At 47.7% G+C, this 144179-nt stretch overlaps 2 long non-coding RNA genes and 1 other non-coding gene across 4 annotated transcripts; 2 read left to right on the top strand and 1 right to left on the bottom strand.

The window, feature by feature from the left end:
- Positions 1 to 55306: 55306 nt before the first annotated feature.
- On the bottom strand, positions 55307 to 87909 carry LOC148136069 (uncharacterized). The gene is made up of 3 exons (XR_015754740.1): positions 87773 to 87909; positions 62095 to 62191; positions 55307 to 55514 (listed from the first exon to the last, which is right to left on the bottom strand). It is a non-coding gene; the product is annotated as an uncharacterized LOC148136069 (long non-coding RNA).
- LOC148136067 (uncharacterized) lies at positions 61561 to 116625 on the top strand. Of its 2 annotated transcripts, none has more exons than XR_015754742.1 (4): positions 61561 to 62054; positions 64077 to 64235; positions 70289 to 70386; positions 116438 to 116625. It is a non-coding gene; the product is annotated as an uncharacterized LOC148136067 (long non-coding RNA). The 2 variants fall into 2 exon arrangements; XR_015754741.1 differs by lacking the exon at positions 116438 to 116625 and adding an exon at positions 108216 to 108360.
- trnal-uaa (transfer RNA leucine (anticodon UAA)) lies at positions 109144 to 109225 on the top strand. Its single transcript has one exon. It is a non-coding gene; the product is annotated as a tRNA-Leu (tRNA).
- Positions 116626 to 144179: the final 27554 nt, after the last annotated feature.

Here is a 144179-nt window from a genome sequence, read left to right as displayed (position 1 = left end):
GATGATTCGAGTACATAAGTAAAGCCATTTTCCTGCAGTTGTAGAGCCTTGCTGAGGGAGTATTTGGGGAACTCTGTACAGATTTGATCTCCTTTGTAAGTATTTATCTCCTCACCACAGACACAGGTGATGGTAACATGAGAATAGAGTGAAGAAGCTGAGTGTTTAATCTGTAGAACAGTGAGAGACAAAGAAATGGTGATGCTGAAACACGAGGAGTAGCAGAGATCATTTATTTCCAAAAGAGATATTGACAGGGAGAGAAATTCCATACTTTACCCAGGATTCATTGGTTTGATTTATTGCCATGTGTACCTCAGTACAGGGAAAAACTTTATTTGTGTGCAGTGGAGGAAGATGATAGTAAGCATGGCCAGACAGGTCATTGGATAGAAATAGACTTGGACAGAGTAAAGCATACATGTTACACTGAACAGGACATGCATTAGACAAGATCAACATGAACAAGATCAACATTATTCGAACTTAGAGAGTCCATTCGTCAGTCTAACGTGACTTTTCTAATAGTTTATATGCCTACATTAGCTCTCCTCACGTTATTGTCGGCGTGTGCACCCGTACTGAACGTCATGTTGCTCACAATCCCCAACCGCAGCCACAATAACTTTTATCTAAAACAGGTAGCCATTCCTACCAGCTTCCGATCTACATAGAGATCACCACGATGTCTTCTCGGAGATGAAAGATGCCTTCTTGAGACTTCACACAAGATATATGGCTTCCCTCCTCACCACTAGATAACCACGTTAAAGTCCCACGTGTGTATCATAAGCAACAGAGCCACCTGGAACAACATGGAACAGTCTGTCTGTGCAACCTCTGCTCCACTTGGTCATCATGTTAGAGCATGTATTAGGGGACAGTGAGGACTACCGATGCTGGAGATCAGAGTAGAGAGTGGATTGCTGGAAAAGCACAACAGGTCAGGCAGCATCTGAGAAGCTGGAGAATCAACGTTTCGGGCATAAGCCGTTCATCGGGAAACAGCATCAATTACCTCATTCTGCCCCCCGTGCATTGAGGTGGGAATGGCCTCCTACTGCTCCTGTGTAAGTGACTCAAGGGACTGATTGGCTTCTTCTTCGTCCGATTGGACAAGCCCATGGGCCTGACTGGGTTACCCCTGGTTCCTGTTTGACAGCTCGATGTGCTGACAAGTGTGATGATGCTGCAGCTTTAAGAGGTTATTTTGTTCTGGTTTCTTTTCAGAGAGAGATTTAACGATCGTTATCAGGCTGGCTATGTAAGACCACTTGAGTAAACAGCGAGGGGGGCCTTGGGTTTATTTTAATGCAGACTGAATGGGTGTGGCCAGCTCTCACAGATTAGGATCACTGGGTTTTGGTTTCTCAGTAACATCAGAAACTATAGGGGTCTCCAGAGAGGTGGAAGCTTCAGGGAATGTCTCCTGACTGCTACTCTCTCTGAATTTTCTCTTGATGCTGTTTTCAATTCCTGAATTTTCCTTTTTGCCAAGGGCTGTGTTTATGTGAATTTCCTAGTTGGTCTAAGTCATTAGTAATAGTTCCTAGATCTATTATTCTGTTAACTTGTCCAATAGAATTACGTTCTTCTAAAGTACTCTTTCTTTGGTTTCGTTTTCTCTTCGTGTTTATGTAGATGGTATTTTGCACGGAGTAGTTTGACCAGTCACATTGCATCTTGGACAGACAGTTTACATTTCCTTTAAAATAAGAAAACATTAGAGTCAAGGCTACCGTCTTCAAATATTTTCCAGGCGCTCTGGTGTGGCCCATCACACAAGATTCCTTCTCTTCCTAAGTAATAGGCTGGAGACACTGAATGGGCTGTCCCTGTTCTTCTCCAATAGTGTCAATGGGCTTAATGGCTTCCCCATATTCCGGTGAAACCAGCGTTAGGTGCTGAATGAATTCTTGTTTTTCTGTGGCAATGTGCAGTGTCAGGCAGTGCTGGTAGATGAATGTTACAGACTCGTTAACAGCACAAGTCTCAATGGAGTCTGGGTCTTGTTGCACATGGACACAGACCAGTTCAGGAGCTGATGGGGGACAAAACGCTCTGAACATTGTGGAATCTTCAGTGACCATCCCCACTTCTGATCTTATGGTGGGGAGGGTGAGGACGGGGAGACATTGATGAAGCAGGTGAAGATGTTTGTGAAGGGGCAGCTACCCTGAGCGGTACGGTAGCACAGTGGGCGGCACGGTAGCACAGTGGTTAGCACAGTGGTTAGCACTGCTGCTTCACAGCGCCAGAGACCTGGGTTCAATTCCCGCCTCAGGCGACTCTCTGTGTGGAGTTTGCACATTCTCCCCGTGTCTGCGTGGGTTTCCTCCGGGTGCTCCGGTTTCCTCCCACAATCCAAAAATGTGCAGGGGTTAGGTGAATTGGCCATGCTAAATTGCCCGTAGTGTTAGGTGAAGGGGTAAATGGAGGAGAATGGGTCTGGGTGGGTTACGCTTCGGCGGGTCGGTGTGGACTTGTTGGGCCGAAGGGCCTGTTTCCACACTGTAAGTAATCTAATCTGAGGATCTCCCACAGAGGTGACCCAGGACTGAGATGATGAACATCTTCCTTTGTGCCATGTTTGACTCCAAACACTGGAGAGTTTACTCTGATTCCCATTTAGTCCAGTTTTGTTAAGCTCCTTGATGTCAACAAAAGTCAACCACTGCCTTGACATCGGGGCCAGTCATTTTTACCTGAACCCTTGTGTCAACCTCTTTTGTTCACATCAATAGTCCATGGTATAGGAACAGCAAGTGTTTTCTTCAAACAGGTGGCATTGAATGTCAGGATTTCTGTTCTCAAGAGTGTTCAGGGAGCGAGATGACTGAAAGTATTTAAAGAGGAGGTAGATGGATATTGACCTGTCAGAGAGGTGAGGGCTATGAGGAAATGGGTATGAAAGAGGATTTCAGACCGAGAGCAGATCAGCCACGATCTTGGTGAAGGGCAAGGCATGCTTAGGGAATGAACGATCTGCCCTGTTTCTGATGTTCTCACATTCTGTTATTGGAAAGTTGGTGGTTGTTTTTGTCATGAATGTTTGTTATTGAATTTTGCAGTCAGGAGGACCAGACGATTTAGTGAGCCATCTCTGGGTGAGGTGTAACGGCTGTATTCTCAGTGAATTTGGGTCTACAACATGACAAACAAATGAAGCACAAGTTGCAGAGAGGGGAAGCTCTGTAAAGAGAGATGAGGGACCTCTTTCATACGCAGCCTGAGTTTTCCAATTGCATTTCCCAAATCACCTCACAGCGTGTGGTACAGTCTTGTGGACCGAATGGTCTCCTCTGTGTCTGTGCAACAGGTTATAGGAGTAAGTAGCCTCCAACTGTTCCTGTCCAGCAGGTATGAGGGGCTGAATGGAACACAGGAACATGGGACTGAGGAGCAGGAGTGGGTCATTAGACACTTTGAGCCTTCTCCACCAGGCACTAAGATTGTAGCTGATCAGGTTGTGGACTCAGCCACACTTTCCTGTCTCCATCCCATTATGCATGACTCACTTCTCTGTCAAATATTTACCTAACGCAGTTTTCAATCAATATGAACATAGAGGCACGATAAACTTCCAGCGAAGAGAATTTTGACTTGAAATGTTCTTTCAGAATTTTTTGTCATCCCTCTTTTCGAATCAGAGAGTGATGCAGAACGGAAACAGACCCGTTAGTCCAATCTGTTCACTCCGATCAGATATCAAATCTGATCCAGTCCCATTTGCCAGCATTTGGCCAATATCCCTCCTCTTTTTAAATGTGCGATTGTAACCGCCTTCACCACTTCCTCTGACAGCACTTTCTGTATACACACCACTCTCTGTGTGAAATATTTATCTTCAGGTCCTTTCTAAATTAATCTCCCTCTCCCCTCCAACCTATGCTCTCTTGTTCTGGACTCCCCTACCCTGGGTAGCAGAGCATGGTTGTTCGTAATATCCATGCCCCTGATGGTTTTATAAACCTCTAAAATGTCGCCCCTCAACCTCTGACACACCAGGAGAAAGCACCCCAAATTAATCAGCCTCTCCCGACAGCTCAAACCTCCAGTTTTGGAACATCCATGTAAGTTATTTCTGCAGAAAACCGAGTTGTACGCAATATTCTTAAAATAGCCTCACCAACATCCTGTACAGATACAACATAGCACCACAACCCCTATACTCAATGCTCTGACGGATTAAGGCAAATGTGCCAAATGTATTGTGCACCACTCTGTCGACCTGCGACTCCACATTCAAGGAACAATGTACCTGCAGCCCTCGGTCCCTTTGTTTCACAACACTTCTCAGGACCTTACCATTAAGTGTATAACCTCTGCCCTGATTTGCCTTCTCAAAATGCAAAGCTACATATTTATCTAAATTAAACTTCATCTGTCACTCCTTGCCCCTTTGTCCCATTTAATTGCGGTCTCATTGTACTCTGAGATAATCTGCTACACCACCTTTCTGATGTAATCTGTAAATTTACTAACTGTGGCCCCAATATTCACATCTAAATCCTTTACATACATGATGAAATGCATTGAACTCAGTACTGATTCTTGCAGCACACTGCTGCTCAAAAGCCTCCAGTCTGAAAAATATCCCCCTTCCTTCAAGCCAATTGTGACTAGCTTCTTCTGTTTCCCATGTGACTGAAACTTACTAATCTGTCTACCAATCAGAATGAAATACTAGCTATGAAGAGAGGATGGGTAGGTTATGTTTATTTTCACTAGAAAAAAAGGAGATTGAAGGGGGACCTGATTGAGATTTACAAAATCATGGAGGGTGAAGACAGGGTGGACAGAGACAAGCTTTTTCCCAGAGTGAAGGATTCAATAACGGAAGGTCATGCTTTCAAACTGAGAGGTGGGATGTTTAAGGGGGATACACGCGGTAAGTACTTCACACAGAGGGTGGTGGGCGTTTGGAACGCGTTGCTAGCAGAGGTGGGAGAGGCAGGCAAGGGAGATTCATTTCAGATGCGTCTGGACTGCTGCATGAATAGGTGAGGAGCAGAGGGATACAGATGCTATGGAATTGACCGACAGATTTAGACAGTACATTTGGATCGGTTTAGGCTTGGAGGGCGAAGGGCTTGTTCCTGGGCTGTAAATTTTTTTTGCTCTTTGTTCTTTAAATGAACACCTTGCTGAAATCCATATAGACAATGTCCACCAAGCTACCTTCATCAATCTTCTTTGTCACCTCTTTAAAAATCTCAATCAAAGTAATGAGCAGTGATGGCAAACTGTTTGGGTATTGCAAATATAATCAATATTTCCCTTTCTAAAAATGCTCACACACACACACACACACACACACACACACACTTGCAGTCAGGAGGACCAGACGATTTAGTGAGCCATCTCTGGGTGAGGTGTAAGGGCTGTATTCTCAGTGAATTTGGGTCTACAACATGACAAACAAATGAAGCACAAGTTGCAGAGAGGGGAAGCTCTGTAAAGAGAGATGAGGGGGGAAATGCTGTGAGGTGATTTGGGAAATACAATTGGAAAACCCAGGCTGGGTATGAAAGAGGCCCCTCATCTCTCTTTACAGAACTTCTGTATCCCTCTGCTCCTCACCTATTCATGCAGCAGTCCAGACGCATCTGAAATGAATCTCGCTTGCCTGCCTCTCCCACCTCTGCTAGCAACGCGTTCCAAACGCCCACCACCCTCTGTGTGAAGTACTTACCGCGTGTATCCACCTTAAACATCCTACCTCTCAGTTTGAAAGCATGACCTTCCGTTATTGAATCCTTCACTCTGGGAAAAAGCTTGTCTCTGTCCACCCTGTCTATACCCTCCATGATTTTGTAAATCTCAATCAGGTCCCCCTTCAATCTACACACACACACAAACACTGCAATTTTAACTTGAAAGAGCTTTGTCCAGATATTATTGTAACTCATGACAAAAGAAACATTGCGTGATTGTCCAAAACGTTATTCTCCTTCTGAAGATGTTGTACTCACACAAGCTGCTAGCAATGGGATTTCATCCTGGGAGAGTTCGATTTGGCTGAATTCCCTTTGCTTTAGGCAGTGAGGAGATTCCAGTGAATTCTGGTCAGCGATCACCCAAAGGGTAGGTCGGTGTTTAGCTCTGCTGCCTCACAGCACCAGGCACTCGGGTTTGATTCCAGTCCTGGGTGACTGTCTATGTGGCGTTTGCATGTTAGCCCCTTGTCTGTGTGAGCTTCTAATGGGTGTTCTAGTTTCCTATCACCAGCTCAAACTGGGGACGTTCGGTGGATTGGTCATGCTAAATTGTTTGTAGTGTTCAGGGATTTCTAGGTTAGGTGCATTAGTTAGGGGTAAATATAGTGCAACGGGTTGGGAAGTTTTGTATAGATTTGTTGGGCCAAAGGGCCAGTTTCAACATTACAGGGATTCTGGAAAAATAAGAAAGTTAACGATGACTGCAGAGGCTTTTTTAGCTCGCACACATTGCTGTGATGAGGAACAATGAAGGAGAGAGAGTGCAATACGCCATTCCTTCTCAGGCAGATTACATTTTCTCCCTCTCTGAGCTGAATCAAACAGTAATGTCATCCTCTCCCAAAATGGACCATATGAGGTCTCCTTGTACATTGTCCAAACTATCTCTCCATCACATTCCCTGTTCCATGTAGGTGTATCATTGCTGCTATCATGCACAGAGCCGTACCCTTAGCAGAAAATGGTCTCAGTCGATTTGAAGATATCTTTATATGTCACTGCGTCATTAAAAAATAAAAATGTTTAATTTATTCAGAATTTTGTGTTAAACTGAATGCATTTTTAAAAGAAATACAGAAATGGCTGAAAAAGCTCGCCAGGTCTCTCAGTACCCAGATGCTGTAGTTGTACCAGCCTCCATCACTTCCTCTGGAAGCTCATTCCATATGCACACCACTCTCTGTGTGAAAAGGTGCCCTTTAGGCCTCATCAAAACATTTCCCTCTCAGTTTCAACCAACGCCCTCTAGTTTTGGACGCCCCTAAACAGGGGAAATACCCTGACTACTCACCCTATCCATGACCATTCTGATTTTATAAGCCCCTACCGCTACGAACCGTGACTCCAATCAACACCTCTTCCTTCTCCATCAAGTCACAATTCTAAATCCATTTTAATCAGTTTGTTCAGATGCATCGCGAGATACATCTGTGAGCTTTACACCTAGACCGTTGTGCCCTGAGGTGGGGACACCAGCACCACTCCGCAATACCCATAAAGCTGTAACAGTATTTTCCTCTGTGTTTGTTCATCAGCCTATTCTGACATGATGTGACATACCTCTGCAACAGGCAGGACTTGAATCCAGGCTTTCTAGTCCAGACCTAGGAACACTACCACACAAGTTCTGGAATTGGAATAAAATCCAGAGCTCTGGATCAGAGACAGGGACACTACCCACTACACTACCATACCCAGATTTTGAGTCATATTTTAGTGTCCACTTTCAGCTCAGTGTGGATTTATTATAATCAGGTTACCATTACTGAATTACACAAAACACTTTGTATTGTTAAACAAATGCAAGATATTTGTCTCACGTGCTGACCCATCGAAACTATGATCGTCTTTAATCGCTATTATCTATAGTCTGCAATATTAAGGAAATACATACTGCAGACACACTCTGCACAATGAAGGGTCTCAAATGGATATTTATTACTGAACACCAGAGACGAAGGAAGAGCTTAATTTCTGGCTCCAAAACACCGATTACTCGTACCCACCTCTAACGTGCGACTGCCCTCTTCCTAAAACCATGAAATGATACCAGGCCGCTGATTACAGTCCAGCCTCTCCTCCACACTGACAGTATGTGCAATCTGTCCCTCCTCTCCCTAACCACACAAGGCAACTCAAGCTCAGGGCCTTTCTGAAAATCAAGGCAGGAGTGTGCAGGCCTCCTGGAGAGGGGGATGGGTATTTTAAAATTGAAGGGGAAGGGTGAGGTGGCAGTAATGTCTCACACTGGGCTAAAGAATGGCAGATGGAGTTTAGTTTGGATTAATGCGAGGTATTGGATTTGGTAAATTAAACAAGAGTAGGACCTATACAATTAAAAGTAGGGTTTTTGGTAGTATTGTAGGACAGAGACCTAGGCCGTCAGGTATAATTCTTTATAATTTGCATCTTATTCAACTAGTGTGGTTAAGAAGGTGTTTAACACACTTGAATCATCGGTCAGACCTTTGAATATCAGAATTGGGACATCATGTTGAGGTTGTACTGCACATTGGTGAGACCTCTTCTGGAACACTGTGTCCAGTTCGGTCACCCTGCCCGCTCATTCCATAGGCACACCACTCTCTGGGTGAAAAAGCTGCCCGCTAGGTCACTTTTAAATGTTTCCCTCTCATCTCAAGCCTATGCCCTCTAGTTTTGGTCTCCCCTATCCTTAGAAAATACCTTGACTATTCACTTTGATATTATTTACCTTGATATTATTAAGCTGGAGAGGGTTCCGAAGAGATTAACCTGGATGTTTCTGCGAATGGTGGGAGTGAGCGATAAGGAGAGGCTGGATAGGCTGGGACTTTTTTCACTGGAGAGTATTAGATTAAGGGGTAACTTTACAGGGCTTTATAAAATAATGAGGGTTACAGAGAAGCTGAAGGGCTGATGTCTTTTCCCTCGAGTTGGGGATTCAAAGCTGAGGGATATTTTAAGGTGCGAGGAAAAAGATTTACAAAAGTCACGAGAGATAAATATTTTAGACAGAAGCTGGCTTGTGTGTGAAATAAGCTTCCAGAGAAAGTGGTAAAAGCAGGGACAGTTACAACGTTTAAAGGACATTTAGATTAGTCCATGTATAAGACATCAGTTTGGATGGTGCTGTGAGCAGTTACCCTCCCCCTCCCCCTCTCTGAATGAATCCCTGTTGGTTTTCACCCTCTGCCAATGCCTGTGTAGTGGCGTGTAGAGGCCAGCAGAGGATGGCATTGCATAATGTTAAGCACCAAAGAGACTGCCAGACCTGCCCCACACAGAGATAAACAGACACACACACATGGGAATGGTTAGTACACGACGTGAAGCTCAACTGGTAACTTAAATGAAACATAAAGAAATGCTCAATTCGCCTCGTAAACTGTTAAAATATGAGGGGCAGATCTGCTAAATTCCACTGTTTAAATGAAAACATAAATTTATTTTTTCACTCTGAAAGTGAACATTTTACATCAACTATTCACAAATCTGCGACCCCCTTTCTCTTAATCACTTATTACCCGACCCCAGCTCTACAGCAATATACTGTTTCTGGGCCTGCCATCCTCTCGTATCACATGAGCTTGTAAAATCTCTGTTCAGAACAGCATTCACCTTCGCTTAAAGGTACAGTACACACTTTCAACTTCATCACATTATACCCTGATGAATATAGATAAATGGAACCTATCCTATTTCTCTTGCTCTGTGGTTTGTCAATATTTCATCTAGTCTGTCTCGTATGTGTCAGGAGTTTTGTTGCTCCATTGACAGCATGTCATTATTCGACTCTGTCCGTGGGAATATATCAGTATTTCACATGCACAAGTTGTGAGCATGACATGATTGCAGTTGTTTCATGGGGACTGTGATGCTATGACAATCTCAATGTTTGTAGATGGCACCAAACGTAGAAGAACTCTGCAGTCGATGGAGGACAGTGTGGAACTCTAGCAGGACAATCACACGTTGATGTAGTGTCCAGATTAATGGCAGATGGGGATAAATGCAGAGCTGTGTGAGGTGATGCACTTTGGTAGGAAAGACAATGAAAGACAATATAAAACAGGCTGTGCCATTACAAAGGGGCTGCAGGAGCAGAGAGCGCTGGGTGTATATGAGCACAGATTGTTGAAGATATCGGGACAAGAGGGGAGAGCAGTAACTATCTCAGATTAGTTTCAGTATCTGAGCTGTTTCCGGGGGAGATGTAGGAGGGAGTCACCGTGCTCCCTTTCTGGGAGGTAGTGGTGACGATGTGTTGTGAGCCCATCTCCTGCCCACCGAGACCGTGGGGATTCCATTTGTACCAGCTCAACACAAAAGGGAGATAGCATCAGGGCCACGACTTCTAAGTTGTGCCGGGGAGAAACGGAGCTGCCAGTGGGTTTAAAGTGAGAATTGCCCTCCACTGAAAATTCCTCCTTATTCGGTAGGTGGGACGTGGATGTTTCAGAATCTCCACACGAGGTGTCCCGGTCCTCTCCGGGTCGTACCAGGGTCCTCACTACATGGCAGGGGGAGGGGGTGAGGGAACGGATATCGGGCACTCCACCACCCTGCTTGGCCCTTTCTGTCCTATTCCAGGCTGTTTCTCCTAGAATGGGAGAAGGGGAGGGAGGGAGTGAGGGTGGGAGTGGGTGGCCCTATTGAAGTTCTGGTGTAGGTGGGGACTTGGGAAGGGATCCGGAGGGAGTCAGTCCACAGTGTTGGATCCATGAAGTGTTATTAATGTGAGGGGTAAAGTGGAGGGAGGGAGTGACAGAGAGAGAGATGGGAGAGAAGGGAGAGAGAGAGAGAGAGAGAGCGCACGGTGGGGGGAAGGTGCTGTAACAGATATACAGTGAGTGTGAGGGAGCAGAGAGAATACGGTGACCCTTATCCTGACAGAGTGGGAAAGGTTCTTCATGCTTATCCTGTTTTGCTGGAAATTTCTTCAGACCGCAGATCCTGCACTGAGCTCAGACCATGCACGATGGGTATGGTGGTGTGGACCCCTCTGGGAAGTGAATGGTCCCCTTCTGTACTAGCCCATTCACCAGGACCTCTGTGCCCCTGTCGACAAACCGTGCTGTAAATGCCACTTATCTGCCATGCTCAGGGAAAACCGTGCAGGACAGCTCCGAACAGAGAAAGCTCAACTCAGTGCCCATTGGCCTTTTAAAGGTGGCACCAGTGCCAGGGATCAAGGAATACCCAGGGTTATCCGCGCGAAGGTGAGTACCTTCAGTCCTGATGGGTGGAAGAATCGGGCTGGAATTGAATGAGAAGGACACCGTGGTGTGGGCTGGGTAGTTAATGAGGTGAGTCCGATAAGTTAGCACCAGGAAACTAGCTCGGTCTCGTGCGGATGAGCCCTCTGTCACACTCAATTAAATGGCACTGAGAGAAATTATTGTTGGAATCTGCTCAATGAGCATTGGACTCTGTTGAAACCACTCCCATGTACAAAGCTGTAGAACAAATGTTCATCCAAAACTCTCCATCATTTAACCTCACACCAAAATCCCCTTTAACCGTCTTTACAAGGAAGGCTGACTCATGTTACCGGTTGCAATCGAAGTGTCGACATTTCAGCATTCTGAAACCTGGGAACACATCCTTCCATGATACTGTCTCTCAGTCTCCCCATCTCTGTCTATTTCCCTAACCCCTCACATGTGGTGATATTTTAACTCATACCCCCTCCATCTCTGTGTCTCGATGTCAGTGATATTCACACCCACATCGCCCCCTTGTCATGGCACAATGGAGATATGGAGCTGTAAATGGATGGGGGGTGCATATCCTGTCACTTCCAGCATGGGCTGCAAGTTTCCCCACACTGGGCAGTGATCTAACGCAGTGTTCCTGAGCAATGTACTGGGGTGGTGTACACAGCCCTACATACTGGGAGGGTAATGCTCCTCGTTGAGAGATAAATGCACTGGGGTGGTGTGCACAGTCCAACATGCTGGGAGGGTAACTAATCCTGGTTTACAGATCAATGCACTGGGATGGTGTACAGAGTCCTACATGCTGGGAGGGTAACTGCTTCTGGTTTACAGATGAATTCACGGCTGATCACTGCACAGGTCGCTGTGCTGGTCAGACTGTCTGGCTGAGGTTTATAGATAATGCAATGATGTGGTCTGTGCAGCTCCCGGTGCTGGACAGATACCTAGTTCGGGTTTATAGATCAATGCCCTGCTGTGGTCTGCACAGCTCCCGGTGCTGGACAGATATCTAGTCCGGGTTTAGAGATCAATGCACTGCTGTGGTCTGCACTTCTCCCCGTGCTGGGCAGATATCTAATCCGGGTTTATAGATCAATGCCCTGCTGTGGTCTGCACAGCTCCCGGTGCTGGACAGATATCTAGTCCGGGTTTAGAGATCAATGCACTGCTGTGGTCTGCACAGCTCCTGGTGCTGGACAGATACCTAGTCCGGGTTTATAGATCAATGCACTGCTGTGGTCTGCATCGCTCCCCATGCTGGGCATATATCTAGTCCGGGTTTATAGATCAATGCACGGGTGTGGTCTGCACTGCTTCCCATGCTGATTACTTGCTGGAGGAACGCAGGAATCCAAGCAGCATCAGGAGGTGTAGAAGTTGATGTTTCGGGTGTAGCCCTCCTTGCAGAATTGTTACACCCGAAATGTGGACTTCTCCATCCCTTGATGCTGCCTGGTTTGCTATGTTCTCCCAGCTTCCTGTCTTTCTACTTTGAATTCCAGCATCTGCACCTTTTCTGTTTCTATCCCGGCTTCCTAAACTGGACAGCGGTTTAGTCTGCGTTTGAAGATATGTGCTCTGACAGGATTTGGGCATTGTTTCACTCTGGACAGATTCCCGGATTGTATTGACCAGAGCAATGAATGAATCTGCACAGTGTTCCACTCTGGCCAGATTGCTGGGTTGTACTGAGCAGTAAACGTTGCTTGGTCTACACAGTGTTCCACGGTGAACAGACATCTCCTCTGGGTTGATGGTGTCTGGGATGGTTCTGGGAGGCGGATTGAGAATATGGTATGCTGGAAATGTGTTGCTGGAAAAGCGCAGCAGGTCAGGCAGCATCCAGGGAACAGGAGAATCGACGTTTCGGGCATAAGCCCTATTCCTGAAGAAGGGCTTATGCCCGAAACGTCGATTCTCCTGTTCCCTGGATGCTGCCTGACCTGCTGCGCTTTTCCAGCAACACATTTCCAGCTCTGATCTCCAGCATCTGCAGACCTCACTTTCTCCCCTGAGAATGTAGTATAACTAAACATTTCGGTTGATCTGGAAATGCCTTTAGTTCCCATTCCTGTGATCGGACCCTCCATCTCTCACATATGTTACAGTGTGGCCAGGCACAGTACATCATGTTTATGGGGTGGATAGGGGGGTGGGGGTGGGGGGTTAAAGCTGATGGACAGGCAAGGGGTTTCGCTAAACGTTCTGTCCCTGACATTCTATAACTGACATTACCCGGAACGTTCTGTCCCTGACATTCTATAACTGACATTACCCGGAACGTTCTGTCCCTGACATTATATAACTGACATTCCCAGAAAGTTCTGCCCCCAACAATCTATAACTGACATTCCCCGAAACGTTCTGTCCCCGACATTCGATAACTAACATTCCCAGAAAGTTCTGCCCCCAACATTCTATAACTGCCATTCCCCGAAACGTTCTGTGCCCAACATTCTATAACTGATATTCCCCGGAACGTTCTATCCCTGACATTGTTTGTGAACTGCCGAACGTCATTGAATTGAACAAACGATAAGATCCCGAGGGAAGAGATCACGTTCCAGGGAGAAGGAGACACTGTTCCCAAGGCCCCTCAGGCAATTAAAGGGGTGAATACGTTTTCCCTCCGTTTACATTTCTCCACGACACAAGATCGACCACAATTTAGACCAAAATACAGGAATTCTCAAACTCTGTTTGTCTTCAGGAAACTGGGAGAGAATCCTTCAGGACAGCAACGTTTCCACCCTCCGTATTAGGAACTGGGAAGGAGTGACCTGTGTCTGCTCTCGAGTGATCAATTGTGTGGGAATGTTCTAGAAACCATCAGTCCTTATTGATGTGTTTGGGGAGGGAGGGTTTATTGTGGTTTATGTCACATTTTGTCAGTAATTCAGACCTTCCCATTTGTTATTCCAGATCCAATTATTTTAATAAATCCCTGAATACAAGGACACATTTGAAACTCTCACTGGGTCCCCGATCAAACGAGTCTTTTTGCCTCCAGGCTGATGGATAATGAGTTTGTTTTCCTTCCTCACAGTTAACGTAGTGACCATCTACGTCCTGCTTTATAAAGATTGTGGATTGTCTCCATGTGTCAGACGTTGCCTGGGGGCCATGGCGGCGGTGGATCTCCTGGTCATTATCCTCGACCTGATAATGAGACACATTCCCATTGTTTATCAGGAACAGTTTTATTTCCTGAGGGACTCCGTCCCAGTGTGTAATATCCACGCCGTCCTGCTTTATGCAGCCACTGACTGCTCTGTCTGGTTCACCGTCACTTTCACCTTTGATCGGTTTGTGGCCATTTGTTGCCAGAAGCTGAAAAGTAAATATTGCAGTGAGAAAACGGCGGCTGTGGTTCTGGGAGCAGTGACTGTGCTGAGCTGTTTAAAGGACATTTCCTGGTATTTTATGCTCAAGGCTCGGTATCGGCTGCTGAACAATCCCTGGTTTTGTGATGTAACAGACACTGTTACAGTCTCCAGTGTCTGGGTCACAATTGAGTTCCTCCACCACATTCTAACCCCGGGGGTCCCATTGTTCCTGGTTCTGCTGCTCAATGTTCTCACCGTCAGACACATTGTAGTGACCAGCAGAGCCCGCAGGAGACTCCGCACTCACACCAATGGGGACGCTCAGTCTGATACTGAAATGAGAAACCGAAAAAAATCCATCATTTTACTATTCGTGATCTCGGCCAATTTTATCCTGTTATGGTCAGCGTTAATGCTGTATTCTATTTGGCTGCGGCTGATTGCTATTGTGTATATCCTTGTGTATCTCCATGACTTTGTGCGGGAATTGGGCTTCATGCTGCAGCTCCTCGGTTGCTGCACAAACACCGTGATTTATGCCGTGACCCAGACTAAGTTCAGGCAGCAGCTGAAGAATGTGCTGAAATATCTTTTTACCCAAATCCATCCATCCATCAAATTCCCTCATTAATCAATCCATCCGGGATTTTCTCATTTCAGTTCAGTGTTTCAGCGATGGAGCAGCCTGTCGCTATGGTAACAGACTAACGGTAGCGCTGGTTTGTCCATCCTTATCCCACAGGGGGGTTTCAGGGACACATTTCAATGTTTCTTACAACTCAGGGGCCGGTGAGAAAAGGCACCATCCCACTGACTGTATCCATCACTTCCATTTGTAAACAATAAAAATGTTGATTAAAGCGTGCCGAGCAGCAGATTGACCGATGTTGTTGTGTGTCTTTGTGTTGGACAAACTGAGCTGGAGAGAGACAGACTCAGCCCCAAGTCTTGGTCGTCAGGGAAGGGGAGAGCACTGCGCCCTGAGCTCAGGAGTTGGGTTTAACTCCTTCTGTCCTTACTTTCATCTCTGGGTCTCCAACTCCAAATTGGCTCTCAGCAGAATTCACCTTGCTCCCTTTGTCACTCTCTCTGTACATATCCCTCTCACTCTCACACTGCACTGCTATTTCTCTCTCATTTTCCCATTTACACACTCAATTCCACTGTCGTTGCCTTCCCCAATCTCATTCTCTCCCTCTCCATCTTGCAAACATAACCTCCCAATGTTACTGTCTTCCTTGAATCCTTCAGTGCTGGGGGAACCGAAGAGAGTTGTCGATCTTCAGGCTAATGTTACGGAACAGATATTGGGACGACATGTCAGGCCATTGTCAGGGCAACAGTATGGAGCTTGGGCCAAATGCCATTGCTCGGGGACATAGTGGGTGTGAGAACACGAGCCGTTACTAGGGGGTATCAGGTGGAGTGGTACCGTAGGCTGTGGCTGAGACTGGTACAACACGATATCACAAACAGAACATATTGTGTGGGACATACTTTCTGTTACTCAGGGAATAGAATGGGGATGTGGTTAAAGGCCATTTAGAGGGGATCAACTGGGTCGGTGTTCACAAGCAGGAGCTCAGTTTAAGGTGTGTGAGGAGTGTGATAGAACATAGAACATAGAACATAGAACACGACAGCACAGAACAGGCCCTTCGGCCTACGACGTTGTGCCGAACATTTGTCCTTGCTGAAACACCCATCCATGTACCTATCTAATTGCCGCTTAAAGGTTACCAAAGATTCTGACTCTACCACTGCCACAGGCAGCGCATTCCATGCCCCCACCACTCCCTGGGTAAAGAACCCACCCCTGACATCTCCCCTATACCTTCCACCCTTCAACTTAACTTTATGTCCCTTTGTAACACTCAGTTGCACCCTGATGGTGGGAGACTGCGTGGGCGTGTGAGTGTGATGCTGGGGTAGTGTGCAGGGGAATGAAAAGGACAATGGGAGTGTGCGATGGAGTGAGTCTGATGGTGGGGGAATGTGTGTGGAAGTGAGCGTGACGGTGGCGGTGGTGTGGGGCAGTGTGTGTGAGGGTGATGTAGTGTGTCGGGGTGAGCGTGACGGTGGTGGTGTGGAGCAGTGTGTGTGAGGGTGGTGGAGTGTGTGGGGTGAGCGTGACGGTGGTGGTGTGGAGCAGTGCGTGTGAGGGTGGTGGAGTGTGTGGGGGTGAGCGTGAAGGTGGGGATAGTTTGGGGCAGTGTGTGTGATGTTGGTGGTTGTGTGTGGGGGTGTGCGTGACTGTGGGTGTGGTGTGGGGCAGTGTGTGCGGCTAAGTGTGACAGTAAGGGTGGTGTGTGGCAGTGCGTGTGAGGGTGGTGGAATGTGTGGCGGTGAGCGTAACGGTGAGTGTGGTGTGGGACAGTGTGTGTGAGGGTGGTGGAATTTGTGGGAGTGAGCGTGATGGTGTGGGTGGTGTGGGGCACTACGTTTGAGGATCATAGAGTGTGTGGGGGGTGAGCGTGACGGTGCGGATGTGGGGCAGTGTGTGTGATGGTAGTTGAGTGTGTGGGTATGAGCGTGACTGTAAGGGTGATGTGGGGAAGTGTGTGTGAGGGTGGTGGAGTGTGTGGGGGTGAGCATGACGGTGAGGGTGGTGTGGGGAAGTGTGTTTGAGGGGGTTGGAATGTGTGGGGGTGAGCGTGACCACGGGGTTGGTATGAGGCAGTGTGCGCGAGTGTGGTGGAGTGTGTGGGGTAAGCGTGTCGGGGATTGTGGTGTGGGGTAGTGTGTGTGAGTGTGGTGCAGTGTGTGCGGGTAAGCGTGTCGGTAAGGGTGGTGTGGGGCAGTGCGTGTGAGGGTGGTGGAGTGTGTGGGGGTGAGCGTGACGTGGGGATAGTATGGGGCAGTGTGTGAGATGGTGGTAGATTGTGTGGGGGTGAGCATGACTGTGGTGGTGGTGTGGGGCAGTGTGTGTGATGGAGGTGGAATGTATGGGGGTGAACGTGACGGTGGGCGTGTTCTGGGGCAGTATGTGTGAGGGGGTGCAGTATGTGGGTCTGAGCATGAAGGTAGGGTGGTGTGGAAAAGTGCGTGCGATGGTGGAATGTGTGGTGGTGAGCATGATGGTGAGGGTGGTGTGGGGCAGTGTTTGTGATTGTTGTGGTGTGTTTGGGGGTGGGTGGAACTCTGGGGGTTGTGTCGGGAAGTGTGAGAGAGTGTGGAGGAGTGTGTAGGGTTGAGTATGACTGTGTGGGTAGTGTGGGGAACTGTGTGACAGTGTAGTGGAGTGAATCGGGGTGAAAGTGACTGTGGGGATGATGTGGGGCACTGTGTGAGATTGTGGTGGAGTGTATGGGGTGAGCATGACAGTGAGGGTGGTGTTGGGCACTGTGTCAGATGGTAATGGAGTGGGGGTGAGCGTGACTATGGGGGCGTGTGCGGCAGCGTATTTGATGGTGGTGGAGTGTGTGGGGGTAAGCGTGACAGTGGGGTTGGTGAGGGGCAGTGTGTGATGATGGGGTTGCTGTATGTAGCGGTGAGCGTGACGGTGGGGCCGTATGGGGCACTTTGTGTATTATGGTGGTGGAGTGTGTGGGAGTGGACGTGATGGAGGGTGATGGTGGTGGCAGTGTGTGTGACGGTGGTGGAGTGTGTGGGGGTGAGCGTGTCGGTGAGCGTGGTGTGAGGCAGTGTCTGGGAGGGTGGTGGAATTTGTGGGGGTAAGCGTGTCGGTGAGGGTGGTGTGGCGCAGTGCGTGTGAGGGTAGTGGAGTGTGTGGGGGTGAGTGTGATGGTGAGGATGGGGTGGGGAAGTGTGTGTGATGGTGGTGGAGTTTGTGGTGGTGAGCATTACAGTGAGGGTGGTGTGGAGCAGTATGTCAGGGCCGTGGAGTGTCTGGAAGTTAGTGGGTAGTGTGGGGCACTGTGCGAGTGTGTGGTTGAGTGTGTGGGAGTGGGCGTGATGGAGGGAGTTGTGGGGGCAGTGTGTGTGATTGTGCTGATGTGTTTGGGAGTGAGTGTGATGATGGTGGTAGTATGGGGCACGGTGTGTGAGGGTGGTAGAGTGTGTGGTTGTGAGCAGGAAGGTGAGGATGGTGCAGGGCAATGTGTGTGAGGGTGGTGGAGTGTGTGGAGCTGAGCATGAAGGTGAGGGTGGTGTGGGGAAGTGTGTTTGAGGGTGGTGGAATGTGTGGGGGTGAGCGTGACCGTGGGGGTGGTATGAGGCAGTGTGTGCGAGTGTGGTGGAGTGTGTGAGGGTAAGCGTGTCGGCGAGGGTGGTGTGGGATAGTGTGTGTGAGTGTGGTGCAGTGTGTGCGGCTAAGTGTGACAGTAAGGGTGGTGTGTGGCAGTGCGTGTGAGGGTGGTGGAATGTGTGGCGGTGAGCGTGACGGTGAGTGTGGTGTGGGACAGTGTGTGTGAGGGTGGTGGAATTTGTGGGAGTGAGCGTGATGGTGGGGGTGGTGTGGGGCACTGCGTTTGAGGATCATAGAGTGTGTGGGGGATGAGCGTGACGGTGCGGATGTGGGGCAGAGTGTGTGATGGTGGTTGAGTGTGTGGGTATGAGCGTGACTGTAAGGGTGATGTGGGGAAGTGTGTGTGAGGGTGGTGGAGTGTGTGGGGGTGAGCATGACGGTGAGGGTGGTGTGGGGAAGTGTGTTTGAGGGGGTTGGAATGTGTGGGGGTGAGCGTGACCACGGGGTTGGTATGAGGCAGTGTGCGCGAGTGTGGTGGAGTGTGTGCGGTAAGCGTGTCGGGGATTGTGGTGTGGGGTAGTGTGTGTGAGTGTGGAGCAGTGTGTGCGGGTAAGCCTGTCGGGAAGGGTGGTGTGGGGCAGTGCGTGTGAGGGTGGTGGAGTGTGTGGGGGTGAGCGTGACGTGGGGATAGTGTGGGGCAGTGTGTGAGATGGTGGTGGATTGTATGGGGGTGAGCATGACTGTGGTGTTGGTGTGGGGCATTGTGTGTGATGGAGGTGGAATGTATGGGGGTGAACGTGACGGTGGGCGTGTTCTGGGGCAGTATGTGTGAGGGGGTGCAGTGTGTGGGTGTGAGCATGAAGGTAGGGTGGTGTGGGAAAGTGCGTGCGATGGTGGAGTGTGTGGGGGTGAGCGTGATGGTGAGGGTGGTGTGGGGCAGTGTTTGTGATTGTTGTGGTGTGTTTGGGGGTGGGTGGAACTCTGGGGGTGGTGTTGGGAAGTGTGAGAGAGTGTGGAGGAGTGTGTAGGGTTGAGTATGACTGTGTGGGTAGTGTGGGGAACTGTGTGACAGTGTAGTGGAGTGAATCGGGGTGAAAGTGACTGTGGGGATGATGTGGGGCACTGTGTGAGATTGTGGTGGAGTGTATGGGGGTGAGCATGACAGTCAGGGTGGTGTTGGGCACTGTGTCAGATGGTAATGGAGTGGTGGTGAGCGTGACTATGGGGGCGTGTGCGGCAGCGTGTGTGATGGTGGTGGAGTGTGTGGGGGTAAGCGTGACAGTGCGGTTGGTGAGGGGCAGTGTGTGATGATGGGGTTGCTGTATGTAGCGGTGAGCATGACGGTGGGGCCGTATGGGGCACTGTGTGTATTATGGTGGTGGAGTGTGTGGGAGTGGACGTGATGGCGGGTGTGGTGGGGGCAGTGTGTGTGACGGTGGTGGAGTGTGTGGGGGTGAGCGTGTCGGTGAGCGTGGTGTGAGGCAGTGTCTGGGAGTGTGGTTGAGTGTGTGGGTGTAAGCGTGTCGGCGCGGGTGGTATGGGGTAGTGCGTGTGAGGGTGGTGGAGTGCGTGCGGGTAAGCGAATCGGTAAGGATGGTGTGGGGCAGTGCGTGTGAGGGTGGTGGAGTGTGTGGGGGTGGGTGTGATGGTGAGGATGGGGTGGGACAGTGTGTGTGATGGTGGTGGAGTGTGTGGTGGTGAGAGTGACAGTGTGGGTGGTGTGGAGCAGTGTGTGTGAGGGTGGTGGAGTGTCTGGAAGTTAGTGGGAGTGTGTGGGGCACTGTGTGAGTGTGTGATTGAGTGTGTGGGAGTGGGCGTGATGGAGCGAGTGGTGGGGGCAGTGTGTGTGATTGTGCTGGTGTGTTTGGGGGTGAGTGTGATGATGGTAGTGGTGTGGGGCACGGTGTGTGAGGGTGGTAGAGTGTGTGGGTGTGAGCGGGAAGGTGAGGATGTTGCAGGGCAGTGTGCCAGATGGTGGTGGAGTGTGTGGGGGTGGGAGTGACGGTGAGGGTGGTGTGGGGCAGTGTGTGAGATGGTGGTGGAGTGTGTGGGTTTGAGTGTGACGGTGGGGGTAGTGTGGGGCAGTGTGTGAGAGTATAATGGAGAGTGTGGGTGTAAGCGGGAAGGTGAGGATGATGAAGGGCAGTGTGCGTGATGGTGGTGGAGTGTGTGGGTGTGTGCGTGACGGTGAGGGTGGTGTGGGGCAGTGCATGTAATGGTGCAGCGTGTGGGGGTGAGCGTGACGGTGGGGGTGGTGTGGGGCACGGTGTGTGAGGGTGGTCGTGTGTGTGGAGATGAACGTGACGGTGAGAGTGCTTTGGAGAAGTGCGTGTGAGGATGGTGGATTGTGTGAGGGTGAGCCTAACAGTGGGGGAGATGTGGGGCACAGTGTGTGAGGGTGTTGGAGTGTGTGGGGGTGAGCGTGCCGGTGGGGGTATTGTGGGGCTGTGTGTGAGGGTAGTGGAGTGTGTGGTGGTGAGCGTGACGGTGAGATGGAGTGGGGCAGTGTTTGTGATGGTGGTTGAGTGTGAGGGTAAGAGCGTGACTGTGGGTGGTGTGGGACAGTGTGTGTGAGGATGGTGGAGTATGTGGAGGTGAGCGTGACGGTGAGTCTGGTGTGGGACAGTGCGTGTGAGGGTGGTGAAGTGTGCGCAGTTGAGCGTGACTATGGAGGCGTGTGAGGCAGCGTGTGTGATGCTGGTGGAATGTGTGGGGGTAAGCGTGACAGTGGTGTGGTGTGGGGCAATCTGTGATGATGGGGTGTTGTATGTAGGGGTTAGCGTGACGGTGGGGGTGATGTGGGGCACTGTGTGTGTGTTATGGTAGTGGAGTGAGTGGAGGTGAGCGTGATGGTGAGGGTGGTGGGGGCAGTGCATCTGAGGGTGGTGGAGTGTGTGGGTTTGAACGTGTCTGAGGGCGGTGTGGAGCAGTGCGTGTGAGGGTGATGGAATTTGTGGGAGTCAGTGTGACGGTGGGGGTGGTGTGGGTAACTGCGTTTGAGGATCATAGAGTGTGTGGTGGGTGAGCGTGACAGGAGGGTGTGTGTCTGTCTGTGTGATCGTGGTTGAGTGTGTGGGTATGAGCGTGACTGTGAGGGTGATGTCGGGAAGTGTGTGTGAGGGTGCTGGAGTGTATGGGGGTGAGCGTGACCATGGGGCTGGTGAGGGGCAGTGTGTGTGAGGGTAGTGGAGAGTGTGGGTGTGAGCGTGAAGATGAGTGTGGTGTGGGGCAATGTGTGGGAGTTTGGTTGAGTGTGTGGGGGTAAGCGTGTCGGCGAGGGTGGTATGGGGTAGTACGTGTGAGGGTGGTGGAGTGCGTGCGGGTAAGCGTGTCGGTAAGCGTGTTGTGGGGCAGAGCGTGTGAGGGTGGTGGAGTGTGTGGGGGTGAGTGTGTTGGTGAGGATGAGGTGGGGCAGTGTGTGTGATGGTGGTGGAGTGTGTGGGGGTGAGCGTGACAGTGAGGGTGGTGTGGAGCAATGTGTGTGAGGGTGGTGGAGTGCCTGGAATTTAGTTGGAGTGTGTGGGTAGTGTGGGGCACTGTGTGAGTGTGTGGTTGAGTGTGTGGGAGTGGGCGTGATGGAGCGAGTGGTGGGTGCAGTGTGTGATTGTGCTGGTGTGTTTGGGGGTGAGTGTGATGATGGTGGTGGTTTGGGGCATGGTGTGTGAGGGTGGTAGAGTGTGTGGGTGTGAGCGGCGAGGTGAGGATGGTGCAGGGCAGTGTGCCTGATGGGGGTGGAGTGTGTGGGGGTGAGAGTGACGGTGAGGGTGGTGTGGAGCAGTGTGTGAGATGGTGGTGGAGTGTGTGGGTTTGAGTGTGACGGTGGGGGTAGTGTGGGGCAGTGTGTGAGAGTATAATGGAGTGTGTGGGTGTAAGCGGGAAAGTGAGGACGATGAAGGGCAGTGTGCGTGATGGTGGTGGAGTGTGTGGGTGTGTGCGTGACGGTGAGGGTGGTGTGGGGCAGTGCATGTAATGGTGCAGCGTGTGGGGGTGAGCGTGACGGTGGGGGTGGTGTGGGGCACGGTGTGTGAGGGAGGTCGTTTGTGTGGAGATGAACGTGACGGTGAGAGTGGTTTGGAGAAGTGCGTGTGAGGATGGTGGATTGTGTGAGGGTTAACCCATCAGTGGGGGTGGTGTGGGGCACTGTGTGTGAGGATGTTGGAGTGTGTGGGGGTGAGCGTGACGGTGGGTGTATTGGGGGGCAGTGTGTGTGATGGTAGTTGAGTGTGAGGGTAAGAGCGTGACTGTGAGGGTGGTGTGGGGCAATGTGTGTGAGGTTGGTGGGGTTTGTAGATGTGAGCGTGATGGTGAGTCTGGTGTGGGGCAGTGCGTGTGAGGATGGTGGAGTGTGTGCGGGTGGGCGTGACTATGGGGGCGTGTCAGGCAGCGTGTGTGATGCTGGTGGAGTGTGTGGGGGTAAGCGTGACAGTGGTGTGGTGTGGGGCAGTGTGTGATGATGGGGTGCTATATGTAGGGGTTAGCGTGAAGGTGGGGGATGTGGGGCACTGTGCGTGTTATGGTAGTGGAGTGTGTGGAGGTGAGCGTGATGGTGAGGGTGGTGGGGGCAGTGCGTCTGAGGGTGGTGGAGTGTGTGGGTTTGAACGTGTCTGAGGGTGGTGTGGAGCAGTGCATGTGAGGGTGGTGGAATTTGTGGGAGTGAGCGTGACGGTGGGGGTGGTGTGGGGCACTGCGTTTGAGGATCATAGAGTGTGTGGGGGGTGAGCGTAACAGGGGGATGTGGGGCAGTGTGTGTGATGGTGGTTGTTTGTGTGGGTAGGAGCGTGACTGTGAGGGTGATGTGGGGAAGTGTGTGTGAGGGTGGTGGAGTGTGCGGGGGTGAGCATGACGGTGAGGGTGGTGTGGGGAAATGTGTGCGAGTGTGGTGGAGTGTGTGAGGTGAGCGTGTCGGTGAGGGTGGTGTGAAGTAATGCGTGTGAGGGTGGTGCAGTGTGTGCGGGTAAACGTGTCGGTAAGGGTGGTGTGGGGCAGTGCGTGTGAGGGTTGGTGGCGTGTGTGGGGTGAGTGTGATGGTGAGGATGGAGTGGGGCAGTGTGTGAGAGGGTGGTGGAATGTGTGGGGGTGAGCGTGACGGTGAGGGTGGTGTGGGCACCATGTATCAGGGTGGTGGAGTGTCTGGGATTGAGTGGGAGGGTGGGGGTGGTGTGGGGCACTGTGTGAGTGTGTGGTGGAGTGTGTGGGAGTGGTGGTGGTGTGGGGCACGGTGTGTGAGGGTGGTAGTTTGTGTGGGTGTGAGCAAGAAGGTGAGGATGGTGCAGGGCAGTGTGCCTGATCGTGGTGGAGTGTGTGGGCGTGAGAGTGGCGGTGAGCGTGGTGTGGGGCAATGTGTGAGATGGTGGTGGATTGTGTGAGGGTGAGCGTAACATTGGGGGTGGTTTGGGGCACTGTGTGTGAGGGTCATGGAGTGTGGGGTGGTGAGCGTGACGGTGAGGGTCGTGGAGTGTGTGGGGGTAAGCATGACGGTGGGAGTGGTGTGGGGCAGTGTGTGTGAGGGTGGTGGAGTGTGTGTGGGTGAGCGTGACGGTGGGGGTGGTGTGGGACAGTGTGTGTGATGGTGGTGTAATGTGTGGGGGTGAGCTTGACGGTGAGGTGGTGTGGAGCAGTGTGTGTGAGGGTTGGTGGATTGTCTGGGAGTGAGTCGGAGGGTGTGGGTGGTGTGGGGCACTGTGTGAGTGTGTGGTTGAGTGTGTGGGAGCGGGCGTGATGGAGGGTGTGGTGGGGGCAGTGTGTGTGATTGTGCTGGTGTGTTTGGGGGAGAGTGTGACGATGGTGGTGATATGGGACACGGTGTGTGAAGGTGGTAGAGTGTGTGGGTGTGGCTGGGAAGGTGAGGATGGTGCAGGGCAGTGTGCCTGATGGTTGTGGAGTGTGTGGGTGTGAGAATGACGGTGAAGGTGTGGGTCAGTGTTTGAGATTGTGGTGGAGTGTGTGGGGGTGAGCGTGACGTTGAGGGTGGTGTGGGGCACGGTGTGTGAGGGTAGTCGTGTGTGTGGAGATGAACGTGACGGTGAGGGTGGTGTGGAGCAGTGTGTGTGAGGGTGGCGGATTGTGTGAGGGTGAGCGTAACAGTGGAGGTGGTATGGAGCACTATGTGTGAGGGTCATGGAGTGTGGGGTGGGGTGAGCGTGGCGGTGGGGGTATTGTGGGACAGTATGTGTGAACGTGATGGAGTGTGTGGGTGTGAGCGTGACGGTGGGAGTGGTGTTGGGCAGTGTGTGTGATGGTGGTGGAGTGTGTGGCGGTGCGCATGACGGTGAGGGTGGTGTGGGGCAGTGTGTGTGAGGGTGGTGGAGTGTGTGGTGGTGAGCATGATGGTGAGGGTGGTGTGGGGCAGTGTGTTATATAGTAGGCGTGAGGGGGTCAGTATGAAGGTGAGTGTGAGGGGAACAGTGTGACAGTGATGAAGGGAGCATCAGTGGGTCAGGGTGACGGTGATGGAGTGAGTATAATGGGGTCAGGGTGCGGATGATGGAGCGTGTAGGAGGGGGTCAGTGTAACAGTGATGGAGTGAGCGTGAGGGGGTCAGGGTGACGGTGATGGAGTGAATGTGAGGTTTACAGGGTGACGGCAATGTAGTGAGTGTGAGGGGGTCAGTGTGAGTGTCATGGAGTGAGTGTGAGGTGATCAGGGTGACGGTGCGGGAGTATGTGTGAGGGGTCCGAGGTGAGGGTCATGGAGTGAGTGTGAGGGGGTCAGGGTGACGATGATCGAGTGAGTGTGAGGGGGTCAGGGCGAGGGTGATGGAGTGATTCTGAGAGGGTCAGGAAGATGGTGATGGAGTGAGTGTGCGAGAGTCAGTGTGGCAATGATGGAGTGAGTGTGAGAGGGTCAGTGTGACAGAGATAGACAGAGAGAGGGTGTCAGCGTGACGGTGACAGAGTGAGTGTGAGGGGTTCAGCGTGACGTTGATGGAGTGAGTGAGAGTGGGTCAGTGTTACAGTGATGGAGTGAGTGTGTGGGGGTCAGTGTGACGGTGCTGGAGTGACGTATGGGGGTCAGTGTGACGGTGATCGAGTGAGTGTGAGGGTTTCAAGGTGACGTTCATGGAGTGAGTGTGATGGGGTCAGGGTGACGGTGATGGAGTGAGTGTGAGGGGGTTAGGGTGACGGTGATGTAGTGAGTGTGAGCGTTTCACGGTGACGGTGATGGAGTGAGTGTGAGTGGTTCAGGGTGAGGGTGATGGAGTGAGTGTGAGAGGTTCAGGAAGACGGTGAGGGAGTGAGTGTGCAGGATTCAGCTTGGCAGTGATGGAGTGAATGTGAGCCGGTCAGTGTGATGGAGATGGAGTGAGAGTGCCGTGTTCAGTATGACAGTGACAGAGTGAGTGACAGGGAATCAGGGTGACGGTGATGGAGTGAGTGTGAGGGATTCAGGGCGACGTTGATGAAGTGATTATGAGGGGTTCAGGGTGAGGGTTAAGGAGTAGTGTGAGGGGGCAGGGTGACAGTGATGGAGTGAGTGTGAGGGCATCAGTGTGACGGAGATGGAGTGCGAGGGGCTCAGGGTGGCAGTGATGGAATGAGTGTGAGGTGGTCAGGGTGAGGGTGATGAAGTGAGTGTGAGAGGGTCAGGAAGAGGATGATGAAGTGAGTGTGCGGGAGTCAGTGTGGCAGTGATGGAGTGAGTGTGAAGGGGTCAGGGTGACGGTGTTGGAATGAGAGTGAGGGTGTCAGGGTGACGGTGATGGAATGAGAGGGAGGGGATCAGGGTAGCAATGATGGAGTGAGAGTGAGGAGGTCAGGGTGACGGTGATGGAGTGAGTGTGAGGGGTTCAAGGTGATGGTGATGGAGTGAGTGTGAGGGGGTCAGGGTCAGTGTCATGGAATGAGTGTGAGGGGGTCAGGGTGACATTGATGGAGTGAGTGTGATGGGGTCAGGGTGACGGTGATGGAGTGAGTGCGACTGGATCAGCGTGGCGGTGTTGGTTTGAGTGTGAGGGGGTCATTGTGACTGAGATGCAGTGGGTGTGAGGGGGTCAGCGTGACGGTGAAGGAGTGAGTGTGAGGGGTCAGGGTGACGGTGATGGAGTGATTGTGAGGGGTTCAGGGTGATGGTGATGGAGTGAGTGTGACGTGTTCAGGGTCAGTGTCATGGAATGAGTGCGGGGTGGTCAGGGTGACGGTGATGGAGTAAGTGTGAGAGGGTCAGGGTGACAGTGATGAAGTGCGTGTGAGCGTGTCAGGGTTACGACGATGGAGTGAGTATGATGGGGTCAGTATGACTGTGATGAAGTGAGTGTAACTGGATCAGCGTGGCCGTGATGGTTTGAGTGTGAAGGGGTCATTGTGATGGAGGTGCAGTGGGTGTGAGAGGGTCAGCGTGACACTGATAGAGTGAGTGTGACGGGGTCAGAGTGCGGGTGATGGAGAGAATGTGAGGAGGTCAGTGTGATTCTGATGGAGTGCGTGTCAGGGTAAGGGTGATGGAGTGTGAGGGGTCAGGGTGACCGTGATTTATTGAGTGTGAGGGGTCAATGTGACAGTGATAGAGTGAGTGTGAGGGGGTGAGGGGTGGGTGATGGAGACAACATGCGGGGGTCAGTGTGGCGGCGATGGAGTGAGTGTGAGGGGGTCAGCATGGCGGTGATAGAGTGAGTGTGAGGGGGTCCGGGTGCGGGTGATGCAGAGAATGTGATTGGCTCAGGGTGACAGTGATGGAGTGAGTGTGAGGGGAACAAGGTGAGGGTGTTGGAGAGACTGTGAGAGTGTCAAGAAGAGGAGGATGGAGTGAGTGTGTGCGAGTGACGGTGGCAGTGCTGGAGTGAGTCTGAGGGGACAGGGTGACAGTGACCGATTGAGTGTGAGGGGTTCAGGGTGACGGTGATGGGGAGAGTGTGAGGGGTACAGGGTGAGTGTCATGGAGTGAGCGTGAGGGGGTCAGAATGACGATGACGGAGTGAGTGAGAAGGGGTCAGGTTGACGGTGATGGATTGAGTGTGAGGGCGTCCGTGTGACAGTGATGGAGTGAGTGTGACAGAATCAGGGTGACTGCGATGGAGTGAGTGTGAGGGGGTCAGAGCGATGTGACTGAGTGAGTGTGAACAGGTCAGTTTAAACAGGTCAATGTGAGTGGGTCAGGATGACGGTGATGGAGAGAGAGTGAGGGGGTCAGGGTGACGGTGATGGAATGAGTGAGAGGGGGTCAGGGTGGCAATGATGTAGTCACAGGTTGAGGGTCAGGGTGGCAATAATGGAGTGAGAGGGAGACGGTCAGGGTGACGGTGATGGAGTGACTGTGAGGGGGTCAGGGTGACGGCGATGGAGTGAGACTGAGGGGGCCAGGGTGACGGTGATCGACTGAGTGTGAGGGCGTCAGTGTGACAGTGATGGAGTGAGTGTGACGGAATCAGGGTGAGCATGATGGAATGAGTGTGAGGGGGTCAGGCTGATTGTGATGGAGTGAGTGTGAGGGGGTCATAGCGATGGTAACTGAGTGAGTGTGAACAGGTCAGTGTAACGGTGATTGAGTAGGTGTGAGGGGGTCAGGGTGACGGAGATGGAGTGAGTGTAGACTGTCAGGGTGACAGAGATGGAGTGATTGTGAGGGGATCAAGGTGGTAATGATGGAGTGAGTTTGAGAGTGTCAGGGTGTCGGGGATAGTGTGAGTTTGAGAGGGTCAGGGTGACATTGATGGTGTGAGTGTGAGGATGTCAGGGTGACTGTGATGGAGTGAGTGTGAGGGGGTCAGGTGAGCGAGTGTGTGTGAAGATTCCAAGGTGAGGGTGATGGAGTGAGTGTGAGGGGTTCAGCGTGACGGTGATGAAGTGAGTGAGAGTAGGTCAGGGTGGCAATAATGGAGTGAGAGGGAGAAGGTCAGGGTGAAGGTGATGGAGTGACTGTGAGGGGGTCAGGGTGACAGCGCTGGAGCGACCCTGAGAGGCTCAGGGTGACGGTGATGGACTGAGTGTGAGGGCGTCAGAGTGACAGTGATGGAGGGTTGTGTGACGGAATCAGGGTGACCATGATGGATTGAGTGTTAGGGGGTTAGGCTGATTGTGATGGAGTGAGTGTGAGGGGGTCAGAGTGATGGTGACTGAATGAATGTGAACACGTCAGTGTGATGGAGATGGAGTGAGTGTGAGGGTCTCAGGGTATCGGGGACAGTTTGAGTTTGAGAGGGTCAGGGTGACATTGATGGAGTGAGTGTGCGGGGGTTAGGGTGACAGTGATGGAGTGAGTGTGCGGGGGTCAGGGTGACATTGATGGAGTGAGTGTGATGATGTCAGGGTGACGGTGATGGAGTGAGTTTGAGGGGGTCAGGGATATGGTGAGCGAGTTTGTGTGAAGAGTCCAAGGTGATGGTGATGGAGTGAGTGTGAGTGGCTCAGGCTGACGGTGATAGAAGGGGGTCAGTGTTGCAATGATGGAGTGACAGGTTGGGGAATCAGGGTGGCAATAATGGAGTGAGACGGGGAAGGTCAGGGTGACAGTGATGGAGTGATTGTGAGGGGGTCAGGGTGATGGTGATGGAGTGAGTGTGAGGGGTTCAGGGTGACCGTGATGGAGTGAATGTGAGGGCGTCAGTGTGACAGTGATGGTGTGAGTGTGACAGAATCAGGGTGACCGTGATGGAGTGAGTGTGAGGGGGTCAGTCTGATTGTGATGGAGTGAGTGTGAGGGGCTCAGAGCGATGGTGACTGAGTGAGTGTGAACAGGTCAATACAACGGTGATGAAGTAGATGTGAGGGAGTCAGGGTGTCGGAGATGGAGTGAGTGTGAGGGTGTCAGGGTTTCAGAGATGGAGTGATTGTGAGGGGATCAAGGTGGCAGTGATGGAGTGAGTGTGAGAGTGTCAAGGTGTCGGGGATTATGTGACTTTGAGAGGGTCAGGGTGACCTTGATGGAGTGAGTGTGAGGATGTCAGGGTGACGGTGATTGAGAGAGTGTAAGAGGTTCAGGTGAGCGAGCATGTGTGAAGAATCCAAGGTGAGGGTGATGGAGTGAGTGTGAGGGGTTCAGCGTGACGGTGATGAAGTGAGTGAGGTTGGGTCAGGGTGACGGTGATGGAGAGAGTGTGAGGGGTCAGGGTGACGGTGATGGAATGTGTGAGAGGGGGTCAGGGTGGCAATGATGGAGTCACAGGTAGGGGTTCAGGGTAGCAGTAATGGAATGTGAGGGAGAAGATCGGGGTGACGGTGATGGAGTGACTGTGAGGGGATCAGGGTGACGGCGATGGAGTGAGCCTGAGGAGGTCAGGGTGACGGTGATGGACTGAGTGTGAGGGGGTCAGTGTAACAGTGAATGAGTGAGTGTGACGGAATCAGGGTGACCGTGATGGAGTGAGTGTGACGGAATCAGGGTGACCGTGCTGGAGTGAGTGTGAGGGGGTCAGGCTGATTGTGATGGAGCGAATGTGCGGGGGTCAGAGTGATGGTGACTGAGTGAATGTGAACACGTCAGTGTGACGGAGATGGAGTGAGTATGAGGGGGTCTGTGTGATGGAGATGGAGTCAGTGTGAGACTGTCCGGGTGACAGAAATGGAGTGATTGTGAGGGGATCACGGTGGCAGTGATGGAGTTAATGTTAGGGTGTCAGGGTGTTGGGGATAGTGTGAGTTTGAGAGGGTCAGGGTGACATTGATGGAGTGAGTGTGAGGGGGTCAGGGTGACATTGATGTAGTGAGTGTGAGAATGTCAGGGTGACGGTGATGGAGAGAGTGTGAGAGGTTCAGGTGAGCGAGTATGTGTGAAGAGTCCAAGGTGAGGGTGATGGAGTGAGCGTGATGGGTTCAGCGTGACGGTGATGACGTGAGTGAGAGTGGGTCAGGATGACGTGATGGAGAGAGTGTGAGGGGGTCAGGGTGACGGTGATGGAATGTGTGTGAGGGCGTCAGTGTGACGGTGATGGAGTGAGTGTGATGGAATCAGGGTGACCGTGATGGAGTGAGTGTGAGGGGGTTATGCTGATTGTGATGGAGTGAGTGTGAGGGCGTCAGAGCGATGGTGACTGAGTGAGTGTGAAGTGGTCAGTGTAATTATGATGGCGTAAGTGTGAGGGGGTCAAGGTGACGGAGATGGAGTGAGTGTGAGACTGTCAGGGTGTCAGAGATGGAGTGATTGTGAGGGGATCAAGGTGACAGTGATGGAGTGAATGTTAGAGTGTCAGGGTGTCGGGGATAGAGTTTGAGAGGGTCAGGGTGACATTGAAGGAGTGAGTGTGAGGGAGTCAGGGTGACAGTGATTGAGTCAGTGTGAGGGGGTCAGATTGACGGTGATGGAATGAGTGAGAAGGGCTCAGGGTGGCAATGATGGAGTGACAGGTAGGGTGTTCATGGTGGCAATAATGGAGTGAGAGGGAGAAGCTCAGGGTGACGGTGATGGAGTGACTATGAGGGGGTCAGGGTGACGGCGATGGAGTGAGCCTGCGGGGGTCAGGGTGATGGCGATGGAGTGAGCCTGAGGGGGTCAGGATGACGGTGATGGACTGAGTGTGAGGGCGTCAGAGTGACAGTGATGGAGTGAGTGTGACGCTATCAGGGTGTCCGTGATGGAGTGAGTGCGAGGATCAGGCTGATTGTGATGGAGTGAGTGCGAGGGTGTCAGGCTGATTGTGATGGAGTGAGTGTGAGGGGGTCAGAGTGATGGTGAATGAGTGAGTGTGAACAGGTCAGTGTAACGGTGATGGAGAAGGTGTGAGGGGATCAGGGTGACGGAGATGAAATGAGTGTAAAGGGGTCAGTGTGACGGAGATGGAGTGAGTGTGAGGGGATCAGTGTGATGGAGATGGAGTGAGTGTGAGAATGTCAGGGTGACGGTGATGGAGAGAGTGTGAGAGGTTCAGGTGAGCGAGTATGTATGAAGAGTCCAAGGTGAGGGTGATGGAGTGAGCGTGATGGGTTCAGCGTGACGGTGATGACGTGAGTGAGAGTGGGTCAGGATGACGTGATGGAGAGAGTGTGAGGGGGTCAGGGTGACGGTGATGGAATGTGTGTGAGGGCGTCAGTGTGACGGTGATGGAGTGAGTGTGATGGAATCAGGGTGACCGTGATGGAGTGAGTGTGAGGGGGTTATGCTGATTGTGATGGAGTGAGTGTGAGGGCGTCAGAGCGATGGTGACTGAGTGAGTGTGAACTGGTCAGTGTAATTATGATGGCGTAAGTGTGAGGGGGTCAAGGTGACGGAGATGGAGTGAGTGTGAGACTGTCAGGGTGTCAGAGATGGAGAGAGTGTGAGGGGATCAAGGTGACAGTGATGGAGTGAATGTTAGAGTGTCAGGGTGTCGGGGATAGAGTTTGAGAGGGTCAGGGTGACATTGAAGGAGTGAGTGTGAGGGAGTCAGGGTGACAGTGATTGAGTCAGTGTGAGGGGGTCAGATTGACGGTGATGGAATGAGTGAGAAGGGCTCAGGGTGGCAATGATGGAGTGGCAGGTAGGGTGTTCATGGTGGCAATAATGGAGTGAGAGGGAGAAGCTCAGGGTGACGGTGATGGAGTGACTATGAGGGGGTCAGGGTGACGGCGATGGAGTGAGCCTGAGGGGGTCAGGGTGATGGCGATGGAGTGAGCCTGAGGGGGTCAGGATGACGGTGATGGACTGAGTGTGAGGGCGTCAGAGTGACAGTGATGGAGTGAGTGTGACGCTATCAGGGTGTCCGTGATGGAGTGAGTGCGAGGATCAGGCTGATTGTGATGGAGTGAGTGCGAGGGTGTCAGGCTGATTGTGATGGAGTGAGTGTGAGGGGGTCAGAGTGATGGTGAATGAGTGAGTGTGAACAGGTCAGTGTAACGGTGATGGAGAAGGTGTGAGGGGATCAGGGTGACGGAGATGAAATGAGTGTAAAGGGGTCAGTGTGACGGAGATGGAGTGAGTGTGAGGGGATCAGTGTGATGGAGATGGAGTGAGTGTGAGACTGTCAGGGTGACAGAGAAGGAGTGATTGTGGGGGGATCAAGGTGGCAGTGATGGAGTGGAGTGAGTGTGAGGGGTCAGTGTGATGGAGATGAAGTGAGAGTGAGGGGGTGAGGGCCGTCGTGATGGAGTGAGTGTGAGCGGGTAAAGATAACGGTCATGGAGTGAGTGTGAGGGTTTCAGTGTGTGGGTGATAAAGTGAGTCTGAGTGGGTCAGGTCGACGGTGATGGAGTGAGTGCGCCTGAGTCAAGGTGGTGGTGACAGTGTGAGTGTGAGAGTTTCAGGGACAGTGTCAAGGAATGAGTGTGAGGTGGTCAGGGTGACGGTGATGGTGTAAGTGTGAGAGTGTCAGGGTGACAGTGATGAAGTGAGTGTAAGGGGGTCAGGGTGACATTGATGGTGTGAGTGTGAGTGTGTCAGGGTGACGACGATGGAGTGAGTGTGAGGGGGCCAGGGTGACGGTGATGGGGAGAGTGTGAGGGGTACAGGGTGAGTGTCATGGAGTGAGCGTGAGGGGGTCAGAATGACGATGACGGAGTGAGTGAGAAGGGGTCAGGTTGACGGTGATGGATTGAGTGTGAGGGCGTCCGTGTGACAGTGATGGAGTGAGTGTGACAGAATCAGGGTGACCGCGATGGAGTGAGTGTGAGGGGGTCAGAGCGATGTGACTGAGTGAGTGTGAACAGGTCAGTTTAAACAGGTCAATGTGAGTGGGTCAGGATGACGGTGATGGAGAGAGAGTGAGGAGGTCAGGGTGACGGTGATGGAATGAGTGAGAGGGGGTCAGGGTGGCAATGATGTAGTCACAGGTTGAGGGTCAGGGTGGCAATAATGGAGTGAGAGGGAGACGGTCAGGGTGACGGTGATGGAGTGACTGTGAGGGGGTCAGGGTAACGGCGATGGAGTGAGACTGAGGGGGCCAGGGTGACGGTGATCGACTGAGTGTGAGGGCGTCAGTGTGACAGTGATGGAGTGAGTGTGACGGAATCAGGGTGAGCGTGATGGAATGAGTGTGAGGGGGTCAGGCTGATTGTGATGGAGTGAGTGTGAGGGGGTCATAGAGATGGTAACTGAGTGAGTGTGAACAGGTCAGTGTAACGGTGATTGCGTAGGTGTGAGGGGGTCAGGGTGACGGAGATGGAGTGAGTGTGAGACTGTCAGGGTGACAGAGATGGAGTGATTGTGAGGGGATCAAGGTGGTAATGATGGAGTGAGTTTGAGAGTGTCAGGGTGTCGGGGATAGTGTGAGTTTGAGAGGGTCAGGGTGACATTGATGGTGTGAGTGTGAGGATGTCAGGGTGACTGTGATGGAGTGAGTGTGAGGGGGTCAGGTGAGCGAGTGTGTGTGAAGATTCCAAGGTGAGGGTGATGGAGTGAGTGTGAGGGGTTCAGCGTGACGGTGATGAAGTGAGTGAGAGTGGGTCAGGGTGGCAATAATGGAGTGAGAGGGAGAAGGTCAGGGTGAAGGTGATGGAGTGACTGTGAGGGGGTCAGGGTGACGGCGCTGGAGCGACCCTGAGAGGCTCAGGGTGACGGTGATGGACTGAGTGTGAGGGCGTCAGTGTGACAGTGATGGAGGGTTGTGTGACGGAGTCAGGGTGACCATGATGGATTGAGTGTGAGGGGGTTAGGCTGATTGTGATGGAGTGAGTGTGAGGGGGTCAGAGTGATGGCGACTGAATGAATGTGAACACGTCAGTGTGATGGAGATGGAGTGAGTGTGAGGGTCTCAGGGTATCGGGGACAGTTTGAGAGGGTCAGGGTGACATTGATGGAGTGAGTGTACGGGGTCAGGCTGACAGTGATGGAGTGAGTGTGCGGGGGTCAGGGTGACATTGATGGAGTGAGTGTGATGATGTCAGGGTGACGGTGATGGAGTGAGTTTGAGGGGGTCAGGGATATGGTGAGCGAGTTTGTGTGAAGAGTCCAAGGTGATGGTGATGGAGTGAGTGTGAGTGGCTCAGGCTGACGGTGATAGAAGGGGGTCAGTGTTGCAATGATGGAGTGACAGGTTGGGGGGGCCAGGGTGGCAATAATGGAGTGAGACGGGGGAGGTCAGTGTGACAGTGATGGAGTGATTGTGAGGGGGTCAGGGTGATGGTGATGGAGTGAGTGTGAGGGGTTCAGGGTGAGCGTGATGGAGTGAATGTGAGGGCGTCAGTGTGACAGTGATGGTGTGAGTGTGACAGAATCAGGGTGACCGTGATGGAGTGAGTGTGAGGGGGGTCAGTCTGATTGTGATGGAGTGAGTGTGAGGGGCTCAGAGCGATGGTGACTGAGTGAGTGTGAACAGGTCAATACAACGGTGATGAAGTAGATGTGAGGGAGTCAGGGTGTCGGAGATGGAGTGAGTGTGAGGGTGTCAGGGTTTCAGAGATGGAGTGATTGTGAGGGGATCAAGGTGGCAGTGATGGAGTGAATGTGAGAGTGTCAAGGTGTCGGGGATTATGTGACTTTGAGAGGGTCAGGGTGACCTTGATGGAGTGAGTGTGAGGATGTCAGGGTGACGGTGATTGAGAGAGTGTAAGAGGTTCAGGTGAGCGAGTATGTGTGAAGAATCCAAGGTGAGGGTGATGGAGTGAGTGTGAGGGGTTCAGCGTGACGGTGATGAAGTGAGTGAGGTTGGGTCAGGGTGACGGTGATGGAGAGAGTGTGAGGGGTTAGAGTGACGGTGATGGAATGTGTGAGAGGGGGTCAGGGTGGCAATGATGGAGTCACAGGTAGGGGTTCAGGGTAGCAGTAATGGAGTGAGAGGGAGAAGATCGGGGTGACGGTGATGGAGTGACTGTGAGGGGATCAGGGTGACGGCGATGGAGTGAGCCTGAGGGGGTCAGGGTGACGGTGATGGACTGAGTGTGAGGGGGTCAGTGTAACAGTGAATGAGTGAGTGTGACGGAATCAGGGTGACCGTGATGGAGTGAGTGTGACGGAATCAGGGTGACCGTGCTGGAGTGAGTGTGCGGGGGTCAGGCTGATTGTGATGGAGCGAATGTGAGGGGGTCAGAGTGATGGTGACTGAGTGAATGTGAACACGTCAGTGTGACGGAGATGGAGTGAGTGTGAGGGGGTCTGTGTGATGGAGATGGAGTGAGTGTGAGACTGTCCGGGTGACAGAAATGGAGTGATTGTGAGGGGATCACGGTGGCAGTGATGGAGTTAATGTTAGGGTGTCAGGGTGTCGGGGATAGTGTGAGTTTGAGAAGGTCAGGGTGACATTGATGGAGTGAGTGTGAGGGGGTCAGGGTGACATAGATGTAGTGAGTGTGAGAATGTCAGGGTGACGGTGATGGAGAGAGTGTGAGAGGTTCAGGTGAGCGAGTATGTATGAAGAGTCCAAGGTGAGGGTGATGGAGTGAGCGTGATGGGTTCAGCGTGACGGTGATGACGTGAGTGAGAGTGGGTCAGGATGACGTGATGGTGAGAGTGTGAGGGGGTCAGGGTGACGGTGATGGAATGTGTGTGAGGGCGTCAGTGTGACGGTGATGGAGTGAGTGTGATGGAATCAGGGTGACCGTGATGGAGTGAGTGTGAGGGGGTTATGCTGATTGTGATGGAGTGAGTGTGAGGGCGTCAGAGCGATGGTGACTGAGTGAGTGTGAACTGGTCAGTGTAATTATGATGGCGTAAGTGTGACGGGGTCAAGGTGACGGAGATGGAGTGAGTGTGAGACTGTCAGGGTGTCAGAGATGGAGTGATTGTGAGGGGATAAAGGTGACAGTGATGGAGTGAATGTTAGAGTGTCAGGGGTCGGGGATAGAGTTTGAGAGGGTCAGGGTGACATTGAAGGAGTGAGTGTGAGGGAGTCAGGGTGACAGTGATTGAGTCAGTGTGAGGGGGTCAGATTGACGGTGATGGAATGAGTGAGAAGGGCTCAGGGTGGCAATGATGGAGTGACAGGTAGGGTGTTCATGGTGGCAATAATGGAGTGAGAGGGAGAAGCTCAGGGTGACGGTGATGGAGTGACTGTGAGGGGGTCAGGGTGACGGCGATGGAGTGAGCCTGAGGGGGTCAGGATGACGGTGATGGACTGAGTGTGAGGGCGTCAGAGTGACAGTGATGGAGTGAGTGTGACGCTATCAGGGTGTCCGTGATGGAGTGAGTGCGAGGATCAGGCTGATTGTGATGGAGTGAGTGCGAGGGTGTCAGGCTGATTGTGATGGAGTGAGTGTGAGGGGGTCAGAGTGATGGTGAATGAGTGAGTGTGAACAGGTCAGTGTAACGGTGATGGAGAAGGTGTGAGGGGATCAGGGTGACGGAGATGAAATGAGTGTAAAGGGGTCAGTGTGACGGAGATGGAGTGAGTGTGAGGGGATCAGTGTGATGGAGATGGAGTGAGTGTGAGACTGTCAGGGTGACAGAGAAGGAGTGATTGTGGGGGGATCAAGGTGGCAGTGATGGAGTGGAGTGAGTGTGAGGGGTCAGTGTGATGGAGATGAAGTGAGAGTGAGGGGGTGAGGGCCGTCGTGATGGAGTGAGTGTGAGCGGGTAAGGATAACGGTCATGGAGTGAGTGTGAGGGTTTCAGTGTGTGGGTGATAAAGTGAGTCTGAGTGGGTCAGGTCGACGGTGATGGAGTGAGTGCGCCTGAGTCAAGGTGGTGGTGACAGTGTGAGTGTGAGAGTTTCAGGGACAGTGTCATGGAATGAGTGTGAGGTGGTCAGGGTGACGTTGATGGTGTAAGTGTGAGAGTGTCAGGGTGACAGTGATGAAGTGAGTGTAAGGGGGTCAGGGTGACATTGATGGTGTGAGTGTGAGGGGGCCAGGGTGACGGTGATGGAGAGAGTGTGAGGGAGTCAGTATGAAGGTGATGGACTGAGTGCGAGAGGGTCAGCGTGACTGTGATGAAGTGAGTATGACTGGATCAGCGTGGTGGTGTTGGTTTGAGTGTGAGGGGGTCATTGTGACGGAGATGCAGTGGGTGTGAGGTGGTCAGCGTGAAGGTGATGGAGTGTATGTAAGCGTCAGCGTGAGGGTGATGGAGTGAGTGTGAGGGGTTAAGGGTGACTGATAGAGTGAGTGTGAGGGGGTCAGGGTGATGGTGATGGAGTGAGTGTGAGGGATAAGGGTGACATTGATAGAGTGAGTGTGAGGGGTCAGGGTGATGGTGATGGAGTGAGTGTGAGGGGGTAAGGGAGGCATTGATAGAGTGAGTATGAGGGGGTCAGGGTGCGGGTGATGTAGAGAATGTGAAGGGGTCAGCGTGGCGGTGATGGAGTGAGTGTGACGCTGTCACGTTGAGGGTGATGAAATGTGAGTGGGTCAGGGTGACAGTGATGGAGTGAGTGTGAGGGGGACACGGTGAGGGTGATGGAGAGAGTGTGAGAGCATCAGGAACAGGATGATGGAGTGAGTGTGTGGGAGTCAGGGTGACAGTGATGGAGTGAGTCTGAGGGGGAAGGGTGACGGTGACGGAGTGAATGTGAGGGGTTCAGGGTGACGGTGAAGGGGAGAGTGTAAGGGGTTCAGGGTGAGTGTCATGGAGTGAGCGTGATGGGGTCAGGATGACGATGATGGAGTGAGTGAGACGGGGTCAGGTTGACGGTGATGGAGTGAGTGTGAGGGCGTCAGTGTGGCAGTGATGGAGTGAGTGTGACAGAATCAGGATGACCGTGATGGAGTGAGTGTGAGGGGGACAGGCTTATAGTGATGGAGTGAGTGTGAGGGGGTCAGAGTGATTGTGACTGAGTGAGAGTGAACAGGTCAGTGTAACGGTGTGAGGGGATCAGGGTGACGGAGATGGAGTGAGTGTGAATGGGTCAGAGTGACGGAGATGGAGTGAGTGTGAGTCTGTCTGGGTGTCGGGAATAGTGTGAGTTTGATAGGGTCAGGGTGACATTGTTGGAGTGAGTGTGTGGGGGTCAGGGTGACAGTGATTGAGTCAGTGTGAGAGGGTCAGGGTGACGGTGATGGAGTGAGTGTGAGAGGTTCAGGGAGATGGTGTTTAGCATGTGTGAAGAGTCCAAAGTGAGGGTGCCGGAGTGAGCGTGAGGTGTTCAGCGTGACGATGATGAAGTGAGTGAGAGTGGGTCAGGATGACGGAGATGGAGAGAGTGTGAGGGGGTCAGTGTCACGGTGATGGAGTGAGTGGGAGGGAGTCAGGATGGCAATGAAGGACTTACAGGTAGCGGGTCTGGGTGACAATAATGGAGTGAGAGGGAGGAGGTCAGGTTGACGGTGATGGAATGCCTGTGTGGGAGTCAGTGTGACAGTGATGGAGTGAGTGTGACGGAATCAGGGTGACCATGATGGAGTGAGTGTGATGGGGTCAGGATGATTGTGATGGAGTGAGTGTGAGGGGGTCAGAGTGATGGTGACTGAGTGAGTGTGAACAGGTCAGTGTAACGGTGATGGAGTAGGTGTTAGTGGATCAGTTTGACGGAAGATGGAGAGTGAGAGAGTCTCAGGTTGAGAGAGATGAAATGCTTGTGAGGGGATCAAGGTGGCAGCGATGGAGTGAGTGTTGGGATGTCAGGGTGTCGGGGATAGTGTGAGTTTGAGTGGGTCAGAGTGACATTGATGGTGTGAGTGTGCGGGGGTCAGGATGACGGTGATGGCGTGAGTGTGAGGTGTTCAGGGTGACCTTGATGGAATGAGTGGGAGGGGGTCAGGGTGACGGTGATGGAATGAGTGGGAGGGAGTCAGGGTGGCATTGATGGAGTTAGGGGGAGGAGATCAGGGTGACAGTGATGGAGTAGCTGTGAGGGGGTCAGGGTGACGGCGATGGAGTGAGCCTGAGGGGGTCAGGGTTACATTGATGGAGTGAGTGTGAGGGGTTCAGGGTAATGGTGATGGAGTGAGTGAGAGGAGTTCAGGATGACAGTGATGATTTGATTGTGAGGGGTCGGGGTGACATTGATGGAGTGAATGTGAGGGGATCAGGGTGGCGGTGATGGAGTCAGTGTGAGTGGGTTAGAGTGGTGGTGATGGAGTGAGTGAAAGTGGGTCAGGTTGATAGTGATGGAGTGAGTGTGAGGGGGTCAGCGTGACAGTGATGGAGTGAGTGAAAGTGGGTCTGGTTGACAATGATGGAGTGAGTGTGAGGGGGTCAGCGTGACGGTGATGGAGTGAGTGTGAGGGGGTCAGGGTGACGGTGTTGGAGTGAGTGTGACGGGGTCAGTGTGACGGAGATGGTTTGAGAGTGAGGGGGTGAAGGTGGCAGTGTGGAGTGAGTGTGAACGGGTCAGGGCGACATTGATGGAGTGATTGTGACGGTGTCATGGTGACGACGATGGAGTGCATGTGAGGGTTTCAGTGTGACGGTGATCGAGTGAGTGTCAGGGGTCAGGGTGATGGTGTTCGTGTGAGTGTGAGGGTTTCAGGGTGACGTTGATGGAGTGTGTGTGAGGGGATCAGTGTGACGTTGATGGAGTGAGTGTCAGTGGGTCAGAATTTCGGTGATGGATTGAGGTGTGAGGGTATCAGTGTGTCGGTGATGGAGTGAGTGTGAGTGGATCAGGGTGACATTGATGGAGTGAGTGTGAGGGTTTCAGGGTGATAACGATGGAATGCATGTGAGGGATTCAGTGTGACGGAGATCGAGTGAGTATCAGGGGGTCAGGGTGACGGTGATGGAGTCAGTGTCAGGGGGTCAGAGTGACGGTGATGGAGTGAATGTGAGAGGTTCAGGGTGACAGTGATTGAGTGAGTGTCAGGGGGTCATAGTGATGGTGATGGAGTGAATGTGAGGGGGCCAGGGTGACGGCGTTGGAGTAAGTGTGAGTGGCTCAGGGTGACGGTGTTGGAGTGAGTGTGATTGGGTCAGAGTGATGGTGATGAGTGAGTGTGAGATGGTCATGGAGATGGTAATGGAGTGAGTATGAGGGGGGTCAGGGTGATGGTGTTGGAGTGAGTGTGAGGGGGTCAGTGTGACGGAGATGTAGTGAGATTGAGGGGGTGAGGGACGCCGTGATGGAGTGAGTGTGAGCGGATCAGGATAACGGTGATGGAGTGAGTGTGAGAGTTTCAGTGTGTGTGTGATAAAGTGAGTGTGAGTGGGTCAGGTCGACGGTGATGGAGTGAGTGCGACTGGGTCAAGGTGGTGGTGACAGAGTGAGTGTGAGGGGTTCAGCGACAGTGTCATGGAATGAGTGTGAGGTGGTCAGGGTGATGGTGATGGTTTAAGTGTGAGAGTGTCAGGGTGACGGCGATGGAGTGAGTGTGAGAGGTTCAGTGTGACGGTGATGGAGTGAGTGTGAGGGGTTCAGTTGACGGTGATGGAATGTGTGTCAGGGGTTCAGTGCGACGGTGATGGAGTGAGTGTCAGGGGGTCAGGGTGACGGTGATGGAGTGAATATGAGGGGGTCAGGGTGACGGTGTTGGAGTAAGTGTGAGTGGTTCAGGGTGATGGTGATGGGGTCAGGGTGACAGTGATGGAGTGCGAGTGAGGCGGTCAGGTTGAGGGTGATGTAGTGAGTGTGAGGGATTCAGTATGAAGGTGATGGACTGAGTGGGAGAGGGTCAGGGTGGATGTGATGAAGTGAGTGTGACTGGATCAGCGTGGCGGTGTTGGTTTGAGTGTGAGGGGGTCATTGTGACGGAGATGTAGTGGGTGTGAGGGGGTCAGCGTGACGGTGATGGAGTGTATGTGAGGGGTCAGCGTGAGGGTGATGGAGTGAGTGTGAGAGCGTCAGGAAGATGATGATGGAGTGAGTGTGTGGGAGTCAGGGTGGCAGTGATGGAGTGAGTCTGAGGGGGCAGGGTGACGGTGACGGAGTGAGTGTGAGGAGTTCAGGGTGACGGTGATGGGGAGAGTGTGAGGGGTTCAGGGTGAGTTTCATTGAGTGAGCGTGAGGGGGACAGGGTGACGATGATGGAGTGAGTGAGACGGGGTCAGGGTGACATTGATGGAGTGAGTGTGAGTGCGTCTGTGTGACAGTGATGGAGTGAGTGTGACAGAATCAGGATGATCGTGATGGAGTGAGTGTGAGGGGGTCAGGCTGATTGTGATAGAGTGAGTGAGAGGGGGTCAGAGTGATGGTTACTGAGTGAGTGTGAACAGGTCAGTGTAACGTTGATGGAGTAGCTGGGAGGGGGTCAGTGTGACAGAGATGGAGTGAATTTGAATGGGTCTGCGTGAGGGAGATGGAATGAGTGTGAGGGGGTCAGTGTGATGGAGATAGAGTGAGTGTGAGTCTGTCAGGGTGACAGAGATAGAGTGATTATCAGGGGATCAAGGTGGCAGTGATGGAGTGAGTGTGAGGGGTTTAGGGACAGTGTCATAGAAAGAGTGTGAGGTGGTCAGGGTGACGGTGATGGTGTAAGTGTGAGAGTGTCAGGGTGACAGTGATGAAGTGAGTGTGAGGGGGCAGGGTGACATTGAAGGTATGAGTGTGAGCATGTGAGGGCGACGACGATGGAGTGAGTGTGAGGGGTTCAGTGTGACGGTGATGGAGTGAGTGTGAGGGATTCAGTGTAACGGTGATGGAATGTGTGTCAGGGGTTCAGTGCTACGGTGATGGAGTGAGTGTCAGGGGATCAGGGTGACGGTGATGGAGTGAGTGTGAGGGGGCCAGGGTGACAGTGTTGGAGTAAGTGTGAGTAGTTCAGGGTGATGGTAATGGGAGTGAGTGTGATGGGGTCAGGGTGACAGTGATGGAGTGCGTGTGAGGCGGTCAGGTTGAGAGTGATGTAGTAAGTGTGAGGGGGTCAGGGTGACTGTGATGAAGTGAGTGTGACTGGATCAGCATGGCGGTGTTGGTTTGAGTGTGAGGGGGTCATTGTGACGGAGATGCAGTGGGTGTGAGGGGGCCAGCGTGACGGTGATGGAGTGTATGTGAGGGGTCAGCGTGAGGGTGATGGAGTGTGTGTGAGGGTGTAAGGGTGACGGTGCTGGAGTGAGTGTGAGGGAGACAAGGTGAGGGTGATGGAGAGAGTGTGAAAGCGTCAGGAAGAGGATGATGGAGTGAGTGTGTGGGAGTCAGTGTGGCAGTGATGGAGTGAGTCTGAGGGGACAGGGTGACGGTGATGGAGTGAGTGTGAGTGGTTCAGGGTGACGGTGATGGGGAGAGTGTGAGGGGTTCAGGGTGAGTGACATGGAGTGAGCATTTGGAGGTTAGGATGACGATGATGGAGTGAGTGTGATTGCGTCTGTGTGGCAGTGACGGAGTGAGTGTGAGGGTGTCAGGGTGTCGGGAATAGTGTGAGTTTGAGAGGGTCAGGGTGACATTGATGGAGTGAGTGTGCGGGGGTCAGGGTGACAGTGATTGAGTCAGTGTGAAGGGTCAGAGTAACGGTGATGGAGTGAGTGAAAGTGGGTCAGGTTGACAGTGATGGAGTGAGTGTGAGGGGGTCAGCGTGACAGTGATGGAGTGAGTGAAAGTCGGTCAGGTTGACAATGATGGAATGAGTGTGAAGGGGTCAGCTTGACGGTGACGGAGTGATTGTGAGGGGGTCAGGGTGACGGTGTTGGAGTGAGTGTGACAGGGTCAGTGTGACGGAGATGGTTTTAGAGTGAGGGGGTGAAGGTGGCAGTGTGGAGTGAGTGTGAGCGGGTCAGTGCGACATTGATGGAGTGAGTGTGACGGTGTCAGGGTGAGGACGATGGAGTGCGTGTGAGGGTTTCAGTGTGACGGTGATCGAGTGAGTGTCAGGGGTCAGGGTGACGGTGATCGAGTGAGTGTGAGGGATTCAGGGTGACGTTGATGGAGTGTGTGTGAGGGGATCAGTGTGACGGTAATGGAGTGAGTGTCAGGGGGTCAGGGTGACTGTGATGAAGTGAGTGTGACTGGATCACCGTGGCGGTGTTGATTTGAGCGTGAGTGGGTCATTGTGACGGAGATGCAGTGGGTGTGAGGGGGTCAGCGTGACGCTGATGGAGTGTATGTGAGGGGTCAGCGTGAGTGTGACGGAGTGAGTGAAAGTGAGTCAGGTTGACAATGATGGAGTGAGTGTGAGGGGGTCAGCGTGACGGTGATGGAGTGATTGTGAGGGGGTCATAGTGACGGTGATGAAGTGAGTGTGACTGGATCACCGTGGCGGTGTTGATTTGAGCGTGAGTGGGTCATTGTGACGGAGACGCAGTGGGTGTGAGGGGGTCAGCGTGACGCTGATGGAGTGTATGTGAGGGGTCAGCGTGAGTGTGACGGAGTGAGTGTGAGGGTGTAAGGATGACATTGATAGAGTGAGTGTGACGGGGTCAGGTTGCGGGCGATGGAGCGAATGTGAGGGGATCAGCGTGGCGGTGATGGAGTGAGTGTGAGGCTGTCAGTTTGAGGTTGATGCAGTGTGAGTGGATCAGGGTGACAGTGATGGTGTGAGTGTGAGAGGGACAAGGTGAGGGTGATGGAGAGAGTGTGAGAGCGTCAGGAAGAGGATGATGGAGTGAGTGTGTGGGAGTCAGGGTGGTATCGATGGAGTGAGTGTGAGGGGGTATGGGTGATATTGATAGAGTGAGTGTGAGGGGGTCAGTGAGCAGGTGATGGAGAGAATGTGAGGGGGTCAGCGTGGCGTTGATGGAGTGGGTTTGAGGGTGTCAGGGTGAGGGTAATGAAGTATGAATGGGTCAGCCTGACAGTGATGGAGTGAGTGTGAGGGAGACTAGGTGAGGGTGATGGAGAGAATGTGAGAGCGTCAGGAAGAGGATGATGGAGTGAGTGTGTGGGAGTCAGTGTGGCAGTGATGGAGTGAGTCTGAGGGGGCAGGGTGACGGTGATGGAGTGAGTGTGAGTGGTTCAGGATGACGGTGATGGGGAGAGTGTGAGGGGGTCAGGGTGAGTGACATGGAGTGAGCGTGAGGAGGTCAGGATGACGATGATGGAGTGAGTGTGAGGGCGTCTGTGTGGCAGTGATGGAGTGAGTGTGAGGGTGTCAGGGTGTCGGGAATAGTGTGAGTGTGAGAGGGTCAGGGAGACATTGATGGAGTGAGTGTACGGGGGTCAGGGTGACAGTGATTGAGTCAGTGTGAAGGGTCAGAGTGACGGTGATGGAGTGAGTGAAAGTGGGTCAGGTTGACAGTGATGGAGTGAGTGTGAGGGGGTCAGCATGACAGTGATGGAGTGAGTGAAAGTGGGTCAGGTTGAGAATGATGGAGTGAGTGTGAGGGGGTCAGCGTGACGGTGATGGAATGAGTTTGTAGGGGTCAGGGTGACGGTGTTGGAGTGAGTGTGACGGGGTCAGTGTGACGGAGATGGTTTGAGAGTGAGGGGGTGGAGGTGGCAGTGTGGAGTGAGTGTGAGCGGGTCAGTACGACATTGATGGAGTGAGTGTGACCGTGTCAGGGTGATGACGATGGAGTGCGTGTGAGGGTTTCAGTGTGACGGTGATCGAGTGAATGTCAGGGGTCAGGGTGATGGTGATCGAGTGAGTGTGAGGGGTTCAGGGTGACGTTGATGGAGTGTGTGTGAGGGGATCCGTGTGACGGTGATGGCGTGAGTGTCAGGGAGTAAGGATTTCGATGATGGATTGAGGTGTGAGGGTTTCAGTGTGTCGGTGATGGAGTGAGTGTGAGTGGATCAGGGCGACATTGATGGAGTGAGTGTGAGGTTGTCAGGGTGACGACGATGGAATGCATGTGAGGGATTCAGTGTGACGGTGATCGAGTGAGTATCAGTGGGTCAGGGTGACGGTGATGGAGTCAGTGTCGGGGGTCAGAGTGATGGTGATGGAGTGAATGTGAGAGGTTCAGGGTGACGGTGATTGAGTGAGTGTCAGGGGGTCATAGTGACGGTGATGGAGTGAGTGTGAGGGGGCCAGGGTGACGGCGTTGGAGTAAGTGTGAGTGACTCAGGGAGACGGTGTTGGAGTGAGTGTGATTGGGTCAGAGTGATGGTGATGAGTGAGTGTGAGATTGTCATGGAGACGGAGATGGAGTGAGTGTGAGGGGGGTCAGGTTGATGGTGTTGGAGCGAGTGTGAGGGGGTCAATGTGACGGAGATGATGTGAGATTGAGGGGGTGAGGGTCGCCGTGATGGAGTGAGTGTGAGTGGGTCAGGATAACGGTGATGGAGTGAGTGTGAGGGTTTCAGTGTGTGTGTGATAGAGTGAGTGTGAGTGGGTCAGGTCGACGGTGATGGAGTGAGTGCGACTGGGTCAAGGTGGTGGTGACAGAGTAGTGTGAGGGGTTCAGGGACAGTGTCATGGAATGGGTGTGAGGTCGTCAGGGTGACGGTGATGGTTTAAGTGTGAGAGTGTCAGGGTGACAGTGATGAAGTGAGTGTGAGGGGATCAGGATGACATTGATGGTGTGAGTTTGAGTGTTTCATGGTGACGGCGATAGAGTGAGTGTGAGGGGTTCAGTGTGACGGTGATGGAATGAGTGTGAGGGATTCAGGGTGACGGTGATGGAATGTGTGTCAGGCGTTCAGTGCGACGGTGATGGAGTGAGTGTCAGGGGATCAGGGTGACGGTGTTGGAGTAAGCGTGAGTGGTTCAGGGTGATGGTGTTGGAAGTGAGTGTTGGTGGTTCAGTGTGACAGTGATGTAGTGCGTGTGAGGCGGTCAGGTTGAGGGTGATGTCGTGAGTGTGAGGGGGTCAGTATGACGGTTATGGACTGAGTGTGAGAGGGTCAGGGTGACTGTGATGAACTGAGTGTGACTGGATCAGCGTGGCGGTGTTGGTTTGACTGTGAGGCAGTCATTGTGACGGAGATGCAGTGGGTGTGAGGGGGTCAGCGTGACGCTGATGGAGTGTATGTGAGGGGTCAGCGTCAGTGTGACGGAGTGAGTGTGAGGGTGTAAGGTTGACAGTGATAGTGTGAGTGTGACGGGTTCAGGTTGCGGGTGATGGAGCGAATGTGAGGGGGTCAGCGTGGCGGTGATGGAGTGAGTGTGAGGCTGTCAGTTTGAGGGTGACGCAGTGTGAGTGGGTCAGGGTGACAGTGATGGAGTGAGTGTGAGGGGGACAAGGTGAGCGTGGTGGAGAGAGTGTTAGAGCGTCAGGAAGAGGATGATGGAGTGAGTGTGTGGGAGTCAGTGTGGCAGTGATGGAGTGAGTCTGAGGGGGCAGGGTGACGGTGACGGAGTGAGTGTGAGGGGTTCAGGGTGACGGTGATGGGGAGAGTGTGAAGGGTTCAGGGTGAGTTTCATGGAGTGAGCGTGAGGGGGTCAGGGTGACGATGATGGAGTGAGTGAGAAGGGGTCAGGGTGACAGTGATGGAGTGAGTGTGAGTGAGTCAATGTGACAGTTATGGAGTGAGTGTGACAGAATCAGGATGACCGTGATGGAGTGAGTGTGAGGGGGTCACGCTGATTGTGATGGAGTGAGTGTGAGGGGGTCAGAGTGATGGTGACTGAGTGAGTGTGAACAGGTCAGTGTAACGGTGATGAAGGTGAGAGAGAGTAGGTCAGGTTTACGTGATGCAGAGAGTGTGAGGGGGTCAGGGTGACGGTGATGGAATGAGTGTGAGGGCGTCAGTGTGACAGTGATTGAGTGAGTGTGATGGAATCAGGGTGTCCATGATGGAGTGAGTTTGAGAAGGTCAGGCTGATTGTGATGGAGTGAGTGAGTGGGACAGAGTGATGGTGACTGAGTGAGTGTGAACAGGTCAGTGTAACGGTGATGGAGTAGGTGTGAGGGGGTCAGGGTGACGGAGATGAACTCAGTGTAAAGGGGTCAGTGTGACGGAGATGAAGTGAGTGTGACGGGATGGGTGATTGAGATGGAGTGAGTGTGAGACTGTCAGTGTAATAGAGATGGAGTGATTGTGAGGGGAACAGGGTGGCAGTGATGGAGTGAATTTTAGGATGTCAGTGTGTCGGAGATAGTATGAGTTTGAGAGGCTCAGGGTGACATTGATGGAGTGACATGTAGGGGGGTCAGGGTGGCAATAATGGAGTGAGAGGGAGGAGGTCAGGGTGAAAGTGTGAGGTTTTCAGGGTAACGGTGGTGGAATGTGTGTCAGGGGTTCAGTGCGACGGTGATGGAGTGAGCGTCAGGTGGTCAGGGTGACGGTGATGGAGTGAGTGTGAGGGGGCCAGGGTGACAGTGTTGGAGTAAGTGTGAGTGGTTCAGGGTGATGGTGTTCGGAGTGAGTGTGATGGGGTCAGGGTGACAGTGATGTAGTGCGTGTGAGGTGGTCAGGTTGAGGGTGATGTAGTGAGTGTGAGGGGTCAGTATGATGGTGATGGACTGAGTGTGAGAGGGTCAGGGTGACTGTGATGAAGTGAGTGTGACTTGATCAGCGTGGCGGTGTTGGTTTGAGTGTCAGGGGGTCATTGTGACGGTGATGGATTGTATGTGAGGCGTCAGCATGAGTGTGACGGAGTGAGTGTGAGGGTGTAACGGGGGACATTGATAGAGTGAGTGTGATGGGGTCAGGTTGCGGGTGATGGAGCGAATGTGAGGGGGTCAGCGTTGCGGTGATGGAGTGAGTGTGAGTCTGTCAGTTTGAGGGTGATGCAGTGTGAGTGGGTCAGGGTGACAGTGTTGGAGTGAGTGTGGGGGGACAAGGTGAGGGTGATGGAGAGAGTGTGAGAGCGTCAGGAAGAGGATGAAGGAGTGAGTGTGTGGGAGTCAGGGTGGTGGTGATGGAGTGAGTGTGAGGGGGTAATGGTGATATTGATAGAGTGAGTGTGAAGGGGTCAGTGTGCGGGTGATGGAGAGAATGTGAGAGAGTCAGCGTGGCGGTGATGGAGTAAGTGTGAGGCTGTCAGGGTGAGGGTAATGAAGTGTGAATGGGTCAGCGTGACAGTGATGGAGTGAGTGTGGCAGTGATGGAGTGAGTGTGACAGAATCAGGATGACCGTGATGGAGTGAGTGTGAGTGGGTCATGCTGATTGTGATGTAGTGAGTGTGAGGGGGTCAGAGTGATGGTGACTGAGTGAGTGTGAACAGGTCAGTGAAAGGGCAATTGAGTCGGTGTGAGGGGATCTGGGTGACGGAGATGGAGTGACTGTGAATTGGTCAGAGTGACGGAGATGGAGGGAGTGTGAGGGATCAGAGTGATGGAAATGGAGTGATTGTGAGGGGATAAAGGTGGCAGTGATGGAGTGAGTGTGAGGGTGTCAGGGTGTCGGGAATAGTGTGAGTTTGAGAGGGTCAGGGTGACATTGATGGAGTGAGTGTGCGGGGGTCAGGGTGACAGTGATTGAGTCAGTGTGAGATGGTCAGAGTGACGGTGATGGAGTGAGTGAAAGTGGGTCAGGTTGACAGTGATGGAGTGAGTGTGAGGGCGTCAGCGTGACAGTGATGGAGTGAGTGTGAGGGGGTCAGGGTGACGGTGTTGGAGTGAGTGTGACGGGGTCAGTTTGACGGAGATGGTTTGAGAGTGAGGGGGTGAAGTTGGCAGTGAGGAGTGAGTGTGAGCGGGTCAGGGCGACCTTGATGGAGTGAGTGTGACGGTGTCAGGGTGACGACGATGGAGTGCGTGTGAGTGTTTCAGTGTAACTGTGATCGAGTTAGTGTCAGGGGTCAGAGTGACGGTGATCGAGTGAGTGTGAGGGGTTCACGGTGACGTTGATGGAGTGTGTGTGAGGGGATCAGTGTGACCGTGATGGAGTGTGTGTCAGGGGGTGAGGATTTCGGTGATGGATTGAGGTGTGAGGGTTTCAGTGTGTCGGTGATGGAGTGAGTGTGAGTGGATCAGGGCGACATTGATGGAGTGAGAGGGGTTCAGGGACAGTATCATGGAATGAGTGTGAGGTGGTCAGGGGGACGGTGATGGCTTAAGTGTGTGAGTGTCAGGGTGACAGTGATGAAGTGAGTGTGAGGGGGTCAGGGTGACATTGATGGTGTGAGTGTGAGTGTGTCGTGGTGACGGCGATGGAGTGCGTGTGAGGGGTTCAGTGTAACGGTGATGGAGTGAGTGTGAGGGATTCAGGGTGACGGTGATGGAGTGCGTGTCAGGGGATCAGGACAACGGTGATGGAGTGAGTGTCAGGGGGTCAGGACGACAGTGATGAAGTGAGTGTGAGGGGGCCATGGTGACGGTGTTGAAGTAAGTGTGAGTGGTTCAGGGTGATGGAGAGAATGTGAGGGAGTCAGCGTGGCGGTGATGGAGTAAGTGTGAGGCTGTCAGGGTGAGGGTAATGAAGTGTGAATGGGTCAGCGTGACAGTGATGGAGTGAGTGTGGCAGTGATGGAGTGAGTGTGACAGAATCAGGATGACCGTGATGGAGTGAGTGTGAGTGGGTCATGCTGATTGTGATGTAGTGAGTGTGAGGGGGTCAGAGTGATGGTGACTGAGTGAGTGTGAACAGGTCAGTGAAAGGGCAATTGAGTCGGTGTGAGGGGATCTGGGTGACGGAGATGGAGTGACTGTGAATTGGTCAGAGTGACGGAGATGGAGGGAGTGTGAGGGGTCAGAGTGATGGAAATGGAGTGATTGTGAGGGGATAAAGGTGGCAGTGATGGAGTGAGTGTGAGGGTGTCAGGGTGTCGGGAATAGTGTGAGTTTGAGAGGGTCAGGGTGACATTGATGGAGTGAGTGTGCGGGGGTCAGGGTGACAGTGATTGAGTCAGTGTGAGATGGTCACCATCACCAACACACTGAAACCCTCACACATCAATCCATCACCGAAATCCTCACCCCCTGACACTCACTCCATCACCGTCAAACTGACCCCGTCACACTCACTCCAACACCGTCACCCTGACCCCCTCACACTCACTCCATCACAGTGATGGAGTGAGTGTGAGGGTTTCAGTGTGACAGTGATGTAGTGCGTGTGAGGCGATCAGGTTGAGGGTGATGTCGTGAGTGTGAGGGGGTCAGTATGACAGTTATGGACTGAGTGTGAGAGGGTCAGGGTGACTGTGATGAAGTGAGTGTGACTGGATCAGCATGGCGGTGTTGGTTTGAGTGTGAGGGGGTCATTGTGACGGAGATGCAGTGGGTGTGAGGGGGTCAGCGTGACGGTGATGGAGTGTATGTGAGGGGTCAGCGTGAGGATGATGGAGTGAGTGTGAGGGGGTAAGGGTGACAGTGATAGTGTGAGTGTGACGGGTTCAGATTGCGGGTGATGGACCGAATGTGAGGGGATCAGCGTGGCGGTGATGGAGTGAGTGTGAGGCTGTCAGGTTGAGTGTGATGCAGTGTGAGTGGGTCAGAGTGACAGTGATGGAGTGAGTGTGAGTGGGACAAGGTGAGGGTGATGGAGAGAGTGTGAGAGCGTCAGGAAGAGGATGATGGAGTGAGTGTGTGGGAGTCAGGGTGGTGGTGATGGAGTGAGTCTGAGGGGGCAGCGTGACGGTGACGGAGTGAGTGTGAGGGATTCAGGGTGACGGTGATGGGGAGAGTGTGAGGGGTTCAGGGTGAGTTTCAAGGAGTGAGCGTGAGGGGGCCAGGGTGACGATGATGGAGTGAGTGAGAGTGGGTCAGGGTGACAGTTATGGAGTGAGTGTGAGTGCGTCAGTGTGCCAGTTATGGAGTGAGTGTGACAGAATCAGGATGACCGTGATGGAGTGAGTGTGAGGGGGTCAGGCTGATGGTGATGGAGTGAGTGTGAGGGGGTCAGAGTGATGGTGACTGAGTGACTGTGAACAGGTCAGTGTAACGGTGATGAGGCTGAAAGAGAGAGGGTCAGGATTACGTGATGTAGAGAGTGTGAGAGCGTCAGTGTGACAGTGATGGAGTCAGTGTGTGGTGGGCAGGGTGACATTGATGGTGTGAATGTGAGCGTGTGAGGGTGACGACGATGGAGTGAGTGTGAGGGGTTCAGTGTGACGGTGATGAAATGTGTGTCAGGGGTTCAGTGCGACGGTGATGGAGTGAGTGTCAGAGGGTCAGGGTGACGGTGATGGAAAGTGTGAGAGGGCCAGGGTGACAGTGTTGGGGTAAGTGTGAGTGGATCAGGGTGATGGTGTTGGGAGTGAGTGTGATGGGGTCACGGTGACAGTGATGGAGTGCGTGTGAGGCGGTCAGGTTGAGAGTGATGTAGTGAGTGTGAGGGGATCAGTATGACGGTGATGGACTGAGTGTGAGAGGGTCAGGGTGACTGTGATGAAGTGAGTGTGACTGGATCAGCGTGGCGGTGTTGGTTTGAGTGTGAGGGGGTCATTGTGACAGAGATGCAGTGGGTGTGAGGGGGTCAGCGTGACGGTGATGGAGTGTATGTGAGGGGTCAGCGTGAGGGTGATGGAGTGAGTGTGAGGGGGTAAGGGTGACATTGATAGAGTGAGTGTGAGGGGGTCAGGCTGCGGGTGATGGAGCGAATATGAGTGGGTCAGCGTGGCGGTGATGGAGTGAGTGTGAGGCTGTCAGTTTGAGGGTGATGAAGTGTGAGTGAGTCAGGGTGACAGTGATGGAGTGAGTGTGAGGGGGACAAGGTGAGGGTGATGGAGAAAGTGTGAGAGCATCAGGAAGATGATGATGGAGTGAGTGTGTGGCAGTGATGGAGTGAGTCTGAAGGGGCAGGGTGACGGTGATGGGGAGAGTCTGACGGGGTGAGTGTGACGGTGTTGGAGTGAGTGTGAGTACGTCAGTGCGACAGTGATGGGGTGAGTGTGACAGAGGAGAAGGTGAGGTCTGCAGACGCTGGAGATCAAAGCTGAAACTTTATTGCTGGAACAGCACAGCAGGTCAGGCAGCATCTAGGGAACAGGAGATTCGACGTTTCCGGCACATGCCCTTCTTCAGGAATGAGCAGAGAGTGTTCAGCAGGAGAAGATAAAAGGTAGGAAGGAGGGACTTGGAGGAGGGGCGTTGGAAATGTGATAGGTGGAAAGAGGTCAAGGTGAGTGTGATAGGTTGGAGTAGGGTGGAGGCGGAGAGGTCAAGAAGAAGACTGCAGGTCAGGAAGGCGGTGCCGGGCTGGAGGGATTCGGCGGAGACAAGGTGGGGGGAGGGGGGATGAAGAAACTGGTGAAGTCCAAGTTCATCCCCTGTGGTTGGAGGTTTCCCAGTCTGAAGATAAGACGCTCCTCCTCCGACCGTCGCGTTGTTGTGGTTTGGCGGTGGATGAGTCCAATGACCTGCATATCCTCGGTGGAGTGGGAGGGGGAGTTGAAATGCTATGCTACAGGGTGATTGGGTTGGTTCGTCCGGGTGGCCCAGAGGTGCTCTCTGAATCGCTCCGCAAGTAGGCGGCCTGTCTCCCCAATATAGAGGAGGCCACACCGGCTGCAGCGGATGCAGTAGATAATGTGGGTGGAGGTGCAGGTGAATCTGTGGCGGATATGGAAGTTTCCTTTGGGGCCTTGGAGAGAAGTGAGAGGGGAGGTGTGGGCGCAAGTGTTGCACCTCCTGCGGTTTCAAGGGAAGGTGCCGGGAGTGGAGGTTGGGTTGGTGGGGGGTATGGATCTCACAAGGGAGCCGCGGAGGGAGTGGTCTCTACGGAAAGCTGATAGAGGAGGGGAGGGAAATATATCCTTGGTGGTGGGGTCCGTTTGGAGGTGGCGGAAGTGACGGCGGATGATGCACTGTACATGGAGATTGGTGGGGTGGTAGGTGAGGACCAGTGGGGTTCTGTCCTGGTGGCGGTTGGAGGGGCGGGGCTCAAGGGCGGAGGAGCGGGAAGTGGAGGAGATGCGGTGGAGGGCATCGTCGTACACGTCGGGGGCGAAATTGCGGTCCTTGAAGAAGGAGGCCATTTGTGTTGTGCGTATTTTGAACTGGTCCTCCTGGGAGCAGATGCGGCGGAGACGAAGGAATTGGGAGAATGGGATGGCGTTTTTACAGGGGGCGGGGTTGGAGGAGGTGTAGTCCAGGTAGCTGTGGGAGTCGGTCGGTTTGTAGTAGATGTCTGTGTTGATTCGGTCGTCTGAGATATAAACAGAAAGGTCTAGGAAGGGGAGGGAGGAGTCCGAGACTGTCCAGGTGAATTTGAGGTCGGGGTGGAATGTGTTAGTGTAGTGGATGAACTGTTCGACCTCCTCATGGGAGCACAAGGCAGCGCCGATACAGTCATCAATGTAGCGGAGGAAGAGATGGGGGGTGGGGCCAGTGTATTTGCGGAAGATGGATTGTTCCACATACCCTACGAAGAGGCAGGCATAGCTGGGGCCCATGCGGGTGCCCATGGCTACTCCTTTTGTTTGGAGAAAGTGGGAGGATTGGAAAGAAAAGTTGTTCAGGGTGAGGACCAGTTCAGTCAGTCGAAGGAGGGTGTGGGTGGAAGGGTACTGGGTGGTACGGCGGGAAAGGAAGAAGCGGAGTGCTTTGAGTCCTTCGTGATGGGGGATGGAGGTGTACTGGGACTGGATGTCCATGGTGAAGATGAGGCGTTGGGGACCGGGGAAGCGGAAATCCTGGAGGAGGTGGAGGGCGTGGGTGATGTCACAGACGTAGGTGGGGAGTTCTTGGACTAATGGGGACAGGACCGTGTCGAGGTAGGCGGAGATGAGTTCGGTGGGGCAGGAGCAGGCTGAGACAATGGGTCGTCCGGGGCAGTCAGGTTTGTGGATTTTGGGCAGGAGGTAGAAACGGGCGGTTCGGGGTTGTGGTACTATGAGGTTGGAGGCGGTGGATGTGAGGTCCCCTGAGGTGATGAGGTTATGGATGGTCTGGGAGATGATGGTTTGGTGGTGGGGGGTGGGGTCATGGTCAAGGGGGCAGTAGGAGGAGGTATCTGCGAGCTGGCGTTTGGCCTCAGTGGTGTAGAGGTCGGTGCGCCAAACTACTACTGCGCCTCCTTTGTCAGCTGGTTTCATGGTGAGGTTGGGGTTGGAACGGAGGGAGTGGAGGGCTGTGCGTTCCGAGGGTGAGAGTTTGGAGTGGGTGGGAGGGGTGTGGGAGTTCAGGTAGCGGTTAATATCGCGGCGGCAGTTTGCAATAAAGAGGCCAGCACGGGGTGTCCAGGTGGACGGGGTGTGTTGGAGGTTGAAGAAGGGGTCGTCAGAGGGTGGGTGAGGGTCTTGATTGAAAAAGAAGGCACGGAGGCGAAGGCGGCAGAAGAATCGTTCAATGTCACTCCGTGTATTGAATTCATTGACCCGAGAACGTGTGGGAACGAAGGTGAGACCCCTGCTGAGGACTGATCTCTCATCCTCAGAGAGCGGCAGGTCCGCAGGGATGGTGAACACACGGCAGGGCAGGGAGCTAGGAGGAGAAAGTGAGTCTGCAGATGCTGGAGATCAAAGTTGAAACTTTATTGCTGGAACAGCACAGCAGGTCAGGCAGCATCCAGGGAACAGGAGATTCGACGTTTCGGGCACAGGCCCTTCTTCAGGAATGCAGCAGGAGAAGATAAAAGGTAGGGAGGAGGGACTTGGAGGAGGGGAGTTGGAAATGTGATAGGTGGAAAGAGGTCAAGGTGAGGGTGATAGGTCGGAGTAGGGTGGAGGCGGAGAGGTCAAGAAGAAGACTGCAGGTCAGGAAGGCGGTGCCGGGCTGGAAGGATCCGGCTGAGACAAGGTGGGGGGAGGGGGGATGAAGAAACTGGTGAAGTCCAAGTTCATCCCCTGCGGTTGGAGGGTTCCCAGTCGAAAGATAAGACGCTCCTCCTCCGACCGTCGGGTTGTTGTGGTTTGGCGGTGGATGAGTCCAATGACCTGCATATCCTCGGTGGAGTGGGAGGGGGAGTTGAAATGCTGTGCCACAGGTTGGTTGGGTTGGTTCGTCCGGGTGGCCCAGAGGTGCTCCCTGAATCGCTCCGCAAGTAGGCGGCCTGTCTCCCCAATATAGAGGAGGCCACACCGGCTGCAGCGGATGCAGTAGATGATGTGGGTGGAGGTGCAGGTGAATCTGTGGCGGATATGGAAGTTTCCCTTGGGGCCTTGGAGAGAAGTGAGGGGGGAGGTGTGGGCGCAAGTGTTGCACCTCCTGCGGTTGCAAGGGAAGGTGCCGGGAGTGGTGGTTGGGTCGGTGGGGGGTGTGGATCTGACAAGGGAGTCGCGGAGGGAGTGGTCTCTACGGAAAGCTGATAGGGGAGGGGAGGGAAATATATCCTTGGTGCTGGGGTCTGTTTGGAGGTGGCGGAAGTGACGGCGGATGATGCGCTGTACAGGGAGCTAGGACCTGGTGTGGGACTGGAGCTGGATGTGGGGGCGGGGTTAGGCCTGGGGGCGGGGACAGAGGTCGGCGGGGGGGGCGTGGTTAGGCGCGGTGACGGAACTCGGCCGGGGGGCGGGGTTAGGCGCGGTGACGGATTTCGGCCGGGGGGCGGGGTTAGGCGCGGTGACGGAACTGGGCCGGGGGGCGGGGTTAGGCGCGGTGACGGAACTGGGCCGGGGGGCGGGGTTAGGAGCGGTGACGGAACTCGGCCGGGAGGCGGGGTTAGGCGTGGTGACGGAACGCGGCGGGGGGGCGGAGACACATGCGGCGATGTCCGAATGCAGGTCGCGACGTCACTGGAGGCGGAAGTAGCTGCGGCGACCACGGAGACAGAGTTTTTCCCCATACTCGCGGAGGTTTCCAATCTGTTGGCAATCTGAAGGGCAGGAGAGGCTGAAATGACAGAGTAACAATATTAACCAAAATGATGCAAGGAACGGGGTGGAGGGTGCAGTGGGAAAAGAGAAGAAACAGAAGATGGGGTTGTAAATTACAGGATCCTTACCAACTGTCATCTGAAAGGGATCGAAACAAAAGAAAACTGACAGCGATAACAAAGAGAGATACTCTGTCATGTCCCCTTCACTGTTTACAGGATGCATGATGACTGTCAGATTCTGAATCAATTCTTTCTGTTTCTCATTGTTAACTCAAATATGCCCATTTACTCTCAGTTTTCAGGAAATGGACCTGGAGTCAAGTGACCAATTCATTGGTTTTACAGAAATTCTGTTCCAACCCAGTTTCAGTGGGAGGACACAGGCAAATGTCCTCAGGCTGTTGGTGCAATGGGCCTGTCTTCTCAGGGCACTGTCATATCCCAAGAATTCTGTACTAACCAAAAACCCACTCTGTCTGTCACTGATGAGCAATCTTTGTTGACATGACAAAGAAAATTTACAGCCCAGGAACAGGCCCTTCAGCCCTCCAAACCTGATCCGATCCAAATCAACTGTCTAAACCTGTCGCCCAATACCTAAGTATCCCTCTGCTCCCCACCTACTCATGCATCTGTCCAGATACATCTCAAATTAATCTGCCATAGCTGCCTCTACTACCTCTGCTGGGAAGCCATTCCAGGCACCTACCACCCTCTGTGTAAAGTACTTGCCGTGTGTATCCCCCTTAATTTTTTCACCTCTCACCTTGAAAGTATGACCTCTCATTATTGAATCCTTCACCCTGGGAAAAAGCTCATCTCTACCTAGGAAAAAGTGAGGACTGCAGATGCTGGAGATCAGAGCTGAAAATGTGTCACTGGAAAAGCGCAGCAGGTCAGGCAGCATCCAGGGAACAGGGGAATCGACATTTCGGGCATAAGCCCTTCTTCAGGAATGAGGATTCCTCATTCCTGAAGAAAAGCTTATGCCCGAAACGTCGATTCTCCTGTTCCCTGGATGCTGCCTGACCTGCTGTGCTTTTCCAGTGACACATTTTCAGCTCATCTCTATCTACCCTGTCTCTCCACTTCATGATTTTGTAGACCTCAATCATGTCCCCCTCAATCTCCTTTTTTCTAATGAAAATAAACCTAACCTACTCAACCTGACCAGAACTATATGCAGTATTCCAAATGTGACCAAACCAAAGTCCTATACGAGTGTAACATGATCTGCCAGCTCTTATAGTCAATACCCTGTCCGATGAAGGCCTTCTTGACCACTCTATCCACCTGTGCCGCAACCTTGAGGGTACAATGGACCTGCACTCCCAGATCTCTCTGCTCATCAACTTTCCCTGAGGCTCTTCCGTTTACAGTACAATTCGCTCTAGAAATAGACTTCCCAAAATGCATCACCTCACGTTTACCTGGATTGAACTCCACCTGCCACTTCTCTCCCCAACTCTCCAGTCTATCTATATTCTCCTGTATTCTTTGACAATCCCCTATGCTTTCTGATAGTTCACCAATCTTCGTGTCATCTGCAAACTTGCTGATCATACCAACAGTGCCCTCTTCCAGATCATTTATGTATATCACAAACAATAGAGGCCCCAGTACAAACAACAGTGTCCCTGCAGAACCTTTCTCCATTTCGAGAAACTCCCTTCAACTACTACTCTCTGTCTCCTGTTGCTCAACCAGTTCTTTATCCACCTAGCTAGGACACTCCACACACCATGTGGCTTCACTTTCTCTATTGGTTTACCATGGTGAACCTAATCAAATGCCTTACTAAAGTTCATGTGTTTGACATCTACAACCCTTCCTTCATCTATCAACTTGGTCACTTCCTCAAAGAACTCTATTAAGTTGGCAAACGCACAATCTCGCCCGCACAAAACCATGCTGCCAATCATTGATAAGCCCATTCTGTTCTAAGTATATATAGATCCTATCCCTCAGTACCTTCTCCTACATATTTCCCACCATTGACATCAGGTTCACTGGTCAGTAGTTACCTGGAATATTCCTTCTACCTTTATTGTACAGGGGCACAACATGAGCAACCCTCCAGTCCTTCTGCACCTCACCTGTTTTTAGGGATGCTACAAAGATATCTGTCAGGGCCCCAGCTATTTCCAGTCTCGCCTCCCTCAGCAATCTGGGATAGATCCCATCTGGTTCTGGGGATTTGTCCATCTTAATAACCTCTAGCCTACCCAAAACAACTTCCTGACTGATGTTAACGTGATCCACGCTAATCAAATATGTATCTCTAATCTCGACATTCATCATGTCCCTCTCTTCTGTGAATATTGATGCAAAGTAATCATTCAGAATCTAACCCATTCTCTCAGGTTCAACACACAGCCTTCCTTCATTATCCTTTAGTTACCCGCTTGCTTCTTATATAAGAATAAAAGGCTTTGGGATTGTCCTTAATTCTGCTTGCTAAAGTTATTTCATGACTCCTTTTAGCCCGCTTGATTCATCATTTAAAACTGGTCCTACTCTTCCAATATTCTTCCAGGGCCCGTTCTGTTCTTAGCTGCCTTGACCTGATGTACGCTTCCCCTTTCCTCTTGGTTAGTTGTATAATTTCTCCTGTCATCCACAGTTCACGAATTTTGCCTTTCCTATCCTTTGCTTTCAATGGGACATGCCTACCTACCCTGCACTAACTTTAAGCTATCTTTGAAAGCCTCCCAAATATCAAATGTGGACTTCCTTTCGAATAGCTATGTCAAATCCACATTTCCCAGCTCCTGCCTAATTTTGATATAACTGGCCTTGACCCAGTTTAATACTCTTCCTTTAGGACCACTCTCATCTTTGTCTACAAGTATTCTAAAACTTATAGAATTGTGGTCACTGTTCCTAAAGAAATCCCCCTCCACAACTTTTACCACCTGACCTTGCTCTTTCTCCAACACCAAGTGCAATATGGCCCCTTTCCTCATCGGAATATTGACATACTGCTCTAAAAACATTCTCCTGGACGCTTCTTATAAGTTATGCCCCATTCAGACCTCTGACACTACGTGTATCCCAGTCAATGTTGGGAAAATTAAAATCTCCCATCAGTACTACCCTGCTGCCTCTACATCTTTCCAAAAAGAATGTTTACCTATTCATTCTTCTACTCACGCTCACTGTTAGGAGGCCTGTAATACAGCCCTAACAATGTAACTGCACCCTTATTTCTCAGCTCCACCCATAATGCCTCGCTACTCAAGCCCTCCATCGTGTCCTTTCGCACAGCCGTGCTATCATCCCTGACCAGCAATGAAACTCCTCTCCCACCTTTGATTCCCTGCCTGTCCTATCTGAAGCGTCTATATCCTGGAGAGATAATGAAGGGGCTGGAACAGGATAAGGAGGGTGTAGGTGCTGGAAGGAAATTATAGAGATAACGAGGGGTGTTGGAGCTGGAGGAATTTACAGAGGTATGGGTTGGAGGCTGTTGGAGAGATATGGAATAATGTTGATGGTCAAGATGGCTTCTCACACAGGGAGGGATGTAACTGCTGGATGGTGACACAGAAAGAGGAAGGGATGTCGGGGATAGGGACAGATGCAGTGTCTGGGGAATGTTACAAAGATAGGGATGAGTTTGGTTGGATGGTGGAATTGAAAGAGATAGTGAGGTTTGTAGGTTTGGAAGGATTCTAGGTGCTTTAGGAGGTTACAGAGATAGGGATGGGTGCTGGGGCTGAGGGACGTTATAGTGAGGGTTTCAGTAACTCCCTGTTTGATCGCAGTGAGGCCTCTTGAACTGGACAGGTCAAAGTGTGACCTCACCGTGTACATCACAGAGAGAGCTCAGACATCACAATTGGTTTATAAACTGGCTTCATCGGAGACACGAGGCTGCTCCAGGAAACACAGGGAAGGAAACACTGACTGTGCCTCTGTCTGATCTGTCTGAGAGTGAATGTGATCAGCAAGAAGATCAAAACAGTTTCATTTCACAGACACCACATTATATTGTGTAAATCCCATTAGCGAGGTGATCAGGCAGAAGGTGGTGAGGTTTGAAAGGTCCCTGAAAAAAATCTTTGTCTTGAGGTTTTGGTGGAGATAGGGGAAGACAAGACAAGCTGCTTGATCGATGGGAGGAATGAATCCAGTTTGTGGCTAGAAGGAGAGATGAGGGCTGGGAAGGGAGTCGGGGATAGGAAAGGGGGTTACTTGAAATTGGAAAACTCAGTGTTGAGTACTCCGTGTTGCAGGCTGCCCAGATGGAAGATGAGGTGTTGTTCCTCCAATTTGTAGTTTAATTTGTTGTGGCAGTAGAGGAAGCCAAGGATTGTCATGTCAGAAAGGAAGTGGGAAGGGGAATTAAAATGGCCTGTGACTGGGAGGTCTCGTCGGCCTCTGTGAGCCTGGCTGAGATGCTTGGAAAACCATTCACTAAGTTTACCTTTGGTCTCCCAGATGTAGAGAAATCCACACCAGAAGCACTGGACACAGTAAACTAGGTTGGAGGAGAGGCAGGTGAACCTCTGTCTCACCAATGATGCAAAACCTACCAGCACACCACCCCCATCACCTCCATCCAGTGCCCCAAACAGTCCTTACAGGTGAGACAATTTCAGATAACCCCCTTTCCCATCCCCTGATTCCCTTCCTAGCCCCTCCCTCTCTCTCCCTTCCATTCCTCTCATCGACCCTTCCTCCAAGCCACCAACCGGATTCACTCCTCCCATTCACCAACCAGGTCATCCCCTCTACCTGTCTTCACCGATCCCCATCACCTTGCCCCTGCCAACCCCTTTATCTGCAGCTCCCCACAAACCCACCCCCAGTCCTGAAGAAGAGTTACCCCCAAAATATTGCCTTCTCCACCTCCTGATGCTGCCTGGCTTGCTGTGTTCTTCCAACCTCCTGCTTGTCTCCCTTGGAATTCAACATCTGCAGTTTTGTTTTGTCTCTGAGCAAGGAAATGGTCAGCCTGTGGAATGTGGGATTCTGGGAGGTTTCCTATCTCCTGGAAATGTGACAGTGTGCATCAACTGGAGTTCTGTTTTCGAGAATGGGAGTAACTGTAGGCCATCCACGGGACTGAGGATGAGGGGAATAACACATTTATGGAGGTGGCTACATCACAGTTAGTGTGTATGGGCAAATAAGGAATACGTGACAGCCAGGTATCTCAGCAGTCCCCTGAGATGATCGAGATCAGACATCAGTTTCCTGCTTTGGAAGCTTGTAATGGAAAGAATTCATCAGAGGAATGCAGACAGAGTCACGTCAGCTGGACAGGGTGGTAGGAAGAGTGGGTACACAATACTGATAATGGGTTCGTTAGTTAGGGAAACAGAGTGGAGTTTCTACAGTTATAAACATACCTTCAGCATGCGATGATAACCTCCTTGCTACCAGGGTCAAGGAAATCACAGAACAGCTGCAGGAAATTCTGCTGCATGAAGATCAAACGACAGAGGTATTGCTCCATGTTGGTGACAAAGACCGAGGTGGGAATGCAGGGATGTGGTCCATGAAACAGATTTGAGGCAGCAAGGAATGAGATTGAAAAGCAGGATGTGGAACACAGTATTCTCAGAATCACTGCCAGTCCCATGTGTTGATCAGAAACGAGCAGAATAATTGGATGGTCGAACATGTGTCTGGAAAACGGGTTCAGAAGGTCAGGCAGCATGTTTCAAGGCATTAGGACCAGCTCTGGAGCAGGTTAGAACTCAACAAGATGGACAGTTTACGTCTTGGTAGGACTGGAATGAACATCCATACAATTCCCCCAAATAGGTTTGTGAGTGCTGTTGGGGAGGTGATAATCAAGATTAGAAATGGCTTGGGAATGTAAGTGGCATCTTGGCTTCAAGGGAAGGCTGCATTCATAGCAGAACATCGAACACTTTCATATTGAGTTTATGCAACAAGACTCACAGAATCCGAAAAAAACAAATGAAATCAGTGGAAGAACATGGAACATTTTGGATACACGAGTGAGAATTTAAAATAAGAATTTGGAGGACAATATGCCTGTGTTGGTTCTTGCAATCACAGGATGATCAGGGAAAATTGGGATATGCTGGGATACGCAAAGCAGGAGGGAGGAAGACATTTGGACAAAGTAAAGGTATGGAGTTTATAATCTAGTCTCAGTCGATATTTTAAATTCTCACTCATGTATTCAGGATGTTCAGAAAGAGAATAAAAGTGAATGGGAGAAGTGGTGTTAAAAATGTTTCAATACATCGATAACTCAGCGAATGAGCATCATTATAATATCTGTAGGTGGTGTAACAGTACCACGGAACATTGTTAATGATCATTTCGGCTTCAAATAAAAAATAGTTGGGAATATTCTTTAAAGAAAGGAAAATTCAGATTATTGCTAGAACCCTCATTACAGTTTTCTCTGTGCAATACTGAGATGTCATCTGATGAATACAAATAGCAACAAATCGATCAAAAGAAAAAGTGACAGTGAACCAAACAGAACAATCAACTGTCAAGCGGCTCAGGGCATAGATGGCGCTACAAACAAGAGTCATGTCCAGAAGGCACCATGGATAATAATAGTAAGTAAACTTATGAAGCATGATATCAAAAGTAACGTACAGTAGATCAGACACTGCCATGGTTACCAGATAGCGAGTGGTGCATGTCGAAAGACCACACTTTCCCACAGACAAGATTAGAATTGCTGCTGGACTAACTGTGAGAGAGAGAAAGGAAAAAAAGAGACAAAGTTACTGGTCAAATATTCTCTATGCATGATGTATTTTAGCACAAAGATAATTGTTGCTCTGTGTCTTATCATCTGAACCATTATAGTAACACCTCTCAAATCAAACAATTGCCCTTCTAGAGACACATAGGGAAATGCATCAGGAGCAAATCACTCCCAGAAACATGTTAATATACTCAATATTAACAATATTAATATACTCAATATTTTTGGGGGAAAGTAGAAGTTGTTTCTTCTCTTTCACAGGTTACTGTGACTGGCAGGAGTTTCCTATAAGACCACAACATCTGTTCCTCTCCCCCACACACTAACTCTCTGTTCCTCTCCCCCAACACACACACACTCTCTTTCTCTCTCTCTCACACACACACACACACACATAAGTCAATGAGTGAATTTGCATTTGCAGAATTGTATTTGCAGATGCATTCTATTTTATATTATTGACCAGAGACAAAGTAATTTGTGTTTTAACTCATCCATAAACACACCCTTGGCAAAAGCAAATTCAGCAAAACAGTGTGATTCTCATTGCGGTCTTCTCATTCTAACGCAGCAAAATGAAATACTGAAAGAACCCTCAAGATTTTTTTGTAGCAGCAGAGAGAGAGCTCTATTGACAGTTTTAATTCCAAAACACCAAGTTCAACAACAGATAGCAGAATCTAAAACTTTGGGAGTTTGTGAGCCTGACTCCATCCACTCAGGATGTTGTGTAAATTTTAAAAATATCAAAGCTATTTACTCTGCTTTCCAAGGAGCAGACACCTCACCATTAGTTGACAATAGCTCTCTTCAAGAGAAACAGGACAAAATAAATCTCTCTTAAAGGCATATTTCCGACACACTGTAGTCCCATGTAGACCAGACTGTGTTAGAATGAAAGCTTTCCTTCTCTGAAAGACATTTGTGAAGGAGATGGGATTCTTTTTTCCTGACAACTGATAACAGTTTAGTGGTCACCATTAGACTGTTAAGTCTAGATTTGTATTGAATTCACCATCTGCCATTGGGGATATCGAACCCAGCTCCCCTTGTTCTCTGAACTCATTGTCTCACAAGACCAAAACATCATCATCTCCCCTAATCTTTGACATTGGACTGGATCCACAGCAGCAGTCCCTGATACCATGCTCCAAGAAGGCAGTGGAGTAGGATGTTCCAGCCAGAACTCATCTGCGCCACGTGTTCTTCTTTCTCTTTTCCTGTCCTTTTCTTCCTGGCCGCTGGTGAGCAATGATTCCTTGCCTGTAGAGATGATTCCCAGCCTCTGGAAACCACTCCCGTCCTCTGGGGAGCAAAAGTCCTTGCCAGCAGAGATGATGTGCACCCTTTGGTGATGACTCTTGGCCTGGCACAGAAGCCTCCTCTCACGGTCTCTTGGCCTGGCCCAACAGCTTCCTGGCATGTTGTGGGCAGCCTTATGGTTCCCATAGCAGCATTCCGGTGAGGCGTGACATCCTCCTGGCCTGTTGCAAGGGCCTCCCAGCCTAGCGCAGCAGCCTTTCAGCATGGCGTGCCATCCTCCCATCCTAGCGCAGTGGCCTCTCAGTGTGGCATCCTCCTGACCTGGTACAGTAGCCTTACAGCACAGTGACCTCCCTGCCTGGTGCAACAGCCTCCTGGGGTAATATGGCAACGGTCTAGTCTGGCGTAGCAGCCTCCTTGCATAGCGGCTTCCCGGCATTGTGTGTCACTGGTGCGAACTGAAAACTAGCTGCCAGCGTGGTCTGCTGTCCTGAACTTTTACTTTTGTATCTCAGTCGGTACTGTAATTGGTGAGGTATAAACTCCTCACTGTACTCACCGTGTATATGTGACAATAAAGGCTATTCTATGTTTGCTCTCCTAGAACAAAATTGTGGTGTAATTCTGGTGATCTCCATGGAGAGTGCTAGTTAAACCATGAAGACTCCTAGCCCTAGTGTGTGCTCCAAATCTGGGAGGGGGATTTCCATTCACAGGGAGAGGGACTAGGAGAGAAGGTTGGGTGCATGAACCTGGACATCAGGTAAGAAGCTTTACTGAATCCCAGATAAAGTATCTGATTTCTAAACTGGAAAGATGCAATGAACTATGTTACATGGAGTCAGATTTTATTGGGTGTGAAGACTGTGGTTTAAAGGCTTGAACATGTGGAGGAATTCCATCACAAATATTGGAAGTTGGGTGGCATGGTGGCTCAGTGGTTAGCACTGCTGTCTTGCAGCACCAAGAAGACAGGTTCAATCCCAGCTTCTGGTGACTGTGTGCTGATTACACATTCTTCCTGGGTCTGTATCAGTTTCATCTGGGTGCTCTGGTCTCCTTACACAGTCCAAAAATGTGCAGGGTCGGTGGATTGGCCATGGGAAACACAGCATTACTGGGATTGAGAGGCAGGTGTTTGAGTGGGACGCTCTTCAGAGAGTTGGTGTGGACTTGTTGGGCTGAAGGACTTGTTTCTACACTGTGCAGATTTTTTGAAAAAAGCACTTCTTTTAATTTTGGTGCAATCTAACCTGGGACATGGTGGTTGGATTCACTGCTGAATACCTTCAAAGTTCTGATTGTCAGTATGTTCAGTCCTGTGCATGAGGGAGTGACTCAATGTCCAATCATTCACCTGTCCATAATGTTGAGGGCATCCATTTCTGGTTACTGTGGAGTGATTCCATATCTTGTACTGTCCTTCATAAAGTGTGGATATAAAATTCTGGAGGCAATCTGAGCTGTGGAGACTCCAAAACTGAATGCAAACATTTTGCAGTTAATGTCCATGTCAGGTGTCTCCCATTCTCTACTTTATTGATCCCAGATGTCTTCTTGTGGATGTTGTGGTCTTATAGGAAACTCCTGCCAGTCACAGTAACCTGTGAAAGAGAAGAAACAACTTCTGCTTCCCCCAAAAAATATTGAGTGGAGTGTTTAGAGGTGGAGTGGTCGATAGCCACATTTGATACCCATGAGGATGGCCTCAACGGGATCTGGGGTTCATGTTCCACTACAGTTGACTCCACTACAATATACGCACACATACACACACATTCTTATATGCACATACACTCACATTGACCCACTCACATACATATTCTATCTCTCAGCCACACACACATATAATCCCCACTTGCACACCCTCTCATAGGTTATACTCCGTCACACTCACAGTCTATCAAGCATACACACACACTCGCGCGCGCGCACACACACACACACACACTCTCCCTTACACACACACATGCAGACACATGCATGCACATACACACACGCTCCTCTCTCCCTCACATGTACACACACAGACATTTAAGTCAATGGGCTGAATTGTATTTGCAGATACAATTTATTTTGCTCAAAAAGCACATAACTTGCAGGCAGTGAATGCAGGCAGTTAATCCATGTAACATTTTATAAGTTCCTACGTTGGAACTAGAACCAGTCTGACTCAAGGATGGAATACAGATCGTCTCTAACCTCACACATTTAATGCATTGTCTGAGCAGTATTGTCAATTTTTTTGTAAAACCTTAAGTTATCTCGGGAATATGACTTGAAAGAAATTCTGGAATTTACATATTAATGAACTAAAACCCGCAATCCTTTCTAAAAGAAAGACTTAACAGCAATCTAGATTTCTTCAATATATTGTATCAGTTGCATGACACTATGATCTTGTGCTCTAAATTCTGTGTCTTATGAACCTGCCCCATGAGCTACCTAATGAAGGAGAGGTGTTCCGAAAGCTACTACAGGTACACAATCCTTTATCTGAACCCTCAGGACCAGTTGGTTTTCGGAATTCAGAAGTTTTTTGCATTTCAAAATAAGTGACTGTTTAATTGTGAAATTTTTAAAAATTGTACTGAACAGCAGTCTCATTGGTGAGTATTACAGGCCCTGAGACAGAATTGATGCCAGCCAGTGCTGGGTCATGCCCCCACATTACATCTGAGTGATGTGGGTTGAGTGGTTATGGAGTTGGGTTAACTGTTTGCACGCCAAACAACTTTGTGAATGAGAAAAATCTTCACAAAAGGAACTTTGGATTTGGGAGCTTTTCAGATTTCAGGATTTTGAATAAAGGATTGACTACCTGTGCTTCTAAATAAACCTGTTGAACTATAAAAGCAAATTACTGCGGATGCTGGAATCTGAAACCAAAAGAGAAAATGCTAGAAAATCTCAGCAGGTCTGGCAGCATCAAAGCTTTGACAAAGGGCCAGTTAGACTTGAAATGTCAGCTCATTTCTCTCCTTACAGATGCTGCCAGACCTGCTGAGATTTTCCAGCATTTTCTCTTTTGGCTGTTGAACTATAAGTTGGTGTCGTATGATCTGATTAAGATCTGATTAAGGAACAGATATTCTGTAAATGCAATTCAAACAGTCCTGAGTTTGTCACACTTTAGAGTTAACACTTGCTTCTTTGGAAGCGGCTGGGAATAAAAAATGGGCAATGTGTGACATAGTCGGGACAACCGACAAAGTCAGAATATTTGTCATTATCATACGAAAAGAAGAGAAATGCCCGCAACTCGAGAAATTGGATTTGTGAGTTCTGTTCGTGACATTAAATATGCTGGGCAAAATCGAGTCGTAATGTCTTAAGTCAAATGTCTCATTCAAGATTTTCTCTATTTAATGGCCCACATTCTGCATTCTGTACTGTTAATTCTCTGACATGCTCTCAAACTCAATTATTAATCATAGTCACAATATTGCAGATACTAAACTCAGTTATTTGTTGAAACAGATATTTTTATTCCTATTAATATTTTTTTATTCCTGTATGTCCATCCTCCTATTCACGTGTCCACTCCACCCCCTTCCATGAACCAATCACAATTACCCCCACCTGCATCCACCTATCACCATCTCACCTGCCTTTCCCCCAGCCCTACTCCCCATTTATTTCTGAGCTCCCGTCCCCTTCCCTCCCTCGTCCCAATGAAGGATCCCAGCCCAAAACATCATCGACTTCCCTGCTCCTCCAATGCAGACTGACCTGCTGTGCTTCTCCAGCTCCACATTGTTGACTTATATTTGTTTATCTCCAGCGGATCATTTAACTTTGGAAACTTTGGACCAAACATATCCACCCAACTGAGAATATTTTCCCACATGCAATCCATCACATTTCCAAGCTACATTCATGGCTCCATTTGTGAACAGATCAGAAATGATAAATATAATAAAAATAAAGCATCACATGGTTTCAAATAAGTTATCATTCTATTTCCCACTGCAGTCAGACATTCCATTGCATTCAGTTCCTCACAAACAATTACAATTTATAGTCTGAGATATACCTCACGGGTATTCTGCTATTAGTGCTCCACATTTACTCCAATACTATATTTACAGATACCCACAGAAAAACAAGAATACTGGCTCAGAAGTTCATATCTGAGCAGTTACCCACACTCTGTACAATTCCACAATGACACATCCTCTTAGCAACATGAGGTTCCAGCCTGAGGTTTATGATCCCCATTCAGTACAATTCCATGATCAGAGTGATTCCTGGAGATCTGGATCAACAGTACACAACATTACAATCAATCTCTGGATAATGCAGAGTGTCTGTGAGCTACAGACAGAGTTTCTTTCCTCAGTTGAGGAATTACACCATAGAGTAAGTTTGAAAATGTTAACTGCAGACATTAATCTCACACAATGGAAACTCGCATTAACCCAGTGATCTGTCCTCACCAATGTCATGACCCCACACATCCACTGACTGATAAAAACCCACAAGATGGTCAAAGCCATCTCGGCTGACCCTCACTTTTTACTCCATAATAACCTGCTGTATCCATTGATTAGCACTGCTGCCTCACAGCGCCTGAGACCCGGGTTCAATTCCCTCCTCAGGCGACTGTGTGGAGTTTGCACTTTCTCCCCGTGTCTGCGTGGGTTTCCTCCGGGTGCTCCGGTTTCCTCCCACAGTCCAAAGATGTGCCGGTCAGGTGAATTGGCCATGCTAAATTGCCCGTAGTGTTATTTAAGGGGTAAATGTAGGGGTATGGGTGGGTTGCGCTTCGGCGGGTCGGTGTGGACTTGTTGGGCCGAAGGGCCTGTTTCCACACTGTAATGTAATCTAATCTAAAAAATCCTCCAAACCTGGCAATATCCTTGTAAATCTTCTCTGAACCTTTTCCAGTACAATATCTTTCCAAAAGGAAGGAGACCAGAATTGCACCCAATATTCCTAAAGTGGCCTAACCAATGTCCTGTACAGCTGCAACATGGCCTCCCAACCCCTGTACTGAATACTCTTGACCAATAAAGGGAGGCATAACAAACGTCGCCTTCACTATCCTATCTACCTGTGACTCCACATTCAAAGAGCTATGAACCTGCACTCCAAGGTCTTTTTGTTCAGCAACACTCCCTCGGACCTTACTATTAAGTGTATAAGTGCTGCTAAGATTTCTGGCTGTGACAGTTGCTCCATTTTTGAGGTTGTTTTAGGTGTTTGAGGTGATTTCCTCGAATTTCAGGAGTAGCAATTACTGTTTTATTTGCTGTTGTATTGTTATGGAACTTTGGAGAGTTATTGATTAGATTCCCTACAGTGTGCAAATAGACCCTTTGGCCCAACAAGTCCACACCGACCCTCCAAAGAGTAACCCACTCAGTCCCATTTCCGTCTGGCTAATGCACCTAACATTATGGGTATTTTAGCATGGCCAATTCACCTGACCTTCACATCTTTGGACCTGTGGGAGGAAACCGGAGCACATGGAGGAAACCCACGCAGACACGGGGAGAATGTGCAAACTCCACACAGTCACCCAAGGCTGGAATCAAACCTAGGACCCTGGTGCTGTGAGGCAGCAGCACTAACCACTGAGCCATCGTGCCGCCCAAACTGAGAAGGTGACCAAACTGATGGAGGAGGGTAAAACTGTTGATGTGGTGTATATGAATTTCAGTCAGGCGTTTGATAAGGTTCCCCAGGGTAGGCTAGTTCAAAAAACTATGGAAGCATGGGATTGAAGGTAATTTAGTGGGTTGGATCAGAAATTGGTGAGCTGAAAGAAGACAGAGGGTGGTGGTTGATGGTAAATGTTCATCCTGGTGTACTGCAAGGATCTGTGTTGGGTCCATTGCTGTTTGTCATTTTATAAATGACCTGGAACAGGGCACAGAAGGATGCATTAATAAATTTGCGGATACCACTAACGGCGATGGAGTAGTGGACAATGCCGAACAATGTTACAGGTTACAGAGGGACATAGATAAACTGCAGAACTGGGCTGAGAGGTGGCAAATGGAGTTTACTGTGGGAATGTGTGAGGTGATTTACTTTGGAAGGAGTAACAGGAACAAAGAGTACTGGCCTAATGATAAGATCATTGGGAGCGTAGATGGGCAAAGATCTCAGTGTCCATACAAAGACCCCTGAAAGTTGCCACCCACGTTTAGGTTTAAAGAAGGCATACAGTGTGTGAGGTTTTATTGGTAGAGGGATTGGGTTTTGGAGCCACGAGGTCATGTTGCAGCTGTACAAAACTCTGGTGCAACTGCACTTGGAGTACTGTGTACAGTTTTGGTCACTGCATTATATGAAGGACGTGAAACCTTTGGAAAGGTTTCAGACAAGATTTACTAGGATTGCCTGGTATGGAGGGAAGGTCTTATGAGGAAAGGCTGGGGGACTTGTTTTCATTCGAGACAAGAAGGTTGAGAGGCGACCTAATTGAGACGTATAAGATAATCAGAGAGTTAGATAAGGTAGACAGTGAGAGCCTTTTTCCTGAGATGGCAATGGCTCATACGAGGGGACATAACTTTAAATTGAGGGGTGATAGATATGGGACAGATGTCCGAGGTAGTTTCTTTACTCAGAGAGTAGGAGGGGCATGGAAAACCCTGCCTGCAACAATAGTATACTCACCACCATCGAGGGCTGAATGACCTCTCCTGCGCTGTATTGTTCTGTGTTCTATTTTCACCGTGAGGAATTGAATGGAAACTAAATTTGCTATTGTTGAATATAAATGTGCAATTCAAAGACACAGAGACCTGACACTATGTTATTTCCTCTTTTAAACTTCTCATGTTTTTGTGTTAATTTGCCCAGACGTGTGTGTCAGAGTATTCAGTGAGGAAGAGTGAACAGGAGCCTGTCGTTGCATTTCCCTCTCTGGCCTGCAGTGAAAGATTACATTCCTGCCTCAGGTAACTGTCTGTGTGGGGTTTGCACATTCTCCCTGTGCCTGCGTGGGTTTCATCAGTTTCCTCCCACAATCCAAAGATGTGCAGGTCAGGTGAATTGGTAATGCTAAATTGCCCACAGTGTTAGGTGCATTCGTCAGCAGCAAATATAGGGGAATGGGTCTGGGTGGGTTACTCTTCAGAGGGTCAGTGTGGACTTGTTGGGCCAAATGGCCTGCTTCCATACTCTGAGCAATCTAATCTCATCTCATCTAATACTCACCTACCTCCATATCATTTATTTTTCTACCCACTTCATTCACTGAGAACAGATTACTTGATATGAATGTTACTTTTGTGTGTATGTAATTCATCTCTTGGTTTTGCTTGTGTTGTTCCACTTCCTACTAATTGTTGCTGATTACTAACAGCACTTTACACTGGCTTTACACCTCCAGTCTCTGTCATTTTGCCCCTCAGATGGAGTCATTCCTTGCCCATGAGGAAAGGAGTGTTATCATGTTGCTGCTCCTCCTTCTCCTTTCGGTCCATTCCTCACGTGGACTCCTCGTTCCGTTCTCTGCTGCACCTAATGTTGGCTCTGAGTTACTTTGATTGATTCACCAATTGAATTATTTTTATAACTGGATATGTCACGGCGTACTTTAACTGGTCTCTGAAATGTTTCTGTGTCACCACATAAATAAGGGCATTTGTGCAGCAACTGAAGTTCCTCAGCATGTATCCAATCTGACCAAAGAGACGAAAAGAAACTTTATCCAAGGAATAACCAGCATTAAAGAAATATAAAATATGCAACAACCAGAGAAGTATGAAGCTGGCAGATATGGCAAAGAGTACAATCACAGAATTCTTCCTGCTCTCCACCTCTGGATCATTCTGTGTTTTTCTCTGACCTCTCAGTTCCTTCCGCACCTTAATGGCCTCGAAGATATGTCTGACAGTCAGAATGTTGATAAAGAGAATAAAAGTGAATGGGAACAATGGTGTTAAAAAAGTCTCAAAATATCTAAAACCTATCCACCGAGGATCATTATAATAACCAGACCAGGTATAACAGTACCATGGAACATTGTTGATCATCTTTCCAGGTCTATATACAAAGGCATTTGGAATGTTCTTTAAACAAAAGAAGATGCAGATTGTTGCTAGAACCCTGGTTGCAGTTTTCCCTGTGCAATACTTAGTTTTCATCTCATGTAAACAAATGGCAACAAATCGATCAAAGGAAAAAGCAATGGTGAACCACACAGAACAATCAATGGTCAAGCGGTTGAGGACATAGAGAATGGTACAAACAGGAGTGATTTGCAGGAAACACGGTGGATAATAATAACGTTGAAATCGGTGAAGGATGATACAAAAAACAATGAACAGTAGATCTGACACTGTCATAGCCACCAGATAGTGAGTGCTGCATGTAGAAAGGCCACATTTGCCCCAAGCTAAGTTTACAATCACCACTAGACTTACTGTAAGAGAAAAAAAAGGTTTTAAGTTATTAATCAAAGTTTTTTTGTGCCTGAGCCCAGACTGTAAGTAATGACACAAAGATAATTGTTGTTCCATGTCATATGAAGCTTAAAGAATCTGAACCACATCTCTCTAAATTAATCATTTGCACTTTTAAAGGATATAGGAGAACATGAGCAGCAGATTACTCACAGAAACACGGTCATATACTCAAGGTGGTTTTGGGTCAGCAGCTGCTTTACAGGTTAGTCTAACTGGCTGACATTTCCCCTAAGTCCCCAGCATTCACACAAAGACACCTGGTATTAGGAAAACAAAGAACATCAGACACCTAACATGGATATTGATCGCAAAATTTCTGTATTCGGTTTTGGAGTCTCCATAGTTCAGTTTGCCTCCAGAATTCTATATCCACACTGTATGAACTGCAGGAGAGGGCATTTAATCACTCCACAATGTCCAGGAAGGCTGGGTTCTATATTATGGACGAACAAATGATAAGGCATTGAATCTCTCCCTCGTGCACAGGATTGAACATCCTGACCATCTGAACCATGAAGGTGTTCAGCAGCAAATCCAATCACATTGTACCAAGTTGGATAGACACTACAATCAGGAAGACTTCAACATTTGACCCAACTCCTCCACCTGTCCAAGTTTGTACAACATAGCCCTCAGCAAATAAAATCTGAATTCATGCAACTTTGGTCACTCTAACTGTCCTGAAGAAGAGCCCTGCTTGAGACCTCTACTTTCTTCCTCCTGAGATGCTGCCTGACCTGCTGTGCCTTTTCCAGCACCATGCTCTATCTGCAGCCCCCATAGTCTCCTCATTCCTAATGACCTGCTGAACCCACCCATTGCCCTGCTTTATCTGGGCTCCCATTTGGAGCGAGCTGCCTGAGCAAGATCCACCAACACAATCCCTTTCCATCAAGGAATGGGAAACACCAGGTGTCACTGAGAGGTGGGTTGTTACAAAACCCATCTGACCGATAGCAGACTGTGAACTACCACAGAGAGAGGGTGGTCTTCCAAAACTAGCCAGGGGCCGGTGATCAGCCAAACTCCATTAATGTGGTCTCTGTCTAAACCCATTCTGCACATTTTAGAAAAACACAATGCTGAGGACCCTCCTAACTGACAAACTTTAAACTCAGTCAGTAAGGACACTATTATCTGACAGTGGGATTTGCCTTCCTAAACGAAAATATATTATTATCAGTTGTTGATAGAGCATAGAACATTGCAGCGCAGTACAGGCCCTTCGGCCCTCGATGTTGCGCCGCCCTGTCATGCTCATCTGAAGCCCAACCCACCGACACTATTCCATGTACGTCCATATGCCTGTCCAATGACGACTTAAATGCACTTAAACTTGGCGAATCTACTACCATTGCAGGCAAAGCATTCGAGACCCTTACTACCCTCTGAGTAAAGAAACTACCTCTAACATCTGTCTTATACCTATCTCCCCTCACTTTAAACTTGTGTCCCCATGTGTTTGCCGTTCCCATACTTGGAAAAAGGCTCTCTCTGTCCACCCTATTTAACCCTCTGATTACCTTGTATGTCTTATTAAGTCACCTTCCAGCCTTTTTGTCTAATGAGAACAGCCTCAAGGCCCTCAGCCTTTCCTCGTAAGACATTCCTTCCATACCAGGCAACATCCCAGTAAATCTCCTCTGCACTCTTTCCAAAGCTTCCACATCCTTCTTATAATGCGGTGACCAGAACTGTACACAATACTCCAAGTGTGGCTGTACCAGAGCGTTGTACAGCTGCAGCACAACGGCCTGGTTCCGGAGCTCAATCCCTCTATTAATAAAGGCCAAAGCATCCCCTCTATTAATAAAGGCCTTCTTAACATCCCTATCAATCTGGGTGGCAACTTTCATGGATCTGTGTACATGGACACCGAGATCTCTCTGCTCATCTGCACTCCCAAGAATCTTACCATTAGCCCAGTACCATTCCGATTACGCCATCCACACTTGTCCACATTAAACTCCATTGCCACCTCTCAGCCCAGCTCTGCATCCTATCTATGTCTCTCTGCAACCTACTTCATCCTTCTTCACTATCCACAACTCCACTGCCCTTAGTGTCGCCCGCAAATTTACTAACCCACCCTTCTCAGCCCTCATCCAGGTCATTTATAAAAATGACAAACAGCAGTGAACCCAATACCGACCCTTGCAGTACACTGCTAGTAACTGGACACCAAGATGAACATGTTCCATCAACTACAACCCTCTGTTTTCTTTCAGCAAGCCAATTACTGATTCAAACTGCTATGTCTCCCACAATCCCATTCCTCCGCATTTTGTATAATAGCCTACTGTGGAGAACCTTATCGAATGCCTTGCTGAAATCCATATACACCACATCAACCAGTTTAATCTCATCTATCTTTTGGTCACTTTGTCAAAAAAGTCAATAAGATTCGTTAGGCACAACTTACCCTTCACAAAACCGTGCTGACTGTCCTGATCAGATTATTCTTTTCTAGATGGTTATAAATCCTGTCTCTTATAACCTTTTCCACCACTTTACCAACAGCTGAAGTTAGACTCACTGGTCAGTAATTACCAGAGTTGTCTCTACTACCCTTTTTGAACTAGGGAACCATATTTGCTATCCTCCAGTCCTCAGGCACTATTCCTGTAGACCCAATGGTGATTTGAAGATCAATATCAAAGGCTCGGCAATCTCTTCCCTTGCTTCCCGGAGGATCCTAGGATAGATCCCATCCGGCCCAGGAGACTTGTCTATTTTCACACTCTGCAGTATTTCTAATACCTCTTCCTTGTGAACCTCAATCTCCTCTAGTCTAGATGCAAGTATCTCTGTATCTTCCTCACCAACATTTTCATTTTCTATAGTGAACACTGTCGAAAAATATTTATTTCATGCTGCCCCTATCTCCTCTGACTCCACACACAACTTCACACTATTATGTTTGATTGGCCCTAATTTAACACTCGTCATTCTTTTATTCCTGACATACCTATGGAAAGCCTTAAGGATAATCCTGATCCTATCCACCAACAATTTCTCATGTCCCCTCCTGGATCTTCTGAGCTCTCTTTTTAGGTCTTTCCTGACTTCCTTGTAACCCTCAAGTGCCCTAATTGAGTTTTCACATTTTGTCCTAACATAAGCCGCCTTCTTCTTCTTGACCAGGGATTCCACTTCCTTAGTAAATGTTTTAAAAAATTCTCAAGGTCAGGTTCGTAGGAGAGTAGTCTGACACAGAACAAACAGCCAAGAGGCGAGTCTGCTAGAATATGAGCATTTTATTCCCCGCAGCGTCGCCACAACCAGGTCTCATACTTACAACGGGTCTGGCTTATACTCACTCTACATGTAACCGGAACTGGGATCCGTCAGTTCTCGTAGAGCGGTTGCCAACAACCCACGCTCGGCGGTTAAACGTAACCCCGGAGCAGACTCCCGGGTCTGGCTTATACTCACTCTACATGTTACCGGAACTGGGAGCCGTCAGTTCTCGTAGAGCGGTTGCCAGCAACCCACGCTCGGCGGTTAAACGTAACCCCGGAGCAGACTCCCGGGTCTGGCTTATACTCACTCTACATGTTACCGGAACTGGGAGCCGTCAGTTCTCGTAGAGCGGTTGCCAACAACCCACGCTCGGCGGTTAAACGTAACCCCGGAGCAGACTCACCGAACTGGAGACTTTTCCAGCTGATATACTCTTTTCCAGATAAACATTCATGTGAACAGCAGAGCAAGGCTAAAAAACACATTCCATACTGGTTACATATAGATAAGAAGGTTCACACGGGACTAAGCAACACCTTAGATTCACACATGTATTGGGACATAATTTTAACTCTTTCACCACAGTAAACCACAGCTCAAGTGCTCTATATCTTCTTCCCTGCCTGACAGGTACATACTTATCTAGGACACACAGGAGCTTTTCCTTGAATAAGCTCCACATTTTTAATGTGCTCATCCCCTGCAGTTTCTTTCCCCATTCTACGCTTCCTAAATCTTCCCTAATTGCATCGTAATTTCCCTTCCCCCAGATGTAACTCTTGCTCGGTGGAGCACACCTATCCCTTTCCATCACTAAAGTAAACCTGACAGAATTGTGATTGCTGTCTCCAAAGTGCTCACTTACTTCCAAATCTAGCTCCTGGCCAGGCTCGTTACCCTGTACTAAATCTAAAGTGGCTTTGCCCCTTGTAGGCCTGTCTACATACCGTGTCAGGAATCCCTCCTGCACACACTGGACAAAAACTGACCCATCTATAATACTCGTACTGTAGTGATCCCAGTCAATATTTGGATAGTCGAAGTCCCCCATGACAACTACCCTGCCTCTCTCACTCCAGTCGAGAATCATCTTTGCTATCATTTCCTCTACATCTCTAGGAGTATTCGGAGGCCTATAGAAAACTCTCAGCTTGGTGACTTCTCCTTTCCTGTTTCTAACCTCAGCCCATACTACATCAGTTAATGAGTCCCCAAATATACTTTCTACAAATGTAATATTGTCCCTGATCAACAAGCCACACCTCTCCCTCTTTTACCATCTTCTCTGTTCTTACTGAAACATCTGAATCCCGGAACCTGCAACAGCCTTTCCTGTCCCTGCTCTATCCATGTCTCCGTAATGGCCACAACATCGAAGTCCCAGGTACCAGCCCACGCTGCCACTTTATTTCGGATGCTCCTCTCGTTGAAGTACGCACACTTCAATCCAGGTTCTCGCTCGCCAGTGTCAGGTACTTGATTTGGGAACTCCCTACTCTCATCCTCTTCTGTACCTCTCCTACAATTTTGGTTCCCATCCCCCTGCTGTATTAGCTTACATCCACCTTAATCACTTTAGCGAATTTCCCACCCAGGACATTGGTACCCCTCTGGTTTAGATGAAGACCATCCTGCTTGTAGAGGTCCCACCAACCCCAGAAAGAGCTCCAATTATCGAAAAACCCGAAACTCTCCCTCCTGCACTATTCCTGTAGCCACGTGTTCAACTCCTTTTTCTCCCTGTTCCTCACCTCACTAGCACGTGGCACGGGCAGCAAACCAGAGAAAACAACTCTGTTTGTCCTAGCTCTAAGCTTCCATTCTAGCTCCCTGAATTTCTGCCTCAAGTCCCCATCTCTCTTCCGACCTATGTCATTGGTGCCAATGTGGTCCATGACTTGGGGCTGCTCTCCCTCCACCCGAAAGATCCCAAAAACACGATCAGTGACATCGCGGACCCTGGCAATCGGGAGGCAACACACCAACCATGAGTCGCTCAGAGAACCACAGAACCTCCTATCTGTCCCCCTATATATCGAGTCCCCAATGACTACTGCTCTGCTCCTCTTCCCCCTTCCTTTCTGAGCAGCAGGTGCGCCTCAGCTTTCCCCTGGTAAGTCACCCCTCCCAACAGTATCCAAAATGGTCTACTTATTGTTGAGGGGAATGGCCACAGGAATAAGGATGATTCAATGCAGAGTTTTGTATGAGCTAAGTTGTTACAAGACTTACCAGGAACACCAACCACAGCGAGGATGGTGTCAAACACCTGATCCACCCTTTCTCTGAGAAGATGCATTTTGTTGTTTCTTTCCCTTCCTGCTGCTGGCAATCTGTTGGAATCAGAGAATTCTCTCGGAGATGGAGCTGACACACTTCCAGAGACTTTATTTTATACTGTGTGGTATCTCCACTGGGAAACCGTGATTACATCTTCAAATTTTTATATCATTTTGAACAAACAATTAATTACAACACATTTATTTTAATGATATGATATCATTGAGATTTAAGTCTGTATTTGAATACTCCAAAGACTAGATTAATCTGATCCTGTTAGGTCTCAAATGTTCATTCCAATTTGTCTTCAACAACAATACTTGCAATATTTCACTCACTATCAATCCCATCAATATCTGAATATCTTTTGATATCCTTTTCAGTGATGACCTTCATTCTGCTGAGGTTATTCAGACATTCAATACCTCATGTTGTCGAGCTCCTTGAGAGCTGTTCCACTGCTCCCTGTTATCCCACAGCTTTCCTTGTTAATTCAGTTACACGACTGCTTTGGGAAATTCTCTCTGTGAATGAGCACTCTCATACAGAACCTGAAGCTGATACCGACCACACCGACAGCTGGAACTTCCACTCGGTCGCATTTTCTCAAAACAATAATCAGAACCTTACATTCAAATTAATACCATGATGGCATCATTCGGGATAAATGTCCCCTTCATTCCATCGAGTTTGTACCTCCAAAATTACACAAAAAGCAGCACAAGTCTCAGTCCCCAGCACTTCGTCCATGGTCTTGAATGTTTTGACATTTCAGTGCATATCCAAGTACTTTGTGATGGTTTTGAGGATTTCTACCTCAACTCCCCTCCTGGACAATGAAGCGCAGGCCCCTATCCTCTGGGTGGCATGTCCTCTCTAAACCATTTGCCATTCAGCTTAAAATTACACCATCTTGTTAATTGCCTTCTGACTAAGGGGGAAAACTGCTTTCCATTCACCCTGTCCACATCTCCTTTGGTCTTATATACCTCGATCTCTGCTCTAAAGAAAGCAGCCTGAGCTTATCCAGCCTCCCCCTTCACAGCGAAACTGCTGCAGCCCAAGCCTGTTCTGGTGAATGTCCTTTACCCTCCCTCCAGTGCAATCACATCCATCCCATGGTGCAGTGACCAGAACTGCACACAACACTCCAACTGTGGCCTATCCAAATGGCTGTAGAGCGCCAACAGGACCCTCCCTGCTCTGATAATCTCTGCCTCAAAGGGTAAATACATGTTTCCTATCTGCCTTCTTAACTGCCCATTTAACTCACTGGCCTCCGCACTGGGACTCGAGTCCCAGTGCAGAGGTCAGTGAGGGGAATCGAGTCCCAGTGTGTGAATGTGTGTGTGTGTGTGTGCGTGTGTGTCTGAGAGTGTGTGTGTCTGAGAGTGTGTGTGTCTGTGTAAGTGTGTGTGTGTGGACACACACACAGAGACACACAAACACACACACAGACACACACACTTACACAGGCAGATAAACACACATACACAGATAGACACGCAGACACGCACACACACAGATACGCACACACACAGACATGCACACACACAGACACAGACAGACATACACACATACAGACACAGATAGACATACACACATACAGACACAGATAGACATATGCAAACACAGACACAGATAGACATGCATAAACACAGACACAGATAGACAAACATAAACACAGAGACACACACACACAGACAGAGACACACACACACAGACAGACACACACACACACAGGCACACACTCAGACACACTGACAAACACAGATACACACTGACAGACAGAGACAGACAGAGACAGATACACCACAAAGACTCACACACATAGACGGAGATACACGGTCACACACACACACAGACTCTCACAAACACACATACACAGTCTCACACAGACAAACAGGCACACAGACACACAAATACCCCGATTCTCTGACTTCTCATTTCCCTTTATTGACATTTCTGTTTATATTTCATGGGATAGACTGGACGCCAATGTCTATCATAAACACCTTGCCTATACATCCACACATCCTGCATCCTGCAAAGACTGTATTCCATTCTCCAACTTGGCAGCGGTCCTCAAGGCAGGCCAATTCCTCCAGAGCAGTCCCACCTCCTTGCAGGCATGACACCGCATAGCCTTCACTGACCAGAATGCCAGGTAAGCAAAGACCTCCTTTAGACCAAGCAGTACTGACCCCATCCCCGAAAACATCTCCCCGAGCTGGCAAAGGTGTGATGAAAGTAAATCAAATGGAAAAAAGGGCAGGATGTTCAACAAAATGACCCTCTGGGAAATTACCTCCAGAGGGTCAACAGGCAATACCATCGTAGTGACAGTAAGGCCCTTCTCCAGGGTGGGTTGCACCACCTGCTCAGTCTTCAGGAAGAACACTGCCTTCCCATAAATCTTTGATGCAGCGACAATGGTGGGGAACCAGACTAGCCCCATCAAGGCCGCTGACAGGTCTTAATGGTCAGGTTGGGGTGAATGTAACATTTCATCCCGAGCTGGTTTGTTAAATAAGGAAAGGGTGACGATGCCCCGGGAGGGGCTGGTGGGGGAGGTGAAAGATGCATCCACCCCCATGTAGGAATGACTGGGCCCCACCCTCGGTGTTGTTTTACAGAGTCCTGTGATTACCATCGCCCCTCCCAACCTAGACCAACACCTCCCCACACACAAATAGACAGTAAAGGAAACTGAGAGAGTCCTGTCAGGCTTGACCTGTCAGTCCAGTCACCCTGGCAACCATGCCCTGACCTGCTACCCAAACCACAGGTGCAAAGCAATTGCTCCCCAGTGCCCAGAGCACTAGTCCCTGGCAGCAAATAGGTTACAGTCACAAAGCAGCAGCCAAAAGGAGATGGTCCAGGCTCCAAATAGTTCCAGGACTCCAACATACAGCCACTCACTGTAAGTGTTCAGCTCCCTCTCCCCCCTCCAAGAAATTAGTGACCATGCCAGAATCCCCAAACTGAAGAAGTCATCCAGGCTCCAGAAACAAATCTTCCAGGCACCGGTGAATAGAATTGCAGACCCTCAGGCTTCTCAGGGCAGCAGCAGCAGTGACAGCAAGTCCCAAGTTTGGTTCCCTCCAAGCTGCAGTACCTAAGGCCCAGGCTGTAGGCCCCAATCCTCAGCATTTTCTCCCCTGCATAGGAGGTGCAATTACAGCAGTCTTCAACTCACTGAGGAAAAATACAGGCCACCAGGCTTACAAAGGCAGTAAAAGGATCAAAGAATCCCAGGTTCAAGTGCTTCCAGGCAGGCAGGCTGCAGTGCTAGAGACTTCATGTTCTAGGCCTCAACCTACTCAGCTGCTCTCAGTTGCAACAACTCAGCATCTATTTTCCAAGGACAGCAGCAGCAGAGTGCAGACTCCCTACACACTGCCCTCTATGGGAGAACAAACCTCTGCCGTCACTCTGTCCCCTGACATTAAGCCAGTTTTGTATCCAAGTGGCAAGATCACTCTGAATCCCTTGCGATCTAACTCGATTAATTAGTCTACTTTGTGGAACCTGTTCAAAGACTTTACTAAAGTCCAAGTATACAACATCTACTGCTCTGCCCTCATCCATCTTTTAGGTAACTTCTTCAAAAAGCTCAATTACATTTGCAAGACACGATTTTCCTCATACAAATGGATGCTAACTATCCTGAATCAAATTCTGCCTCCATAAATATCCAAAAATCTTAGCTTTTGAGCTCACCTTCAACAATTTAACAACAACAGATGTCAGTCTCACAGGTCACTAGTTCTCCTTACAACCCTTCTGAAATAAAGGCACAATATTAGACACTGTCCAGTCACCAGGCACCTCACTTGTAGTTATAGATGATGAAAACATTTTGCAAGGGGCCCTGTAATTCCCTCCCTTACTGTGTATATCTGAGTGGGATGCATTAGACCAGGTGCCAGAGATTAATCCATCTTTATATTCCCTAAAACCTCCAGAACATCATCTTCTGTGATGTGAACTGTTTTTAAAACATTAATATTTATTATTACATTAAAGGAAGAGGCTAATTAAAATATCAGGTGTCATTTTATGACAGTGAATTCAGAGCAATTTAGAACCCAGCAAAGGAGGACCAAGAAACTGCTCGGGAAATCAAAAGGAGAACGTGAATGCAAACAAGGAACAAACAAATGGACAAAAAGCTTCAATCGATATTAGAAAGGGAAGTGAAAGCAAAGTCCAATGTGGAGCAGTGAATGTGTGGACAGGATAAATTATTGTAGAGAACAGGGAAATTACTGGGAAAATAAACAACTACTTTGTGTCTGTTTTCATGGAGGAAGATCCAGAAAATCCCCCAGAAACACCAAGTGACCGTGGGTCTTGTGCAAATAAAGAAAATAAAACCCTTCGTATCAGGGAGGAGGTAGGATTTGGAAATAAAGCTGGATTGAGCATTGATAAGTCTGATAGATGAAATGTACTTCATATCAGAATTCCGGAGGAAGCAGCAATAGAAGCATTGATTGCATTGGACAGCATTGGGTTTTGCTCTGGTCATTTGCAAAGGCAGGAGTCCATTCTGGGTAAGTGGAAGGTGATTAATGTGGGAGACAGTATGCACTGCAGATGTTGGAAGTCAGAGTCAACAAATGTGAAGCTGGAACAGCAGAACAGGTCAGACAGCCTCCAAGGAACAGGAAAATCAATGCTTCAGACCAAAACCCTTGGATAACCGGAATGTTATGAACTTAATCTGACTACTTGTGAAGGGAAGAAGAGGGAGATTGGCGACCTACAGATCTGGTAACTTGTTATCCACAGTCAGGAATCTGTTAGATTCTATGATAAAGAATATGATCTTAGATATTTAGAATGTAACAGGAAAATTGGGGAGAAAGATTATGCATTAATGAAAGGGAAATCATTACTGAGAAATGTTTTTCAAAGTATTTGAAGTGTATTCCGGATGATTTTTGAAGACCTCACACAGTGAGTTGGCAAATAAAGTTAAAGGTGAGAGCATTGGCAAGAACATGTGCAAATGGAAAAGTAAAAGTTAGGTTTGCCTTCATTGAAAGGGATTTGGAATATTGAAGGAAGACATCCTGCACCAGTTGCAGAGAGTGTTGGCGAGACTGTATCTGGAGTGTTATGTTCTGGTCTCCTGATCTGAGGAAGAACGTGCTGAGTACAGATGAACTACAATGGAGATTCTCCAGATTAATTCCTCAGGAGGGAAAGTTGTCTGATGAGGAAACATGGCCTGTGCTATTGAGAGATTCAAAAGAATGAGGCATGATCCAGGCAGAGAAGCCCAACTAACACAGAGACATGGAGAAGTGCTGGCAGGCAAGATGAGGAAGAATCCCAAAATATTCCACATGCACATCAAACAGAACAGAGAACCAGGGAGCAATTAGGGCCCATTAAAACCAAACAAGGCAATCTGTGTGTGAAGCTGATGAACATTGGCAGATACTTACATGAGCGCTTCATATCTGTTTTACTTGGGAGAAAGAGGATGCAAGTACAGATTTCAAGAATGTGGACTATGAAGCTCTTCAGCAGATTGGTATAAAATGCAGGCAGGGGTTGATGGTTTTAGTTGGTATGCAATTGGTCAAATCCCCTAGTCTGAATGACTTGTGTCTCAGGACACTGTGGGAAAGCCAACAGAGGAAAAGGCCTGACCAAAAGTTTTAAGTCAACTTTTGTCACAGATGTGGTGCCAGAGGGATAGAGAACAGCTGGTGTGGTTCCACATCACAGGAAGGGTGCTGGAGATAGACCAGGCAACTTTCAACCAGCGAATATCAGATCAGTGTCAGAGAAACCATTGGAAAAAGCTGGGAAGGAGAAAATCGATCTTCATTTGGAGAGGCAAGGTTTGATCAGAGAGAGACAGCATGAATTCTATCAGAGGGTAGTCTTGCCTAACGGATTTGAGTGACTTATTTTTGAGAAAGCTGTTCATCTTGATTCTTAGCAAGATCATGAGAAAACTCCACATGGGAAATTGATAAACAAAGTAAAGTCTCATGGTGTCTTGGCAAGTTACATCCAAAATTATCATCGTGGCAGGAGACAGAGGGTGGTGGTAGAAGGCCGTCTGTGTGACTGGAGACCAGTGTCCAGTGGGTGTACCACAGCAATCAGTGCTGTGTCCCATATTATTTGTGGTACTCATGATGTAGATGTGAATGTGGAGGGGGTGTGGGGGGGGGGGTGGTGTTAGTTTGTGCGGACTGTGATGAATAAGTTTGCATTTGACACCAAAATTAGCTGGTGGTTGACAGTTAAGAGGAAGGTCTTATGTTACAGAAAGATATAGATGGAATGGTCAGATGGCAGATCATTGACAGATGGGCTATAATCCTGATAAATATGAGGGAATGTACTTTGGAAGAAGGAAGCAGACAGGGGCATACACAATGAATGGCAGCATGTGAGGAAGCTCAAAGGTTGCTTCTCCAGAGATCCCTGATTTGAAAGGTTATGAGGTTACTCAAGAAGGCATATGGGACCATAGACATAACCATTCTTCATTGAGCCATAGATTATACGAGATATTTGGGACTTTGGTTAGACCACAGAGGAATACTGTGTGCATTTCAGGATTGCACAGGAAGAGGAGATTTACTAGGATGTTCCCTGGGATGGAACGTATCAGCTATCAAGAGCAACTGGGTAAGCTTGGGTTGTTTGCTCTGAAGCAGAGAAGGCTCATGGGGATGTGATTCAGAAGGATAACATTACGAGAGGCATGGACAGGGAGGATAGACAGCACTTGTTCCTTTTAGTCCAAGGGTCAAGAACAAAGGAATACATTTTTAAAGTAAAGAATTTGAGGGTTAAAGAGGTTTTGAGGATTGTTTTTCACCCAGAGGATGTTGGGAACTGCAATGCACTTCCTGTTGTCACGGGTAAACTCACAATCGTTAAACAGGACTTGGAGGAGGACTGGAAGTGCCATAACATTCACAGCTATGGGCCTCGTGAAGGAAAGTGGGACTAATGCAGATTGAGCTGGATTTCAGATGGTACAGAGTCTGTGCTTCTGTGGCTGTGGAAGATCAATTAACCTTATGACAGGAATTGATGTATTTCTGAAGAGTATATGAACAAGGGTTATAAGAATGAACTGGAACATCTTCTAAAAGAATGTCAATGGGAAAGGTTAACGAAAACAAGTGCAGCTTCCTTTCCAGTCTGAAACCCGAGAATGCAGAACAGGGAAATGGCAGAATGAGGAAGCAACTACTTCAGTTCTGTCTTCACAGGAGAAAACAAAACAAAAAAAACTTCCTAACAAGAGAAGGAAACCTCAGTCTGGTGAGAAAAACAATGAACAGAATGGAATTAGGAAATAAATGGTTTTGGAGAAATGATTGGGAGTGAAGTAATGGACAGAGACAAAGTTAACATAGATTTATGAAATGGGAATTATATTCGAGAAAATGATTGGTACTTAAATTATGGAGAAGTAATGGATGTGATGCATTCGGATTTTCAGAATGGCTTTTGATAAAGTTCCAATTCTAGTTTGTAAAATCATTCTATGGGATTGGGGCTAGTATATGGACATGATTTTAGAATTAGAGAACTGATAGGAAATAGTGAATCGGAATAAAATAATATTTTTGGAGGATTAGACTCATAGGCTGTCACAGGGTTGGGTGCTTGGCCCCAGCTGTTCACAATACTGATCAAACACGGGTTTGAGGGACTCACATGTAATATTTCCAAGCCTGATGATGGCTCTAAACAATGTAGGATTGTGAGTGGGTGAGGCAGATGTAAAATAACTCCAAGGTGATTGAGACAAGTGGAGTGGATGGGTAAATATGCGGGAGATCAAGAGCAATGTGGATAGATGTGACATTGTATACATTGGAAGTAAACATAGAAAGGCAGCCTGCTGTTTGATAAAGGATTGATTGAACGACCTAGATCTATAAAAGGACTTACATTCCCTTTTTTATTCATCTTCATCTGCCAATTGATTCCCCAAGGTCTCTATTTTATCGTCTTTCTGGTGCCCTTTCACATGTACTACAGCAATCTCTTGTGGCAGCAACAAATCCTCCAAGATCATGGCTACTAGTTTCTCGTGGACCAACTCCTTTCCTCTACTATTTATCATTCCCCTTTCCTTCCAGATCTTCCCAAAGGTATGTACTACCCCAAAGGCATACTTAGAGTCAGTGTAGGTTGTCCCGGCTATTCCCTTTAAATTCCTCAGAGCCCGGTGCAAGGCGTACAATTCGCACGTTTGTCCGATCCTCCCCTGACTTCCCTAATCCATTTGTTCACGCTCCATTTCATACATCCCTTCTCTTTCCCTTTTAAACTCGGGACAATCCCTTTTGAAGTGTCCCAGTTTCCCGCAATGGTAACATCCGGCCACCTGAGGCCGCTCAATTCCATAAGATCCTCCTCTCTCACTTCTGCCCCGTCTCGCTTCTCTCCCTCTCCAACTTTCCTTCGACATTCCTCCTTCGACCCCATAACCTCCCTCCCCCATTCCGGTGGACTTACAAACTTCCCATACGGCTGCCACCATCATTTTAGTCTTATGTTTCTCCCTTATTACATTCCTCTGAACGTACACCTTCTGTGCTTCCCGGAATAATTCTGCAACATCTTTTCCAGCCCAATCCTCCACTTTATGTAATTTCTTCTGAATGTCAGGCCATGACTTAGTCACAAAGTGCACCTTAAGCATGCCCTTGCCTATTTCCCCATCGGGGTCCAAACCTAAATAGTTTCGCATGGACTCCCGCAAATGGTCTAAAAACTCACGCGGGGATTCATCCTTTTTCTGTCCAACTTCGAATGCTTTCGCTAAATTCCACTGTTTGGGCACGCAGGTTTGGATCCCCCTGATTATAAGGCTTCTGAGATCTGTCATATTGGCCCGCCCCCCCCGCGTCGATATGATCCCACCGGGGGTCCTCTAAGGGGTACTTTTGCTCTCCACGCTGAGGGCCGTCCTGATGCTCCCTATCCCAAATGGCCATTGCACTATTCCGGATCATAACAATTTCATCGTAATTACATAGTATTCTCATCATGGCCTGCAGTTCAGCCCATGTGTATATATTGGGCCCCAGAAATTGGTCCAGTTGTATTCCCACACTGATGGGGTCGTCCAGTAGACGGGATAGTTCGTTACGGAGTTGCCAGATATCCCCAGAATTTAAAGGTTGTACTACGAACCCGGTCCGTTCGTTCCCAAATGGCACCTCTCGTAAGGGGTTCAGCTGTTCAATATTGTCACTTCTCCCAGCTCTCAATCCCTCTTCTCGGTCTCTCCGCATCTCGAGTCGGACTGATTTCCTAGTGCCTGGGGTGGGTTCTGTGCCCCCTCCTGTGCCCCCTCCCTGCCTCACTGGTCGTAGCCTGCTGGGAATCGGATTTATCCGTCGCAGGAGGGAGGTCCGCGCTGGACGCCTGGTCGTGCACGGGTGGTATATACGGGGGCGGGGCGGACGGTGGCAAACCATCGGTGAGGATGTCCCAAGATTTCTGGGACTTCCTCGGGTCTGTTCGGGGAATCAGAGGATAGAGACGCATGGGACTCTCGCCGTCCCCCGCCAACCAGGCGGCGTATTTGCTCTCTTCTGGGTCAAACGGTTATTTTCTGTTAACATATACATTTAGGATTTGACACACCCAGTCTTCATCAGACCCATACTCAGGCCAAACTACCGAGGGGGTGCGGATAGGTTCTTTGGTCCATATAAAACAACAATATTTTATCATGGTCTCTTTCTGGGCGGCATGGTGGCACAGTGGTTAGCACTGCTGCCTCACAGCGCCAGAGACCTGGGTTTAATTCCTGCCTCAGGCGACTGACTGTGTGGAGTTTGCACATTCTCCCCGTGTCTGTGTGGGTTTCCTCTGGGTGGTCCGGTTTCCTCCCACAGTCCAAAGATGTGCAGGTCAGGTGAATTGGCCATGATAAATTGCCCGTAGTGTTAGGTAAGGGGTAATACGTATGGGTGGGTTGCGCTTCGGGCCTGTTTCCACACTGTAATGTAATGTAATGTAATCTAATCTAATCTTCTTTAAGTCCTTCGTTCTACTACTGTCCGTCCATAGACTTAACTTCCGACCTAGTGGACTATCGGGGGGTATTTCTTTCCCATTTGCAGTCTTCCCTGACTTCTCCTGAGTAAATCTAGAAGTCTAATTTCCCATGGTGTATCTTCGGTCCTGGTCTTAAACGCCTAAAATGTTTTCACAGATGACCGTCAAAACCATAATTTCCCGTGGTTTATCTTCGGTCCTGGTCTTAAACGCCCAAAGTGTTTTCACAGATGACCGTCAAAACCACGCGGCCAACAAGGACGAACAAAAGAAACTCTCTTACCTTGATCCGTGCACGGAGTTGTCTGGCCTTTTTAAATGTGTGTACCCCCGTGTATAGTCACTAACCGGTCGTCCCAGCACTCGTCCGTGTGTTCCTTTTTCCAGGATTCAAAATTATTTTTAAATGAGCCGGGTCACATCCTCTCTTGGCCGACGGACCAAGCTGATCAGTGAGAAGTATAAATATATACTAGACGCGTCTTTGTTGTGATCAGGCTTGATCCGTGAGACGAAGAGACTTCCCCCCGGCAATAATTATTTCATCCCAGAAGAGCCACCAATTGTGCGAGATAAGCGGCTCTCTGGCCCCATCTCCGGCACTTTTATTTCCCTTCCCAGGAACAAAGACACGGAGGAGTCTGTCCAAAACTTTTCATTCAACTTTGCAAAGTCGGGTGCAGTGCCTCGTGGTACACACATGAATAATAATCTCCACACATTACATACACGTATATGTGGGCTGGGTCTCCTACTGCTGTCTTGACCAATGAGTGCTAGGGTTCCCCACCGTTTTCCTTATTTGGGTTCTGGTGCCTGCGATTATTTTGTTACTCACTTGGCCAATCAGTGTTCGAGTTCCCCGTTCTTTCCTTATATGGATGATGTTGTACAACTGTGGTTAAGGGCGGTTTCTCAGCTATCGAGGAAAGCTGTTCCAATTGTTTCATTCATAAAAACATGGGGGAGGTCCGGCACCAGTTTCAAGTATCTGCTTGTGTTTACTATAGGGTAGAAAAGACTAAAATGCAGCTAACGGTTTAAAATTAAACTACCCCCTACATTTCGGGCAAAAGTCTTTCATCAGGAATACAGGCAGAGAGACTGAAGGGTGGAGAGATAAGTGAGAGGAGAATGGGAGTGTGGAGAACGTAGCATAGAGTACAATGGGTGAGTAGGGGAGGGGATGAAGGTGATAGGTCAGGGGGAGGGTGGAGTGGATAGGTGGAAAATAAGATAGGCAGGTAGGACAAGTAATGGGGACAGTGCTGAGCTGAGGTGGGGGAAGGGGAAATGTGGAATTGTTCAAGTCCACATTGATGCCCTGTGGTTGAAGTGTTCCGAGGCGAAAGATGAGGCGCTCTTCCTCCTGGCGTCTGGTGGTGAGGGAGCGGCGGTTAAGGAGGCCCAGGACCTCCATGTCCTCGGCAGAGTGGGAGGGGGAGTTGAAATGTTGGGTCACAGGGCGGTGTGGTAGATCGGTGAGGGTGTCCCGGAGATGTTCCCTAAGGTGCTCTGCTAGGAGGCGTCCAGTCTCCCCAATGTAGAGGAGACCGCATGTCCAAGGCTCCTTTAGGCCTTTGGATAGAGTTGAGAGTGGAGGTGTGGGCGCAAGTATTGCAATTCCTGCAGTGGCAAGGAACGGTGCCAGTTTGGGAGGGTGGGTTGTAGCGGGGCGTGGATGTCAACAGGTAGTCACGGAGAGAACGGTCTTTGCGTAAGGCCGAAATGGGTGGGGAGGGAAATATATCCCTGGTGGTGGGGTCCGTTAGGAGGTGGCAGAAATGTCGGCAGATGATTTGTTTTATACGAAGGTTGGTAGGGTGGAAGGTGAGCACCAGGGGCGTTCTGTCTTTGTTACGGTTGGAGGGGTGGGGTCTGAGGGCGGAGGTGCAGGATGTGGACGAGATGCGATGAAGGGCATCTTTAACGACATGGGATGGGAAATTGTGGTCTATAAAGAAGGAGGTCATCTGGTGTGTTCTGTGGTGGAACTGGTCCTCCTGGGAGCAGATACGGCGGAGGCAGAGGAATTGGGAATATGGGATGGAATTTTTGCAAGAGGTAGGGTGGGAAGAGGTGTAATCCAGGTAGCTGTGGGAGTCGGTGGGTTTGTAAAAAATGTCAGTGTCAAGTCGGTCGTCATTAATGGAGATAGAGAAGTCCAGGAAGGGGAGGGAGGTGTCAGAGATGGTCCAGGTAAATTTAAGGTCAGGGTGGAATGTGTTGGTGAAGTTGATGAATTGCTCAACCTCCTCGCGGGAGCACGAGGTGGCACCAATGCAGTAATCAATGTAACGGAGGAAGAGATGGGGAGTGGTGCCGGTGTAATTACGGAAGATCATCTGCTCTACGTAGCCAACAAAGAGACAGGCATAGCTGGGACCCATACGTGTGCCCATGGCTACCTCTTTGGTCTGGAGGAAGTGGGAGGATTCAAAGGAGAAATTATTAAGGGTGAGGACCAGTTCGGCCAAATGAAGAGTGTCGGTGGAAGGGTACTGTTGGGTACGTCTGGAGAGGAAAAAACGGAGGGCTTGGAGGCCCTAGTCATGGCGGATGGAGGTGTAGAGGGATTGGATATCCATGGTGAAGATGAGGCGTTGGGGACCGGGGAAACGGAAGTCTTGGAGGAGGTGGAGGGCGTGGTGTTGTCTCGAACGTATGTGGGGAGTTCCTGGACTAGGGGGGATCGGACAGTGTCGTGGTAGGTAGATATGAGTTCAGTGGGGCAGGAGCATGCTGAGACAATGGGTCGGCCTGGGTGTTCAGGCTTGTGGATCTTGGGAAGGAGGTAGGACCAGGCAGTGCGGGGTTCACGGACAATTAGGTTGGAAGCTGTGGGTGGGAGATCTCCTGAGGTGATGAGGTTCTGTATGGTCTGGGAGATGATGGTTTGGTGAAGGGGCGGGGTTGGGTCATGGTCGAGGGGACAGTAGGAAGAGGTGTCCTCGAGTTGGTGTTTAGCTTCAGCGGTGTAGAGGTCAGTGCGCCAGTATATATATATATATATATATATATATATATATAAAACCTGGAAATTTTGAGTCTCCTCAGTTCAGGGCATTAACTCTGTGCTGTCTGTTTAAATATATATAACCAGGAGATTTAGAGTCTCCTCATTTAAGGGCACTGATCCTGGGTTAGCTGGTTAAATAAATAGATATATCCAGGAGATTTAGTATCTCCTCAGTTAAGGGCACTGACTCTGTGCCTGCTGTTTTAATATATATAAAACCAGGATATTTAGGGTTTCCCCAGTTTTGGGCACTGACTCGCAACTCTACATTTTAATAAATATATATAACGAGGAATTTTAGAGTCTCCTCAGTTTGGGGCACTCATTCTGTTGGCTGGTTAAATATATATGACCTGGAGATTCAGAGCCTCGTCATTGAATGGGACTGAGTGTCTGCTGGCTGGTGGAATAAATAAATATATAACCAGCTGATTTAGATTCTCCTCTGTTTAGGGCATGGACTCTGTGCTGGGTGGTTAAATAAACATATACCCAGACGATTTAGGGTCTCCTCATGTTTAGGTGACTGACTCTGTGCTGGCTGGTTAAATGAATATATGTAACCAGGAGATGTAGAGTCTGCTCATTATAGGGCACTACCTCTGTGTTGGCTGGTTAAGTACATGTTTACAACCAGGGGATTCAGTGTCTCCTCAGTTTAGTGCACTGACTCTATGCTGATCGTTTAAATATATATATATAACCAGGATATTTAGAGTCTCCTCAATCGAGGTACTGACTGTGCTGGCTGGTTAAATATATATCAAAGATTTAGAGTCTGCTCATTATAGGGCACTGAGACTGTGCTGGCTAGTTAAATAAATATATAAACAGGAGATTTAGAGTCTCCTCAGGTTAGGCCATTGACATTCTGCTGGCTGATTAAATAAATATATATAACCATTAGATTCAGATTCTCTCCGTTTAGGGCACTGACTCGGTGTTGTCTGGGTAAATATATAGAGCCAGGAGAATTATACTCACCTCAGTTTGTGGTACTGACTTTCTGCTGGCTGGTTAAATAAATATATATAACCAGAAGATTTAGGGTCTCCTCAGTTTAGCGCACTGTCTCTGTGCTTGCTGGTTAAATAAATAAATATAAGCAGCACATTTAAACTCTGCTCATTATAGGGCATTGAACCTGTGCTGGCTGGTTAAATACTGAAATATAACCAGGATATTTAGAGTCTCCTAAGTTTGGGGCACTGACTCTGTGCTCGCAGGTAATTATATATAACCAGGAGATTTAGAGTCTCCTCATTTTAAGGTCCCGACTCTGTGCGAGATGGTTAATTAAATATAACCTGGAGATTTAGAGACTCCTCATTTTAAGGCACTGACTGTGTGGTGGCTGGTTAAAACTTTTAGTGTCTCCTCCGTTTGGGGAACTGACTCTGGGCTGGCTGGTTAAATGAATAGATATAACCAGGAGATATAGAACCTGTTCAGTTTAGGGCACTGACTCTGTGCCTTCTGGTTAAATATATAAAACTAGCATATTTAGCGTCTCCTCCGTTTAGGGCACACACTCAGTGCTGGCTGTATATATATATATAAAAAACCAGGAGACTAAGAGTCTCCTTTAGTTTATGGCACTGACTGTGGGCTGGTGGCTTAAATAAATATACATAACTAGGAGATTTACAGTCTCCTCAGTTTAGGGTTCAGACTGTGTGCTGAATGGATTAATACATATATACAGCCGGGAGATTTCGAGTCTCCTCAGTTTAGGGCACTGCCTCTTTGCTGTCTGTTTAAATACATGTATCCTGGATATATAGAGTCTCCTCAATTTGGAGCACTGACTCTGGGCTGGCTGAGTCAGTATACATGACCAGGAGATGTAGAGAATCCCCACTTTAGGTCACTGACTCTGTGCTGGCTGGTTAAATGTATATAGCCAGGAGGGTTAGAGTCTCCTCAGTTTGCGATACTGACTCTGGGCTGGCTGGTTAAACAAATAGCTATAACCAGGAGATTTAGTGTCTGTTCAGTTTAGGGCAATGACCCTGTGCCTGCTGTTTAAATATATATAGAACATAGAACATAGAACAATACAGCACAGAACAGGCCCTTCGGCCCACGATGTTGTGCCGAACTTCTAACCTAGATTAAGTACCCATGCATGTACCTATCCAAATGCCGCTTAAAGGTCGCCAATGATTCTGACTCTACCACTCCCAGGGGCAGCGAATTCCATGCCCCCACCACTCTCTGGGTAAAGAACCCACCCCTGACATCTCCCCTATACCTTCCACCCTTCACCTCAAATTTATGTCCCCTTGTAACACTGTTGTACCCGGGGAAAAGTTTCTGACTGTCTACTCTATCTATTCCTCTGATCATCTTATAAACCTCTATCAAGTCACCCCTCATCATTTGCCGTTCCAACGAGAAAAGGCCGAGAACTCTCAACCTATCCTCGTACGACTTCCTCTCCATTCCAGGCAACATCCTGGTAAATCTTCTCTGCACCCTCTCCAAAGCTTCCACATCTTTCCTAAAGTGAGGCGACCAGAACTGCACACAGTACTCCAACTGTGGCCTAACCAAAGTCCTGTACAGCTGCAACATCACTTCACGACTCTTGAATTCAATCCCTCTGCTAATGAACGATAATACTCCATAGGCCTTCTTACAAACTCTATCCACCTGAGTGGCAACCTTCAAAGATCTATGTACATAGACCACAAGATCCCTCTGTTCCTCCACCTGACTAAGAACACTACCATTAACCCTGTATTCCGCATTCTTATTTGTTCTTCCAAAATGGACAACCTCACACTTGGCAGGGTTGAACTCCATCTGCCACTCCTCAGCCCAGCTCTGCATCATATCTAAGTCCCTCTGCAGCCGACAACAGCCGTCCTCACTGTCCACAACTCCACCTATCTTCGTATCATCTGCAAATTTACTGACCCACCCTTCGACTCCCTCATCTAAGTCATTAATGAAAATTACAAACAGCAGAGGACCCAGAACTGATCCCTGCGGAACTCCACTTGTAACTGGGTTCTAGGCTGAATATTTACCATCTACCACCACTCTCTGCCTTCGACCGGTTAGCCAGTTTTCTATCCAATTGGCCAAATTTCCCTCTATCCCATGCCTCCTGACTTTCTGCGTAAGCCTACCATGGGGAACCTTATCAAATGCCTTACTAAAATCCATGTACACTACATCCACTGCTCTACCCTCATCCACATGCTTGGTCACCTCCTCAAAGAATTCAATCAGACTTGTAAGGCAAGACCTACCCTTCACAAATCCGTGCTGGCTGTCCCTAATCAAACAGTGCCTTTCCAGATATTCATAAATCCTATCCCTCAGTACCCTTTCCATTACTTTACCTACCACAGAAGTAAAACTAACTGGCCTGTAATTCCCGGGGTTATCCCTATTCCCTTTTTTGAACAGGGCACAACATTCGCCACTCTCCAGTCCCCTGGTTCCACTCCCGTTGACAGTGAAGACGAAAAGATCATTGCCAACGGTACTGCAATTTCCTCTCTTGCTTCACACATAATCCTAGGATATATCCCATCAGACCCGGGGGACTTGTCTATCCTCAAGTTGTTCAAAATGTCCAACACATCTTCCTTCCTAACATGTATCTCCTCTAGCTTACCAGTCCGTTTCACACTCTCCTCTTCAACAATACGGTTCCTCTCATTCCTAAATACTGAAGAAAAGTACTCATTCAAGACCTCTCCTATCTCTTCCGACTCAATACACAGTCTCCCACTATTGTCCTTGATTGGACCTACCCTCGTTCTCGTTATTCTCATGTTTCTCACATACGCATAAAATGCCTTGGGGTTATCCTTGATCTTATCCGCCAAAGATTTTTCATGCCCTCTCTTGGCTCTCCTAATCCCTTTCTTCAGGTCACTTCTGGCTGTCCTGTAAACCTCCACTGCTCTGTCTGAACCCTGTTTCCTCAACCTTATGTAAGCCTCCTTCTTCCTCTTTACAAGGCATTCAACATCCCTCGTCAACCAAGGTTCACTCACAGGACCATTTCGTTCCTGCCTGACCGGTACATACATATCAAGGACACGTCGTATCTGTTCCTTGAAAAAGTTCCACATTACCACGACATCCTTCCCCGACAGCCTATGCTCCCAACTTATGCTCCTCAGATCCTGTCTTACAGCATCGTAATTACCCTTCCCCCAATTGTAAAACCTACCCTGTTGCACGCACCAATCTCTCTCCATAACCAAGGTGAAACTCACCGAATTGTGGTCACCTTCACCAAAATGTTCACCCACTAACAAGCCCATCAGTTGTCCCGGTTCATTACCGAGTACCAAATCCAAAATGGCCTCCCCTCTGGTCGGACAAGTGCCTCAGCCTTTCCTCATACGATCTTCCTACCATACCAGGCAACATCCTGGTAAACCTCCTCTGCACCCGTTCCAGTGCCTCCACATCCTTCCTATAGTATGGGGACCAAAACTGCACACAATACTCCAGATGCGGCCGCACCAGAGTCTTATACAACTGCAACATTACCTCAGGACTCCGGAACTCAATTCCTCTACCAATAAAAGCCAGTACGCCATATGCCTTCTTCACCGCACTATTTACCTGGGTGGCAACTTTCAAAGATTTGTGTACATGGACACCAAGATCTTTCTGCTCATCCACACTACCAAGTATCCGACCATTAGCCCAGTACCCCATATTTTTATTACTCTTAACAAAGTGAATCACCACACACTTAGCTACATTGAACTCCATTTGCCACCTTTCTGCCCAGTTCTGCAGCTTCACCTTTGGTGAAGGTGACCACAATTCTGTGACTTTCCCCTTGGTTATGGAGAGAGATTGGTGCGTGCAACAGGGTAGGTTTTACAATTGGGGGAAGGGTAATTGCGATGCTGTAAGACAGGATCTGAGGAGCATAAGTTGGGAGCATAGGCTGTCGTGGGCGGCACGGTGGCACAGTGGTTAGCACTGCTGCCTCACAGCGCCAGAGACCCGGGTTCAATTCCCGACTCAGGCGACTGACTGTGTGGGGTTTGCACGTTCTCCCCGTGTCTGCGTGGGTTTCCTCCGGGTGCTCCGGTTTCCTCCCACAGTCCAAAGATGTGCAGGGTCAGGTGAATTGGCCATGCTAAATTGCCTGTAGTGTTAGGTAAGGGGTAAATGTAGGGGTATGGGTGGGTTTCGCTTCGGCGGGTCGGTGTGGACTTGTTGGCCCGAAGGGCCTGTTTCCACACTGTAATGTAATCTAAAAAAAAAATCTAATCTAATATCCCGCTGTAACCTGCCACATCCTTCCTCACTGTCTACCACTCCTCCGACTTTCGTATCATCCGCAAACTTGCTCACCCAACCTTCTAACCCCTCCTCCAGGTCATTTATAAAAATGACAAACAGCAATGGTCCCAAAACAGGTCCTTGCGGAACACCGCTAGTGACAGCACTCCAAGATGAACCTTTGCCATCAACTACTACTCTCTGTCTTCTTCCAGCCAGCCAACTCCTAATCCAAACCTCCAACTCACCCTCAATGCCATACCTCCGTATTTTTTCCAGTAGCCTACCATGGGGAACCTTATCAAACGCCTTACTAAAATCCATATACACCACATCTACTGCTTTCTCCTCGTCCACCTCCTTAGTCACCTTCTCAAAGAATTCAATAAGGTTTGTGAGGCACGACCTGCCCTTCACAAAACCATGCTGACTATCCCGGATCACATTATTCCTATCCAGATGTTCATAAATCCTATCCATTAAAACTCTCTCTAAGATTTTACCCACAACAGAAGTGAGACTCACAGGCCTATAGTTACGAGGGTTATACCTACTCCCCTTCTTAAACAAGGGAACCACATTTGCTAGCCTCCAAACTTTAGGCACTACTCCTGTAGACAACGAGGACATAAAAATCAAGGTCAATGGCTCTGCAATCTCCTCCCTTGCTTCCCAGAGAATCCTAGGATAAATGCCATCAGGCCCAGGGGACTTATCTATTTTCACCCTTTCCATAATTTCCAACACCTCTTCTCTACATACCTCAAAGCCATCCATTCTACTTAACTGTGACTCAGTATTCACATTGACAACAATGTCCTGTTTCTGAATGAATACTGACGAAAAGTATTCATTCAGTGTCTCCGCAATCTCTTCAGCCTCCACACGCAACTTCCCACTACTATCCTTGACTGGACCTATTCCTACCCTAATCATTCTTTTATTCCTGTTATACCTATAGAAAGCCTTAGGGTTTTCCCTAATCCTACCAACTAAGGACCTTTCATATCCACTCCTTGCTGCTCTTAGCTCTCTCTTCAGGTCCTTCCTGGCTACCTTATAACCCTCAATCGCCCCAATTGAACCTTCACGCCTCATCTTTACATAGGCCGCCCTCTTCCATTTAACAAGGGATTCCAATTCCTTATTAAACCACGGCTCCCTCACACGACCCTTTCCTCCCTGCCTGACGGGTACATACTAATCAAGGACACTCAATAGTTGCTCCTTGAACAAGCTCCACATATCAATTACACCCTTGCCTTGAAGCTTACTTTTCCAGGCCACACATCCTAAGTCATGCCTCACCGCATCATAATTTCCCTGCCCCCAACTATAACTCTTGCCCTGTACTGCACTCTTATCCCTCTCCATCACTAGAGTAAAAGTCACCGAATTGTGGTCACTGTCCCCAAAGTGCTCACCTACCTCTAATTCTAGCACGTGGCCTGGTCCATTACCCAGAACCAAATCCAGTATGGCCTCACCTCTTGTTGGCCTATCTACATATTGTGTCAGGAAACCCTCCTGCACACATTGGACAAACACTGACCCATCTAACGAACTTGAGCTATAGCTTTCCCAATCAATATCAGGAAAGTTAATGTCCCCCATAACAACCACCCTATTACTTTCACTCTTCTCTTGATTCATCCTCGCAATCCTAAATAACCAGGCAGCACAGAGTCAGTGCCCTAATCTGAGGAGTCTATACATATCCTTGTTATATATATTTAACCAGACATCACAGAATCCGTGTCCTTAACTGAGTAGACTCTAAATGTCCTGGTTGTATATATTAATTTAACTCACCAAAAGAAAGTCAGTACCCTAAACTGAGAAGACTCAATCTCCTGGTTATGTATATATTAAACCAGCCAACACGCATTCAGTGTCCTAAACTAGAGACTCTACATCTCCTGGTTGTATCCATTTATTTAACTAGCCAACACAGTCTGTGTCCCAAACTGAGGAAAATGTAAATATCCTGGATGTGCATGTTTATTTAACCATCCATCACAGAGTCCGTGCCATAGACTGAGGAAACACTAAAAGTCCTGGTTACATATATTTATTTAAGCAAGGTGTAGATTTGCTCGCTGAGTTTGATATCCGGATGTTTCATTACTGGCTCGTTAACATCATCAGTGGCGACCTCCAAGTGAAGCGAAGCTGTTGTCTCCAGCTTTCAATTTATATATTTCTCCTGGATGGGGTTTCTGGGGTTTGTGGTGGTGTCATTCCTGTTCATTTTCTGAGGGATTGATAGAAGGTATCTAGATCTATGTGGAAAAAGTGAGGACTGCAGATGCTGGAGATCAGAGCTTAAGTATGTGTTGCTGAATAAGCGCAGCAGGTCAGGCAGCATCAAAGGAACAGGAGAATCGACGTTTTGGTTATAAGCCCCTCTTTAGGAATGAGCAGGGTGTGCCAAGCAGGCTAAGATGAAAGGTAGGCGGGAGTGAGTTGGGGGAGGGGGGCTGGGAATACGATAGGTGGAAGGAGGTTAAAGTGAGGGTAATAGGCCGGAGAGGGGGGGGGGGGAAGTTGGGAAGAAAATTGCAGGTCAAGAAAGTGATGATGAGTCTGAGTGTTGGGACTGAGAAAAGCAGGGGGAGGGGAAATGAGAAAGCTGCAGAAATCTGCATTCATCCCTTGTGGTTGGAGGGTTCCTAGGCAGAAGATGAGGCGGTCTTCTGCAGGTGTCATGTTGCCATGGTCTGGCGAGGGAGTTGGCCAAGGACCTGCATGTCCTTGACGGAGTGGGAGTGGGAGTTAAAGGGTTCAGCCAAGGGGCGGTTGGGTTGGTTGGTGCAGGTGTTCCAGAGCTGTTCCCTGAAACGTTCCGTAAGTAGACGGCCTGTCTCCCCAACGTACAGGAGGCCACATTGTGTGCATTAAGTGATGTGTGTGGAGGTGCATGTGAATTTCTGATGGATATGGAAGGATCCCTTGGGGCCTTGAAAGGAAGTGAGGGGGGTGGTGTGGGCGCAGGTTTTGCACTTCTTGCGGTTGCAGGGGAAGGTGCCGGGAGTGGAGATTGGGTTGGTGTCGGGTGTGAATCTGACGAGGGAGTCGCGGAGGAAGTGGTCTTTCTGGAACGCTGAAAGGGGTGGGGAGGGAAATATATCCTTGGTGGTGGGGTATGTTTGGAGTTGGCGGAAATAGGTCTATGTGTTTGTTTATGGCATTGTGGTTGGAGTGCCAGGCCTCTAGGAATTATCTGACATGTCTGTGCTTAGTCTGTCCCAGATTAGATGTGTTGTCCCAGTCGAAATGGTATTTTTGTTCATCTGTGTGTCGGGCTACGAGGGAGAGAGGGTCGTGTCTTTTTGTGGCTAGCTGGTGTTCGTGTATCCTAGTGGCTAACTTCATTCCTGTTTTTCCTACGTAGTGTTTGTGGCAGTCCTGGCATGGGATTTTTGTAGACAACGTTGGTTTTGTCCATGGGATGTACTGGGTCTTTTAGGTTTGTTAGTTTTTGTTTGAGAGTGTTGTTGGGTTTTTGTGCTACTAGGATTCCGAGGGGTCTTAGTAGTCTGGCTGTCATTTATTTAACCAGGCAGCACAGAGTCAGTGCCCTAAACTGAGGAGACTGTAAATCTACTAGATATATAAATTTAGTTAACCCGCCAGCCCACAGTCAGTGTCCTAATCTGAGGAGTCTAAAGATATTCTGGTTACATATATTTAACCAGACATCACAGAATCAGTGCCCTAAAATGAGCAGACTCGAAATGTCCTGGTTGTATATATTTATTAAACTCACCAGCAGAAAGTCAGTGCCCTAAACGGAGAAAACTCTAAATCTTCTGGTTATATATATTAAACGATCCAACACACAGTCAGTCCCCGAAACTAAGGAGACTCTAAATCTCCTGGTTGTCTTTCTTTGTTTAACCAGCTCTCACAGAGTCAGTGCCCTAAATTGTGGAGAATTTAAACCTCCTTGTACTTGTTTATTTAACCATCCAGCACAGAGTCAGTGCTCTAAACTGAGGAGAATCGGAATCTCATTGTTTTACATATTTATTTAACTAGCCCGTAGAAATTCAGTGCCCTAAACTGAGGAGACTATAAATCTCCTGGTAGTTTATATGTATTTATAAATTCAGCATATAGTCTGTGCCCTAAACTGAAGAGACTCTAAATCTCCTGGTTATATATATTAAACCAGCCAATACACAGTCAGTGCCCTACACTAGAGACTCTAAATCACCTGGTGGTATCTATTTATTTAACCAGCCAGCACAGAGTCAGTGACCCAAACTGAGGAGACTCTAAATATCTTGGTTATACAAATTTGAACCAGCCACCACACAGGCAGTGCCCTAAACTGAGGAGACTCAAAACGTCCTGTTTATATACAATTAACCAGCCAATACAGAGTCAGTGCCCCAAACTGAGGAGACTCTAAATATCCTGGTTATAAAAGTTTTAACCAGCCACCACACAGTCAGTTCCCAAAAATGAGGAGACTCTAAATCTCCTGGTTATATTTAATTAACCAGCTCATTATATATATTAAACAGACATAACAGAGTCAGTGCCCATAACTGAGTAGAGTCTAAATCTCCTGGTTATATATTTTGAAATACACAGCTTAGAGTCAGTGCCCCAGAATGAGCAGACTCTATATCTCCTGATTATATATTTTTTTAACTAGCCAGCACAGAGTCAGTGCGCTAAACTGTGGAGAATTTAAATCTCCTGGATATACATGTTTGTTTAACTCTCCAGCACAGTGTCAGTGCCCTTGACTGAGGAGACACTAAAAGTCCTGGTTACATCTATCAATTTAACAAGGGTGTAGATTTGCTCGCTGAAGTGTAGGTTTGATATTCAGATGTTTCATTACCTGGCTAGGTAACATCATCAGTGGCGATCTCCAAGTGAAGCGAAGCTGTTGTCTCCTGCTTTCTATTTATATCTTTCTCCTGGATGGGGTTTCTGGGGTTTGTGGTGATATCATTTCCTGTTAGTTTTCTGAGGGGTTGATAGATGTCATCGAGATCTATGTGTTTGTTTATGGCGTTGAGGTTGGAGTGCCAGGCTTCTAGGATTTATCTGTCATGTCTTTGCTTACCCTGTCCCGGGATAGCTGTGTTGTTCCAGTCGAAATTGTGATTTTTAACATCCATGTGTAGGGTTATGAGGCAGAGAGGATCGTGTCTTTTTGTGGCTAGCTGGTGTTCGAGTATCCTGGTGGCTAACTTTCTTCCAGTTTGTCCTACAAAGTGTTTGTGGCAGTCCTTGCATGGAATTTTATAGAAGACATTTGTTTTGTCCATGTGATGTACTGAGTCTTTTCATTTTGTTAGTTTTAGTTTGAGAGTATTGTTGGGTTTGTATGCTACTAGGATTCCGAGGGGTCTTTGTAGTCTGGCTGTCATTTCTGAAACTTCTTTGATGTATGGTCAGGGGGTTAGGGTTTCTGGCTGTGTTTGGTCTGCTTGTCGTGGCTTCTTCTTGAGGAATCTGCGCACTATTTCTTTGGGTATCCATTCTTCTTGAATACGTTGTATCGGTGGTTCTCCTCTGTTTTCCGAAGTTTGTCTGTGCTGCAGTGTGTGGTGGCTCATTGGAATAGTGTTCTGATATAGCTTTGTTTGTGTGTTTTGGGATAGTTGCTGGTGTCGTCAAGTATTTAGTCTGTGTTTGTCAGTTTTCTGTATATGCAAGTTTGTAGTTCTCCGTTGTCCATTCCTAGACGTCACAGTCGAAAGAAGAGTCTCCTCAGTTTAGCACACTGACTGTGTGGTGGCTGGTTAAATAAATGGATACATCCAGGAGATTTGGGGTCACTTCAACTTAGGCCATTGACTCTGTGCTGGCTGGTTAAAGATATATAACCAGGGGATATGGAGTCTGCTCATGTTAGGGCACTGGTTCTATGCTGGCTGATTAAATAAATATACATTACCAGGAGATGTAAAGCCTGCTCATTCTTGGGCACTGACTCCCTGCTGGCTGGTAAAATAAATATACATAACCAGGAGATTTAGATTCTCCTCTGTTTGAGGCACTGAATTTTTGCTGTCTAGTTAAATAAATATATATAACCAGGAGATTCAGAATCTCCTCAGTCTAGGGCACGGACTCTGTGCTGCATGGCTAAATAAACATGTATATCGAAGAAATTTAAAGTCTCCACTGTTTAGGGCACTGACTCTGTGCTGGCTAGTCTAATAAATAAACCATTAGATTCAGATTCTCCTCAGTCTATGGCACAAACTCTGTGCTGTATGGCTAAATATACATGTATATCCAGGAGATTTAAATTCTCCACAGTTTAGGGCAATGACTCTGTGCTGGTTGGTCTAATATATATAACCAGAAGATTTCGAGTCTGCTTATTCTAGGGCACTGACTCTGTGCTGTGTATTTAAGTATACGTAATCAGGAGATTTAGACTCTACTCAGTTATGGGCACTGACTTTGTTCTGTCTGTTTAATACATATAATGAGCTGGTTAATTAAATATAACCAGGAGGTTTAAAGTCTCCTAAACTTAGGGCACTGACTATGGGCTGGCGGGTTAAATACATTTATATAACTAGGTGATTTACAGTTTCCTCACTTTAGTGCTCAGACTATGTGCTGTATAGATAAATGCATGGCGATTTAGAATCACCTCAGTTAAGGGCATTGACTCTGTTCTGCTGTTTAAATATATCCAACCAGGAGATTCTGAGTCTCCTCAGTTTAGGGCACAGACTCTATGCTTCCTCGTTAATACATATATATATTATCACATTTAGTATCTCCTCAGTTTAGGGCACTGACTGTGTTGGCTGATTAAATATATACAACCAGGAGATTTAGAGTCTCCTCATTTTGGGGCACCGACTCTGTTCTGGCTGACTAAATAAATATACATAACCAGGAGATTTAGAGGCTGCTTATTGTCGGGCACTGACTCTGGACTGGCTGGTTAAGTAAAAACATATAACCAGGATATTTAGAGTCTCCTCAGTTTCGGGCACTGACTGAGGCTGGCGGGTTAAATAAATATATATAATCAGGAGATTTAGAGTCGCCTCAGTTTAGGGTTCAGACTATGTGATGGATGAATATATATAAGATATATATATATATATATATATATATATATATATATATATATATATATATATATATATCAGTACCAGAAACTGAGGAGACTCTAAATCTCCTGGTTATATATATTTAAACAGACAGCACACAGACAGTGCCCCTGACTGAGGACACTCTAAATCTCCTGTTGTTTTGAAATTAGTCAGCCAGCATAAAGTCAATGCTGACTCTGTGTTGGCTGGTTAAATAAATGTATGTAACCAGGACATTTAGAGTCTCCTCAGTTTGGGGCACTGACTCTGGACTGGCTGGGTAAATCGATATATAACCAGGAGATATAGAGTCTGCTCATTTTAGGGTTCAGTCAATGTGCCTGCTGTGCCCATAACTGAGCCAGAACAGAGTTGGTGCCCCAAAATGAGGAGACTCTAAATCTCCTGGTTGTATATATTTAATCAGCCAACACAGTCAGTGCCCTAACCTGAGGAGATACTAAATGTGATAATATATATATGTATTAACGAGGCACAGCACAGAGTCAGTGCCCGAAAATGAGCAGACTCTAAATCTCCTGGTTATGTGTATTAAACAAGGCAGCACAGAGTCAGTGCCCTAAACTATGGAGAATTTAAATCTCTTGGATATGCATGTTTATATAACCATCCAGCACAGATTTTGTGCCATAGACGGAGGAGAATCTGAATTTCGTGGTTATTTTTATTTAAACAAACAGCACCAAGTCAGTGCCCTTGACTGAGGAGATGCTAAATGTCCTGGTTATATATATTTATTTAACTAACCAGTAAAAAGTCAGTGCCCAAAAGTGAGAAGACTCTAAATCTCCTGGTTATATATATTTAACCAGCCGACGCAGAGTCAGTGCGCAAAACTTTGGAGACTCTAAATCTCATGGTTATACGTATTTTTTTAACAAGCCAACCCAGAGTCAGTGCTCCAAACAGAGGAGACTATAAATATCCTGGTCATATATTTTTTTTAAATCCGCCAGCCTGCAGTCAGTGCCCTCACCTGAGGAGACTCTAAATCTCCTGGTTATATATATTTATTTAAATCACCAGCACAATGTCAGTGCCCTAAATTGTGGAGAATTAAAATCTCCTGGACATACATGTTTATTTAACCATCCAGCACAGAGTCAGTGCTCTTGACTGAGGAGAATCAGAATCCCGTGGTTTTATATATTTATTTAACTAGACAGTAGAAAATCAGTGCCCTGAACTAAGGAGACTCTAAATCACCTAGTTATATCTATTGTTTTAACCAGCCATCCCAGAGTCAGTGCCACAAACTGAGGAGAGTCGAAATATCCTGGTTATACAAATTTGAACCAGACACCACACAGTCAGTGCCCTAAACTGAGGAGACCCAAAACGTCCTGGTTATATACAATTAACCAGCCAGCACAGTCAGTGCCCCAAACTGAAGAGACTCTAAATCTCCTGGTTATGTATATTTGAATACGCAGCAGAGTCAGTGCCATAGAATGAGCACACTCTTAATCTCCTGTTTATGTTTCTGTATTTAACCAGCCAGCACAGTCAATGCCCTAAACATTCTCTAAATCTCCTGTTTATATGTATTTATTTAACTTGCCAGCACAGTCTCAATGCCTTGTAATGAGCAGACTCGAAATTTTTGGTGATATTTATTGATCCAGCCAGCACAGAGTCAGTGCCCTAGACTGAGATCATTCTGAATCTCCTAGTTAGATATGCTTATTAAACACACAGTCAGTGGCCGAAACTAGAGACTCTAAATCTCCTGGTTGTATCTATTTATTTAACCAGCCAGCACAGAGTCTGTGCCCGAAACTGAGGAGACTCTAAATCTCCTGGTTATATATAATTAACCAGCCAGCACAGAGTCAGTGCCTTAACTGCGGAGACGCTAAATCGCCTGGTTGTATATATTTAAACGGACATCACAGTCAGTTCCTTGAAATGAGGAAACTCTAAATCTCCTGATAATCAACCAGCCAGCACAGAGTCAGTACCTTGAAATGAAGAGACTCTAAAACTCCTGGTAATTTATGAGTCTTTATCCATCGAGCACAGAGTCAGTACCCTAAACTGAGGAGACTCTAAATTTCTGGTTATATATATTTAATTAGACAGTGCCATTTACTGAGGTCACTCTAAATCTCCTGTTGTTTTGAAATTAGTCAGCCAGCATAAAGTCAGTGCTGACTCTGTGTTGGCTGGTTAAATAAATATATGTAACCAGGAAATATAGAGTCTGCTCATTTTAGGGTTCAGAAAATGTGCTGGCTGTGCCCATAACTGAGTAGACTCTAAATCTCCTGAGTATGTATGTGTTAGGACACAGCACAGAATCAGTGCCCGAAAATAAGCAGACACTAAATGCCCTGGTTATATATATTAAACCAGTCAGCACAGAGTCAGTGCCTAAACTGAGGAGATTCTAAATCTCCTGATTATATATATTTATGTAACCAGCCAGCACAATGTCAGTGCCCTAACGTGTGGAGAATTTAAATCTCCTGGATATGCATATTTAATTAACCACCCTGCACAGACTTTCTGCCTTGTCTGAGGAGAATCTGAATCTCGTGGTTATATATATTTAAACAGACAGCACAGAGTCAGTGCCCTCACCAGAGGAGACTCTACATCTCCAGGTTGTATATATATATGTTTAACCAGCTTACACAGAGACAGTGCTCAAACTGAGGAGACTCTAAATTTCCAGGTTATATATATATTTAAACCGATGGCACATAGTCAGTGCCCTTAACTGAGGAGACTTTAAATCTTCTGGTAATTTATGTGTATTTATAAATTCAGCACATTGTTTAACCGGAAACTGAGGCGACTCTAAATCTGGTTATATCTAGTTATTTAATCCGCCAGACCACAATCAATGCATTAACTGAGGAGATTCTGAATCTCCTCGTTATATGTGTTTATTTAATCATAGAGTTGAGAGCCAGTGCCCAAAACTGGGGAAACCCTAAATATCCTGATTATATATATATATATATATATATATATATATATATATATATATTTAAACAGCAGGCACAGAGCCATTGCCCTAAACTGAACAGACACTAAATCTCCTGGTTATAGCTATTTGTTTAACCAGCCAGCCCAGAGTCAGTATCGCAAACTGAGGAGACTCTAACCCTCCTGGCTATATACATTTAACCAGCCAGCACAGAGTCAGTGCCCTAAATTGAACAGAATTTAAATCTCCTGGTTACATGCATATATTTAACCAGCCAGCACAGAGTCAGTGACCTAAAGTGAGGATTCTCTATATCCCCTAGTTATGTATATTGACCCAGCCAGCCCAGAGTCAGTGCTCGAATATGAGGAAACACTAAATATCCTGGATACATGTATTTAAACAGGCAGTAAAGAGGCAGTGCCCGAAACGGAGGAGACTCGAAATCTCCCGGCTCTCTCTCTCTCTCTCTCTCTCTCTCTGTGTGTGTGTGTGTGTGTGTGTGTATATCTATATATATATATATTAATCCATCCAGTACATAATCTGAACCCTAAACAGGGGAGACTGTAAATCTCCTAGTTATATGTATTTATTTAAGCCACCAACCCACAGTCAGTGCCCTAAACTGAACAGGTTCTAAATCTCCTGGTTATATGTATTCATTTAACCAGCCAGCCCAGAGTCAGTGCCCCAAACTGTAGAAACTGTAAATATCCTGGTTATAAAAGTTTTAACCAGCCACCACACAGTCAGTGCCTTAAAATGAGGAGTCTCTACATCTCCAGGTTATATTTAATTAACCATCTCGCACAAAGTCAGGACCTGAAAATGAACTCCTGTGAGGAGGTTGAGCAATTCATCAACTTCACCAAAACATTCCACCCTGGCCTTAAATTTACCTGGACCATCTCTGACACCTCCCTCCCCTTCCTGGACCTCTCCATCTCCATTAATGACGACCAACTTGACACTGACATTTTTTTACAAACCCACCGACTCCCATAGCTACCTGGATTACATCTCTTCCCACCCTACCTCTTGCAAAAATGTCATCCCGTATTCCCAATTCCTCCACCTCCGCTGTATCTACTCCCAGAAGGACCAGTTACACCATAGAACACACGAGATGGTCTCCTTCTTTAGAGACCGCAATTTCCCTTCCCTCGTGGTTAAAGATACCCTCCAACGCATCTCGTCCACATCCCACACCTCCTCCCTCAGACCCCACCCCTCCAACCGTAACAAGGACAGAACACCCCTGGTGCTCACCTTTCACCCTACCAACATTCACATAAACCAAATCATCCGCCGACATTTCAGCCAACTCCAAACAGACCCCACCACCAAAGATATATTTCCCTCACCACCCCTTTCCGCCTTCGGCAAAGACCGTTCCCTCCGTGACTACCTGGTCAGGTCCACGCCCTCTCCCAACCTGGCACCTCCCCTGCCCCCGCAAGAACTGTAAAACCTGCACCCACACCTCCTCCCTCACCTCTATCCAAACCCCTAAAGGAGCCTTCCACATCCACCAAAGTTTTACTTGCACATCCACTAATATCATTTATTGTATCCGTTGCTCCCGATGTGGTCTCCTCTACATTTGAGAGACTGGGCGCCTCCTAGCAGAGCGCTTTATGGAACATCTCCGGGACACCCGTACCAATCAACCAACCGCCCTGTGGCCCAACATTTCAACTCCCCCTCCCTCTCTGCCGCGGACATGGAGGTCCTGGGCCTCCTTCACCGCACCTCCATCACCATCAGACGCCTGGAGGAAGAACGCCTCATCTTCCACCTCGGAACACTTCAACCCCAGGGCATCAATGTGGACTTCAAACAGTTTCCTCATTTCCCCTTCCCCCACCTCTCCCTAGTTCCACACTTCCAGCTCAGCACTGTCCCCATGAGTTGTCCGGACTTGTCCTACCTGCCTATCTCTTTTTCCACCTATCCACTCCACCCTCTCCTCCCTGACCTATCACCTTCATCCCCTCCCGCACTCACTCATTGTATTCTATGCTACTTTCTCCCCACCCCCACCCTCCTCTAGTTTATCTCTCCACTCTTCAGTCTCACTGCCTTTAATCCCGATGAAGGATTTTTGCCCGAAACGTCGATTTTGCTGCTCCTTGGATGCTGCCTGAACTGCTGTGCTCTTCCAGCACCGCTGATCCAGAATCCACCCCTGTGTTCTCGGTCTATACCATGATGTTTAGATTGATTCTAATCTAAAAAGTGAGATAATGGAGTTTTACATAAATTCATGCGGCAAGACGTGTCTGAGTGTGGACATGGATACCACTATTACGCATTGGATCACCTCCCACCTTTTGCCTGGCAGGTACTCATGTGACTCAGCCAACTTTGTCTATCTTATACGTTGCAGGCAAGAATGCCTGGAGGCATGGTACATTGGGGAAACCGAGCAAAGGCTACGACAACAGATGAATGGGCACCGCACAACAGGAGGGTTCCCTCCCAGTTGGGGAACACTTTAGCGGTCCAGGGCATTCAGCCTCGGACCTTCGGGTGACCATCCTGCAAGGTGAACTTCGGGACAGGCAGAAGAGAAAAGTGGCCGAGCAGAGGCTGATAGCTAAGTTCGGTACCCATAGGGAGGGCCTCAACCGGGACCTTGGGTTCATGTCACATTACAGGTGATCACCATTGCACTATACACACACACACACACATACACACACACACATATTTCTACACACACACACGGACACAGATACATACAGACGGCACACAGACACCCACGCACAGCTTTATAGACACGCACACTCCCACACTCACACATGCACCCCCTCACAGACTTAAGACACTCTGCACTCACTACACACACAGACACACACACACACACACTTTCTCACACTCATAACCCCCACCCCAGACAGACACACCCACACAGACAGACAAAGACCCACATGCACACAGATATTTTGTGGGTGAGTTTGTACTTGCATGCAGTTTTTGTACTTTGCTCAAAAACTGCATTCATTCATGTAGAAATCTTGAGCTCAAAAACTATGAATTTATGTAAAACTTACTCCCTGACTCTTTTCTCTGACCGTCTGCCTCATGACTTTTTAAAATTCTGTAAGGCCATTCCTCAGCCCTGAAGCCCCAGGGAAAACTGTCGAAGCCTATTCAGCTTCGTGCTATTGTCCAAACAGTGCAAACCTTGCAAACCTTTTCAAATACTTTCTAAATTGCACCACGTTCGTTACTGAATGCACGATCTGTTATTGCTGAAGTGAAGCGACGCTGAAACATTAGTAATGACAATTTTGTGCGCTTTTCGCCTGTAGGGTAGCGTGGCCGAGTGGTCTAAGGCGCTGGATTTAAGCTCCAGTCTCTATCGAGTCGTGGGTTCGAATTCCACCGCTACCAAGATCGCGGCTGTTCTTCTTCAGGCAGAGGAACTTAGCAGGCCCTGCACATTTCCGTTGTTGCGTTTGCAGCCGGTCAGGCCTCTAATCCAGACTGACTCTGGGACAGTCAGTGGGACACTTTGTTGTCGGAGCCCCCTCATCTGCACTGCTTTACGATGAATATCGTACCAGTTTCTGTGTCTCAAATAGTCAGCACGTTTGGCTGCAAGTTTGGTGGTTCGAGCCTGCCCTTCGCACCGAGCCTCAACGATTTCAGTTCAAGCATTGAGACCAACCATGTACTGACACTGCAACAACGAGAACTCAGCAGAGTCCGCAGCTGGATGTGGCCCCAATCTCTCCAAGGCCCGCTGCCTACAGAAAGCGGCCACCGGTTTCCTGCTCAGCCCTGGGACACAGCACATGGAAAATCCTTCCCCAGGAACGGCTCTTCCCGCGTGTGAGGGACAACAATTCCACTTTAAGTTGAGAATGGCTTCAGAAGATTGTTGCAGTCCTTGGAGTGTTTCATAAACAAAACTCCTGTGTCGCAAATAAGAAGTGGGGAAAGTTGTTGGCAGGAAGGATAGAGAAAGTGCTGACTGTGAGGACTCTGTCTCGGCAGCAGGTGGGATTGCTTACACCCGAAACAGGAATGATTGCGTTTCCTTAGGGAATGTCCCAATTGATTTAACGTCTGCCAGAGTGATTGGGAATCATTCCGGCCACCTAAAGATGAGGATAAAAATATGAAAATATGTATATTGAATCTTAAATCCAGAGATAAGTGCTAAATAGATAATAATGTTCTGAACGAATACTAGCTGAGAAATGGAAAGTGTGGATGATGACATTTGTGATTGGCAGGAATGAACTGGATCCTTGCAAATTGCAATGCCAGGTGAAATCTGCTCAGTATGAAATGACACACTAATTAATCGTGAGCCAGGCCCAGCTACTTTAGTCGGTACAGCATGAGATGCTTAATCTCAGGGCCGTAGGTTCAAGCCTCACGATGGGCCCTTTCACTCCTTTAAAGAAATCCAGCCCTCTACTCCACTTGCAGGATTGCAACCCAGTGCAGGGGTCGTTTTTGACACGTGGATCCGACTGTGTTTCATCACACGTCGGTTTCTGAGTGAAAGCTGTCTCCACTTTCCTGGAAGTGCCAGAGACAGGTTTATCAGTGCGGCCGAATATACGATGAATTGTGTCTCTTTCAAAACGTCAGTTTCCACTCCAAACGTCCACCAAACAGAGTGCTCAGAGACACAGAACGCGAATGTCTACTTGTTGGGGGGACGGGGTCTGACAGTGACTGCTCAATGTCAAATGGTCCTGAACCAAAATGAAGTGATTCAGACCGTTCTGACGGAAACCTAGGCGAACTCGCCTGAACGTTTCACAATTCACACGGAAAATGATCTTGTGTGCTCATGGGGGTTCACGTAATGGACAGTTTATTGTCAGTAACAGGGGTGGGGGTGGGGCAGGATTGTGAGGTTTCACAGTGGGACAGAAGTGATCTGGGTGAACGGGTTCGTCTCACATCCCCAAAGCATGTAAGAGCTGATTGGTCCAGGATCACTACCATCTTCTGTTTCGGAACCAACAAATGAAATTGCTGAAAATCTCAGCAGGTCTGCTTGCATTTTGGAAAGGAAGAGTGTTAAGACTTCGGGACTCGTGAAATTTCTTTTTGCATGCCCATCTCCCTCTGGATTTGTACAGTCTTCCTTTTTATTGACTATCTTCTGACTTCCAACTTTATTCTCTTGTATTTTATTTTCCTCTCCAACCATGTTCCCAGCTTTTAAATTTGTATCAGATCTGTCCCATCTCTCACTTTGCTCATTTATGACCGAAGAACTTGGAAATGAACAATTAACTCTGTTTCTATTTCCTTAGATACCAGATGACCAGAGACCGGAATGTATAGGATGATGGTTAGAGCTTTCAGCCCATAATCTGCTCTGCCATTCTATCATGGCTAATATTGCTCTCAATCCCATTCTCCAGTCTTCTCCCTGTAACACTCATTCCCCTTGAATTTAAGACCCAGTCTTTTTTCCCAGACTGGGTCTTCATCCGCCCCAAACCCCTCCACATCTGCTGGCGGCTGTTACACCGTGTCTCTGGGTGATCGCGCTGAGTTTCAGTCGTGCACGGCAAACCCAATCTGTTCTGAACAACGCAATCACCGCTGGGGGACAGCTCGATCAGGTCTCTGGCCCCACTGTGTTTGTGCGGGGGAGCAGTTATCACCTTCACCTCCCATGGGAAGGATCGGTCCTTCAAATATCCGGGCAGTAAAAACAATTGGCTTGTGTGTTAACATAGATGAAGGTAATTGCTTTCTGATCTGGTCAGTAAACCTTACTCTGTATGTCCCTGCCCATTCCTGCCGTTGTCGTGAAAGGGAATGCACGTCCAATTAATTGCCGTGTATGGTTTTATTCGATACACATTCTTCCTTGTTCAGAATATAGGTGGATGTTTCCAGCACAGATAATTACTATTTTCAAGAATGCAGTCGGCGGGCAATGATACCTTTCTGGAGAGTAGAAGCATCAGTTTCTGCAGAAAGTGGCCTCGTTCAGAGCTGAGCAGAAATATTGTTGTTCCCGCTTTAAGGGCGACAGTTTCCCAGATGGTGATCGATGGGGCTTTATTGCAGCCTCATCATCAAACCTTGTTTTGCATTTACTCGCCCATCACTACTCTAGTGGTAAAAAGAAGTATCATTCCAAATAACTGCTGCGTGAATTTCTTTTCAAATGTCACTGCGCTGTGGCTGTGAATATGTGGCGATGTCTACAGCCCTGCTGGCCATCCTGTTTAAGTGTGCAGTTAGGAACATTCCTCTGTCTCGGCGCTACAAGGAAAATTGCCCGCGCCTATTCAGCATCGCCCTACATTCCAAACTCGGCAAACCTGGCAACCTGTTTGTCAGTATTTCCTGAGCATTTTCACGTGATATCCTTTTTTTTCAATCGTGCTAATAACCCTGGCCAACATTGGTCTATTCGGAACGGAAATGTCAGTGATAGATAAAGAGCAGCTGGCTCGGTGGCTCGGTTGTGACCTCGTTGTTCCATTTGGGTCGCACCCGAAACACCTCTAGTTCAAACCAGGCAGGAGCGACTTTGTTCCCTTGGGAAAAGTGGATTGGTGGGAATGGAGCGTTCCTGCTTGTTGTTCTCTTCAGCAAACCTGGCTTTGAACTTGCTAGCCCACATCTGCTGCCATGGTGAAAAGGAATACCATTCCGATTAATTGCTGTGTCAAACTTCGTTCAATTTCTCTCCTCGGATAAAGTGAGGGCTGGAGATGATGAAACGCTCCTAAAACAAACGGCAGTTCTCCTGCTGCTCGGATGCTGCCTGCCCGGATGTGCTTTTCCAGCACCACACTCTCAACTAAGTTTCTCTCCTCCTGGGTCGACGATATGAGTCGAATTGTGGATCTTCTCCCGCCGTCCATTTTAAGGGTACAGTTACCAGCACTGATCGTTTCTGCACCAAAACTATCGCATTTGCTTTACATGTGAAGGCATCCTGGTTCAGTGACAAGGTAAGCTCTCATTTGCTCGGGTCACAGCGAACATTGGTTACCTGATGTCATCTCTGTCAAATGTATCCCAAAGTAGGCTCTGAAACGCCTCATTTGGACCCGAGCATTTCTAAACCTGCGTGAACCAAAACCAGAAAACCTCAGTCATGATTTGGAGCAGTTCACATATTCGAGTGTCCAAGCAGAAGGCATGGTTACCGCTTATTCAGTCAACAACAGGAATGAGAAGATTTACATCCTCAGATGAACTTCTTGACTCATGCTCTCATACAGTCACTAATTCACTTTTCTGGATAAATGTAAGGGCGTCTTCTGCCTTCCCTTGTAGTCTAGTAGCCAGCCTTTGGCGCTCTCGCCGCCGTGACACGGGTTCTATTTCCGGTCAAGGAATGCGTGCTTTGTTCTGCACACACATCGTGGTAAGAATATTTCTGACCACTTTTCCAAAGTTGGCAGAACATCGGTTTTAAAGTTGAATAGAAAACCAAGAGATGCAGATGTTGGGAAATCTGAACCAAAAACAAGAATTGACGTGCAAACTGAATAGTCCTGGCAACATCTGTGGAGAGAAACAGAGACAATGATACACAACGACAGAACCAGATTAGTTCTTCATTTCTAGACCACAATGCCGGGATAATGGTCAGTTTTATCTGAGGATTGTTATCAAAATCTTTTATTTTTTGCCAGTTAGCAGCCATGTCGACCCGAGATCTGATTTGTTCAGTGTCTACCTCCAGATAGGCCTCTAATTTCCTGTCTCTATCTCTGTGTATCTACCTCACCCTTTTTCATATTCTTTGACCCTTTTTTTGCCAATATCCCTCATTTCCCATCCCTACTCTATGAAAAGCCTGACGTTCGGGGATAGTTTGAGAATGGAGCTGCTGAGAGGTTTTCTGGAACCTGGCAGGAGACTGCACAACATGGCTCACATTTTACGGATAATACGTCTGGCACTTGGATGTGATGCAAGGGGCCATTTCTTCCTCAAATCATTATAACCCTTTCGAAATTAAAGTTGCATTTCTTATCCAAAGAAAAATAAACTAACTATAGGAGAACGTGGAAACATTAATGATGCTGTAAAATGAATGAATGGCGACAGCAGAGAATGAGGGTGATCCACTCGTGGTTTCTGTGCCATGACCACAACATTCCACGGCCTTTCTGCAGTGTTTCCTGCCTCACCTCGTTATTCCCACCAAACTTGGAATGAAGGAGGGAGAATAAAAGTGGGGGAGAAGAAGGAGTGCTATTGGAACAGCAGTAAGAAACTCTAGGTTGGTGTATTGGTTAGGAAGGACAACCTGCACTGCTGGAACTAAACCAGGAAAAAGGAGCGGATTTGCCAAACCATAACAGGCTCGAACTCAGGCAGGATGCTGCGTCGCTTCATCAGCAACAGGATACTTTATAAAAGGTGAACCTCCGAGCTTTCAATACAACAAGCGGGCGCAACTGCGATTGGACCGTATGGTCAGCTGCTTACCAAGGAGGGGTTTTAAATAACTAAGCAACGTCCATATGTGCAGTTCATTAACCACATGACCACATGAACTCGGAAATACATTTCTGTATCAATATTACTCAGTGTGATTTGCAATCAAACCCCTCTTTTGCAAAACCAGACATTTCACGATTGATCGTTCTTCAATGCAAAGGCACATAAAAGGCTAATCTTCTCTTGCATTGGTTTCAAACAGATATGTGTATCTGTTTAAGCTGACAGGACAAAGGGAACATTTTTCATCCTCTTGGGGCGTATTGACGGCTTTCATACACACAGAGGGAATTTCACACGAAAAGGAACAGTGTCATTGCCATGAATTGACCAGGAATGGTGTGTGAGCCAATGTAAACAGTTTGCTGTAAAGGCTAAACCATTAGCAGTGACACTGAGCCTTGCACCACCAGATGCAGACTCACTTCCTGCCTCATGCCTCCCAGTCATCATTGTCATTCACGTCAATTTCACTTCCCTGCTCCACTTCCAAACTTACTACCGATTGGAACCTACCACATTTAGGAACGCATTCCTGGAATAAAGATATCACTCAATGCAATAGGACTCGCTGTCCATCCCTAAATCCCCCAGAGATGGAGGAGATGAGTTGCTCTTGTGAACCATTGAACTCCTTCACACGGAGGTACAGCCATTATGGTGCAAGTGCGGGAGTTCCTAGATTTACACCCAGAGACACTGAAGGAACACAACATATTTCCAACTCAGGAAGGTGAGATGATTGGAGGGAGATTTGAAGGGGTCACTATCGTATCTGTCCGCTGTCATTGTCCTTCTACATGGTTCAAGCAATCACTGGGCTGATTCTGGAGGGATCCCGGTATGTCTTCTATGTGAAACGAGGAAAGCGTTTTCAGTCAGACAATTCACATGAAGAGAATTAAACCTTCATTCCCTGAATTGGAACTATATCCATTTCTGGACGATACAAACTTTGACTCCTCAGCACGGGCCCCCGGTAATGCTGATAGTATCCAAAGCAACCTGAATTGTACTCACCCTTGTGCCTGTCCATCCCTTCATAACCACCTTCGGCAACAACGTTTCTCTCTTCAATTTTGCAAACGCTTCATATGATCGCCCTGGGTTTCAAAGTAAAGAAAGTGGAGCTGTGGTGATCTGATGTTGGTCAGTAGGTGCAATGCAGGAATGTACAGAACAGGTTTTGATGCGTGAGATTGCACTGAAGGGATTCCACCACTAAAAGGCGCTGTTCATCTCCTCTGTTCTACATCGCGAGATTCAAACCAACAGAGGTTTCTCTCTGGACTGGCTCAGGGTCTTGACTGGAAAAGGTCATGACGCAAGGTATGAAAAGATATTTCACTGGAGTGAATCAAAAAATCGCAGACTGACTGTGAATAAAATGATGGCAACTTCCAGCAGAGGCTCAGGCGACCCGGAAGCAGGTACCTGAGGGCAAATATGTTGCCTTGGCTATTGAAAGACATTGCTTCACGAAGTGGGACATCCGATGTGAAACAGTGACGATAATTATTTTTACTGATTGTTCACCTTGTGAATACTGTTTACCCCGATGTCCATGTTTCCATTTCATATCGACTACCTGTCGTACCTCCAGCTGCCGTTGGGCCAGTGACGTAATGGATAATGCCTCTGACTTTTGGTGGTTCGATCCTTCCTGATTTGTGTGCAATTTACTGCAGGGATTGGATCAGTGGGTCTCGAATTTGGTAGTAATGCACCTCAATGTGCGACAGATTTTCAGGAGCTGCAGACTTTGGATCAGTGTGTTTTCAAATTTGAAAGTTGCATGTGAGGCAATTGTCCATTTTAAATTCCAGCTCAACGCAACGTCTCTCATGGTCTGTAAAACTGAATTTAGTTGCGCCTAAAGCTGCCTTTTGTCGGAGAAACTTCTGTGTGTGTGTGTGTGTGTGTGTGTATAGGTGGGGTGTAGGGGGCGGGGTGGGGCTTGGTCTTAAGTCGGTGGAGAGCGGTACTGAAGCACAAGGAGCTGGTATAATCCCGAAAACTCTGCCCTCCTCCCCCCACCTCCGGGCACGTGTGTCTGTGACTCACTTTATGGATGAAAATGTGAATGGGTTGCTCGAGGGGATTTCACTTCAGTATGACGGTATATAACTCACTCCCAGTGTTGTCTCGTTTAAGATCGCAGGGATAATCTTTTTCTGAATTTTGCGGTGAAAACAACAGAACACACAAAGTATCCTGTCAAAGCTGGACACTGGATCGAAAACAGACGGCTATCTGATGAGCCATACTGCACGATAGGCCGAATGGTATTTTCCTTTCGTGTTAACAACACCTCGAAGACAACGAGAAACTAATGTGCAGCGAAAATGAACCAAAATGAAATGCATAAGTGGTTTCATTGAGAATAAATGCGACAGCTTCTGTTGCCTTCCCTTTTAATCTCACGGTTAGGAGTTGGTGCATTTTCTGAGGGGGAAAGGGTGATTCCTGGTCAGGGAATGGGCGATGCGTTCTGCAAAGATATCTTGCTAACAGTATTTCTGACCGATTTGCTGAAGCCGTCAGGTCATTGGTTTTGTCTCAAACGTTGTTAAGAATAATATGAAACAAAGGATTGCAGATGTTTGAAATCGGAACCAAAACCAAGGTTTGATAGAAAAACTTAGTACGACAGTGAGAGAAACAGAGTTAATGCTTCATATCGGCGGAGCGAGGTTATTTAGACATTTCTGTATTATACTTTTGGTAAAATGATCAGTTTTCCCTGTCAGGATATTTACCAAAATCTTTCATTAGCTTACAACCATCAATGTTGAAAATTCAAAATGACTTTGTTGGCTGTAAGAATCCTTCCGTTGCTCGGAGATGGTGAAAGGCTGTGCTTAATAGTTACCTTTTTTATTATTTGTTTCTGTAAGTCAGCAGCCATGTCGATTGGAGAATTGGTTCTTTCAGTATCTCCGTCAATATGCGTCTCCATATTTCTTTCTTTCTCTGTGCATGCACCTGACCCTCTTTCACATTCTCGGACTCTCGGTCTGCCCATATTCCTCATTTCCCATTTCTGCTCTTTGAAAAGTCTGACATTCGGAGACAAATTGAGAGTGGACCAGCTAACAGGCTTTCTGCCCTCTCGGTAGCATGTGTGGGATTAGGCTCACATTCTCCGAATAAAGTTCCCTAAACTTATGCCTGAGGTGAGGAGTCATTCCTTCCTCCAAATATTATGATCCTTTCGAGTTCTAAATAGAATTCATAATCCACAAGAAAAGAAACCGCACTCACAGTGCGAACCACAACGACAGGAGTGCAATGAAGTATTTCCTGTTGCTGTGGAATGAATGAATGTTGACAGCAGAGAATTAGGGTGAACAGCTATTGGTGTCTGCGCCATCACTGCAACATTCCCCGGCAAGCCTGCCATGTCTCCTGGCCCACCTCGTTATTCCCAACAAACTGGAAATGAACGAGGCGTAATAAAGGAGGAGTACAAGCAGAAGTTCTTGTCAAACGCAGGAAGGAAACTCCAGATTGAATTAATAGCTCGGAAGAAACAATATCCACTGGAGGAATTAAACCAGGGAATAGACGAGGGTCGAAACTGAAAATGTGTTGCTGGAAAAGCGCAGCAGGTCAGGCAGCGTCCAAGGAGCAGGAGAATCGACGTTTCGGGCATGAGCCTTTCTTCAGGCCCTTCTTATTCCTGAAGAAGGGCTCATGCCCGAAACGTCGATTCTCCTGCTCCTTGCATGCTGCCTGACCTGTTGCGCTTTTCCAGCAACACATTTTCAGCTCTGATCTCCAGCATCTTCAGTACTCACTTTCTCCTATCAGACGAGGGTCACCAAAACAGGCTGAGGCTCAAACAGGACGCATGGTTGACTGACGGGCAACACTGACTTGGGAGATTTTGAAACAACCATGCATTTGGTAAAATACACAGGCACCACTACGATGTGAAATCTTTGTGGGCTGTTTATGATGTCGGCAAGTGAACAAACTGAGTCACGACACCACACCACAAGTGTTTTTTTTTCATCCCAGTTCATTAACCAATTGATAACAGTAACTCGGAATTGTGTTTGCTGTATTAATGTTGCTCAGTGAGAATTGCATTCAACCCCCACTTTTGCGAAGACAGTTTATGGCTGAACTTTCTGCACTGAAATTGTACAGAAAAATACAATCTCCTCTTCCACTGGCTTCAAACTGATATGTTCAACTGTTTAAACTGAGAGGATAAGGAGAATGTACTCATCATCTCGGGGCCCATTAACTCTGTTAATATACACAGGGAACCTCACAAAAAGAGGAACAGGGTCATTGTGCTAAACTGACCTGAACTGCGTGTGAGTTAGTGTAAACAATATGTAATAAAGATTTGGAGTTGCCAGTGTTAGACTGGGGTGGACAAAGTTAAATAATCACACAACATCAGGTTATAGTCCAACAGGCTTATTTGATAGTACTAGCTTTTGGAGCGCTGTACCTTCATCAGGTGGTTGTGGAGCCTAACATCATAAGACAGAGAATTTATAGCAAAATATTACAGGGTGATGCGACTGAAATGACATATTTAAAAATAAAAGTGCATTGTCTGTTCAGTCTGTATACTTTTAGAAATACCATGTTAGATTTTATTCTTTCATATGTAAACAGTATGTACAAATAGCTAAATTCTCAGGTAAATCTTTAACAATAGATGCCACCACAGCTCAGATTCAGCCTTGAAGGTGTGAGGTTGAAATCTGCCTGTGCCCCAATGTTCTGTCGTGGCAGAAGCTGGGGGTACCCTGCCTCATGGCTTTCAAGATGCATTTGACATCGGCAGTGAGGTTCCCACATCGGATCCTATTGCCTAATATGATGGGACATCCTGGTGTGTTGGCTTTGTGTATCTTCGGAAGGCAGTAGAAGTGCCTTCAAGTGCATGGTATGAGGTTGATGGAACTCTGAAAGAGTGCATTTCAGAGCTTAGATCAGAGTGTTGCTGGAAAAGCACAGCAGGTCAGGTAGCATCCGAGGAGCAGGAAAATCGACGTTTCGGGCAAAAGTACTTCATCAGGATTTCGGAGGGGCTGAGCACAGAAACAGACCCTCCATTCCAGCTCGTCTCTGCTGACCAGATAACTGAAATTAATCTAGTTATATTTGCCAACATTTGACCCTTACCCCTTCAAACCCTCCCTGTCTGCATCCCATCCAGATGCCTTTTAAATAGAGTCATAGAGATTTACAGCATGGAAACAGACCCTGACATTACAAAGGATATTGACAGACTGGGTAAATGGGCAAAGTTGTTCAGGTTAGATCAGTGAGCGATACAAACCTCCATGCCGAACAGATGTCCCAACCCAATCTTCCCCCACCTGCCAGTATCCGGCCCATATCCCACCAAACCCTTCCTATTCATATACCATCCAAATGCCTCTTAAATGTTGCAATTCTATCAGCCTCCACCATTTCCTCTGGCAGCTCATTCCGTACCACCCCCGGGTGAAATTGTTGCCCCTTAGGTCTCTTTTATATCTTTCCTCTCTCACCCTAAACCCATGCCTGCTGGTTCTGGACACTCTGACCCCAAGGAAAAGACTTTATCTATTTATCCGCCTCATAATTTTGTCAACCTCTATAATGTCACCCCTCAGCCTCCGACACTCCAGGGAAAACAGCCCCAGCCTGTTCAGCCTCTCCCCTTAGCTTAAACTCTCCAACCCTGGCAACAATGTTGTGACTATACCAGACTTTGGCACATCATTCCGCACACTCAAAACCTTCTGTGTATAAAAATTGTGTCTCAGATTCCTTTGTGTGTACCTGTACCTGCCTCCAGCTGAAACTCTCATTCCCCTCTATCTTGTCTGCTGTCACTGAGCCATTGGTGTCTTCATTCTGTTACTGACCCTTCAGTCCCAAGGGCATGAATTTTTCTCACAAATACAATTGGAGACCTTCTCTCATCCACGTGAAGGAATTGAACCCTGACAATTCCACTTACGCTGTCTCCCATCAGTCTTCATAGGATCCATATCGCAGAGGTTAAACAGTGTTCCCAGCAAACTGTCCCGGGCAGCGGGAGTACAGGGTTCAGACAAAGTAAAACATTATTTAAACTGTACCCATTTAAATCTCCAGGTCAGGTAGAGAATACAGTTAAATGAGAGTAAACCTCCCTGTACACTGCAGCTTTTCACATTCCCAGGCCATGTTCAGTGTGGCGGTAGATACTGATCAAATCTCTCACTTCCTCCATCCTGTTCACATCAAACACACTCAAGGCAGTTCCATCACTGGGTTAGATATAGACTATGTGTTCAGCGGCAATTTCTCCACCTGAATCTCCCAGAGTCTGGGGAGAATGGGGTTCGATACAGAGTCAAGATCTTCCATATTGTCCACATCGGACACTCCCAGGACAGGGACAACATGGGGCTATATACAGAGTAAAGATCCATCTGCACTGTACCTCCCAAACACACACAGGATAGGGACAGCACGGGGTGAGGAACAAAGTTAGGCAGCATTGTAGACAGTGCAGATAGTACCTTAACATTACAAAGGGATATTGATAGACTGGGTAAATGGGCAAAGCTGCATCACTTGTTCAGGTTAAATCAGTGAGAGATACATTTTTGTTCAGTGAGGGATATGGGCCAAAGGAAGGAATGTGGAGTTAGGCAACACATCAACCATGATGCCATTGACTGATGCAACAGGGTCGAGGGGCTGAATGGCCTCCTCCTGTTCCTATGCCATAAACTGTCCCCATCAAACACTCTCAGGGCATGGAAAGGATGGGGTTAGATACACAATGAAGCTGCCTTTACTGTATCCCCATCAACCCCTCCAAGGGTAGGGCCAGCACAGGATTAGATACTGAGTCAAGCTCTCTCTCTCTCCACACTGTCCCGATCAACCACTCCCGGGATTGTTTAACAGAGCTTTAATATTTGAAAATGCTCATTTTCCTCTGTTATTCCTTGCCCCTCAGTAACTCTGTATGTGTGTGTGTGTGTGTGTGTGTGTTTATGTGTGTGGGAGAGGGAGACAGAGAGAGAGAGAGGGAGAGGGAATGACCGGGGCCCTGCATTCGTGGGTCATGTCCTCTGGTACTCCAGTATTACACATTATTTTCTGGATCCGTGAACAGAAATCACAGAAAGCTAACGTAATGGTGTCATCAAATATTAGGATGATTTGCCAATTATTACCAGGACATGGGACTAGGGAAGTGAGGAAGCCTTGCTGTGTCTGCAGACTCAGTCTGCAGGGGTAGTGAGTGTTCAGGAAGGGAAAGGGATTGTTGTTTTCATTCGTTCATGGGATGTGAGCATCACTGGCTGGGCCCAGAATTTATCCCCCCATTCCCATCTGCCCTTGAGAAGTTGGGAGGGAGCTGACTTATTGAACCGCTGCACTCCATCAAATTAATGTTTCTTGAGAAACAGAATGTAGTGGAAATTAAACTCCAGCTTCCTCTGTTCCTGCTCCCAATTAATATTCACCCGTTCAGTTTATACTGAGTTAGAGACTGGAATTTCATCGATGGTCTCAGTGAATCTATGTATTTCAGAACACAACAGGGAGTGAATTTCAGTCTGAAATCGATCTAAGGGATTTGGGCTACTTTCTCGACAGAGGAGCAGGTGCCAGTGAGTGAGTTACAGATCGGGGTATAGTCGAATGTGTGGCTCACATATTGACTAACCAATACTGGGAACGAATCTAATTGAGGAGTTTGAGCTTTTTATATATCGAATCACAGATACTTGAGAGTGAGACTCAGGCTGGAATATGTGGAAGGATTCGAGGAGTTTTATACATAGAATAACAAATACCCAGGAGTGAGTTACTGACTGGAAATTATAGAGATGATCGCGGTGATTCATATTTAGAATAACAGATGATTGAAAATTAGTTGCACATTGGTATTTTATCGTGGGTTTTGGGGTGTTCATTTATAGAGGAACAGATACTCATGAATGGTGTACAGACTGGAATGTAATCAAGGGGATTGGGGTGCTTTACATGTGGACTAACTGAGAACCCAATACTCGCTCTCTCATGCACAATCTCACTATTTTTTTTTCTCATGCAGAATCTCATCATCTGTCTCATACATTATACCAGTTTCTCACCCTCTCTCATACACAGTCTCACCATGTTTCCCTCTCATACAGAAACTATTTCTGTCTCACATGCACAGTCTCACTGTCTCTCTCTGTCACAATGTCACTCTTCCTCATCCTCAATCTTGCCAACTCTCTCATAGACAATCCCACTCTCTCCCATACTCAGTCTCACTATCACGCTCTCCCATACACAATCTAAACCAGTATGTTCCCGGCAGACAATTCATGTAAGCACAGCACTAGCATGGAGGTTACAAAGAGGGAAAAGCAAGTGAGACGAGCAACATCAGTACAGTTTGTGATTATTGAACATTGGTCCCCCACTAACATGTAAGATTCTCTGACACCCGCCCCCCAGCCCGACACAGAGGACTGGGCAGATCGTGGGTTTATTAGCTGAGGCTCTGTCTCAGAATATTCTTGCTGCTAGTGTGACTCCCAGATATAACTCTCCATGTCCATCTTCTATTTCTATATTTCCATCAAATGTGCCTATTTCTGTGTGTGTGTGTGTGTGTGTCCATCTGAGTGAAAGGTTTGAGTGTCAATGATTTTATACTGGAACTCCTAACTTCTCACACATACAGACACAATCTCACACATGAGCTGACACCTATACATGCACTAACACATACGTAAACATACAGTAACACATAAACACTCACACATACATGCTCATACACTCACATGCTACCATACTCAAACGTTTTCACACACCCACACACATGCACACTTACGTTCTCTCACTCGATCTCACTCACTCTTCCACTCAGTGTCGGTTCAGGAGGTCTATGTATCAAATAACATATACCCAGGAGTGAATTACAGCATGGAACCTAATTGAGGGTTCCGTGTGGACTTACACAGAGAGTAACAGGTACCGGGGATTGAGTGCAGACAGGAATCTAATTGAGTTCGGGACGATTTATATATGGAATAACATAGAGTTCAGAAGAGAGTTACAGACAAGAATCTAATCGGTGTTGGGGTGGGGAGTGGGGATAGGGTGATGTGGGGTTCGGGAGTAGACATTGTATACATAATGACAGATACCGGGGAGTGAGTTACAGATTTGAATCTAATCGAGCTTTGGGGGTTGATTCATCCATCCAGGAACTGATGCCTGGGAATGAGTTGTAAGTGTATCGGGATGCTTTATACACAGTGTGTCAGGTACCCAGGACTGTGTTACAGGCTGGAAATGAACTGAATAGTTCAATGTGGTTTTTATACAGAGTAACAGTTATTCAGGAGTGAGTTATCGAGATGATAGAAATTATAGAGTCATACAGCACGGAAACAGGTCCTTCGATTCAACTGGTCCATGCTGACCCGTTTTCCTGCACTGTGCTTACCCCCATTTGCACCATTTGGTGTGTTTCTGAAAAGGAAGCACAGACTTATGGAAGTGAGTTACACATTGGAATCGAATCGATTGGGTTCATGGTAGTTTTTCTACAGAATAAAACGTACCGAGCCATGAATTGCAGATCAAAGTCTGACTGAGGTTTTGAGGTGGTTTATGTAGAGAGCCATGGATAAATTGAAATCAGTTACAGATTGGAATTTTATCAAGGGATGCGGGGTGGTTTATATGTAGAATAACAGATCCCCAGGAGTGTGTTACAGACTGGAATCTAATCAAAGGTTTTGGGGTGGTTTATATTTAGAATAACCGATAAACAAGTGTGAGTTACAGAATGGAATCGAATTGATGGATCAGGAGGTTTATTTATAAAAAGAACAGATACTCAACTGTGAGTTGCAAACTGGAATCTACTTGTGGGCTTTGAGGAGGGTTATATGTAGAATAACTGATACCCAGGAGTGATTTACAGGCTGGAATCTATTCAAGGGGTTTGAGATGGTCTACATAAATTGCCACAATACATGGGAGTGAGTTATATACTGGAATCCTATTGAGGAATTCAGGATGGTTTGTATATCGAACAATGGAAGGCCATGATTGAGTCACAGTTTGGAATCTAACTGAGGGTTTTGTGCTGATTTGTGCATTAAAAAAAAACAGACACCTGAGAGTGAGTTACAGACTGGAAGTAGTCAAAGTGGTCGGGCTGGTTTATACACAGAATACTAGAAACACGAGAGTGTGTTATAGACTGGAATAGAATTGAAGGGAGTGGATTATTTATATACAGAACAACCGGATATGAGAGGAGAGAAATCAAGGGAGAAAATACCCACCATAGACCAACTCAACAATGAGCTGAGCCAGACAGGATTCAACTCCTGTATGTGGAGGTTTCCATGTGTTCTGAAAGATGGGAGAGAAACAGGCAGACCCTCACACAGTGAGCACCAGGCAGGAAGGGACAGAAGGAGATTCGAATTTCTAAATGGCATCAGATCAGGACAGTGTTAGATTTAAACATTGACTCGGCAGAGATAACTTGGAAAGGGAATTGGAGAGGGGTTAAATCACATGAAGTTAACCTGCTCGTTCCACCAACAAATGATGTGTTCCCTATTATACCAGGAATCCGTGTGGGACAGTGAGGAAAAGGTATCAGATTATTGTTAGTCTGCACTGAGACATTTTAATTGATCTGTGATCGTTTCATTTTACAGTCATAGAGTCATAGAGATGTACAGCATGGAAACAGACCATTCAGTCCAACCCGTCCATGCCGACCATTACGTCTTGAAGTCATAAACTTCACTACTTCAGGTGACTCGCCATTTGCCTGCTTTGAACACCGTTCCCCTCTGTTTTCCCCATTCACTGAAGATATTAATATCCTTTTATAATGGGGCGGAGGTGAGAACTGCAGATGCTGGAGATTGAAGTCGAGGGATTCATGATGAAGGGCTTTTTCCCGAAACGTCGATTTTCCTGCTCCTCGGATACTGCCTGAGCTGCTGTGTTTCTCCAGCACCACATCTCGACTCCTTTTATAATGGCACTATCTCCATGCTGGTTACAGTGCTGTCTATCTCGCACTGTCTTATTTATCTTCAATCCTGTATAACTACAATGACACCAAAAAAACACACAACGTTACATCCTACAGCTTTGTTCATTTGCAGGTGCATTATTTTGTTTTATTTGTAGACAACACACAATTTGAACTCCCAGCACGTCAGAGTGGGATTTGATAAACACTTGATTTAGGGATGGGGTAGACCCACACAGGATTCAGACATGGAAATGGCTTTTGACACCCCCTCTCTCCCTTGCGGACAGAATTCCATAGCCAAATGTGTCAGGCAGACATGTTAGGTGTGTTCCCGGCAGCCAGTTTGTGTTACCACAGCACTGACGTTGACTTTATAAGCCTGGAAAAGCAAGAGAGACTGACAATGTCATTACAGTTTGAAAATATTGAACATTGGTCCCACACTAACATGTCAGATTCTCTAGGTTTTCAAAATTCATTTGTGGGACTTGGCCGTCTCTGGCTTGGCCAGCCTTGATAGCCCATCCATATTTGCTCTTGAGAAGGTGGTGCTGAGCTGCCTTTTTGAATCGCTGCAGCCCACTTGCTGTGAGTTCACCCACAGTGTCGATAGGGAGGGATTTCCAGGATTTTGACCCAACAACTGTAAAGGAATACCGGTATATTTCCAAGTGAGGGTGGTGAGTGTCTTGGAGGGCAACTTGAAGCTGGTGGTGTTCCTAAGTAGCTGCTGCCCTTGCCATAGAGTCATAGAGATGTACAGCACGAAAATAGACCCTTCGGTCCAACCTGTCCATGCTGACCATATATCCCAAAAATAACATAGAATACTTTGTGAGGAGCTAAAATGACCCGTCTGAGCCTGGTTTGGAACTAGATTATACCAGAACGGGATTGCATCAGCAACTGGGAAAAGTAAATCCATGCCACGGCAGGAGGGTGACAATGAGGGGACCTGAATTTCTCCAACACAGAGATTTGCATCCTGATATAATATTAAGTGTTATACCGACTCCCGAGTTAAAATATCGTGCAGTTAAATTATACATTTTAAAACTTCTGATGTTTCATTTTTTTACATGATTACGCTGAGTCAAATGTTTCGAACTCCTGAATTGCATCTTAGACTGGAGGCTATCTTGAGGAAAGGAATGATGTGAAATGTCAGCAAGTATAGAACTGCAATGGATCGTGGACAGTCAGTGCAGTGGATCTCATAAAACCAGTGTTCTCACATTCCTGCGTGTATCTGTGTTTGTGCAGTTATATTGATAGCAGCGCATTTCCTCCTTCCTACTTTAGGGAGTAAAAGGGCTTTGAGCTGGTTAATCTCCTTTACACCGTGTGGGTTTCAGATTCTGTTAGCTCTGACTGTTGAATGTCCAGAATCCGCTGTTGGCTTGGGTAACTGTTGAGGAGCACGGATTGATTTTTCCAATTACAGGAGTGATGAAGATTTGAGGAATATTTGTCTTCTTATGAAATCATGCAGCACAGAAACGGCACCTTTGTCAACTCCTCAATACTGACCCGGTATATAAAGTTAACCTCGTTCCATTTGCCGGCGTTTGGCCCATATCCATCTAAATCCTTCCTGTTTATATATCCATCCCTTTTAAACGTTTTAATCTTATCCACCATCTCTCAACTCGTTCCATCCATGTCTCGGTTCAAAGCTGTAATCTGCAGTGGGGTCTGCTGTTTTTGGATGGGGGGGGGGGAGGTGTCCCTATGAGGACAGACAAGTGCAACGGTCAGGTGTACATTCTCGGATTCCAAAGTATAGGATCTATTTAGAATTAAAAATAAATACCAGTTCCTTCGGACATGGTAAACATTGGATTTGTTATTACCTTCTTCATTCCGCTTTCTGTGTCCCACCTGCATGTAGTTTTTGTTTTTTTCTGAATGAGTACAGAGCTACACACTGAGGATGACTTTCCTTTTTGACCGTGGTTATCAACTGGAATGCAAAATATACAACAAACCTGAGCATTCCTTAGACCCACAGGGACCAAGACCCATTCTCACTGAGAGAGCAAATCATTTTCTGTCAAATAACCCTCGACGATTTCCAATAGCTTCCCCCCGAATGTTCAGGTTGGATAATATTTATTAGATTTCAGTTCTCCGCCATTCTGATTGGTATAGCTCCCCCACCCCATAATCCGTCTCTGATCCTGGGTGTTCCTGCTTTTCCTCTGATTCTGGAAAATTTGGCAGCTGTTGTAACCACTTATTCTTCTGTTGTTTTCTGCTGGATAAACTGGAGGGTTTTTAAATCTCTATTTCCTACAGGACAGTTCATAGCTTCACCTGGCTATTCCCAGACTGTTCCTTTACCTTCCCCCACTTTGACAGTGATCCTGGATTTGTTTTTCGGTAATGAAGATGGGCTGACCTCTCAGTGAGGTAGGCAGTAATCATAACTCAAGATTATCATGGAAACAGACAACGATGAGGGGGAAATCAAAGTTCTAAACCGAGGGAATAAGATCAGGTGTGATTGGACAAAGAGCAGAAACTTTTAACTAAATCCATGTCAGAGCAGTGGGATGCATTGAAGGCGGAAACTGGGAAATTGTAGGGTCACAATGTTCAATGAAAGATAAAACTTGATACTTGGAAATGCTGTGAACTCTGCATATCAGGGGATTTCCGGGATAAGTTCACTGGTCATGCAAAACTTGTTGCAAATTGGAATTCAATCCATGAATGAGAGCTGATGCACTTGGAGGGACACAGAACCCAAGGGTTACGTTATGAATGGTAGAAACCTGGGAAACACTGAATCAGGGGGATCCTGGTGCACATGAATACCTTAAGGTAGTAGGACAGGTCGATGAAATGGTTGAGAAGGTATTGGGATTTTTTGGCTTTTAAATGCAAGACATAGAGTTTAGGAGCAGCGACAATATGTATAAAATATTGGCTCGGCTACAGCTAGAATGTTGGAGTACTTTGATTGTCTTAAAGAAGGTGGAGACTTTCCAGGAAGACTCTAAGGTAGTAAAGTTTTGGGTATGAAGGGAGGTTGGATGGACTGGGATTGTTTTCCTTGGAGCAGGGGAGATTGATAGGCGGCATCATTTAAAAGTATATTGTTATAAAGAGCATAGACAGCACTGAAGCAATTATGTTTTCCCCTTTGTGATCAGTCAATGACCAGGGGCATAGACACAGAGAGGCAGGGGTTTGAGTATTCAACCAATAGTATTGTGACAATGTGTAACTTACTTCCTGTAAGTGTAGTAGAAGCAGATCCCCGATAGCATAGAACTCTTTAAATGTGCACTTGTAATGCCTGGGTTATGGACTTAATGCTGGAAAACTGGATGAGAATTCTGAGGCAACTGTTTCATGGACTCTACCGGGCAAAGCGCATTTTTCTTTTTTGTGCTAGAAGTCTCTATGTCTCCAAACCTTCTCCAACTCCCAGCTGGACCATTGTATTTTCAACCAGTACTTCCCCCAGAGCCATTGACTCCAACAATGATACTGACTGCCATTATCCCAAATTCTGTTACTGTTCGGGTTATCTTTCATTGTTGCAGCATCTCTGCCAGTTCAGCAACTTTCCCAGTGATGCAGCATTCCATGCTAGTCCCTTTGAAATTAGAGCAACCCCTCCAACATTGAGTAAGCCATCCTCAGGCATTTCACACTGTTCAGCTATAGACACCATGTAATGTGTCTTGCCTCTCAAGGTATTCGACTGGCTCTGCTGACAGACAGGGTTCCTCTTCCATCATCTCTGTCATTTACCATTTTTTAATAAACCCTGATTTGATTTGATTTATTATTATATTGTCACGTTTACCTCTGTATTGTGGGAAAGAAACTTGTTTTGCTTGCAGTGCAGTGAATCTTCAGTGCAAAGTCACAAATGCCACCGGACGATTGAACAGAGTGAGGGATACAGAGGTACAGCTACAAGGAAGGTGCACAAGAAGCAAGATCAACATTAGGTTTAAAATTTGAGGCCCATTCAGAATTCAAATAGCAGTGGGGAAGAAGCTAGTCTTGAACATGTTGTTCTGTCTGTTTATGATTTTGTATCTCCTGACTGATGGAAGAGGTTGGAGGAGAGTTTAACCGGGGTGGGAGGGTCTTTAATAGTGTTGGCTGACTTTCTGTGGCAACTAGAAATGTACATTCAGTCAATGGGTGGAAGGTTGGGCTTGTGTATGATCTGCCCTGTGTTCACAACTCACTGTAGTTTCTTACAGTCCTGGGCACAGCAGTAGCAGAGCACTTGGTACATTTCTGTTTGATCACGAGTTTCATTCCCTCTTATTTCCTTTAATCTACACTTATAGGGCTACACAAACATATGTAGGTGAGACTGAAACTAATATTCACTTCTTTCAATGTAGGTACCTGTCCACAAGAAATCTTCTGTAACACTGAAGTTACAGTGTATGCCTGGAAAGTTTATTTTGCTGAAGGTGCACTGGGGATCTGCCCGAGCATCTCCCCAACACCCAGTTTACCTCGACTTTCTGCCTTTGTATATGTCACCTACATCTTTACATTTTAAACGGAATGATGAACAGCATATTATTAATTTTCAAAAACTTGCAGGAATCCAATTGAAAGTAAAGAATCCAGTATCAAATCATGCAAATATCTTCTTGGATTTCATGTTTTGATAATTGAGGAGCATTAATGCAGCTTTGCTGGAGTTGGCGATTTTCTTTTACTGTCACCTCGACGTCCGTGCATCCACAATGTTGATTCAACCGACAGGATATGCCCCTCATTCTCCATCATATTTGCAGATGATTGGGGTGAGCGCTTGACCAGAGTTACAATGATCCCACCTCCCTCATCTTTAATTGTGCTTCGAGAGTAAGCATTTGTCACATTTTTACACCATGTATTATCACTGCCGCGGATCATTATTACTTTGCAGTTGAACTGCATCTGCCCTCAAACTGATCATTAAAACAAACTTTCTCTACCTTTCTGCATCCCCTTTTTCTCTTTCATAAAAATCGATTTATATATGCCCTTTTTTGATATTTAACAGTTGTGATGTCTTTTATTCCCCCTCAAAAATTATTACTAGAATTAACTTAGAGATTTACTTCGCTTTTCAGAAGTTAGGGAATGGCCTCAGGCACACACACGCACACATACAGAGTCTCAGAGAGAGTGGCACACACACACACACACAGATACACACGCACACAGACACACTCACACACACACATAGAGTCTCAGAGAGAGGGACACACACACACACATAGGGAATACAAAATGAAAAAAAAGAGTGGTTAAACTTTTAGTACTTCCCTATCGTGTGGAGCCATCCAATTCTCTCACCATATTATCCAGCTGTATTGATACTTCTTGGGGGAAGCATGGCAACGTGTGGTGTAAATTCATCCTGCTAAATGTTACATGTTTTGGTGGGTACCTTTATGACTGGTATCCTAGATTCCAACTGCTGTTCGCCGGCTGCCTGTTTCTATTCAAGCTAGAAATTGGCAAGTTACACATTTAAAGTTTACATCACAATTCTTTTAATACTGGGTGATCGCATATCCCTGTCATAGCACGTATACAGATTGACTTTAAATTTATGCAGAAAAGAGTGTTCATTAACATGAAATCATTTTTCCATTATCCTTCTGACAGTGAATTTCGTGGCTATTATGATCCTCTCCCAGGGAATGTGTGGCCTCGCTATCTGCACAACATGCTATCTGGTGGCCATGGCAGCAGCAGATCTACTGGTCATTATCAGTGAGGACATACTGACGCAAATACATTTTTATTATTTCCCGGTATGTTTCCTGGACGTCATCATGTGTGCAGTGTTATCCATGTCCTGACCCGTGCATCCATAGACTGTTCTGTCTGGTTCACTGTCGCATTTACCTTTGATCGGTTCGTCAGCGTTTGTTGCCACAAACTGAAAAATAAATATTGCGCTGTGAAAAACGCATCTGCAATTCTCTCAATAACCGGTATTCTGTTATGTTTAAAAAATGTTCCTCGGTACTTTAGATTTGAGCCCAGAAAGATAATCAGAAACATACCATTTTACTGCAGGAATAAGCGAAGCTACTTCACTGACTCTCGCTGGATTGGATTCCACTCATTTGCTGTGGCTCTAACCTCATTGGTGCCATTCTATTTCATTGTGTTCCTCAATGTCCTGACAATCACACGCATTTTTTTAAATCAAGTCAAGTCCGTAATGGACCGAGGGGTCAGAGTAAGGAAGGGAAGCAGGTTGACCCCGAAATGAAGATTAGAATTAAGGTAGTCATTTTACTCTTCACCATATCTGGAAACTTTATCCTTCTCTGGCTGGTATATGTTTTATATATCCTTGATGTCCCAGATCATTTAAATGATTATGACTATGAAATCTTTGAACTTGTTGGGTACATGCTGCGCAATGTAAATTGCTGCACGAACACCTTATTTATATGGCAGCTCTGCCCACGTTCAGAGCTCAGTTCAATAGAGCGGTGAAATATCCAGTTTCCAGGCTTGTTGAACTAATCACTGCATAAATCTGACAAAAGCTCAAAGTCCCATGGGTAATGGGCAAGAAATGATCATGGAGGACCTAAGGGAACCCTTCTAGAGATGCAAATCTGTCAGAGAGATCAGAGAAGATAGAATATTTAGCAGACATCAAGAGAACCTAAAGCAGATGGAGATAAGGACACAGGTTTCCCATTCAGGGAGCAGAGGTAATATTTCTGTACTGGAAGAGGGTCACTGGACACGAAACATTCACTCTGATTACTCTCCCACAGATGCTGCCAAACCTGCCGAGTCTTTGCAACAATTCCTGTTTTGCTTTGTTTAAAATTTTGCGGACCAGTGAGAATGAGCTAGAGACACTGCATAGACCAAAGGTCAGTGGAGCAAGGGAAGGAGTCATGACTTTTCCAAGATAACCAGGAGGGAAGTAGCAGGAGCAGGGTCTCTGCTTCCTCTTGTATCAGAGGAAGTGATCCAGGGTGTCCATTCCAACTCTGCTGCTTCGGTTTTCAGCTTTTTCCATCCAAGAAAATAAACAACGTTTCTGTTTTCAAAATGAAAATCCTTGTCGATGCTGGACTGTTTTTTATGCTTCAATAAAATCATCCCAATTATTCATGTCATACTGGCTCTCCCACCAGTTGCTGGTACTGGGGGTATTCTGTTCTCCAGCTGCCTAGTGAGAGTGCTCGGGTGATTGGGAGGTGGGGGAGATGAGGGGTGGAGTGGAGATATTCTAGACAGATCATATCCATAAACATGATGATTGCGAACATTAAGTATCTCAGTCCAAGCAACCTGTCTAAAGGATTGGGAGAAAATCTGGAGACAGTTCCAGGAACTGAGTCTACATTCAGCACAGGGGTCAATGTCATCGCCTGACGGCAGATCACACACTCCATACCTTCCCGGGTATTATCTCAGACAGTTCCCAATCTCAGTTTTAAATCCGAGCTTTTGGCTAACTTCGAACCAGGTCTCAGCATCAAGTGTGTTTGTTTGTGTTTAATTATTGCATCAATTCACATGCTGTTTAAATCTTCCTTCACCCTGTTCTTACATCATTACTGGAAATTTCAGACTCAGACTTGACATGTTAACCATGATTTTATTGTCAGTAGGCTTTATGTCGCTGAAGTGCCTGCTATCCATTAGGTAACACCATGTGGTTTCCATCTGAACTGCGCTGTCTCCAGCAACATCAAATTGGTTTCAAATTGGTCTTGCCTTGAAATCTGTATTTTAAAGTTATTTTGCTATCAGATATGCCAATGTTTTCACCCAGCCTGAAGCATCTATGAGTGTGCACGGCTCTATCTCTGTAAGTACCTCCAACCCGGAAACGTTCCCTGTTTCAGGAATCCATCCCAATAAGCAGCATTGGTCTTTACAGTCACCTAGCAACTCACTCAGAGTGGAAGAGAGTCATCCTCAATGTGAGAGACCCCAGTGATGCTGTGTGTAGAATGTGTTACAGGGCGATTTTGTGATTGAGGATCCAAAGGGATATTCATATCTTCAATGAAAGGGAAAATCTGACCGAGAGAGTTTCACAGCAGACTACCTGTGGGCTGCACGGTGGCACAGATGGGCTGGACGGTGGCACAGTGGTTAGCACTGCTGCCTCACAGCGCCAGAGACCCGGGTTCAATTCCCGACTCGGGCGACTGACTGTGTGGAGTTTGCACATTCTCCCCGTGTCTGCGTGGGTTTCCTCCGGGTGCTCCTGTTTCCTCCCACACTCCACAAATATGCACATTAGGTGAATTGGCCACGCTAAAAATGCCTGTAGTGTTACATTCAGGTGTCAATGTAGGGGAATAGGTCTGGGTGGGTGCGCTTCAGCGGATCGGTGTGGACTTGTTGGGCCGAAGGGTCTGTTTCCACACTGTAAAGTAATCTAATCTAATCTACCTCCCTGTCCTTATCCGGTCTGCTGTAAATAGCTGAAAATATATCATGTGTCCTCCTCCTCATTGACTCCACTATCAGTTACATTTCTGATACCATAAATCCCTCTAGATAATGATATTAAATAACTTCTCACTATTTTCATCCGAGTCATTCTGTTCTTTATATTTCTGTTCCTCCTACAAACGTGAACCACATGGTATCATTGTACCATCCTCCACCACTTCCTCTGACAGCTCATTAGCTTCACTCAGCAAGTCCCGGGGATGACAGGACTGTCCCATGAGAGGTTGGTTTATCTGGGCATATATTCAGGACAATGAGAGGGGGATCTGATGGAAGTGTATCCAATTCTAACGGTTGGACAGACTCGATACAGGGGGTGGGCTGCATCCCCTTGGCAGGTGTTCTCATAACAAGCATCACAGTTTCAGGGCATGGGCTCACCCATTTCTAACAGAGAGGAAGAGAATTATATTCACACAGAGTGATCAACCTGAGGAATTCTCTCCCACAGAAGGCTGTGGAGCGCAGGTTACTGAGTATATTCAGGAAAGATATTGATACTGTATTTTTACTGGTTAATGCTATCATGGGGTTTGGAGAGAAATTGGGAATATGGCAATGAGACAGAAAGTCAGACATGACAACACTGAATGGGAGAGCAGACTACAAGGGCAGAATGGCCTCTTCTAGTTTCTGTGTTTCTGTCAGTTTAATGTCCTTCTGAAAATCTCGCCCTGAAAAGTATCAGTGATTAAACCGGGGAAGCACACCAGTAGCTGTTTTCGTTCAAACGTTCCTGCGTCTTGAAAATGTGATTTTCTTTGCAGAGACGATGAACAGTCAGTGTGAGGATCAAAGTGGGCCACAGGGCTGCTGATGTTGTCTCAGTGAAACAGTCACAGGAAGGCTTCCTTACTGTCGATGGCCGATCGCTGCAATAAAGAACGACACTTCATGGAACTTCCGGATTGTTCACGGTCCCTGGATGTGAATGTTCTGTGTGAGTTTCGGGCAATATAAATGTCGCCGAAATACACTGAATATCCTCATTTAAACGGAGGAGTGGGCAGTTATAAAGCACTTTCTGATTTATATCTTAAGGGTATCCCAAAATGTTTTACAAGTAATCGAACTTTTCTGGAATTTATCTGGTATTGTAGGGAATGGAGGGAATTTAAGAAACAGGGCGACTTACAGACAATAATAAAGAGCCAGAGCCACAGGTACAGGATGAGGTTGTCCTGGAGATGTTTCCGAGCTCAATCTGTGACCCACACAAGACCGGGACACCAGTGGATGGAAGACAATCAAGTTTTGGTCATATGGAGAAAGTGTTTTATTATCTCTGTGATTGTTATGGATCTAGACTACCAAAAGGCCTTTGATAAGGTGCCTCATGGGAGGCTGCTGAGTAAGGTGAAGGCCCATGCTGTTCGAGGTGAGCCACTGGGATGGATTCAGGTTTGGCTGAAGGCAGAGAGGTGGGATAAAAGGTTTTTCTTCAGAATGGCAGTGAGCGAGAAGTGGTGTCCCGCAGGATTCAGTGTTGGGGCTGCAGCTGTTCACTTTATATATAAATGATCTGGATGAAGGAACTGGGGGCATTCTGGCGAAGTTTGCCGATAAGACGAAGTTAGGTGGACAGGAGGTAATACTGAGGATGTTTGAGGCTGCAGAAAGATTAAGACAGTTCAGCAGGGTAGTCCAGGAAATGGCTAATGAAATTCAATGTGCAGAAATGCGAGGTCTAAGAATCTAAGGGCAGCAAGGAGGGAACATGAAAAGTCCTTAGTTGGTAGGATTAGGGAAAATCCTAAGGCTTTCGTTAGGTATGTCAGGAATAAAAGAATGACTAGGGTAGGAATAGGTCCAGTCAAGGATAGTAGTGGGAAGTTGCGTGAGGAGGCTGAAGAGATTGGGGAGACATTGAATGATTACTCTTCGTCAGTATTCACTCAGGAACAGGACATTGTTGTCGATGTGAATACTGAGTCACAATTAAGTAGAATGGATGGCTTTGAGGAATGTAGAGAAGAGATGTTGGAAATTCTGGAAAGGGTGAAAAATGATAAGTCCCCTGGGCCTGATGGCATTTATCCTAGGATTCTCTGGGACGCAAGGGAGGAGATTGCACAGCCATTAGCCTTGATTTTTATGTCCTCGTTGTCTACAGGAGTAGAGGCAGAAGATCGGAGGCTAGCAAATGTGGTTCCCTTGTTCAAGAAGGGGAGTAGAGATAACCCTAGTAACTATAGGCCGGTGAGTCTCACTTCTGTTGTGGGCAAAATCTTAGACAGAATGGTAAGGGATACGATTTATGAACATCTGGATAGGAATAATGTGATCAAGGATAGTCAGCATGGTTTTGTGAAGGGCAGGTCGTGCCTCACAAACCGTATTGAATTCTTTGAGAAGGTGACTAAGGAGGTGGACGAGGGAAAACGGTAGATGTGGTGTATATGGATTTTAGTAAGGCATTTGATAAGGTTCCCCATGGTAGGCTACTGCAAAAAAATACGGAGGTATGGCATTGAGGGTGAGTTGGAGGTTTGGATAAGGAGTTGCTGGCTGGAAGAAGACAGAGGGTAGTAGTTGATGGTAAAGGTTCATCTTGGAGTGCCGTCACGAGCGGTGCACCGCAAGGATCTGTTTTGGGACCATTGCTGTTTGTCATTTTTATAAATGACCTGGAGGAGGGGTTAGAAGTTTGGGTGAGCAAGTTTGCGGATGATACGAAAGTCGGAGGAGTTGTAGACAGTGAGGAAGGATGTGGCAGGTTACAGCGGGATATAGATAAGCTGCAGAGCTGGGCAGAAAGGTGACAAATAGAGTTCAATGTAACTAAGTGTGAGGTGATTCACTTTGGTAAGAGTAACAAAAAGATGGGGTACTGGGCTAACGGTCGGATACTTGGTAGTGTGGATGAGCAGAGGGATCTTGGTGTCCATGTGCACAGATCTTTGAGAGTTGCCACCCTGGTAAATAGTGTGGTGAAGAAGGCATATGGCGTACTCGATTTTATAGGTGGAGGAATTGAGTTCTGGAGTCCTGAGGTCATGTTAAAGTTGTGTAAGACTTTGGTGCGGCCGCATCTGGAGTATTGTGTGCAGTTTTGGTCGCCATACTATATGAAGGATGGGGAGGCACTGGAACGGGTGCTGAGGATGTTTACCAGGATGTTGCCTGGTATGGTAGGAAGATCGTATTAAGAAAGGCTGAGGCACTTGGGGTTGTTTTCATTGGAGAAAAGAAGGTGTAGGGGTGACTTGATAGAGGTGTACAAGATGATTAGAGGTTTAGATAAGGTCGACAGTGAGAATCTTTTTCCACGTATGGAGTCAGCTATTACAAGGGGGCATAGCTTTACATTAAGCGGGAGTAGGTATAGGACAGATGTTAGGGGTAGGTTCTTTACTCAGCGAGTCGTGAGTTCATGGAATGCCCTGTTAGTAGCAGTGGTGGACTCTCCCTCATTATGGGCATTTAAGCGGGCAATGGATAGGCATATGGAGGATAGTGGGCTAGTGTAGGTTAGGTGGGCTTGGATCTGCGCAACATCGAGGGCCGAAGGGCCTGTACTGCGCTGTATTCTTCTATGTTCTATGTCTTGCACTTTGGAAAACAAAATACAGGCATAGACTATTTTTAAACCGAGAGAAAAGTCCTGAAACTAAAGTACAAAGGGATCTGGGAGTGCTTTTCCAGGATTCTCTAAAGATTGATTTGTAGGTTGAATCTGTGGTTAAGGAAACAAATGCAATGTTGCCATTTATCTCAAGGGGGTTGGAATGTAAAAGCAGCGATGTGCTTCTGAGACTTTATAAAGCTGGGTTAGGCCCCATTTAGAATATTGTGTCCAATTTTGAGCCCCACACCTCAGGAACGACATACTGACACTGGAATATGTCCAGCGGAGATTCACACGGATGATCCCTGGAATGGTAGGCCTAACATACGAAAGGCTGAGGATCCTGGGATTGTATTCACTAGAATTTAGAAGGTTGAGGGGAGATCTGATAGAAACCTACAAGATAATGCATGGCTTAGAAAGGGTGGATGCTGGGAAGTTGTTTCTGTTAGGCGGAGAGACTGGGACCCGTGGGCACAGCTTTAAAATTAGAGGGAGCCAATTTGGAATGGAAATGAGAAGACATGGAAAGGATCTCGCGGAGAATTAAGGCTTACAGGAAGAGTGTGGGTAAGTGGAATTGAAACGCCCATCAGCCATGATTAAATGGCGGAATGGACTCAATGGCTAAATGGCCTTGCTTCCACTCCGAACTCTTATTTTATGATCTTATGGTCCTTGTCCTAAAAGGGTTTCATGGGCGAGATGTAAAGGCAGTTTTGCTCCTCATCTAACTCCATACTATACCTGTCCTGGAATTGGTTGATGGGGACAGTGTAGAGGAAGCTATACTCTGTACCTTATCCCATGCAGACCCTTTTTTCTGTGTGAGTTTGATGGGGTCAGTATCGGATGATTTAAACAAAACCTAACCTCACGCTGAACACGGCCTGAGTTTCCAAAGGGTTCCAGTCTATTATTAGGTTACTAGACAATGAGCCTCCAGAAGCAAAGAAAATATTTTTCTCCCGATCTAACCCAGCTGTTTTTGTCACTACCTCTCAAACTTATATCATTTTAGATTTTCTAAATTCTAGTGACACCATACTGGGCTTGTGTCATTTCCCTGGACATTGAACCCGTGCTGTCCAGCTATAGTTCTGTGAATCTACGCTGCATTCATTTGCACATGGACTCCCAAGTCCCCACTCGTTCTTCCCTTTCCCTGTTTATAAAGTCACTGTCAGTGCTGTGCTGACATGAAATGGCTGCTTTGAACAAACCTAAAATGGCTAACTGACTGACACTTCTGAAAACATTTGTTCTGCTTTGCAGATTAAAACACACCTTACACTTTGTACATTACCATCTCTCGGCCTCCTGCAGATGAAATAAAGCGAGATGTGAACCGACGTATTTTGGATGTTAGAGGAGGACAATCTAAACTAAATGGTACAATGTTAATCTGGGTGCAGGAACAGAGAAGGCTTCAGTTTGAGTTTGGAATTCAGTCAGCACAGGAAAGGGGCAAATGAATGAAAAGCCTTTTCCATTCATACATTCAGGCATTGTAGACATGTTAATTTAGAAATTAAACTGCAAAAGCAGGATATGGAGAACTATGTTACAAAGTTTCAATTGCTTAAGATGTGGATTCAAGAATCTGTTTAAAGTCAGTGCCCTGAGATAATTAAAAATGTCAGCAGTCTGTCCTACTTTCCAAACTTCAACCATTAAAAACGGTAGGAATACACAAAAGATCACATGACAGGACTGCTACTGAATTGTAGGTACATGGCCTTGTTCAGAATCTGTCAGAGTTTTGGCGTGAAATTATTCGCACCTTATCCAGAAAACAGGCATTTACCAAGTGTCCCACTGACGCACTTTGTTTATTTGAATCTTCATTGACTGCCAGGGCCATTCGTTAACATGTCTCCCTCTGTGCTGTAAGGAACAAACAAACACAAGAAAAAGGAGCTGGAGTCAGGAATTCGGCCCATCGGGTCTGCTCCGATATTTAATACAGTCATGGCTGAACTCATCTATGAAGTGCTTTGAGAGGTTAGGAATTGCACACATTAACTCCAGCCTCCCAGAATGCCTTGGTCCACTATAATGCACCTCCCATTGCAATAGATCCATACAGATGCCATCTTCCTCCCCTTCACTCATCCCTGGAACGTCTGGATAACAAGGACACCGACGTCAGACTTTAGCTCTGCCTTGATCACCATAATGCCATCGACACAGTCTGAGCCCTGGGACTCTTTCCTCACCTCTGCAACTGGATCCTCAACTTTCTGACCTGCAGATCAGAATCAATAAGGATGGTTGAGAACACGTCCTCTATGATAATCCGCAATACTGGTGCACTGCAAGGCTGTGTGCTCATCCCCCTTCTATATTTCTTACCCTCTCATGACTGTATGGCCAAATTAAGCTTCAACTCCATTCACAGATTAGTAATGACACCACCATAGTGGGTAGGATCTCAAGAAACTGTGAGACACAGTACAGGAAAGAGAGCTCAGTGGCATGTTGTAAAGACAACAATCTCCCTCAACGTCAGCAAGACAAAGGAACTGGTCATTGACTTCAGGAAGTGGACTGAAGGACATACCCTGGTCTCTGTCATTGGTGCTGAGGTGGAGGTGATTGAGAGCTTCAAGTTCTGAGGAATTAATATTACCAGCAATCAGTCTACCCATGTCAACTCGACAGCCACGAAAGCTCATCAATGCCCCTACTTCCTCAGAAGATGAAGGAAATTTAGCATTTCAGCAATGATTCTGACCAATTTTTATATTGCACTGTAGAAAGTATCCTATCCAGATGGTATGGTACCTGCTCTGCCCGTACTGCAAGAAATTACAGACCGGCATGAACCCAACCCAGTCCATAATCCAAAATCACATTTCCTTTCTTCTGACTCGGTCTCGACTTCCCACTGCTTCAAGAAAGCAGAAATCATAATCAAAGGCCCCTCCCACTCCTGCATAACTCTCTTCCACCCTCTTCCATTGGACAGAAGGTACAAATGTTTGTGAGCATGTACCAATAGGTTCAGGAGCCGTTTCTTCCCTGCTGTTATCAGACGTATGACTGGACCTGTCATATATTAGAGTTCATCCTTCTTTACACATGTTTTATGGACACAGCACTATATGAACCCGATGTCCTGATATAAGGCATGATTTGTACTGGATATCACGCACAACAATACTTTTCACTGTGTCTCGGTATATATCATAATCAATTATCAAGTAAAATCAAAGCTCCTCACCAATAGGTTTGAGTCTGGTCTAGTCTCCTGTAGCCTGGGTAAAATACTTCGACTATCCATTATATCCATGCCTGTCAGAAGTTGGTAAGGAGCTATTAGATCACCCTCAGTTTCGACATTCAAGTGAAAACAATGATGTATTAAATTGTCCCCCATCATTCAGGATGGGATGTGGCAGGACTGCAGAGCTTATGCCTGATCCATGGGTGCAGGAGTCACTTAGCCTTGTCTATCTGTTGCTGTTCATGGTTTCTGGCATACAATAATTTCTGCTTTGAGCCTTCACCAACTTACTTTTAGATTTACCCAGTGAATGCACTCCTGCACTCTTCATTTAACAAGGTTTGATAACTGGCTCCATGTCATAACCTTCCCATTCATCTGTTTCCCCAGCCCTTCCATTTCTTCGTTGTCACATCTTTTGAATGTACTTCTTTTAGAGCTTTGCTAAATTTATGCACTGCATATTTTGGGCTCTCATTGATTTAAAAGAGGCAGAAGAACTGGGTAATACTTACAGACAGTCCCTAATACACTTATTAAAAGGCAGAGCGCATAGGAACAGCTGAAACAAAAATAAACTAGGTTTCTTCAGGATTAAACTGCCTTTTTACTGCAGAGAACAGAAAGCGCTCTTGAGCAGCTGAAGACTTCTCTGTATCTTGTTCAGGGTCCCAAGCTGTTTAGCTGCCTGAGAACCAATCACATCACTGTTAGCAGGCAGGCAGCCTTTGTCATTGGTGAACTAGTGGCCAATTATCAATTTGCATTTTGTTTCAAACCAAAGTTCCATCTGTGAATAACTCCGTTCACCTCCAACCAGACTTCAATCAATGGGTCACTCTCAGGTGAATTGCTGTCAAACCGTGCAGCAATCTTCCAATAATCGGCTGTTTGTAAGGTCACTGTTTTCACATTTTTGTCCAAATTAAACAGAAGACTTTTGAAAAAAAATTCTTTGATTTGCAGTCGCCCTGAGAAAACTAAAAAGCCATTTCAAAAACGCATTTACTTGCAAAATACATAATGCACAAAATTTGCAAAAACTATTCTTTCTCCTTTCTTGCAATGTTATGCAATCATAGCATTCCTTAAATGTTTCACATATTCCAACATCTCCTCTTGGGACAATCCATCTGAATTCCCATTAAGTTATCCAGTAATGTGTATGACGTTATCATAAAATGGTGACAACAAAAGATTCGATCGGAATAGTCTTGCATTGTTTATTTGAACATTTTTAAAGAAGGCCAGTAGATTACAATCTGTGTAATTTAGTATTTCATTGTTCTTTGTTGGATAGACTTCAAAGTACTAAAGAGCCAACAGTCATCCCAAAGCCCCCTTTCCTATGGGAGAGTACTTTTCCAATGCGTGGTATTGTTTCTAATAGCAGCATCCTCCAGTCTTCACAATTCCTAACTCATCATCCTGGAACAAGACAGCACTTCGCCCCAATTCACCAGCATCAGCTGCCATTTTGATAAGACTGGAAAACTCAGGGATGGCCAAAAGTGGTTCATTGATTCAAATTGCTTTCACCTTTCAAAGGTAACCTCGCACTCTGGTAACTTCGCCACTTTTTCTTATTTCCATCACAAATTTGTTAAAGGCACAGCCTTCCTGCTAAAATCATGGACAACTTTCGAGTAAAATCAAATATTCCTTAAAAATCTATTAATTTCTCATTTAGTTTTAGGAACAAGGAATCTCTTAGTGTATTCACTTTTGCTGTCTCCATCAATATCTGTCTGTGTGTTTGTGTGTGTATGCCTGTGAGATTGTATTTGTATGTGTGTCTCTCTATGTGCTGCTGTATGTTTTTCTGCACATCTCTGTGTATGTGTCTCTGAGTATCTATATGTATTGACAACTGTCACACACACACAGACACACACACACAAACACGCATCAACATGACCACAAGCATTGTGTCACTTTAAACATAAGAGAAATAGACAGAGATACAGATAGAGGCGGGTTGAAGCCACATTTCAATACATAACGTTCCCAAAACAACAGGGAGCCCGCTGCACAGAGATACGGACACAGAGATACATAAAAATGGAGACACTCACGAATACACACAATGAGACACACACGTAATCAAAAAGACACAGATAGTCAAACAGAGATAGATGGGTAGACACAGAATGAAACGCAGAGACAGAAACACACACGATAATGCGCACACACATTCAGAGAGACACGTGCAAAAAGACAGACAGAATCTGTGTGCAGTGAGTGAGAGTGCCCTGAGCTTTACCATCTGTAACACAGTCTGTGCCCCATCAGCTCATTCCTAGCTTTTACAGATGGAATGTCCATGAGAAAGTGCAACAGTCGCGGGATGTCCCTTAGCCCATTGTCAGGGAAGAGGGGAATCTCTTTACAATCTCATGGTCATTTGTACAATAAACAGACTGGTAAAACAGATCCGTGTAATCACTGGTTGTCTGTCTGTGAAATGGATTAATGATGATGGAGAGTAGTTGTGTTCTCCATAATTAGATGGAATAAATTTTCAGTGCAGCTTGCTCAGCACCACAGCCACAAACAACCCCTGTCTCCACCACCGACACTCAGTGGCAGCAGTGTGTACCATAGACAAGATGTACTGGAGAAATTCCCCAAGGTTCCTTCCAGAGCAGCTTCCAGACCCACGTCACAATCATGTGGAATGCTGAACACAGCAGATACACGGGAACACCACCAGTTGACAATTCCACATCAAGCCACTCCCCACCCTGGCAGGGAAATACATCTCAGTCCCACAAGTGCCATTGGTTGGAAATCCTGGAACTCCCTCCCTTACATCATTGTGGGTTTATCTGCAGCAAATGAATGGCAGCCCTTCAAGGCAATACCTCACTGTCACCTTCACCAGAGCAATTATATCTGAGCAATCCGTGGTGACCCAGCGGCAATGAACCAGACACATTAATGAATCACAAAATAAAGTTCAGTATTTGGGACTCGTGTGCTCCAGTGCTGAGCATCTGAATAAATTGGGTCTATATTCTAGATAATTGAAAGGCGAACATTTGAATGTATCAGATTGTGATGAGGCTTGAGAGGGCAGATGCTGAGAAATTAATCCTGTGGGTCTGGGAATCTAAAATGCAAGAACACAGTCTCAGGAGTTGCTGGAAAAGCTCAGCAGGTCAGGTAGCATCTGTGCAGAGAAATCAGCGTTAATGTTACAGCATCCGCAGTTCATTCGGGTTTGATTGACCCCCTCTCAGGGTAAGGAGCAGGTTATTTGGAACTGAGCTGATGAGACAGCGCTTCACTCTAAGGCCTCTGAGTCTATAATATTCTCTCTCGCTGAGGACTGTGGATGCCCCCTCACTGAGTGGGGATCAGATTGGAATAGACAGATTGCCGGTGTCTCAGGGAGTCACAGGATTTGGGATGTGGATAGGAAACCAGATTTGAAATCGCAAACCAGCTCTGATTGGATTGACTGCCAGAACAGACTGAACAGTTTAAAGAGTCTGTATAGTCTCCTCCTGCTATATTTTCCTGAGCTGTTAGTTGTTCACTGAACCAACTCCCAATCCCATTAGATTTGGTTCCATGAAACCGT

This window comes from Chiloscyllium plagiosum, unplaced genomic scaffold (assembly GCF_037043375.1).
Source record: "Chiloscyllium plagiosum isolate Xiang-an unplaced genomic scaffold, Cpla_swu_hap1 HiC_scaffold_47, whole genome shotgun sequence".
Lineage (NCBI taxonomy): Eukaryota > Metazoa > Chordata > Chondrichthyes > Orectolobiformes > Hemiscylliidae > Chiloscyllium > Chiloscyllium plagiosum.
The sequence above is the reverse complement of the archived record's forward strand: the minus strand, read 5'-3'. Positions and strand labels throughout refer to the sequence as shown.